Genomic DNA, 144,179 nt, shown 5'->3' on the forward strand with positions numbered 1-144,179 from the left:
CATCCATACATAGAGATGGGGAATACCACGGTCTGAATGATCCTGACTTTAGTGTGCAGTGATACATCTTTGCATTTGCGGACCTTTTCTAGTTCTCTCATAGCTGCCCTCCCCAGTCCTAGCCTTCTGATTTCTTGACTATTGTCTCCATTTTGGTTAATGACTGTGCCAACCTACTAATAATCCTTGACAAGTTCAATGTCTAGGAGACAGGAAATTAAAAAGGACAAGCAGAGTTGGAGTGGTTCTCATACGCAGCTGCAGCAGCCACCCCCTCCCAATTACACTGTCTCAGCCATGCTTTTATTTTGTGCATTTGATATTTGACTAATTTTTCTAAAACCTCTCAGAATTGCTGCTGCAACCCGACTGTTCCCTGAATTAAGATCTAAAGCTGGTTTATCACTATTTCCAGTTAAAAATACAGCTTGTGCATAGGCAAATGTTAGCTTCTCCAGTGATACATCCATAAACATACGGTGAAAACTCACCCATCCTTCCAACATGTTTTTCATCACTTCCCTGCCATCTCCAACATGGCTTAATGACACTATTATTAGTTCTGTAAATACAGTGTCTGCAGAAAGCGTATCTGCAGGGGTGCTGCAGGTGAAATAGAAATGGCAGCTTGTTCAGTTCAGCTCACTTAACACTTTCTAGTAAGGAAACCAAACTAATCCTAACCTTAAGTTCCTCCCAGTTGCTGGCTGTTTCCATACACAGCACCATGCAGAAGTCATAAAATGCACTTGTCAAGAAACTCTGTACTGAAGAGTCTAAAGAAAATGGAACACTGCATTACAGACTCTTTGGAGCTAATGAATAATTGTCCTATAGATCTCTTAAACCAAAAGAAATGGGAGCCATTCAAGGAGCTGAAATTATGTCCCACAAATTTATAAAAGCAACCACTTATCAGAAGAGTTGGATAAAATTATTTTAATAAAGGTAGCTTCAAGTGAAACATTTTGTTAAGAAATGTGTTAGAGAATTGTACTGATATGCTTATTGAAATATTTATTTTAAACAAATATCTACTAAGACAACATGTTCTAAGCCACACCTTGAAGAGAGTAGGAGGCAGGAACACAACCACAGCTCAGGAGTCTTTCCTTGACTGAGGCTATTATGAACACCTTTCCAGACCATTTATGCAGCTTGAATACATCCTGGATTTGAATCTCAGCTCAGCAATTAAGCTTTCTGACACAATCTCATGCCTATCATACAGGCAGGGTGAGTTGGCCTATAGTTCTTTAAGAAAGAGGTCATTTTCTCAACTGTTTACAGTAAAATAAAACTTGTGGGCCTACTTTTTCGTTGGTTGGTTGGTTAAGTGCCAACAGTGATCACTATTGCAAGGAAAACAGCAAACACTTTAAAATCATTCTATACACATTTCCACTGATTCACTGGCTCATGAAGCGAATTTTTAATTAATTTGTTGAAGTAGAAATAAAATAATTGATTTTACATTAGCAGTTGGCATTAAAGAAGTGCAGAACAACTCAATAAAAAGAGTGTAAGTCATAGTCCAGCAAGCTGGCTCAGGTCTTGACGGTTTATAGTATGATTCTGGTAGATTATGTAATTTTCTCAAATCCCTCCAAGCTATTCTACAGCACTGGAAGTATTAATTACTTGCAATAAGCAAAGGTCAGCACTCTAATAATCCTTCAGGGGATGACATGCCAAATTAATGACAAAGAGAAGCTAGGAAAAGGTAACAATTTTAAACAACAAATGACATGATTAGAAAGAGATGTTAAAGTAAATATATACATTTTACACAGACTGGCCAAGCTGTTTGAAATAGGAGGACTATGTTGCAGGAACATCTTAGAGATCTATCATTCTTCAGCTGATTTACAGAGTTACTTCAGGCCTCTACATGTGCATAGTTTGCTACAGTTTTCTTTGTTTTTACACAGCAACTATGTGTATCAGGGCGTTTGTGCAGTTATTAAAATGATACAATAAGGAATCTTGATTCCTTTCTGCCCTGTGATATATAATACACAGTCATGTACACATAGCAAAAGGATCCTGATGTGATCACACAATAAGGATATGATGTGATTGCATCAAGATTTGTGTTTACATGATGTTTTAATCAATGTGCATAAACTCAACTTGTACAAAAAGATAACAAGAAAAAATATATGAACTAAAAACTGCAGCAAATTGTGCATAAAGTAGGGCCCCGCTTACTGGCACTTCGCATGCCGGCATTCTGCTTATGCAGCGGAGGGAAATTCCCCCTTTTAAACCCGATTTTGCGGCGTTTTGACGTCATTTTCGCGCAACAGCCCCATTATAGTCTATGGGTTCCGCTTTACGGCAATTTCCGCTTTACAGCGGAGGCCTGGTCCCTAACCCGCTGTATAAGCAGGGCCCTACTGTACCTCACTTCCAAAATTATTTTTAGAGACTCCCAAGCTAAGCCAAAGTACAGGTACAGCACAACATGGGGTAGATTTAACTCATGGAACCATAACAAAATGGTTGCAGGAGTTAAATTTACTTATCCCTAGCATAAGGATTTTTACAGGTTGTTACTACAACTGAGCTGAAACAAGCTGTTTAATTTTGGTTTCACTTTCATTCTTGCAAATAAGTTCCTGTGGTTTTTTGCAGCGTTTTCAAGTTTTTGCTCAAAATTTCCTCTATATTTTATACACAAGAAGGAAATGTGTGAAAGCCCCCTAAGGCTCATTTTAAAGGCAAAGTGGGAGCAAGTGAGCTGTGCTACCCCTAAACTTGTCTGACTGTTCCAAGCTCAGGAAAGCTCTACAAGAACTGACCTAAAGCTTAGCTCAAGTTCCTTTACATAGTTCTCTGTAAACAGACTGCTCTTCCTTCCAAGCATTCAGAGTCCTGTGGACTAGCTCAGGGATGGCATCGATCATTAAAGATCAGTCTCTGGGAGCTTTCACAGAATTTGGATGAAAAACAGAGGAGCACTTTAAATTTCATGCAATTTGTTTAGCTGTTTTATGAAAGATCCCCTGCTCACCACAGAAAAAGCAAAAGCTCACAATCATTTGGCTCCGCTCTAGTTGTTACTTGTACCTTGTGGTCCACAAAGGAAGGAGAATTAGGAAGGCACTTGCTTCTTAAATTTTGCCTGTGCCTTTAGAAAGCAGTTGGCACCGACTTCCCAGGAGGATCCCTCCGCCTGTGCTGCCTCTGAGACGGGCTCCCGTCTTGGATGAAACTTATCCAGTTTTAAATTCAGTCAGAAGGGTTTTTTCTGACTGGGGATGATTTCTTCCGGATAAGGAAGAAGCGTGAGATCTGCCACATAGTTTTGTTTTGATTGTTGGAGCCTGGAATTCGTCAGAATTGTCTGTCTTCCAGCAGTTCAGACAGAGCGAGGATTTTATGCTAGCTCAGCTGGATAAGTGACCCGTTTTTTTTTAACGGACTAGCAGGCAAACCACCTGTCTACATTTATCATTTTCTTATCTATATAGCTAAAGAGATTTGTCAAAGTAACAGCAATTAAGATAACCTAGATGAGGTAAGACTTTCCTTCTTTATTTATGGAACTAACGGGGAAGAAAATAAAATAGCTTATTTTTTTTTTTTTATTGCAAAAAGCTGACATGGAAAATTGCGTTTTAAAGATTACAACGGATGAGAGCTTTCTGATTGGGAGAGATAAGAAATCTTTTTGATTTACAAGACTTTTGTGTAATATATATAAGGGACTATTTTTTCTGATCTACTTTTTTTGTTGTTGTTGTTGACGAATCTGCTCATTCTCTCTGCTACTAGTTATTTGAACGCTGTGAACTAAAAGCTGTTTTTGCACTTCTGGACATTTAAGAGATAAGGACTGTCTAGCGTGTGACGTTAATTGGTTGGAAAGATTAACTCCTTTGTAACTGGATAAAGAAATAAACTGCTCTTTGCTTGGGACATTGAAAATTGAAGGAGTTTTGTTCTTTTGGTTTTAAGAATGGCAATTAAGAAGATCATGGATGTACAAGAAGGGACTTTATTTCTAGACATGCTTCAGAAAATAATGGATGGAATTAACTCAATAAAACAAGAACTGAGAAATAATAGACAAGCGTGGAGAACTGAATTTCATGAAATGAGACAGGAGCTGAAAGAAACTCAGGATTCTATGAGAAAGGAGAATAAAGATAGATCTGGAAAACAAAAAAAGGATGAAAGAGAAATTAAAGGCAAGGTTCAATCTATGGAGATTGGCTTAAATATGGACATAAAAAAGATTTGGATTTCCTGGTTGTGACGGATCCTGGAGATAAATATTACAGTTTGGAATACAGCGCTGTCTCTGAAGGAATTGAAGAGATTGGAGATAAAGATATTATCGGTTCAAAAAAATTCCTGGACTGGAAGGATTTGATGGAACTTGAAATGGAGAAAGTTAATAGAATTAATCCCTGTTTTGTGTCAATGGAAAAACCTTCAAGAAATGTACTAGTGTATCATGTGGAAAAGAGGAACAGAGATGCGGCTTTGAAAAAATACTTCAGTGTTACGTTTGGATTTGATGGTAAGAAAATATCTGTGATGGAGGAAATTCCTATCAGACTTTTATTATATGACTATGACAGCAAGATTTTTGGGTGCGTAAAGATGGAAGATGGACCCAATATGGATAATGACAGAAGAGCGATTTGAAACTACTGGACCCAGTAGATTTGATGAGTTGGATTAATTGACATGTTTATTTAGAAAAAAAAATTGATTGACATATATCTCAAGGATTGGAAACTTCTCTTTGACTTTCTGTGGAAGATTAAAATGATATGATGTTAATGAGATTTGAAACCAACTAAGATAACCGCTGGAGGAAGGTGATTTTATAATCTATTAAGAGATAGGTTTGTTATATATTATAGATTTATAGCTGAACTATGACAAATCGGAAGTCAATATTTTTATATATATGTATTTTTTTTGTATTGTATTAGTTATTGATTTGTGTTGTTTTCTTTTTGTATTATTTTGGTTTTGAAAATTAGAATAAAAATTAATTGAGAAAAAAAAAAAGAAAGCAGTTGGCACCAATTCTACTCTGAATTCCAGATATAAGCCACTGTCTTGATGCCCTTACTAATCAATCTTCTTTCCAATTAGTCTTTGGTGAAACAATTTTCAAGGAGGCCACATCCAGAGACATAGGACACTAAGCCACAAAATTACATTACTGGAACTTCAACCGTTCTGATAGTAGGTTGAGTATTGCAGGTTGACATGAAGTACAGATTAGGTTGTCTTTTGTTGCTGTTTTGGCCTCCTGTTAAATGTTATGAAGCAACTTGAAATCTTCTTCTTGAGACAGATGAATTTCTCTGGAATGATTTGATATGGAATTGTGAACCTGCAAGCAAAAATATTGTCAGGTAATATTAAGGATCAAATGGATATTCTATGTGAAACAATATTCAAATTCTTTTGGTGGATGGCCTTTTCCAGCCTCATCTTCCCATCAGTAAAATGAGAATAATGTCCTGCATCATAGAAAATTAACAGAAAAATACACAAGTTGAAGCCAATAATGTGTTAAGTATGATGAGCAGTTTCAGATACAGCAGGGATTACTAACTTTTTTTTACCTGAGAGCACCCACCCCATGCAAATTAATGGCAAGAGCATGGTGGGGGCAGGGGGAGAGGCTGCAGCCTCAAATAAGGCTGGTGCGGGAGAAGCCACCACTTGGAGTAACAGAGTCCTTGTTTGAGGTGGAGTGTTTTCATCCCCACCAGCCATTTCTAGGAGAACATGGATCCTTTTCCTCACTGTCTGCAAGTTAATGGCAATCTCTCCATTAGCTTGTACTGGAGAAAAGCCCAATGTTGCAATGGGGATGAAGATGGGGATTGGCAGCCTCTTCAAATGATTTTGCAGGCCTGATCTAGGCCACAAGTTCATCATCCTTTAGCAGCCTTTCCCAACCACTGTGCCTCCAGATGTTGCTGGACCACAACTCCCATCTTGCCTGACCATTGGCAATGCCGGCTGAGGCTGATGGGAGTTGTAGTCCAACAACATCTGGAGGCACACTGGTTGGGAAAGGCTGAGCTAGACATTCAAATCAACATGTTAAAGTTAGCCCTCCACACCCACCCAAAGTGTGTGGTTTGATCTCAATCATACTGAAGAATTCCAGCCTCCCAAATCTCCCTGTTTCACTCCCTTCCTGATCCTTGCCTGAGGATTTTTCCAGTGCTACCACTGCCTTCTCCCAATCCTAAGACACTTGTTTTCCCAGCTCTTATGACTCCTGCAATCCCCATTCCTTCAAGAGTCTACCTTCTTCATGTCATTGCCATTTTAGCCCATTGCCCATGCTGTGCTGGACCCTTCAGTCACCCCAATTCTGCCCTCTTCTCAACCTTTAGCGTCAAACTACACCTGATATTAAAGGCACCATTAGAAAACACATCAGAATTCTTTTTTTTAATTAAATAATAGGCCTGGAAAGTCCTAGTTTTCATCAGGACCCCACACACACACACACACAGAGGGGAAGTTTCACTCTTCCATCCCCAACTCAGAAAATCCTGATGAAAATCCTCCACGTGTTGCTATTAGCCTTGGAGGAAAAGTCCCCACTAGCACCAATGGGGTATGTGTGTCATCAGGACTGCAGCTGGAAATAAAAGGATTAAACCTACCCGCCCTGAGTGCTGTGGTCCACATTAAAATCAGGGACCTCCTCATCTTTTATTTTTATTTTTAAAAAACCTAAACCCCCTTCCCAATTAGGTAATTAGGATCACATGTAGCTTGGCCCTCACTCTCCCTGCCTGTCCACTGCCTGCGTCCTGCTAACATATAGCTTCTTCTATACCCAACCTTCATCTGAAGCCCCTACCAAATACTACTTTCTTGCATGCTGGCCATCCCACCCACACCCCAAAAATTTCCTTCCTCTCAGTCTTTACCTCAGGTTCTAGAAAGCCTGCTGCCAATGTCTACATGTGTCCTTCAGAGCCATCCTCTGGACTTCCTGTCTCTTAACACCTTACCCCTTGGGTCCTTTTCCCACACAGCTTTCTAGCTGTCAGCATCTCTGCCTATGTCCAGCCACTTCTGTTTGTCCCTAGACCTTGTATGATAGGTTTTACCTGAACTCACTACCCCACAGTAATAATCAAGGGTAGCAGGAAGTAAAATACCACTGGTTGTATTTTGTTAATAAAAATAGTCTGTGGGACTGTATTCACACCCAGTGGCAGCTGGTAGCTCCATGTCCACTCCCCAACTGACATGAAGCTACCAGCCACCACTGCTCACACCCTTCACAGGATAGTTTATTTTTACTTTTCTAATGATTTTTGCCAGCTCATCCAAATACATTATTTCACGTTAGGTAGCTAGACAGCATGAACTGATGGTGGACTTCAATAATGCAAAAACGTGTTTGTTTGTTTTTGCAATGTATTGTTGCCTTTCAGTAAGTCACAAAATAAAGTTATAAAAGGAATTTTCCAGTTAATTTACTTTTTACACCGAAAAACACTTCATTTCATGTGCATTGCACAAATAGGAGAATGGTGGAGCATATGCCTAGACTAGGAGGTATTATAAGCTGATATGAACAGACATGCTACACAATGCATGACTTAAGTTTATGAGAACTTAAAATAGCAACAACCAATTTTTATGGAGAAATGAGAGGAGAAAGGTTACTAATTGGTGCTTTCCATTGGAAAGGCTGCCCTCTGTTGGTTCTTTGTTAATACTGCTGGAACATTTCTACACCTGCGCCAGAACCAACGATAATAGACTTGTACAAATTAAACACAGGTACAAAACTATAACAGAACAACCCTAAATGTCTTTACTTGGAGCTCCCACAGAGCAATGGGATTTACTCAATGAGCAGTGGGATTTACTCAGGCTGCAATTCCAAACATTTACTAAGTGGAACAGTCACGGTGCAGGAGTTTCTCCCGGCCTTACCTGGAGATGTCAGGGATTGAACCTGAGACCTTCTGCATGCAAAGCAGATGCTCTATCACTGAGCTACAACCCTTCTCCAACTCCCATCAGCCCCAGCCAGCATGGCCAATGAACAGGAATTATGGGAACTGTGGTCTAACAACAGCCACAAGTTGTCCATCCCTACAGCTCCATTAAATTTTGCCTGCTGCTCCACCTCTCATACAGAGGCAATTTAGTATTAAATCATTTATGGCACTTGTTTTTCAGCTCAGCTTAGATGTGGAATAAAAAGCTTATTACTCAATTTACCTCATCCTCCCACAAATGCCAGCATGTTGAACCAGATAGTTTCAATTCTGAGAGGATGAGCACCTTGTGCTTTACTCCTCTTGCTTTCTTTAATAAAACAGGTCTTACCTGTTAATACACCTTGACCTGTCCAGATATGATTAGCAAAATCCATAGGGGTCAATGATCTTTTGTGAGGTGTATCTGACTGAAAGAGATATATAGATATTTATCAATTACAGGATTCCCCCACTACCATAAGCCAAGGATAGACAGGGACTGAGACATGAAGAAGAGTTATGGAGATGTAAATATTCCAAAAGTAACATTGAAGAACATCCAAGACAACTACCAGTTCAGAGGGTGGCATAAGATTTTCCCAGAATATATAAAACAAGTCACAGGACTAGCAATCATATTTGTTGGCCTTTCCAGTGGTGGCTCCAAGTCTAAGGAACACTCTCCCCACTATGGTGCATGTAGCCAGACATGATTGCCTTCTTTTAGGTACGCTTTTGGATGAGAGAAACAGTGGATGATGTAATTCATTTTTTTATTTATTTAACAAAATTTATATGCTGCTTGATTATAACAAAACTTCTAAGGAGTTTACAAGAAATCTTAAAATAAAATCAATAAAAACAGTTAAATATGAGTAATTAAAAACATTAAAAAAACAATTAAAATCAGTGGTAAACCAAAAAGATATTACAACATATCAACATCTACATCTCTGTGTCTGGATAAGCTTGTCTAAACAAAAATGTTTTAAGCAGGCACTGAAAATACAGTGAAGGCATCTGCCTAATGTTAATAGGCAGGGAGTTCCAAAGTGTAGGTGCTGATATGCTAATTTAAGAACAGTTTCCTAGTACTGTTTTTTATTATATGGTATGGAAACACCTGGCTGATTTTTTTTTTTAACTTTTAAACTGCAGAAGATGAAGGTCAGAGTATGGGGCAGGTCAGTATTAGGATTACAGGTACTCTGTGAACATGGCTGATTTTTAATGAATTTCAACAGATTATGACAACTCTCAGAGAAAAAAGTCCAAAAGGGCTCTGGGGTTTTTTCCTCTCTTTTTAGACTTTGAACTCTCTATTCTCTCTGACTGTTTTGTGTATCACCATGAAAATTGAGAGGGTTGTTAAGCAAGCGTTTCTGAGTTCAGGACTATAAGTTTGGTAAGGTTTTAAATTGAAATGAGCTGATGGGAAGCATCAGAATGGCATGCGGGGGTATTTTCAATTTAACATTGCGGAATTCGAAAAATCCCCGCTGACTATAGTATACAGCCACTCTCGTGGCTGCATAATTAATGGAATGATATCTGGAAGGAGGAAAACAGTCCCTACGATCCCCAGAATTGCAAGATTGCATATATCTAATCACACAGGAATAATCTAAAACAGCCTCACAGTGAACAGAAGTGTTTTTCCATTCCCTCCTTCCAGTTTTTACTAGAGGCATAGAAGCTTGCAAATACCTACCCGGAATGTGTGAGTAGTATTAGGTCTTGAAAACTGGTCTATTATGACTGTTCGCTCTCTAAGTGGCCGCCGTTCTGTACCATCAGGTACTGCACTGGAAATTCTGCTATGAGGATACCTTCCTCTATGCTGGAAAAGATTGCATGGGGGGGGAGGAGAACAGAGAAAAAGAACCAAATTCATCACTGAAAAAAATGTAAATTATTATTAGCAGAAGTAAGAATTATTTTGCTTCATTTTTAAATTGTCCCCCCAAAAGCTAATTTTCCATTAGTCATTACGCACAGAGCTTCTAAAATTACTTACTTGGGCTTTTTCAACTTGGTTTCAAACTAATTAAAATAAAGGTATCATGCATTTCAGCACCAAAAAAGAAGTATAATTATAGGAGATCCTTTTCAAGACTAGAGATGATAATGTAGTTAAACAGTGTACAAGCACTCAAAAAGCTTTGCAACCAGGACATACTTGGCTTTGGACAAGGAAATAAGGCATTTAAATTGTTTTAAGTTACATTTTATCTATACAACCTTGCTTCACCTCAATTCCTATCTCTTTTGCTGTGTTGCAGCTATAAGGGGGAGGCTGAAGGAGACAATCTGAGGTGGAATAACGCATCCTATTCCAACGTCATTAGGTAAAGCAGGTCTTCAGTGGTATGGCACCGGACCTGCCTTTAAATGCAACATGCAACATGAAATACGCTGTCTTTTACTCCATATGTCCACCTTTCTTCTCTAGATGCAAAGGGAGATTCATTCCCTATAGAAGAAGGAGATGCGGCTTTTCTTGCTACTGCATAACATTTCTTAACTGTAAATGGAGTTATGTTCTCCTTTTCATTTGCTCTCACCATGACTTTATTCCCCTTTTTAAAAAAGGAACACTTGTACAGAAATCGTGATGTCACAGATGTGACCACAAGATTGCAACCAAGCTAAAGACTAATTATCTAGTATAAGCATATATAACACTTCTTAAGCATATGCTAACATCAAACAATTTCCTGTAAGAAGGGGAAGGGGAGGAAAGAGAGGAAAACATAACTAATCACTGGTCAATTGTAATACTAGTCTGGGATGGACAGGAGATAGATGATGGTCCACTGGTGCACTACTTGCCATTTTATACTGAACCACCTTGTGATAGCTAGTTGTTATGGTTCTCAATAGAATGCTGCATGAATGGAGCTTACTCTGATCCGGCAAGGGAATACCCAGGATCATTTAACCATTAAAAGATCAGATTATGAGTGCTTGCTTCTTAAATTTAACATGTATCAGAGTCTAATAAAAAATACAAAAGTGGATCACACAAGATGAAATCAATCCATCCCTCCACAAGACTATTCCTGGTGTTAACCATGAGTTCGGGGGAGAAGCCAACAGGGAACGTCTTTTCTCCACACAAGTTGTTTTTTTTATATTATGATTATGATTATCCCAGTGGCCTTAAAAGTTTACTGTAGGCATACGTAGCCTCTACCTTTCTGCAGCCTTTTTTTTTTCAAATCCATGATGAGGTTGAAAAGAGAGTGATTCCATCTTTTTTATCGTCTTAGTTAGTTTACCATTCATGAGGTTGGGAGAGTTGTTTACCTGACTTACACTGACATTTTCATATCTATAGCACTTAAAACATATTTGGCAATATGATTCCAATGTAACAGAATGACAGGAGCTAGATTTTTCCAGCAAGAAAATGAATTAGGAATGATGACGTAACAGGTTAAAGAACAATGTAATTAAGTTACTAAAAAAAAGCGCATGCATATGGTATAGAAGTAAAACTATTAAACACAAAACAGAAACTAAAGCAGTAACTATAAGGCATAATGGAAAAGTGTCAATAGAGCAATCCATTTATTAAAGATCCTTGAAAATTTCAGAAAAACACAGCATTTTGCTGAAGATTACTTAAAAGTTACCCTTTTATAAAAAAAAAGTTCATTTTTTTATAATTGCAGGTTAGGCTGAGAGATAATGACTTGGGCACAAGGCCACTCAGCAAGCTTCAGAGATAAAGGGGAACTGAGCCAACATGTTCCAAATCCAGTCCAGCAATCTAACCATTGTACTTTCCTCAGTTTCTCAGAGATATCTATGATTAAAAATGCTCCAATGACAACTCTTTTTAAATTTCAGCTAAAGTTGTAATGGTATACAATGAAGAGTGACACTCTCTCTTACAAAAACTAGCTGGGATCCAGGAACGGAAAGATATTGATCAACAGCATCCGAACTAATTGGTGGCAACTTGTTCCGGGTTGCAGGTGGAAGCGGAGAGGACAAGCGATCTAAGGCAGTGCATCTGTGGGACAGCAATGAGGATACATGAGATAATACGTATTTCAGTTTCTTCAGTCACTGCAGGAGCTATTCTTGTCAATATAGAGCAAACCATGTGCAATAGTAGAATTCCTGTTAGATATGGAGAAATACAATAACACGTTCCTTGTAAGTGACAAGACATTCTTTAAAATTTGACATTCTCAAAATAATGCAACACTATCCACTAAAAGGACCACATCCCATTGCTCAGGTTTCCTACTGGCTGTGTATGTTATTTTTTTCCTTGTTTGTCAAATGGAAAAATGTGACTATTAGTTCTTAATACATATACAACAGGGCACAAAATCTAGGGCTTCACACTCAAAAAACCGAACAAATTACAACACACACCAAGCCAAATTCAATGCCAAGAATGGCTGAATTCTGCAACCTGAGCTATGCTCCTGAGACCCTCTCCTGGTTTCTGACATTTCACCAGGTATTATTCATAGACTTTTAATGTTATCCTCATTAAATAAAAATAAAGTTTCAGAATGCAGAATTCTGTTCCCAGTGCCTAATTTGTGCTTGTGTGATGCAATCACAGAGTTGTGAAACAGTTCCTGACTTAACTCCATGTTTGCACTCAATAGTCTCTCTACCAAAAAATAGAAATAAAGCCTCACAGTTTTGTCCCCCTAAGGACTTCATCGCTATAAACATTAGGAGTCCTTGAGCGCAGTGGATCTGTAGCTATTGATGGTAGCCTACGATGACCTGCTGTTTTTCTAGAGGATCCATGGAACACTCGAGACAGTGAGAGAACGCTGCTGTCAGTAATTCGCCCCAGCCGATTTTGTGCTGAGTGAACACTGGAACCAACTCGTGGCTTGTCTTCCCGTTCATTCCTGAAAAAGAACAGCAATTTCAGCTGCTGCCACTTACATAAGATTCATGCTCCACAACCTATCCTATATTCAAATATTGCTTCCTTTCCCCCACAAAAGAGCATATATAGCTTCAATTATATTTTCAAAATAAAGTAATGAATTTCCCAAGGCCCAAAATTATAAAACGCGGCATGAAATTGAGTGTTGACATCAAACTCCACTGGGCCATGATGTTGGGGTACAAATTAAAAATAAACATAGCATGCACTGTGATAGTGAAATGTGATCTCATAAGTCTTTGCAACACATACTGTATCTTTTCTGCCAACCCAGAATGCCTCTGTTGCAGTGGTTTAGCTTGAATTGTCATGACACCATTTAAATCACTGTGGAAATTGCTGGAGAAACGGTGAATCTAAAGAAAGCAACAAAAGCAAATTAGTTAACTTTTTCAGGATCATTTATCAATATGTCTGAAGGCCTAAAATCTGTGCAAAGTTGTGGGGAGAGATGTGTGGCTAAAATGTGAAAATATGTACAAGGATACCCAATACAGATGAAAAAAATTATCATACACAAAAAGGATATGTGAAAACATGAAGTCACTTTTTTCCCACAATTAAAATCAAAGTAACATACAAACACTAAAAACAGATATAAAAGCAACAATAAAAACATCTTAAAATACTCAAAAAAATATAAACACAAGATCTAACTCATAGCCACCAGACTAAAAACAGAAAATTAAGCTCCAAGGGCCTGGGTGAATAAAAATGTTTTTACCTGGCACCTAAAAACAGACAGCAAGGGTGCCATGTGTGCCTTCCTGGGGACAACATTCCACAAATGGGGAGCCACCACTGAGAAGGCCCGTATTTATGTCGCCATCCTCTACACCTCCCTTGGAGGAGGCACACAGAGAGCCTCAGATGACAAATGCAGGGATTGGTTGGTTCATGTGAGGAGAGGCAGTCCTTGAAGTATTGGGGTCCTCAGCCATACAAGGTTTTAAAGGTCAAAACCAGGACTTTGAATTTGGCCTGGAAAGCCTGGTAGCCAACACAGCCATGGTATAATTGGTGTTGTGTGTTACAACAGTCTTGCCATGGCCAGCAATTTGGTTACTGAATTCTGCACCAACTGCAGTTTCTGAACTCTCTTCAAAGGCAGCCCCATGTATAATACATTGCAGTAATCTAACCTACAGGTTATCAGCGCATAGACAATAGACATTAGGGTAACCCTGTCCAGATAGGGATGTAGCTAAGCCACCAGATGACGCTGATGGAGGGTGTGATGTTCCTATATTAATGTATATATGGTAAGTGTTGTTGTTTTAGAAGATACATGGTAAGTGGAGTGAAAGAGGAGGGGGAGTGAATGGGCAGTAGAATGCGAGATGATTGGCTGAGTGTTTAAAATGGTTGAATGTATAAAAGGACGAGTGAGAGTGGAATCGGGGGGGAGAAGAGAACTGAGTGGGTTGTTTGGTGGGGTTTGAGAGAGTTGTTTGCCAGGAGAGAGTGGAGAAGGAGGGAGGTGGAGTTCGGATTAGTATTGAGTAAAACCATATGCTTATGTGCCTTAAGAAGAAATCTTGTTAATCTTGTTAGCTTTGTTATCTGTAATAAATACTTAATTTGGTTTACCAAAGGCCTGATCCTTGGCTGGGGTTTCACAGACCAGAAGGGAGGGTAAGGTAATGACCAAGGCTGAAGGGGAACTGTAACAAATGGTGGCAGCGGTGAAGAGAATAACAATACCAGTATTCAGAGTCTCTGGGAATACTAGTATTGGGACGTTACTGGTGGTTGCCTAGCAGGGGGATCTGTTGAGATCTGTGCTAGAGCGGGGAGAGAAACCATAAGAGAGAGCAGTCCGGACTGGTGGAGTCCCTGGTGGTGCCTAGAGACAGGCAGTAACCACGAGCAGGTAGGAACCTGACAGGGAGAGCCAGGGAAGGACGCCTCACAGAGGGCACTGAAGCACCTGGGTCTCAAGTCACAGAAGTGGATCTAGAAGTACCCCCAAACTATATATTTAGCAACTAATGTCCACTTCTATACCCATCTCTCTTTTTTACATGATAATAATATACTTAACTCCTCTACAGGATCCAGTCTTACTCTAAGTAATAAGGATAATAATTTTTACTGTGCTTTTGCTGGAACATATCTATGGATCACAAGCAATGCATAAATTGTCTTGGGACATGTTCCTTATCTAAAACTTATCTAATAATAATGATTAACATAATTACTATTAGCAGCAGTAGTAGTAAACACTCCAAACAGTAGGTGTTAAATATCAGCATATATAAACTGCTGCTGCAAGATTTCTTCCCTGTGAAAGATAACACATGAGTCACCTTGATTACATTAGTGCTTGCCATGCCAGCACTAATGGCCCTAATGGGGATATGGGAAGCAGCCATGGGCAACAGATATGATCAATGCTTTTTACAAATGATCATGGGAACTGGGTGCAAAAAGTGTGCCTGTGGTGGCCTACAGACTATGGAGGTAATGTGAAAATAGGGCCTTCAGCTTTATTAATTACATATTATATGAATTCACTTTGTTAGTGGTGTGGCTCAAGGACTGCATTGGAACATTAAGTCTGATGCTGTGTCAAGGAAGAGACCAAGCACAACCACACTTTTGTTTTTCTTATATGTGTTCATACATTCACAATGTGCACACATGTATGTACACATGTAAAAAGCAGTTGATGCTTGTCAGCAAGCCTGAAGACTGAAAACAGAAAGTCGTAGAATGCCGAAAATCAGCATACGTCATATAACGTCTAAGGACAGCAGAGGTGTGTGCTGAAGGATGGTTCACATGTTAAGAGACCTTGGATGTGCAGGGTCAGGAGCCACAAGAGATAGAGGGAATACAGGGAGAAACCTCACACAGGGCCTACGACAAGAAAGACTGTGTATTTCTGATAAGAAGATATAGATTTCATATGCTGACTAAGACAGCTAGTCAGAATTTATTTTACCTGTGATGAGACAAAATGCAAGCCAACAGATGTGCCTCGAGCCTCTGATCCTCTTGATGGAGGTACACTTGATGCATCCATTGCAACACGGGAACTGGGTAGGTGTGGTAACTTACTTCCAGTAGCTTTCAATTTCTCCATCTGCTTGTCATTCTCTAGATCATCATTTCAAAAACCCGTGAATGAAACATACATGAAAACATTTGCTTAAGTATAATAAGCTAGGAAGTATGTGAAAATAATATAATGCTGCCTCTCTCCAAACCACAGGTTGCAAATCAGAGCCAGCCTTGGGAACACATGTTCCTCTTCCATTTCATTCCCTTCTCTGGAGCATTTTCTCACTTCCTTCCTATCCTAGCACTAACCATGGTCTCACATTACATATGTCCCATGACATATTGATAAACCATAGTTAATGCACCTCATGGTCCCCACAATTGCATGTTCACTGGACCATAAAGATCAGTATAGAAATGATACCCTACATATGGACATATTAGCACAGGGTGTCTATACATTTCAAAAGCATGTTTAGAATGAGTCAAATTTCTGAATATGTACAGGTCATATAAAGAAACTATTTTATGAAAGTTTTTTTACAAATGGCCTTTCTATAAATATTCCAATTACCTGTAATAGAAGTTTCCCAGTATTTCCTTAATAATTCTTCCAGTACTTGAATTACATTCTTCCAAACATGATCAAACACTTCAGCAGCCACAGCGTCTTTGATACAGGCATTGGGGGAAATAGGAGGAATGCCATGTTTAATCCTCTTTTGGGCAAGCTGATGTATCTTTTGCTCCAAACATTCATCATCACTAATGATTGAAGCAAATTAAATTTTTATTACCAAGAAGTACTAGTTAGAAAAAAAAAGTCTACTTCTATTTACATAGAAAATGGAAATGGACTGCCTTCAAGTCGATTCCGACTTATGGCGACCCTATGAATACGGTTTTCATGGTAAGTGGTATTCAGAGGGAATTTACCATTGCCTTCCTCTGAGACTGAGAGGCAGTGACTTGCCCAAGGTCACCCAGTGAGCTTCATGGCTGTGTGGGGATTCGAACCCTGGTCTCCCAGGTCATAGTCCAACATCTTAACCACTACACCACACTCTTGTTGTTGTTATGTGCCTTCAAGACAATTATGACTTATGGCGACTGTATGTCAGTAATCCAAAAGCATCTGTCATGAACCACCCTGTTCAGATCTTAAGAGGGTGCACAGTTTTACTTCAATTCTGCCAAATGATGAGCGACCATTTCATAATATTTAAATTCTACAGAATTAGGGTCACTTCATCCATTACATACAAAATGTTACACGCACATATAAAAGATGTAATTTATGTACATAGCAAATGTGTTTCTAGCCACCCATGTCATACAAATAAGCCCCAACAACTTATCAGTTGATCAGAAATTACCCATGACATTAGGCACATGTGTGCTTAGCATGGCTAATTTTATTTGGAGAAGCAGCAGCTGTGCTGCTTCAATCTGAAATATGCCCCTGATCTAGATCAGGGCTCCACATTGGTTTTCTGCTAAAACTGTTCTCTCCTTTTGGCCTGAAAGTTCTGTTTACTGCAAGCACCACTGGTGGAACAAACAGCAATCTGGTAGGGATGATTTTCAGCAGCAAATTGGTGCAAGGCTACAAATCCAGGTTGGGAGTCCACACCAGATTGGAGCCCTAGAACTTTTTTTTTTTTAAACCAAAATAAAAGCAGCCAGGTTAAACACACACTATGTGTAATTTGCCCGATATCAAAGCATTTGCCATTGCACAATAAATGAAACAGCCCTATCAGATGAATCTGATTCTTATTAAGGCCATTATAATTACTTTTCAATACATCCATTAAAAAAAAATCAAACATTTACAGTTCCTTGTTGTCAAATGCAAGATACTCTTCAATTTTTCCTTCTGCATCGTAGATTTCTTCTTCCGAGAATGAATATAAAGGTGATTCAGCTAAAGAAATTCCTGGTAATTCAGTGGTGAAGGCCTTCTGCACTGGAAAAGCTGCAGGAATCAGTTTAGAGCCTGAGATGCATAACCTAGAGACAATCATTTTAACACACAAGAAAAAGGTGCAAAAATAAAATGTAAACTAATCATTTTATAGAGAAATAAAATTAAGCGATTAAAGCTTAATTTTTAAATTAAAAGTCACAAAGCAAAAAGGCAGGTCAGAAAGAAAGCAACTTAACTGATGTTTTATAAAAACAATGCATAATGAAATGACATTCTAATACGGGTTGCCCCTGTAGAGTCTATAATGTGCTCTGAAAGGCTTACAGTACTGGTCTTCCAGTGGCATTGCCCCAGCCAATAAAATCATATAGTTTTTCCAGACAGAAGAGAAAGAAGGGGGTGTTGTAACTGCAAGCAAAAGGATTATTTTGCTGATCACCTGCAACAGGCTCATGAGCATTGCTTTGAGGGCCAGTATTGAGGACAAATGTCCCACATTGCCAATAAATGTCCAACATATTATTTAGCCAAGGAAATTGTATAATATACAGTACATGCTTTGCATTTACAGATCAAAGGTTAAGAAAATAATGGCTATTCATTTTGCTAAGACATCTGCATAGCAATATTGAAGCCTAATTACTACACAGTTCAATTTAAAAATTATCTATGTTATTTGCTTATTAGAATTAATTCCTGTTGGGGGACATCTGTTACTGCTCATTTGGATAAATGAGGTTGTACTACATTTTGAAAATATATAAATAAGTACTGTATTTTTTTTAAAATGAGAATCATATGGAAATAAGGATAAATCTGCACTAAAATAAAAACATACTCTTTCACACTGCTGGTGATTTCTCTCAAGGTAGGCAAGGATCTGGAATAAACAGAGCTGGCATTTCTGCTCTGGTAATGCTGAAAACCTTCATCTTTGGGGAAAAGAAGCTGTTTTCCCAAGATCCTGCAAAAAATGAACAAACATAGGGTTGTTAATGAAGTAGAAAGAAAATGGAGATACATGCAAAACAGCTGAACCAAAGTTTATTAAAACAAAGAAACACTGCAGCATAGCAAGCCAGAACAGTAGATACTGGAGGTTAATGCTAATGCAATTCACAAGATACTCACTACTCAAGCCAATACACAAAAAGCCTAAAAAGCAAATTAAGCACATATTTTGAGTGGAAATGCTTCTAGAAAACAATGATCTAACTGACATGCACAGACTTGCCTTAAATGAAGTGATCTGTTGGTCCAGTCTTTGCATTCTGCCTTTAGACTCTCGGTTTGGGAACTCACTTTTCCTTCAAACAACATTTCATCCACATCCCAAAACAACTGATGGACTCTTTGTGTGTTAGCTTTATCAAATTCCTAAGGATTGTCAGATTAAGATTTTCAAATAATATTTCTATACATATCTGAAGCTGAATAAAATTGCCTATTAGCCACTGTAAGGTACTGAGTAAAAGTCACACAATTTTTAAATATTATTTTGTAGAAGGAATGGAATTTCACCCAAACAGGAAAGGATAACTTTTATTTGGTCCAAAGTTGCCCAACTTTCTGAGAGCTGCATGCCAGGAAATATGCATTTGCATGTATGCACTGCATTGGCACACACAAACCCACATACACCAACATTTGCCGCCCTGGGCTCCTGCCGGGAGGAAGGGTGGGATATAAATCAAATAATAAATAAATAAACATGCTGCACACAAACCTACATATACAGCACACCCACTCTCACACAGCACACACATATGTATGTGCAGGTGCACATCACACACTCATCTCAATTGCAGCGCTGGGCTGAGAGGAGAGGTTCAAATCTCTCCACCAAGCCCCACGAGGCAATGGGCTAATTTCCCTATTGTTGCAACAAGTTTGGTGGACAGGTTTAAACCTTTCTCCCCATCCCCGTGCTGTGATGGGCAGGAAGATGGGGGCTGACAAGAAAGTCTCAAAGTGAAATATAAAGGAAGTTATGACAAACATAACAGACTCATAGCGAAACGATAAATACCAGAAGAGTGAGAAGTTAAATATGTCATGAGGAAGACTACTAGAGTAAAAGATTTTAATTTATAGAAGAGGATTCAGCATAAAAATAGTTGGTTTAGCTCAGAGGTGGCTAGCACGTGGTCCTCCAGATGTTGTTGTACTATAACTCTCATTGTTTCTGACCATTCACCATTCTGGCTTGAGCTGCAGATGGAGTTAGCTACCTCTGATTTAAACCAACTATTTTTATGCTTACCCAGCCAAGAACACAGCACCAAATCCAGTATGTAAGGCAAAACCACAGTTTAGCAAGGTAGACTAACAGTTTAGCAAACTTGGATTATTCCAAGCAAGCCAGTATTAAGTCTCAGTGTACTACGGGAAATCACCAATTGGAAAACTGTGGCTTTTGATGTGCTTAAGTTCAAAACGTTGACCTCACTTTCCAGTAAGTGGTGGAGACCAGGATGTAAATGTAAGGTAGGCAACCAGAGATGCTTTAGATTTTTTCAAGACAGGATACAAAAACCTGTTAATAGACGGTGACATACGTCATCTCTCCAGGAATAAACAGAGCTTCTTTCAGTAGATGGGCCAGTGGTGCAACTCTGTATTCCTGACCAAGAGTTATTCAAGTCTGTTGGAGTTGTTTGTCTGCTAGATGAAAGTGATGAAACAGAAACACTGTGGACAAAAAGAAAATTCAGAAGTAATGCATCGCATTATGGCTCATTAGGAACAGCGCAACTGTGCTTCACCAATGTGCTCTGTAGTACCAAAACAACTAACATTCTTTTCCAGCATATGCCCCTATATAGCAGCAGCAGCCACTAGCAAATATAAAACCCCACTGATTGACACTAGCGGGGGGAAAGCAGATGTCTCATTGAAATATACTGGCAATATCTAAACATGCAATTCCCATACAAAGCCATAAAACATTAGGACAGAGATGGAAAACCTGTGTCCCTCCAGATGCTGTCAGACTCCAACGTCCACCAGCCCCAGCCAGAATGGCCAGAGGTTAAGGATGACAGATGTTTAACAAAGTCTGGAGGACCACAAATTCCTCATCTCTGCATTAAGGAAATGAACCTGCAAGAGCCTCAAGGTCACATGCATGCCCCTGCCTTCTCCTCCTTTTCCATGTGTCCAAGGAGATCAAAGGCTTCTGCTTTCACTTTAGACTACTCAGTGATGATGTCCCTGTGATTTCTGAACTCAGGTTAACAAATCAGGATAGTAAACTACAGCTGGATCCTTGTTTGTTTTGACTAACTGTAAGAACAAACCATAGTTCTCCAAGTTCGGACACCACAGGGACATCTATGTGGTTTGTTATAAAGTGAAAACGAAAGCTTTTCATCTCCTCGTCACATGAAAAAAGACCTGAGGAGTTTTCAAACAGAAGTGTGCAACAAGGCTAATGCAGATTCGTGGTTTAGTATTGCATCTGAACTGGACCTCTCAGCAACCTCCTTAATGATTTGTGTATTGCATATAAACCACATTCATATGTGCGCTTCCTTGGTCCCTTTACCTTGGACTAGCAGTAACCAATTTAGCAAATGTATGTTTGTTTTTGGTAGAATCTGCATTTCCTATCCACTGCAGGACAGCTTTATGTTGTTTAACTTAACAGCAATACAACACAACAACAACAACAACAACAACAACACAAATTCAACACAAAACAAACAGTGGAAAAGAAGACAGACACAGGTGTAGCAGATAAAAGCCAATCTGAAAACAATGGGGTCACCCACAAAAGAATCCTCAACCCAGTAAGTTGCTGGAAAGGTTTTGCCCAGGCAGCAAATAAGGCAGCCTTTCCCAACCAGTGTGCCTTCAGATGTTGTTGGACCACAACTCCCATCTTCCTGACCATTGGCAATGCTGGCTGAGGCTGATGGGAGTTGTGGTCTAACAACATCTGGAGGCACACTGGTTGGGAAAGGCTGAAATAAGGTCTAGTAGCAGTTTGTTCTACAAAACCAAATATTTTTATTCCTAGGTATATATACATTAAATATTGCAACTATTAATTTTTCAATTTTTAAAAAAAGTTATGCTAGAATACATCAAATAAAAAGCTGGATGATCAAGAAACTTGACTTGAATTTTGTGAGAACATTTGAGATACTTACAGCACAATCCAATACATGTTTACTCAGAAGTGATAATCTTGCTTCCACGTAAGTGGGTATAGGATTGCCATCTACCTCTGAGGAAGACTCAGTGAAATCTGAAATCAGCTGTATTTACTTTTAAGTGGACATATATAGGATTGCATTGTAAGAGACTTTCAAAATTGTCCTTTCCCGGGTAAACACTTCTACTTTTTAACAAATCCCAGTGTTTGGCAATATTCCCATGTTGCAGCAGTCACAAATGGGAGCCTTGTGGTACCTTGAAGACTAATATATTTATTGTTACTCTTTAAGGTTTGGTACCAACAAGGCTGTTTCAGCTTCTGTGGATGCATGAAGTGTTGTTAGTTGGCAGACAAGGTATTTGGGTACACATTGATATAAGTGAAAAAAATTAAGAGTGAAGTCAAAAGGCCAGCAATTTTTCACATACTCTGCTGTTGATATTAAGGCACAATGTATATTATATCCTGGAATATTTCAATTTGTACTTAGTTTCTTAGGTTTTTGGGGAGAGGGGTTGGTGCAAAATCTCTTTAACAATACAAACACTTTCATAAAATTGGTTTGGCTGGAAGACTTATATTACTCTCCTTTCTAATCATTGTTCTGCCCCATTCTTCTTCATTACATTACATAAAGTGATGACAAAACCACCACAAAATATTATAGAAGAATTAAAAATTGATTTCAACGGAAAAGATGAGCCTCAATATACAGTATACTAAAGCTAGCCAGGATCCAGATATGTTCTTGGACTCAAAGAAGGAAATAGCACTAACCCTGAAGAACTTACAACTTCTTTTCACTGAAAGCTGAATGCCACATTACAAAATACTTTTGAAATCCTACTCTGTTTAAAATTGCCATGCTATATGGTGGGAGTGGGGTGATGCTGCCACAGAAATGCTGCAATGCTGTGCTCCCCTTGGTCAACTTCTAGTTTTTAAAACATGAATTTACACTGTTCTATTTTACTCTTTTAACCTATACTAAAGGTTTGTTCAATAAATGTGATGTCCCACATTTAATGCATACAATGTATAGTTGTCAATTGCTTCTTGCACACTTTTGGTAAACGGTGCCGGAAGACCACTTTCATTCTTCCCTTGGAAACAGCGGTCCACAGCTCCATTAGACAGCCCTTTTCTGGAAGGAGGAGACAAGAGAGGTAGAATTAATTCCATGTTCTCATATTAAGATTTTGACTCTTATCCTCCTCTCCTACCTATAACCCGTATCTTTCTCAATGTCAACTTCACTATAGCCAGAGACGAAAATATATACAGATTTAAGGGAGGTATATACTCTGCAATTTCCACGTAAATCCACCCAAGCATGTGTCTCACTGAGTGTTTACTCATTACAATATCATTCAGGACACATTTAAATTGGGCCCTCCAATGTAGCATTAGCGTACCAGGTGTTCACGGCTCCAGAGGAGTTTGCCCTGCAGCATGCCAATGCTATGTGTGTGGAGACTGATGATCTGATTTAAACACAAAGCTGGCCATGTGGAAAGCCACAAAAGTAAGAAATTTTAGCCTGCCTGGCATCTAATGTATAATATACAATATTGTAACTCCTAATATGACAGTAATGTTCCTTGTCAGCAAAGAAGAAGTGAGCAAGAGGCTGAGAGCCAGCACAGTGACCCCCACCTCTGTACCCTCAACTGCAATGCCTGTATGAAAGTAAATTCACAGACTGCCTTAAACTCTGCCTTTACTGTAGATTATTACCTTACCGCCCTTTAAGTAAAATACAAATAGAACTCTGGGAAAAGAAAGAGGCAAACTTCAGGAAAGATGAGACAGATTCCTACACCTGCTGGATTCTGTTTAGGCCTCTGTTGAACTGTAAGAGTTGTTCTGTGTCAACAAAAGATCAATTTGTTCACATCTCCCTCAACTGGAGTTTAACATGTTGCTAGAAACACTTTTCTGCACACTCTTTAGATTGATTACTGGGGGCGAGATCTGACCTAGGAGTCTCCAGCTGCCAATCTGCTACTGTATATTAGCATCTACTTGCATTGGCAGGAAAATAAGGAGGTGAAATACAAATAAAGTGGGTGTAACTAGCACCACATTTATTGAATTTCTATAATCAGATCTACAGAGATAATACAACTAAGCAGGAAACTAACCAACAAATAAACTACTGTTTAATGGGAAAGTCTGCACCAACAAGAAGAGATGTAATACCTGCTCTACCTGTTACCTTAAACCCTATCCTTTCAGGTAAGTAGGGAGGCCTTCCTGATTCATCCCCTCTTGGGGCTTCACAACTTCAAGCAGGTAATACAGGTTAGCCTCAAAAGAGATCCTTATCCAGTCAGGGGTCCCACAGCCCTGAAGGCAAGTCTGAGGACTCCTCCTTCACCCTCAAAAAGGTGCACAAGTGTTCTCACCTAATTTTAGCGATACTTGTTGAATTCCCATACCTGCCACTGAAGATGAGCAAGTCTCTGCTTAGTCCAAGACTGGGAAACCTTTTTGGTCCATGGGGCAGATTTTTATCAGGACTGACCTTGTGGGCCAAATGTGACAGGTGGGCGAGGCATCTGTCAGTTACCTGACATCACAATGACATCAGGTGATTTGGTGCTCTGAAGTAGAGACTTCAAAGCATCTTGCAGGCAGCAAGGCATGCTTCCCCCTTCCCCATGAGAAAGCAGGTTTGGCTCTCCCACCTATCAGGTGATGGGCAGAAGAGCCAAAGCCTGCTTTCTGATAGGTGTGGAAGTCACCTTGCTCCAGAAGAGGAAAGCAGTTTCCGTTGAAACAGCTGCTAAAATGGAGGCATATCCCCACATTTTAAGAGCAGCTTCCCCCTTCCAAAGAAAGGCATGCCCTCACCGCCCATCAGCTGATGAGCAGTGATGGTACGCCTTGCTCAGAAAGGAGAGGGAATTGAAACCACTGCTAAAATGGAGAAAAAACCTTTGTTTTAGCAGAGGTTTCAATTTAAACGCCCACACAGCAGAAAGTATACATGTCCCATAGGGAAAATGAGAAGTCCAAGAGAACTAGTTTGCACAGGTACGCAACTCAGAACAGTGGTAATGGGAAAATCACATTAATTGTCCTGGATCCCACCCACAACACAACGGCAGGTGCACTTACTTATAAACAAGGAAGTGATACTTTATTAAAGCAGATTAATGGTACAGACTAAGTGGAATGGAGAGATGCAATCCAGGAGCTCTTACAAGGCAAAAAGTTAGCAAGAATAACTCCAGTCTAGGAGCAAGGGCCACAATTCATGAGTCCAACTTCAGCAACAAGACTTTCAAGGCTGCAAGGGAACTGCAAAGCTGTTCCAACAAGTTTCCCTATCTGGCCAAGCTTTTAAGCAGAGACAGAGAATGCCCAGCTACTCGCAAGAATCTTTACTCCTGCAGGAATTCCTGGGTCCTACATCTGGGGAGATGACATGTCTCCTCTTTTCTCTTAATGCATTGCCTCTTCCTGCGAGAGGATGCTGGAGACACCTCCACTTCTGGATCCTCCCACACTGTCACATCAGGCCATCCCTGGAGTGCCTTCTGCAGTCTCTGACAGCCTCCTCTCCATCACACCAGTGGAAGAGAGGAAGCCTCTGGGGCTCCTGCTTCAACAGTAGAGCCAGGCAGAGGCAAGGGAGGGGGCTCCATCTACCAGTCTGAATCAGAGTACTCAGAGGGAATCATGACAATATCCGATGTTAGTCGTACTGAGAGCAGACGCAACGAAATTAATGGACATTGCTAAATTAGGCCCGTTCATTTTAACAGGTTTATTCCAAGTAAAGCTTATAAGTAACATATCCAACTAAGACAAGAACATATGCATAGAGCAGGTCTACACAAATTATGACTCTGCAAGCCAAACACAGCCCACCCATCATGTACTGTGTCTAGGAGCTTCAAACACAAAAAAACCATCCCCAATTTACTGAAGTGGGTAGCAAAAATAAATAAAAAAGGAAGTTTATCAAGCTCATATTTGGCTACCACAAAATACTGCTGGGCTGCATCGATACTTGATTTATATTTACCAACGATATATTTCATTATATCAGAAGAAAAATGAAAACCATCCTTAGGATGAGTCTTTATTAATGCAACCATGTTGCCCCTTTGGAAGAATAGTGATCTGTTCACAAAAATGTCATACTTGTATTTTTTAATTTTATTTTTAGCGAGGAAACAGAACACAAATGTAAAATATTGTGCATCTCAAACACACTATATACCATCAGGAGGGATTAAAAGCTGTTGTAATGAACCAAAAAAATTCAGAGATGTCCCTTTGTAATCGTTCTTTGCTAATCATTTGCTCTATCCCTTACCAGAATTGAAGAGGATGCTTTAAAGCTCAATATTTTTGTTTGTACTACCTTCAAGTCGATCCCGACTTCTGACGACCCTATGAATAGGGTTTTTGTGGTAGGCGGTATTCAGAGCTTTACCATTGCCTCCCTCTGAGGCTGAGAGGCAGTGACTGGCCCAATGTCACCCAGTGAGGTTCATGGCTGTGCGGGGATTCGAACCCTGGTTTCCCAGGTCGTAGTCCAACACCTTAACCACTACACCAAGCCGGCTCTCCAAAGCTCAATATTAAACATATTCAAAATTAGATGCATACCCTTTCCTGTTTATTCCTTGGGAGGGGGTGTCCACTGGCTTTTGCAAATGGAAAAAAATGGCTTCATACTAAGAATCTTCCAAACACATAAACAACGGCCAGTATGAGATATAGCTGCTACTGATCCCAAGTTGAATCTCAGCTCTGCCATAGGTAACCTTAAGTAAGGCTGCTTTCAGACATGGGACTTATTGCATTCGTTTAATGGATTTATATGGTAGCACATCTGTCCTGATTTCTAAAATTCCTTTCACACTGCAGTACCTGTTGCATTAAGGAACAGTAGCTTTTTCAGCCGATATACTGGCATTTCGTGCTTTACATGACTACAATAAATGTCTTGTTTTCATCCCTCATCCATTATACACATGCACACTGTTCCCTGCTGTGTAGGTCTAAGATCTTGTCCGGTAGTTATGCAAGTCCTCTCCCTTTAGCATCTGACTTTTAAAATTATTTTAGTTGTAAATGCACAGGGGTATGTTTGGGAAATGCTGCTGCTATCTGCACCTGTGCCAGAATACTGGCACAATTTTTGTCAGGCAACAAAACCCCATGCACCTAAGGGTGAGAACGCATTGCATGCTGGGATGCCTGCCATGTCACCAGCTGCAGGTAGGGAAAAACTCTTTGAGATTTTCCGGGTTCCCAGGCTTGCAAATGGATTATTTCTGTTATTATTTATCCCCCAAAATAGTTCTACTCTTGCACTATATTCCACTAGAATTCCAGAACTAGCTTGTACGTCATATGAAAGATCAAATATCATACAAAATATGTAATTACAAGGTAAGAAAGCATTAGAATAATGGAATAAAATGTAGTGTGAAAGCAGCCTAAGACGCTCAGCTCATCTTCTCAACTGTGATCTGGAAATAATAATTTGATCTGTCTTCCAGGATTGTCGTTATCCTTAACATTTATGTTTTGAATACTCTGAAGTACTAGATACATGCTAATTATTTAGCTTTACTATTATTAAGTTCAGAGCAAGTAATTATGTTCTCTTCATTATATTATATCAACATGTTTAGCTTTCTTTGTACTGTTCACACCGTATATGATCAACTCTGAACCATTTCACAAAAAATCATGAAATGGACTTGGGAAAGGAAATACTATGAAAATTATAAAAGTTATCCCCCCCCCGTGCTAGGAAGCCACTTCACATATTATAGGAAACAAAGCCATGTGTGTTTTTTAAAGGGTCCATGCAATAGGGGGAACCATTCGCCAGATTCTTAAACCATGTAGATATGTATCCCTGGCATGTTACTGTTTTAGCATGTGCATCTCTGCAAAATAAAACCTTGTGTTTTAAAAGGAAGTCACTTTTCTTAAATACAATATTGTATGTACATACAGAATTCTTTTCACAAAATTGTACTTTTTACAATGTTACTGAAAAATGGAAATGGACTGCCTTCAAGTCGATCCCAACTTATGGCTACCTTATGAATAAGGTTTCATGGTAAGTGGTATTCAGAGGGGGTTTACCATTGCCTTCCTCTGAGGCTAGTCCTCCCCAGCTGGCTAGGGCCTGCTCAGCTTGCCACAGCTGCACAAGCCAGCCCCTTCCTTCTCCGCAACTGCCAGCTGGGGGGCAACTGGGCTCCTTGGGACTATGCAGCTTGCCCGCGGCTGCACACGGGGAAGGGCACGTAACCCCTGAGCCACTCACTGTGGGGGTGATCTTTAGCTGGCCCTTGACACCCAGGAGACACGAGCAGAGATTTGAACTCACAGACTCTGGACTCCCACCCAGGCTCTCCTCCTCACTGTGCTATACCAACTTTTAGATAAAAATCTAAGCTGTTTTCTTCAGTCAAGTACATGTTTGCTTATTCATTTACCCACAATGTCGTTACTGATTAAATAGGTTCCTCCAGTGGACATTTTTTTAATTAATCAGGAGCTGCCACTTCCTTATAAAATACACACACTGCTTGAAGGTGGTGAGATAATTAACCTGAAATCATAACCCGATAATAATAAACTTCGTGATAGTCCTGTATGAAGATTCTGACAGCTGTAAAGTACAGAAAAAGGTATAAAAATACAGCACTACTAAGAGTGTTCAAATTCTTCCAATCAAAATTTCTCCTATGGACAGGCAAGCACTTACATTACTTGCTTTTCTTATTTCATACGGTACTTGGGTGGGATGACTCACCCTATAAGAACGTTCCCAAATGTGGCATGGCTCCACCTTAGATTCAAAAGCCTTTACTACAATAAAAACAAACAAACCCCAGAACATTAAGAATACTGTACAAACGCAATGCAAAGCAAACTATTCTTGCCTTGCCCTATTAAAATCGAATTTACAATTTGACTATTTTCAGCATGTTCATTTTCACATTCTGCATTGTGTTATATTTACCTCCCTAATTGGTAAATGCAGCATTTGAAAGGCACTATATTTACATAGAACCACAATAGCAACATAGGAAGATGCCACACAATGCATGCAGAGCAGCTTTTTCCCACCCTCCACAAATTGCATAAAGCTGGTGCACATTAAGACTGAGTTCACTGCTCCTGAGTAGGCGGGCGAGTGAACGACCAGAGGCCTGAGAAAACACACACACATTCACGCCCATCTCAAGCCTCAAGCACTTCTGACTTACCCTATAATAACCAGCTCTGACTCCGGCTGTTGCTCAAGCTGCTGAGGGTTGGAAGCCACAGGCAGATGGCAGGGGCAATGTACAAAGCGCATGAAAAAGCACAGCCTGAGAAGGCTCTCTGTCCCTCCCTCCTCCGAAGCTCTGCTTGCTCCCTTTCACATACACACATGCACACAGTACCATTTCATTTCCGCACATTGTTCTCCATCTCCCTCCAGGAAAGAGAGGGGGCTGTGCGCGCGTGTGTGTATAAGAGGGGAGGAGAAGGAAGGGACGTCTGCAATACTAAGCTTTCCCCAGAGGCTGTTCCAGCTCTGCTTCTGCCTCATAATCTGTTCCTAGTGCTTGTCAAAGGGATCTTGCCAGATGTAAATACATCTTGTGGAGAGCAGAATTCCAAAACAGCCGCACTGAAGGGAAGGGAGAGTAGAATCTAAACATCACCAAAAACTACAAGTCACATTTTGCTACAGTGTTTGCAATTGTAAAACGTATATATGGAACTGCACAATATGGTTACAATGTTGATCAACAATGAGTTTGCCTGATGCTAAAAAGACATGAATATTATCTGCTGCCTAACTGCAATTACATCCTGAGCCAGTCAGCAAGCAGCTTGGTTACTCTGAGTAAAGCTGAATGTTTCTAGCTCCCATTTCTCTCTCTTGCCAAAGGCCTTCAATTCAAAATGTTACTTAGCATGATACAATTTCTCCTGATGTTCATTCTTTTCTGATCATACAAATATTATGACAACATCTGTACCATTACATGCATATATGAGAGAGAGATAAATGCCTTTGGGGCTATTCATGATGCATGTCTCTGCAAACCTTGTATTTGGAACCAAGGGAAAATGTTTATAACGTCCAGTGTCATATTTTGTCAGATTTCCTGGCAAGAAGTCATATGCAGCAGAAAATATGGGAATGGGAAGATTTGTTCCTCTCCAATATTGTCCAGTTCATATATTCATTTCCATATATTGCAGGTATGATACCAAGCAAATGTACGACAGAGATAAAGCAGATGGATGTTACAGTTTAGGCGTGGCAACTTGGATGCACGTGCAGGTGCCTGAAATGGGCACCTATGACCAAACATTTATATTTAGTGCATTTATGTATTTCCTAACTACATTCTAACCATGCCAATAACCTTTATATTTGCTCTAATTTCTAACTAATAGAATCTGCTGAATCCCCTTGCTTTTAAATTCCTTCCCCTTCTTAAAGGACTTCTCGCTCTTCGATTGTAAATCTGTTATTTTAAATTTAATTTTGGCACAGTCCCTTGTTTTTAAGGCACTTGATTAGTAGCGCTAGCAGCAGCAGCTTTAATACATCTGCTCATGCAGTTTTATAATGCACAACATTACTCTGGATATTTCTCTGTGCCCAAAAGATAATCTTCACTGATAACAATTCGGGTCCTCACATCGGGGAAAACTATTTGGTACATTGGCTTAGCCTAAAAGAGCAACATCCACGTAAGTCTCTTTTGCAGAATTGTTACTGAATATATGCACAACAGCCAGTGGGCTACACATACTATGGGCCCCTCGACACAAGCTATCCATTGAGCATTGATGTTGATTTGCTTGCATAAAGCTCATACAGAGGTTAGATTATCCAGTCTTTATTGAGCATTCATTCCAATCTGTTTGTGGGGCAGTTACATGACAATAAACATACATCCTGCATTCACCCTGATTTGCTTGCAGAGTATTCATACATCTTTCTGTTAGTGATTTGTTCATTCCACACTTTTCAAAGCATTTTCCCTTCATTATCCAAACTGCACAAAGTCTGCTTTAAAAAAAAAAAGTGGTTTTGTTGTGCTAGGGGAACAGACCCCTTTGTTTCACTTCAAATGTGCAATCCTAAAATTTTGGCATGCACTTGAATGTCTCCCACAAAATACCAACATTTATACATTTTGCTTGCAGCTAAACAAATTATATACAGTTTTGATAAATATGGGAAATCACAATGGACAATTGGGGGAACTTATTATCTGTTTCTCTCAGGATAAATGCATAATAGTTTTATCCAAAAGAGAAAGACAGCAAGCTAGTTTTCCCATGACAGCGTTTCTGTATTGCCTTTTTACTGCCTGATGTGGAGATTTTCCATGCCCTTGCAAGCAACCTTAGCAGGTGCTGGTATAGAAACTCTCCACTCCAGGAAGAACAGGAGCAGGCAGCCTACATAATATCTTAACAGTGTGAAAGGCTCTTCATACAGACACCACCATACAGAGTCCATTTCCATCGCCATCTTCCAAATGATGAAAATAATGGGTAGTCCATCCATCTCTTAGCATCACGCAAAATGTTCAGTCAGAGCCCAATTACTCTGGTGCAGCTGAGCAGGGATTCTAAATCAGTTACTGGCGGGGACACCAAGCTCTCTTCAACTTGTAATGTTTACACATTCAGCGGAATAAAAACAAGCTGAAAAGAAGTCAACAACGCATGGCAAATTCAAATGAAGCAAAGAATCATTAACCATTTTTAACTGGAATTCTTTTGTTTATGCAAATGGGGTTATTGTCTCGGGACAACAATCCTAAGACAGTACTTTCAAAACAATAGGCTCTGAATCATGACTGTGTAAATTAAGCACTTACAGCCATTACATTATAGGAGTTATAACCAGTAATGATGAGATTTGAAAGGGAAGACGTATCTTTCCCATTTTCATCTTCCCTTCTCAGCATATTGCATGCATTAAATTTGAAGAGGTTTTAGTGCAAGGGTGGCTAATCTATGGCCTTCCAGATATTATTGGACTATAATTCCCATCATCCCTTGCTGGCTGGAGTTCAGAGTCCAACAACACCTGGAGGGCCACAGACTAGCCACCCGATGTAGTGGGAGACTAGAGTTTTAGGGACAAAAAAATCCAAAAGTGTTGTCTTGCTGAAGACTGTAAGAAGTCTGTTCCTGCCCACAGCTCTCTTCAACAGACCTCACAGAACCACTGCCCACAGATAGGCCAACATTAACTACCATTTGTGACTACTATGAGTACTTGTGAACACTAAGTTTGTGAGCATTCATTTCAAAACTTGTAAATTCCCTGCATCTGCAAACACAAGTTCCAAGCAAATATACCATTTTAATAGTATTTGCTCCATTTTTGAGAGATGGTTTAAAATTCAATTTTAGATGTGTTATACCTCCACAGGGGTCTATGCAGCTGGTGTCACATCTAAATTGGATTGGAGCTGCCTATGCGTACCAGACTAGCACACCAGCACCGTTAATATCTGGACCACAGACCCTTGAGGTGCTACTGCTGCAAGAAGCACCAGCATTCTGATTTAAACATGATGCCAACCATATGGAAGTCCACATCCTAGTGCAAACAACTATTTGCCATATCAGGGAAAAATACATCTACTTCTATTTTGCCCCTGTGGGGAACACTGCAAGAAGAGGGCAATTTCTGATTGGTAAAATGGGACAGTGGGAAAAAGGTTAAACACTCCAGCCCCCTGCTGCTGCTCCAAAGAAACTGACAGTCCTATTCCCCATCATCCCTGCTGCTCTTAAATTTATTCATTTCAAAAGGAGATAAAATCAAAGCTCCCGTGCATCATATGTCCGTTGCCCCAAGTCCCATTTCATTGGTTCCATGACAGTAGCACTTGGGTGCTGTTAACATTAGTTGTATCGCCATTAAAGGGTTAGGTTCAATCCTAGCTCTTTTATTAGAATGAAATATACAAAGCTACTTGATGTGGAGAAACTAGAAATAATTAAAACATATATTTAAAGCTTTTATGTGGCTTACCTGGTGGTGCTTCTGTCCATTTCATGAGAAGCTGGGATTTTTTTCAATTTCTAACTGCATAGAATTTAGTCTATAGAAACACATTGGCCTGGTTTGAACATACATTTATCTACTTGATACGCTTTGCGCCCATGTGTTCCATCTTCATGCCATCTCTTTCCTCCTCTTGCAATAAGCCAGGAAATATTAAATTTACCATTGTTGCCAATTATATCTGAACCAAAAAATTATGGTGATCAGGCCTGGAACAAACCATGATCAAACTTCAGACTGTGTTTAAGATCTTGACTTGTCTCAAACAGTTTCCAGATTGAGAGAAAATGGAGAAACTGTAATTAAAATATACTTCTGGGATTTGGAAAAGAGGAAAGAAAGGTCACTGCACCCAGGCACAAGACTTTCCTATCTCAGCATACCTGACATGTACATCCAAACCGCCTAAGCTATCCTGCCTTGAAATTGTGTTTTCTTTTAGGAGTTACACAACTTCACCACTAGATGTCACCATTTATTACATAGTTATGTAAAGCGCAGAGTGGTAAAGCGGCTGTAACACAGCCGAAGCTCTTTTCACAGCCGGAGTTCAATTCCAACGGAAGGAGGAAGTCGAATCTCTGGTAAAAGGGGTCGAGGTCCACACAGCCTTCCATCCATCCGTGGTCGGTAAAATGAGTACCTGGCATATGCTGGGGAGTAAAGAAAGGCCGGGGAAGGAACTGGCAATCCCACCCCATATATACGGTCTACCTAGTAAATGTCACAAGACGTCACCCTAAGAGTCGGAAACGACTCGCACTACAAGTGCGGGGACACCTTTACCTTTACACAACCTCCATACACTAGTTATGACACTTTAAGAGTGGCTGTATACTATAGTCAGTATGGATATTTCGCATTCCGCAATTTTAAATTGAAAATACCCCCCATCCTCAAAGTGGCCACCTTGCTTCTTAAAAAATTCACATAAAATATCTCCCTTCTTCCAGCTTTGAACTGAGTTCAAAGTCCTATTTAAGAGCTACTTGAATATAGTACATTGTTCTCTTTAATTATAGACCCACAAGAGTGGCTGTATACTATAGTTAGCATGGATTTTTTGCATTCCGCAATGTTAAATTGAAAATACCCCCACATGCCATTCTGATCCTTCCCATAAGCTCATTTCAAAAGAAAACCTTACAAAACTTAACAGTCCTAAATTCAGAAACGCTTGCTTAACAACCCTCTCAATTTTCATGGCGATACACAAAACAGAGAGAATCAAGAGTTCAAAATGTAAAAAGAGGGGGGAAACAGACCCCTTTGGACTTTTTTCTGTCAGTCCTCATAATCTGTTGAAATTAATTAAAAATCAGCCATGTTCAGAGTACCTCTAATCCTGTTACTGTCCTTGCCCCATACTCTGACTTTCATCTTCTGCAGTTTAAAAGTTAAAAGAATGCCTACCTGATTTTTAATTAATTTAAGAATTTTTGCATTGAACTCAATGATAAGGCCAGGCATGCTCAGTAAGGACCAACTGTCAATGCTCTAAAAGTCAGACTCACAGATACTTGGCTAATCAGGGGGCCACACCCACACCAGACTTTGATTTCAAGTGAGACAGACATGGCTTCCCCCAAAGAATCCTGGGAAGTGTAGTTTGTGAAGGGTGCTCAGAGGAGACTCTTATTCCCCTGACAGAGCTCCAGTGGCCTGAGTGGTTTAACAGTCAGACACTCTGGTTGAAGTTCTGTGAGGAGAACAGGGCATCTCCTAGCAACTCTCAGCACTCTTCACTAACTACACTTCCCAGGATTTTTTGGGACAAGCCATCGCTGTCTAAAGTGAAATAAAGGTCTAGTGTGGATGTGGCCATGGACAGCTTTGGTTTAAATTTGGGTGGGAGGCTACATGTGCCTGCTGTAGAATAAAAAGGTGGGGCAATCCCTGAAAGATACTGTTCAATGTTTTACTATTGAAAAGGAAAGGGACTTCCCCTTGCCCAGTGTCTACCCATCCAGTCTCCTCCCCTTCCCCCTTGCCCCTCCCCAAGTCAGTTTTACCTATCCTAAGCATGATTGCACAGGAGTAAATCCCATTGAACTTAAAAAGCATGCAAATAATCAAAACTGTCCCCCTCCTCCCTTCTATCCCCTCCCTCCTGCCCCTGCCCTCCCCCTCCCTTTCCAATCCCTTCCCCCTCCACCTTCTTCCCTCTACTCTCCAATCCCGCTCCTCCTCCCCCATGGTCAGTTTCACCTATCATAGCCAAGAATGCACAGGAGTAAATGCCACTGAACTCATTAAGCATGCAAATGATCAAACCTGCCCTCCCCTGCTCCTCCCTCCCATCACTTCCCTTTTGCCTTCCCTCCCCCTTCCAATCCCCTCTTTCCCCTCCCCCTCCTTCTTCTCCTCTCTTCCCTCCTTCCCTCTACTCTCCCCTTCCCTTCCTCCCCCCGCATGGTCAGTTTTACCTATCCTAGCCATGATTGCACAGGAGTAAATCCCATTGAACTCATGCAAAAAATCAGACCTATCTTTCCCTTCCTCCTCCCTTTTTCCTCTTCTCCCGTTCCTTTTTCCTTCTCCCCTCCCCACCCCAGTTCTCCCTCCCTCCTCACCCCAGTCAATTTTACCTATACTAAGCATGACTGCAACTCAATAAGCATACAAATAATTAATCGATTTTCAGCAAACTTGCATACAATCAAATTTCTTACCTCCCAGATTAAAAAGCAGAAAAATATGCAAAAAAAACTGTGCTGTTTAAGAACATAACTATACCCAACAGACATTTATATCAACATTTAAAAAGCAGGGAAATTGGGCAGCTACAGTAAATACACCAGGGAACCAGGAGACCTGATCTCCTCTCTGAGATATTGGACTGCCTTACAAATTTGTAAAAATGCAAACACAATTTGGGTTGGTCTTTCACAGTCCAATCCACTTCCTGTGTAGCTTGGAAGAATTTGGTAACATGCGCCTCTGAGCATATGGTGAGTGGTGGCAACACCTGCAATCAGCCCAAATAATAGAAACAAGACATGTGCTCTGCTGATCTTGTTTTAGCGGGGGGGGGGGAGCAACAATATTAAAAGAGTTGATATAGTTCAGATAGTCACTTTAAATGTTTGATTTACTTTGCAATTTTAGTGAAGGTTCCTATAGAAAATCATTTTCTTTTGCTTCTGTTTCTGTGAATATGTGAAGTACAGCAACACTCTGCAACACTAAAAAAAAGCTCCAAAAACAATTGTGGAATAATGGCACTGTTTCCAATGGACATGAGGAGTGTCAGTTTGCACAAGAGAAAACAGTGGGAGGTGGAATATATTCTAACATAATTCTAGGTGTGCTCTGTTTTTAATTGACCATGCCCACCTTTCATTAAGTGAAGTAGTTTAAGCATAGCAGGCTGGAAATATGCATCTTGGGCAGGCGAAGTTTGTTTTTTCAACGGCTAGAGTCATTGTTTAAGTAGCAACATATTGATTTTACATCAAACCACAGTTTCAGTATCAACTGTTAATGCGGCCACAATAGAAAAAGAGCATAACCTCGAGTTTGAAACACCAAAAGCTGTCTTCACCATCATGACACTGACCAATAAAAATTAAGAAAAATAAATTTGACATAGATTTCTAGGATGAATACTGAGAGAAACTTACTTTTCTAGGTTAGAAGTAGTAACACAGAAAAGAAGCAAAGTAAGAACACCAACAAACATACAAAAATGTAACTCTCCATCTTTGTAGATGGCAGGTGTTGCTACAACTCACCCTGATTAGGCAAGCTCAGCAGCTGTGAGTCTGGCTTTTAGAACACTGACAGTTGGTTCTTACTGAGCATGCCCGACATCATTCAGTTCAATGCAAACTTTATTAAATTAATTAAAAATCAGCCAGGTTTTTTTTTTTAACTTTTAATTTGCAGAAGATGAAGGTCAGAATATGGGGCAAGGTCAGTAATAGGATTACAGGTACTCTGTGAACATGGCTGATTTTTAAAGAATTTCAACAGATGATGAGAACAGTGACAGAAAAAAGTCCAAAAGGGCTCTGGGTTTTTCTCTCTTTTTACACTTTGAACTCTCTATTCTCTCCGACTGTTTTGTGTATCACCATGAAAATTGAGAGGGTTGTTAAGCAAGTGTTTCTGAGTTCAGGACTGTAAGTTTGGTAACGTTTTATTTTGAAATGAGCTTATGGGAAGCATCAGAATGGCATGGGGGTATTTTCAATTTAACATTGTGGAATGTGAAAAATCCACTCTGGCTATAGTATACAGCCACTCTTGTGGCTGTATAATTTCTGTTTTTGCTAATTCCCAAATTGTATCACGTTTTGGTTGGAAAGAAATATTTATTCCTTTTACTGCAGAAATTGAAAGAGCGACAACTGCCCATTTCCTCCAATATTTTGGTAAGTCATCATACTGTTCACAACTGATCCAACTCACAAACTATTCACATAATATGTTTATTATTATCCACACCAGTGTTCATTGAAGAATTCTGATATTAACGGTGAAATACCTGGGCTAACAGAGCAATCCTAACTCTCTGCTGCCATCACCAAAGCTCTGCAAAGCAGGGACACCCCCACCACATCTGCAGCCCAGCCACAGCAAAAGGTGGGGCTGCAGGCAGATCAGGCCTGATCCCTGTGCCAGCTTTAGGCTAGTGCAGCAATCAGGCCCCGAACAGTTCAGTACCAGCTGGCACAAGCCACAAGAGCAGCTAATGCTCCAGAGGATCCCAGTCTGACTCAATCCTGCACCCCACACCCTGTTTTGGAACTTTCTGCTAGACTTCACTAGTGGGGATAAAGCCTGCAATTCTTCCGCCCACCTGGTAGGGAGAACAGGGAGGTGTGTGCCAATGAAGTGACACTTGCTATCACTCTGTTGGTTGTGGCCATAAGAGACTTGATAAGCTGACAGAAGCATGTAGAGGGATGCCTCTGTTCAACCCATATTCCTCACAGACTGTGTGTGTGTGTGTGGATGAAGACTGCACTCTAGGGGTTAATTCGAGCACATCCTTGCCTCTGCTGAAAGGCGACAGCTTATTCTAGGAGCAGAAAGAACACTGCCTAATTAACAGCTACCCTTTTCCAGCCAGCGGCCTTGGCCAAAGTGCTATCGCTTGCTCTGATAAACTTACTTTTGCTTTCAACTCTCAGAAAAAACTCCCTTGTCAGTTGTTGCTGAGGGGAGGAGTGTATGGGCTTTCCTTGAAAGAAACACCAACAGGCTTCCTGAGCACGAAATGGCATGAGGTTTTAGGAAGAATTTTCTCCAGTTACCCCAGCTCCTTTCCAAACATCTGTAACCCACTCATTTCCCAATCCTGCAAAGGGATCTCAACACGCATTTTGCCAATCCTGCAAAGGGAGAGACACACTCTCTCTTTTAGAAGTTGCTGCTACATAGACACTTTCCAGATCCAAAGATATCAAGGGTTGTTCCTAGGGATGGAAGGAGCCGTCAATTTCTGTTCTCTCAGTTTCTTAAGTTTAGTTCTCCACATTTCTATCCTCATGAAAATTCCTTTTTGTATATAGATTTTACAAATGTACACATTGCTGCCCTGGGCTCCTACTGGGAGGAAGGGCGGGATATAAATCTAATAATAAATAAATAAAATTTTTGCAAGCAATTTCTCCTAATATAATGCATTTTGTATGTTATTTTCACTTATTCATTTTATGCACATTTTCCCCTAATATATGCATTTTTAAAAACATTGTTTAGTTGGAAAACTGCATCACAAAATTCAAATGAGCTCTCATACTGTTTTGGAAAGTGCAAATTTGACAGATTCAGCTTAAATACAAATTTCTCCCCCATCCCTAACTGCTCATTCCCCATTTTTAGTGAATTTCCTGAAATAAATACTTTTTTAAAGCGCTTTTGCATGTTTTCTTCATTTTATTGCAGAATTTAACCCTTTTACATTTAATGTAAAAAAATCATTATCTCCTTTGCCCTATCCAGAAATTAATGTTTACATAAAGAAATGAATGTACGTGTGTGTATAAATCCATCTACGCTTTGTTCATATTTGTCTTGTTGAGCTGCTTCTTATATTACTTTAAATAGCTGTGTAACTTTCTGTAATGTTTGCAGGACGATCCATTCAGATCTGATGTTGTAAAGTACCATTAGAGACAAAATAGAGAGGCAAGCTCTGCTGCTGAGTAAAATTTATTGTAGTAAACAATAACAACACGACCCATGGTAGCATTTAAAAGAACAAGAAATCTGAAGGACTGATTGATCCATACAGAATATGTAAGGAGCGACAATAACAAGTGTCAATCAATGATCTTTCATACATCTAAGCCAACAGGACACCATCCATGTGGCCACTGCTCATACTACAAGGTTATTCAAAAGAATTTTTTTTTGGTCAATCCCAACACTGGAAAGCATATTCAAATCCAAGATTTTTTTACTTGTAATTCTGTAGAAGTCATTTATCTGATTTCTTGTCCCTGCTATTGGATTTATGTTGGGAAGACATCGAGACTATTAAAACTCAGAATTGGGGGACATCTTTGTAATTTAAGACACCAAAGAATGGGTGCTCCATCGGTCAGACACTTTGTTGAGAAACAACATAAGCCAAATGATATAACATTTTGGGCCATTGAAAGAATTGTGGGTAATGATAGATTACTCAGCAAGAGAGAGTTATTCTGGATCATTTCTCTGAAAAGTCTGGGACCTCTAGGGTTAAATGAGGATTTGGATTTTTCTGAGTGTACATAAAATAAGAAACAAGGGTTCTATATGAAACTTGGTTTACTGTCTGTAACAACTGTACATGCTAGTCAGTCACTGCAAGTACTAGCTGGATCAGTAAAATTCACAAATACAGTGATTGTGCAGCTCAGCTGATTCATACACTTAGTATGGACACCAGCAGCCTTTAAGTTTGGTTTGTATTCAGTGGGGGGCTTGGATAAAGAATTTGCATTGCTTTGACAGAGCCAAGGAAATATAGTTCCACAGGTCAGTACAGGGCAATGTCTTTGTGTTTTTCTGGGGGGATGAGAGTTTTATGTTTAAGCTGCTTTGTAATGGCCATTACAAGATTCTGTTTAATTTGAGCCATACAGTATGGTTTTATAAGATGCTAGTCTGATGTTAATGATCAGGGATATATGATAAGGGGGGGATTAAAAATTGTTTTTTAAGTGATTTATACAGAATGTGGTCTCTAAAAGTACTTCTCTGATGTTTAAGACCATGGTGTTGTCTCCACGACATTAATTTGAGTTTGTTTGAATGTTTTTAGCTCCTGAGGAAGGAAAGTATTTCCGAAACACGTAGAGCACTACAATAAATTTTACTCCGCACCAGAGCTTGTGTCTCTTTTTTGTCTCCAGTTTGGTGCTTTTTCCCTTTTGTTCCTGTAAAGTACCATTAAACAGTATATCGGTATATAACAGCATGTCAACAGTATATCTGGGTGCAAGTATTTCAATACCATAATCTCCAATTACGAAGTATTGCCTGAGGTATATGTAAACTAATAAAGAAGACTAAAGGATCTCTTGGTTTATTTAGGGTTTTTTTTAGCAGTCCTGGCTTCAGTTCTTATTGCTCCCTCCAATGCTACCTCTACTTTTACTAATAACTTCAACATTTTCATCAAAGCTTCTTCCAGATATGTCACTAGGCCTGATTACTATATGGGTTCAGGAAAATCTCTAAATTTAAGATTGTGCTTTTTTACCTCTAAATTAATCTCTTCCAAGATTTTTTATTTTTTCATAGTATTTCCTGTTATTGACTGTTAAACCCAATGTATTTAATATTTTGTGAATACTCTAAAGTTGCTTCTTCCAACTCTTTCTGCTTTTTTGTTGTTCTGATGTATCTTCACGTTTGAGTCCCTGCCCCCAGAAATACTGTGCATTTAAGATGATTTGTGCTCTTAATGGTTTCAGGGTGGTCACGTGCACTCCTGCATTCAAGCAGAATGCATTCAGCAACTCATGCTTAGTCTGTAGCTTCCAGATCTTCTCAGATCTTTCCCTACCAGAAATGCTCCAGGGCTGTTGTGTGGGTTTTTTACCTACTGCCTTTGATGCAGTATAGTACCCATGACACCCATGGCAACCTGCCAAGCTGAAGTCGCCTCTTTGTGACACAGTCATTCCCACATACTTCCTGTTCATGCCGTTGTTTGTGGACCCGAGCAAAGATTTAACACAGTAATCACAGCGTGAACATTCAACAGTGAACAGTGAAACAGTAAAAGCATGGTGCCGACGTTCATTTTTAGCTTTCTTATTGCCAACTGCTTTTTTTCTTTTTTTGTATTACATAATCTTTCTTAATCCTTTTGAAAGCAATCCTAATCCACCTACTGGCCAGCAGGGTTCAATGCAGCAGTGGAGCCACTATTGCATCAACAGCCCTACTTCTCATGTCGGCCACAGACAGCCAAAAAGCAAAAATCGCCAAAAAGCGGAACTCCATCAACAAAATGGTGCCTGACGCTCAGCTGCTGAGCGCATCATGCCAAAAATGCTGCAAAAGTGGAACAAGCGCCGTATGAGTGGGGCCTTACTCTAATTGAAAACAGCTGTATTAGTGAAACGCCAAAAAGCAGGGGCCTACTGTACCACACTGCACAATTCCTAAATCACTCCCCCTTCAGATTTTAATCCAGCTGTGTTACTACAATCAATTCAAAGTTCAGATAAATAGCATACAAATTCTTTTTAAATCAATAAAGTAACTAAATCAAATCCATAATTCATTAACCATGTAAATTATTCATGTATATATTTCTCTATTATTGAGTCCTTCAGATTGAAACTAGTCATTAAATCATTTATAATGCATTCATATTTTAGATTTCACATCCAATACATTGCTTCAATCAGTTCTACATTCATCAAACTCATTCATCATACAAATATATCAGTCATTAAAAGAGATCTTTAAGTTCATTACTCATACAGGCATTTCAACAATTAAATTCAAATCCATCAGCAGAATCAACTCCTCAAACATTCAGATTAATTTCTTTCATAAACTTTATTATCATAATCATCAGCACCAAAGAATACAATTCAATCTCTGGCTGTAGCTCAGTGGGGCTTAATGGAGTAGAATCAGCAACACATCTGCAGCTTTGCTGTGCACACTGACCATGGGAGTTGGTAAGGACAAGCAAATTCCTGTGGCTGGCACAGCTATCAGGCTTGGATCTGGATCAATGCCATCACGTGACAGCTTAGCCCCTCCCCAGAACAGTTTGTTTTGAGGCTTTCCACTGGTTACTGCTGGTGGGGAATTTGGTTGTGGCTTTTTCACCCATCTGCATAATTAGGTGGACAGAAAGGGGAGCTCTACACCAGTGGAGCGATGCCAGCATCACTTTGCAGGTGGAAGCAGAGCTGGGAAGGACACCGTGTCCCCAATCCAACTGCCCCCCCAGCCCAATGTAAAGGGCATTTGGACTTCACAATAAATCAGAATAATTCTTAAATCAGATTATTAAGATCTAGCTATATATCAGCCTTCAAGTCAGCCTTCAAATTAATCCATTAAGTTGATACACCTATGCGTTGTTCTTCTCTTCAGTAAATGCTTATTTTGTTATAATCAAACCATTAATAAGCAAAATGCTTTGGTGTAACTTTGCAAAGCATCAATAGCCCAAATATATTGACTAAACCAGCAAAATCTTTATTTCAACTCCTCATCTGACTCCAAGGATGACACTAAGGAGTCAATGATTTAGTCATCATATTTTACAGTTCATCAAAACTCCACCTCCACCATCTCCTTGTGAGTTACACCAGCAAAGTGTTGTCTGCACCTGGTCCCCATTTCCCCTCAGCGGAGAGGCTAGGTTCCACTGCTGCAGCTCGTGTTCAGGGTGTCAGGGAAAGCTCCAGGGGCTTACTGATCTGCCTCCACCCTGCTTGCCCCAGGTTCCCTTCTTGAACTTATTACTTTTAATTATGATTAGCTATATTTCACCTCTGACAGTGGCAAATGTATAGTGACAATGGGGAAAATGACTGCTATATATTTCGTACATAAATAATGGATAAGTCAAGAAAAATGCAATCAGCTTAATTAACTATCACAAAAAGGAGACTAATTAGTGTCTTGGTAGAGGTGTTTTATTTCTTTGGGATCAGATAGGAAGCATTTACTGTAACAAGATCAAGTATTCCTGAAACAGAAGGGATAAAAGGCTGAATAAAAATCTTGGAAATGGCCCATGTGCCTCTCAGAATGGGTAAGAATGCAATCTTATAACAAGGTGCAAGCTCCCGATATCATTAATCTCTTAATCATGTTCCTGGTTGTATTAGAAGACCTGGGGAACATCAGGGTCTTGCTCAGATGTGAAGCAAGACTGGATGGAACTAGCAGCACGGTCCTTTTACTATGGTGACAGTTGAATAAAATCTGTATTGATGAAAGTGATCAAAAATACACCACCTTCCTTATTTTAAAATATCACATGTGAGAGTTATATTTTCCTTGATGTGAAGTTGTCTTCTCTCCAAAAAGTATTTTTAGCTTCGTGATTCAAAACAATGCCTTCTTAAAGAGTGCTCGAGGCCTGATATTGTAAAGTCCAGCCAGAGAAACAGCTTTGTATACTTGGCTTGGCTATTGAAAATATTTATCACTGTCCTGTATTATGAAATATATGCTGTCTCTGGAAAGAAGTTCATTGAAAATGTGTTAGTAGGGATGTCATCTGCTATCAATCTTTCTAAAACAGTTTGTTTGTTATCCAATTGTGTGGAAGTGCATCTCCTGTACAGTGACAGCACCAAAACTCAGAACTGAATTTCTTGCAACATGGCCAATAAGATGTTATGGTATGTGCCCCCCCGGCTGATTTTAAAATTTACTTTTAGCCCCAAGTTTATATATACTCAACTAGATAGTAAATATTTAGTCGTGTGTGGATAGCCACCCCTACGGCTACTCCGACTTTTGCAAGACCATCCCTGCATTTGACCTCGACCTCGATTCTATCTGACTACGTCCGACCTCCGACTCCACTTCTGTCTCCTTCAAAATGGCAAATGTATCTTAACTAGTAATAACAAATTTACTGTAGTAAAATGGTAGCACAAGGCATTTCATCACCACCACGTGAATCCAGAGCTTGGAAATTTACTTTTTTAAACTATTGGGATTGGGCTCGTGGGAGTTGTAGTTCAAAAAAGTAACTTTTCCAAGCTCTGGATTCACGTGGTGGTGATGAAATACTTTGTGCTACCATTTTACTACAGTAAATTTGTTATTACTAGTTAAGATACATTTGCCATTTATGAAGGAGTTGGAGTCGGTAAATTTCTACCAACTCCGACTCCACCCAAAATTGCTCCCGACACCACAACTCCGACTCCACAGCCCTGTTTACAACTGTCTGAACCGCCTGAAAGTACAAACAAGAACTACTGGTGATCAACAGTCTACAATTTAAAGACTACTGTCACTGATCAGCAATACACAAATGTAGACGAATCATATCCTAGAGATAGAAAAACTATTTAGAATACGAGATGCCCAATAGCTCCCTATGACTTAGATACCTTTCCAAAGTTGAATAAATATAGCATAGGCAATTTCTGCTTAGGTAGGGTTAGTGCCACCATTCCCTGTTTTGCCACACCCTGGAAGCACCCTTCTGTCAACAACAGCCTGGATTGAGGGTACAGCATTGTTGGGGAGGACTGTAGGAAAAGGTTTCTTGAACATGAAGTATACCATAGTTTCACTAAATTCCCCAAATGGTGCTTAACTTATTGAGACTAAAAGGACAGGTTTGCAGTTGAAAAATAAGGGGTAAATAAGATGCTCAATAGAAACAAAACTTGTTACAATTTCTAGCCACCTATTCCTATCCATAGAGTAATTAAACGGTTAGGACAACTATAAGTGTTAAAGGTAGTCTTAGAAGAAATTACCCAACATCTCTCTCTCTCTCTCTCTCTCTCTCTCTCTGGTTAACTGCCTTCAATTCACAAATCCCAACTGTCAGTGTACTCTTTCCTCCTCCCCTCCTAGATTCTATGAAGGAGGAAGGGCTTCCCACTTGACTCTTCTCAGCTTCTGAGACCCAGCTGCCAAACCTGCAAGATGTTACGGCAGAAAAATCCCTTGCCATGATCCATAACACTTATGGATGCTTGGATTCGTGCTTTTTTAATATCTGCCTCATCCATGTGAAGCAGAACAATTTTGGAATAGTGTAGGAGTCTGCTGTTCAAAGGGAAAAATATAAGAACTTAACTGAGCATTGACAAGCCCCTGGTGCACCTGAAGTTAGTTATGAGGATCCCAGCCAAGGTACTGCATTCTAAGTAAAAATGCCCTAAAATATTAAAGGGGCATACTGATCTGAACAGTTGGCAAATCTTTTTTTTTTAAATCAACATCTTACTTAGCATTCAAATATTACAATTAACAATATGCTGCATTATTTGTAGGTGTTAATAGCTGCTTACACTCCAGGGCAGTTTAGTACTGTTGAGGGAAGTGTTTTTCCATAATCATCAGGTTGTGGAATTAAAACAGTGTTTCCATACCACAATTAGTAAAGTAAATCATTCCCATATTCTTTCTCTTTTTAAAATTTCAGGAATGTTGTGGCTGCAATTAAACAAAAAGAATTATGGGACTACTTTAAGGGAAAGGGCAAGGAGGAAGCTACTAAGAGCTGTGAAGTCTCAATGACACTGTGAAAACTCATAGAGGAAAGCAGACACTGTAACTATGTTTGTGACTTTTAAAAAAAATAGAAAATAGGTCTGAAAAAAGACATGAGGCCACCATGGAAAACACTGGGATCCAATGAGATGGCAACATCTCATCTGGATTCTCTGTAAAAACAGAATGAACAAATTACAGTATGTCCATTCCTGACTAAATGCCTAGGGTAGAAGCAACCAGTATTGCATCTATACTCATAACAGCCGTAACGTACAATTAAAGTAGTTGCTAGACATCAGACTTCAGCAGAGGAGTCTGATATATCTGTTACTCACTGTTGTACTAATGCAGATATAATGATAGGTCTTGCTGAGTTTTTGAAAGTTAATTTATTATTCAGCTTTCAATGAATTCCAAGCTGCCCTTGCAAAATAACACAAGTAGATCTCTCCACCACCTCCTCCTCTGCAAACATTAATAACAGAAGAACACAATTTAAATCTTGTTGCTACTTTCAAGAGAGAGGTGGTGTATATTTTTAAATTAATACTGACTCTCTGAGAAGACTATGAGGTCAAGTTCTAATCAGAGAGAAAATTTATTCACTCAGATGTACTCCCATGAATCTCTCCTTCCTAAATGGGAGGAAATACACTGTTCCACAACATGGAATGTCGCTGGGGACTGTAGATTCCATTCAGAGATGAATTCACAATGTCACTGAGTGATTAACCTGTATCCTCTATTTGAAGAGCTGTCCAGTCCATGTCTGATTTAAATAGAAAGAATAATAAGGAAGTGCTGGGGCCTTGAAGGTGCCCATCAACAGTTAGCACCTGGATAGTTTATTCATTATTTATTTATTACATTTATATACTGCCCTTCCTCCCAGAAAGAGCCCAGAGCAGATAGCAGACTAAACAGGCACGCAGGTAACCTGGTCAGTCTTCCCTGCTGTGATGAGATGTACTATATTTCTATTTAAATTTTAGTAATTATTTCTAAATTAGAACATGCATATAAATTAGTATATGTGTTTTTTATCTGCATCCTCTTTTGTTTTCTTTTTTGGAGGTGCCTAAGTGGCTACCCTAGTAAGACAAGACCTTCCCCTTTCCTCTGGTCCTGTTAAGCCTCTCTTGCCACGTCCTACTTTCACTAACACCTGGTACAAAGTGACTCTCCCTTTTTATTCAAGTAATACAGAAATTGGATTCAAAAAACATGTAACACTCACCAGTAGGTATTTCAAAACCTGAATGTTTGATTTGCAAAACTCTGTAATAAAATATTGAAATATTCCAGCATGAGCACTTGCTCCTAGCTTGCCATAGTGTATGAACCCAGGCTCATGGTTTGTTTCTCTCTCAAAAAACCCACAAGTTGAACCCAAGATTTGTTCTTGAGCTTTTATGGAGAGAAACAAACTACAAGTCTGAGTTCATACGTTACAATAAACCAGACTCTGATTTGTTTGGGGTATGTTTCCTCCCCCATGCAGCACTCAGGAGCTAATTTGGTGTTGTATGTGAAGTGGGCCGTTGTCTCACAGCTTGAACTTTATTATCTGTTAAATACATAAGTACAAAGCAAAAAGTAAGTTAAGCCTAGATTATTTATTTTGTAATATTGAATTTATTCTATATTTACTAAATTGGTGGTTTTTGTCCTATATGAATCTATTGGTAAGTTTTATAAACTGGTTTCTCCTACTACCACCACCACCCCAGCCAATGTTTAGTGCACTGATATTAAGAGGATTTTTGTTGTAAGTTGCAAGCTGTTTTAGGCACAACTCACTGTGGAAAGGCGGCATATAAATAAGCTAAATCCAATCACATTGCAACCTAATATTTTTGGACAAATATATATAGTTTGCGCTGTTTGCAACTGCGATAAATAACAAGCTTTTTTTAAAAAAGAGCTTAATGATTATCAGTATTTTGCAAGAGGGATTCAAAAGCACACCAGAACTTTAGGCTTGTGCAATTAAAGTGGATTAAAGTGCTCTGTCACCCAACAAATCTGCTTTAGAAAATAGACTTCTTGCATTTAGGAAAGTTACATGGAAATGCATTTACAAGTTTGGAGTGAACAAATGATTAATGAGAACACATATAAACAACCGACAAGTAAATCAGGATGGATGCTCATTGTAATATAACCTCAGAACGAATACTCAATAAAAGCCAGATATAATCTAACTTCTGCATAAACTTTGTGCAAGCAGATTATGCTCAATGAACAGTTAATCTGAAAGAATAGTTAAAGAAGAAACAATGCTACAAAGCCATCTCCTGAGCTACAATATCTGTTTCACTTTAAGACAGAATGACTTGCATCATTCAGAACAACCTAAAGAAGGAAAGATAGTCATGCATGAAATACAGATTAAATCCCTCCACAATTTATGAATTATAAATTTACTTAAGGTCATTCCTAAACGCAAATATTCAAAGCAGGCTTGCCATCACATGACACCAGATGTCTACTTGTATATGGACATAATGAAGGCCTAAGGGGGGGGGAGTAGGAAAGAATGAGTAGGGAACAGTGATTGTTGAATGTGCATTTAACATTGTGTGCATCCTCTTCCCTCAAAACCCCCAAAACTGCCCGGATGAGGATTTCACATGCCTACTTCCCTCATGCCTTTAGATAACATCCCTAGCAGCAGAAGGCACTATTCCCTGGGCCTAAGGCAAGGGGTGGAGTAATGGCTGACAGGAAACAAGTGCAACTGTCTTACAGTTCCCAGCAAAATAATCCTTTTGAAAGTAAAAAGAACTGACCTTTTCAATGGCAAAAGTATTGCAAGGGGAGAGGGAATTGAGGTCAGTCCTCTTCTTCCTCACTACTCCAGCTATGGATCTTCATGGCTATCCATTTCTCTCTCTTAATCATGAATAGACATAACTATGTTGCTTTGGTTTCTGAACAAAACTCAAGTCAATAATCCATGTCTTACTCTTAGCGACCAGACTTCCAGAAATTCATCAATGAGTTGCCCTCTCTCCCTCCCTCTCTGGCAAGTGCCCCTGGCCCTGGTCCGCATGCCCAGCACAAAGGAAGGAGAAGAGATGCTTTTAACAGGTCAGGGAGAATGGAGACACCTTTCTTCTCTCTTCTCAGTAATTCACAGGGAACTTGGGAAATGATGTTTTTCTTTTATCACTGGGCTTTAACAGAAGTCAGAATCTCACCTCTCCGACATCTACAGAAGTTCAGCATAAAGAGAGAAGACACACACCCTCCAAGAGGACTTGGACTACATCAACTACAAATGAGGGCTGGCAATTAAACCAAGGCAAAATTGGTGAATCCCTGTTAGCAACCAAATCAACAAGGCAGAGCTGTTTTGTTCATTACCAGGGAGTATTTACAATTGAAAACAGAAAAGCTGTACAAAATGTGTCTCTGTTGACTAGAGGAAAGGAACCTCAGGAGTAACATTACCGGAAAAAATACATGCACACAGAGCACACTGTAATCTCATCAGCTATTCCCTTGAGGCACGCCACTTCCTTGCAACTGACATTCACTTATAATATTGTGCTCATCAAAACCAAATTTGCTGGATGTCTAGTGGTCCTTGCTTTAAAATTTTATATCCCCCTTTCCTAAAAATACATACACTCAATACAGCACTTCAGAACTACTGCATAATAGCTTTTGTCTGCAGTGTTTTCACTGGTCTTGTACTAGGTCTTCTTTGCATATGGCATAACTGAATTTGTTCATCAATAAGATCATCCATACTGGAAACTTGGTGTATCAGATAACAATTAAAAAATTGTACATATTATGATCAGTCCTTTTCCCCCCTCTAGTCACTTCCATCTGATGGCCTGGTGCACAACTTGATGATGACTAAAACTTGGCTGGCTGATTTAGCTCCACTGCGCAACACTGCATTTGAGGTGATGCAAGAAGGAAATCCTACCTATGGCGCTTGACCTGTGTTGTGTTAGTTACACATACAAGCCATCACTTAATGTTTTGTGAGTTCAAATGATGAATGCACAAGTGTGAACTGGCCCAGTGCCTCCAATAGACGTTTAGGGTAGATCCACATTATGTCCACACATATTTTCAAACTAGATAAACTACTTCTGTGTCAAAACTTACCCACAGTGACTGGGCAAGGAAATGGGCTCATAAGCCCAGATCACCTGTTATGTATTACCATTAGCAATCAAATTTTGCATTTGGCCAATGACAGACCAGGCAACAATCTGGACATATGGCAACCTATTTCAACAAGGAATCACTGGAAAATTAAAATGAAACTGACTAATAATATACTGTACTTTCAAGACAAGACTCAAAACTATCATGTAGATTTACAGTTAATTATTATGGAAACTGCTATGAAACTTAATGTACTTTGTTAACCGATTATAGTGATAGAATTTGCAATGGAAACACAGCAGCTGCCTATTGGGGGGAAAGGAACCTCAGGAGACAGATGCGGCAGAAAAGTAGTGCAGGAATAAAGCATTCAAACAGCCCACCTCTTAATCCTTCACTTACCCCTTGGCAAATAACCTTTTCCACAAATGCTGCTTTGCAAGGAAGAAACAGCAGCCAAAGAAGTTTCAAGGTACAAGGTGGAATGTGCAGTTCCTCCTCAAGAGAACAAGTTCAGACTGGGAAGAAAAGATTTTGGTGGCGATTCCATTGTGCAAACAAACTCACTGTGTTTTCGGCTGACACACAAACTTTCTCCCCCAAAACAAACTCATGGGAAACCTCTTTTGGTTTGCAGCTGAAGGTTGCTGAAGGTTGATGCTCAGCATATGTGAATCAAGCAATCACCTCCACCTTTCTCAGAACAGTAAAAAAAATGGCTTAGGTTGAAAAATGTATTTTTATATTAAAGCAGTGAATAAATGTTTGAACAGAAAAACATGCAAGGTACTTGGAGTGGGGAGAAACAGAATTTGGATTGTAAAGAAAAAGGCAATCAGCATTTAACTGTAATTTGAGGACAGGCAGGGGGAAAGCAAAACACACTCTGCAGTAGAAACCTGCACCAGTCCTGTGTACAGGTACACTTAAATACAGCCGGAAAATCCTCTGCATTATTTTTTAAAAGATGTCTCTTGATCTTCCAGGTAGTATATCTATGCTACATCAAGAAAAGTCTCCGATGGCATATCATGAATTTATGTTCCTATTACCAAGCTAACATTTTTATAGCTTTAATAATTTGGAAGAAGTTTCAAAATGTTTTCTTAACCAGAAAACTCAAACTCTGCTTGTAGGTTTCTCATAGGCTACTTGGCCACTGTGAGAACAGAATGGTGAACTAGATGAGAATATAAAAAGACCTATGCACATGAGCCTATGCATTCCACACATGACGGAATAACAATTGAAATAAATAGCATAATCTGGAGTCTAGGTAAACTTGAATTGGAACTCAGGGTAAGGAGGGCTGTGATGATCAATATTTTATTAGGGTATTTCTTCTAAAAGCTTAAGTGGAATTATCTAATTAAAAATGCTAATGTGAAGGTATAGCCTTTCCTCTTCTATGAGGCGTATCTGATTCCCTCTTATGTATCTTTTTCTTTTCTAAAAGGCAGACAATATTTGTTTACTACATACCTTTCTAGTATGAATAAAATATTTGGTTTGCTATTAAACATATGCGAAGACAATTAACAATTATATATATAACAAGAGTAATGTATTAAGAAGAGGGTTTCTGAATAGCAGTTCAATATACCTTGGTAAACATCTGGTAAAACATGTATATTTGACAAAGGAAGACTCAAATTTTAAAATCTAAAATGCTTTTTAATGGTCTTGCTGAAAATGCTTGCAAATTAAATGCCACAATTGGTTTTAAAACTATCTAGTTATACTCAGGACAAAAAAAAATCCAAAATGAATTGAAAACCCAAAATGTGATAGTGTGGCTGATATTTATAAAATGAGAACATTTATAAAATGAGCCAAAAAGGTTCCCCACCCCTGAGATAAAGCTTTCTGAAACATGATAGCTTCAGGACTTAGGCTATGTACATGACATACATTTAAAGCACATGATTTTACCCCAAAGAATCCTGGGAACTGCAGTTTGTTAAGGGTGCTGGGAATTGTAGTTCTGTGAAGTGTATCAATTTCAGTTTCCTGACATTTCTCATTTTTCTACTCTTAAATTCAGTTCTCAATATTTCCGTATCAGTGCAATTTTTTTAAAGTGCTCATAAAAAGTTATCACCATTTTACTGCAAATTTCCCTATATATAAATTTTTGCATGTATTTTTGCCTAATATACAAATTTTTGCAAAGCAATTTTCCCTAGAACAATGTATTTTTGCATACTATTTTCATCGACAAATGCATTTTTATGCATGCTTTACTCTAGTACAGCCTTTCCCAACCAGTGTGCCTCCAGATGTTGTTGGACCACAATTCCCATCTTCCCTGACCATTGGCAATGCTGGCTGAGGCTGATGGGAGTTGTGGTCCAACAACATCTGGAGGCACACTGGTTGGGAAAGGCTGCTCTAGTATATGCATTTTCATATGCATTATTTGGCTAGAGAACTGCATTAGAAAACTCAGAACTTTCTAATGATGGCTATTTTGCTTTGCATATTGCTTTGGAAATTGTGAATTAAGTAGGTTTGCCTTTAAATATGACTAAATTAAATTTCTTCCCTATTCCTACTCTCCAGGTATACCTAAAACAATACCTTTTATCTGTTTTACACAAATTGAACCATGACAGCATTCACACTATGGTGTTAATGCACACATGGGCTGATTTTCCCCACATATGAGCGCTTTGGATTTTGTGCCTGTGAAATCTTTGTTGTTTCCCATCCACCCTAGCAGATGATGCTTGATGGGATGTATTCACACTGCGTGTTGTGATCCCCTCCCTTTGATTACCACTTCCCTGCACCCTCCAGAGGTTCCAAATCCTGAGGTCCTTTGTGGTCATGAATGCAGATATTTGCTTACCTGTGCATATATAACTTTGTAAAAAAAATGTTTTGTCTGTGGAATTCCAACACAATGGATTTCCACCAAAGCAAATATTTCAAGCATGTCTCACAGGGGGCAAAATGGCCAATTTTTATTTTATTTTTTTGAAATACATGTTTGTCAATTGACTGGTTTTGCACAAAAGAACAGTTTCAAAAATAAAAATAAATCTGTGTCCATCCAGCTAAGCAGCAACAGAGATGCAAACAACAGCCAGACAGGAGAAAGAATGGTCGTCTCCGATTTCCAGACTGTCCCCCTCAATGCAGAAACATGTAGTCTGGCTTGGAGAAGAAAATTAACAGTACATTCTACACACAAGCACATTTGGCCAAGGCAGGATGGGAAAGGTGACTGGGGGAGAGGAAGGGATCTGCAGAGTGAACAAGTACAGATAGTATAATATTCAACATTCAAAGCTATTTTTCCAGGACTGGTTGCCTAACAAATTCATACAAAGAACATAATGCCGCAAGAATTGTCTTGTTGGACAACATCAAAAGCCCCATCTAAATCAGCTTTCTGTTTCCAACAGTGACTGGCATATGAAGGTAAGCAACAGGGCATCATGGCAGCAGCTTTCTGCCATGTATCCCGTCACATGCCAATCTGTAGCACTGCTGAGGGCACAATCATGAGTCACAGTGCCCCTGGAAGAATGATGTCAGTACAGAGCTTGGCACTGAAACACAAAAGTGAGGGTTTGCAGAGGAGGTTCATCCTCCAGAACAATTTTACAAATGATGCTTTAAAGTCTCTAGTGATTTATAAAGGGGGGGGTGGAGTTTGGACGCCAAGAAGTTGGCGTTGTAGTTTGGGAGCTCGGTAACCTCTCCTCTTATATTTGCTGAAGCCTGAGAGATACAGTGCCTTGCAAAAGTAATCTGAACCCTGACCAATGCTGTCATATTACTGAATTACAAATGATACATTGTAATTTTGTTCTGTATATTTTATTTTGAAACACAAACTCAAAATCAGTTATTGTAAGGTGACTTTGGTTTTATGCTGGGAAATGTTTGTAAGAGTTTGAGCCTAGAGCAGTTGGGAGAGAAGAAAGGGGGGAGGGTAATACACTGGTATGCTCCAAACATAAGATTGAAAGGTGGAATGCACTCATTGATAGAGAAGAGAGTACATGATTATGGAAAGTAAAATTAAATTGGTAACGTGGAATATAAAGGGGTTAGTTTATATAAAGGGACCGGCTACATAGGATAATTCAGGGATTGCAACCTAATGTACAGATGGTTCAAGAGACTCACAAAGCAAAGGTAACAGGAGCATTTTTAAACAGTAAATGGTGGAAACATAAATATGTGGCACAGGACACTAGTAAGGCTAGGGGGTAGCTTTACTAACGAGAGAAGATTTCGTATTTGAACCCCCACCCCCGGAGTTTGATAGATAAAGGGGAAAGGTGTGGAAGGTAAGTTAGGTGGCAGTAAAAATTGTGACTTTTGTTAATTTTCATCAGGTCATCAGGAGTTTTGGAGTGCGTTGTCATCAGTATGCTGATGACACGCAGCTCTACTTCTCCTTTTCATCTTCTTCAGGTGAGGCTCGATTTGCTGAACCGTTGCCTGGCCTCGACAATGGACTGGATGAGAGTTAACAAACTGAAGCTCAATCCAGACAAGACTGAGATGCTGTTGGTGGACGGGTTCTCTGATCGGATGGTGGATATATACCCTGTCCTGGACGGGGTTACACTCCCCCTAAAGGACCGGGTTCGTAGTCTGGGAGTCTTTTTAGACTCTTCCCTCTCACTTGAGGCTCAAGTAGCCTCGGTGGTTAAGAATGCGTTTTACCAACTTCGGTTGGTAGCCCAGCTACGTCCCTATTTGAGTAAAGAGGACCTTACATCAGTGGTACATGCTCTGGTAACCTCACGTTTGGATTACTGTAATGCGCTTTACGTAGGGCTACCTTTGAAGACAGTTCGGAAGCTACAACTAGTGCAAAATGCGGCGGCCAGATTGCTGACAAGGACCAAGCGGTCCGAGCATATAACACCTGTTCTGGCCAGCTTGCACTGGTTGCCAATATGTTTCCGGGCTAGATTCAAAGTGTTGGTATTAACCTATAAAGCCTTATACGGTGCGGGACCACGATACCTTGCGGAACGCCTCTTCCGATATGAACCGGCCCGTGCACTACGTTCTGCTACGAAGGCCCTCCTCCGGGTTCCAACTCACAGGGAGGCCCGGAGGGTGATGACAAGATCTAGGGCCTTCTCAGTGGTGGCCCCCGAACTATGGAACAGTCTCCCTGAGGAAGTACGCCTGGCGCCGACTCTGCTCTCCTTCCGGCGCCAGGTCAAAACCTTCCTATTCTCTGAAGCATTTTAAGTTACACTGGTTTAATTTTAAAAATGTTTATTGTGTTGGATTGTTGCTTGTATTTTAGTATTGTTTTGTTATTTATTGTATTTTTATGCTGTTTTATGTTCACCGCCCAGAGAGCTATTGCTAGTCGGGCGGTATATAAATTTAATAAATAAATAAATAAATAAATTTTTATGCTCCTAATGTAGGACAAGTAATTTTTTTCCATAAGTTAATGAATAAGTTAAAGAAATTTACTAAGGCCCCATTCATTATGGGAGGGGATACAAATATAAATCTTCAAAGCTTAATGGGAGTATGTTGTTGTTGTTGTTGTTGTTATGTGCCTTCAAGTCGATTACGACTTATGGTGACCCTAAGAATCAGTGACCTCCAAGAGCATCTGTCATGAACCACCCTGTTCAGGGAGTATGACAAAGTAGTAATTATGACAGGAGAAATAAGGAGGCAAGGAAATGGTTGGAACTGATGAACAAAAAGGGGTTGAGGGAAGTTTGGTTAAGAATTAAATCCAGAAGATGCTGCCCATACATTCTATTCTAGGGCCCACTAAACTTTCTCAAGACTAGACATGGTACTTATCGCAGAAGAAATGTTAACTGAAGTGCATAAGATACAGATTGGAGAAATAAAGGTTAGCAATCATGCCCCAGTAAGTGTGTGCATGGGACAAGGGAAACCAGAGGACAGAATATTTAAATGGAGAATGAACCCAGGGTTATTAACGTCAGAGAAGAGCATGGAGAAAATACTGGGTTGGAGGAGTATTTTAGGGATAACAGTGTGGAAGAAATAAGTGAAGAGTTGCAGTGGGAGGCAAAGAAACCAGGGGCATTTGTGTAAGTGAGTGGACATATAAAGAAAAGGAAGAACAAAACAAGGAACAGTTGGCACGGGAATCGGAGATACTGGTGGATTAGTATAAAAAACAGGGGCAGTTAAAGTAAGGAAGGAAATGGAACAGAAGAGAACAATTAAACCTAGCAGATATGGATGAGAACACGATAAATTTGTTATATACTGTATGAAAGAAAGGACCCATGAACTTGATGGAAAGGGCTCAAAAATGTTAGCTAATAAAGTTAGAAGGAAAAGACAGAGAAATTCAGTTAGAATAGTGAGAACACCAGGAGGGAAGATTGTGAGTCAAAATGAAGAAATAGGGGACATATTAACTTTTATGAGCATTTATATAAAAGCAGGGATAAGGATAGGCAGAATATCAGTCATTACCAGTGAGGGATGAATATACCGACTTTATCAGAGGAAGATAGACAGGGCCTGGATAACCAAGTGATAACGGAGAAGATTGAGAAAGTTATAAAAGATATGAAACCTAATAAGGCACCAGGGCCAGATGGATTAACTGCTAATTTTGATGTACTGTCTCCTCATTTGGCAATATTAATCAACAAAATTTTGGCGAGAAATAGGTTGCCACCTACCTGAATAGAATCACACATAGCTCTTCTGCCAAAGGCTGGGAGGGACCATTGGAACTGGATTCATACCAACCAATTTCATTATTGAATACGGATTATAAGATATTTACATCAATATTAGCAAACAGACTGAAGTTACTAATATCTAAATTGATCCACTCAGATCAATATGGTTTCATTCCAGGGAGATTCATAGCTGACCCAGTTTGCAAACTATTTAGGATCATTAAGTTCTGCAAAGTTAAACAGGTCCTATTAGCAGAAATAGTGTTAGATAGATACAAGGTCTTTGTCACAGTTAATTGGCAATTCCTTTTAAATTTGTTGGAAGTGTATCAATTTGGCCCTAAATTTACTGTGGCATTGAAAACAATATATTCACAATCTAAGGCAAACATTTTTTTAATTGATTAGAATTTTATTTAAATGCAGGTACTAAATAGGGATGCCCACTCTCATCTTTATTGTTCATAACAGTAATGGAGTTTCTGGCATGTAGGCTGAGGCAGAATAAGAGTATTTGTGGGATAACCCATTTTAGCCTATATATTGATGAATTATTACTGACAATGTCTGATGTGGAAGAAGCATGTGTACATCTCATAGATGAACTTCGTCAATTTGAGGAGGCTGCAGATTTAAAGTTAATTATAAAAATCAGATTTGTTTTGTATTAATATAAAGCATCAGATTGAACTGAGGTTCCAATGGGCTGAGTGTACTACTTGTATGTTCCAACTTTAGATATTTAGGAGTTCAAGTACCAAGGAATCTTAAGAAATCCTTCCAATTAAACTATCTCCCTTTATGGAAAAAAGTGAGGATAAATTTGAGGAAATGGAAGAAGATGAGACTATCTATGTCAAGTAGAATTGTGATGACAAAAATCATGATAGTGCCCAGATTCACATATTTATTTTATGTGTTGCCAAACCCTATACCTAATAGGAGTTTAAAGCAATGGCAGGCTAAGATAGAAAAATGTATCTTTAATTCAAAGTGGCCTAGAGTTACTAAGAGCTATAGGTATAGGACAAGGACAGAGTGAGGTTGGGGGTGCCAAACTTACAACGGTATTTTGAGGCTTTTCACATAAGGCATACATGGATATTAAAAACATAAGGAAATGAGTGCAGATAGAGAAGGCATTATTACCAAATGAAAATTGGAAGGGAATCCCATATATTAGGAGACAAGAAAGTGTAGTAAATGGGACAATATTACGATGACTCAAATTTCTGAGGTCTGGAATAGGTAAAAAGAGCTGTTTATACCCAGGATATCCCTACTGTTCCCATTTTGTAGCCGTTCAGGATTTTATAATCTGGATCGGCTGTGGATGACTCAATTCTGGTGGAAGTGGATTTGTATATGGTACAGGATTATTACATAGGGGATCAATCATTATCAAGAAATTTATGGAGGGAAAGGTTAGAGGAGGAGGTACCCTGGATGACTTAGTTTCAGTTGAGTGCATTTATCCGCAAGCCTGCAATTATGGAAATAGATACCAGGCCCCTGACACCATGAGAAAGATGGATATCTAGTCTGGATAGCGGTGACAGAGGCCTGGTATCTAGGATATATAAACATTTATTAAGTGCCGAAGACATATTGGGAAGGAGAACTAGGAATAGTAACAGATGAGGATAAGTGGGTTAAGTTCCTTTATACTTTAATTGCCAACTCACATAGAGAGAGAGCATTAGAAATAATACAGAGATGCTACTGGACCCTCCTCAGGATGTGGCATACAACTAAAACTGAATCTCCAGAGTGTTGGCAGAAATGTGGGGAGCCAGGATGCTATAAACCCATGTGGTAGGAGTGCGATAAATTAAAAAAATTCTGGCTTAAGTACAAAATGAAAACGGTAGGATCACTGAAGAGACAGTGCTGCTAACGCCAGAATTAGTACTGTTAAATTTAATCATAAATGAAAACGCTAGGTTGCAAAGTAAAAAAATTAATCGGTTTTATGTTAGTAGGTGCCCATCAAGTTATAGCCAGATGCTGGAAAGGTTTGGTGGGGGCATCGATAGATGGTATGAAAAAATATGGGAGATAACACTGCTAAAAAAAATTAACACAGAAACTGAAGATGAGTAAATTATTAAAAAAAGGACATATTCACAAAATGTTGACAACCATTTATTCTGTTCGCATCAACAGATGATAGTCGGAGAATAGTACCTACCCCTTTTATGAGACCATCGGTTACTTTCTATATGTATTATGACATGAGTGAGCATAGTAATGAATCATGGAGTGCAAAATATAAAATTATGGATAGGCATTTGGAGCAATGTATGGTGGCTGGGGTGGGGACCGATGTTATGTATAAGATGTATAAAAATCAATAAAAATTATTTGAAAAAAGTCTCGTGTATCATTTTTTAATTTATTCATGCAACAATACAAAGCGGAAGCAAGCCATTTTAAAAATAAAAATGAAAAACTTATTTGATGGTTTCCTAATACGGGGAAATGCAAGCCCTGCATTTATTATCTCTTGAAATACATCCTTAGTGTTTGCGGGTATTTTTGAGCCTCACTAGCTTTATCTGTGTGCATGTATGAATGCTGAACACAGGATAGAAATCAGATGATAGCGATTTTTATTCTGAAATTACATTCTAGCCAATAAATTTGGAATGTTTTCATATGCACAGTTGGCTCCCATACAAATGTAATAGTTTGATCACAGGATAAATAATTTCTCTTCCATATTAACAGCTTTCATACAGATGCAAGTGACTCAGGACAGACTGAACGTTGTTTTATATTATTTTGTTTTAAAATATGTTGTAAGGCACCTTTAGAACTATGACTGGTAAGTGGGGTCTATTTTTATGTATGAAAATAGAGGCTTAATGTACTTACACTTGTTTACTTGGAAGTAAGCCCCACTGAGTTCAATGGGGCTTAATCAGAAGTAACTATACATAAAGTAAGGCATACTCGCCTACTTGGAAGTAAACCCCTTTCAATGTGGTTTACTCCCAAGTGAATGAGTTTAAGATGGCATCCATAGCAGTTGTAATGGAAAATACCCTACAAGTTGGGAAGAAGGGTATGGAAAATATTCTAGATGAACTGAACCCAGAAAGAACTGAACCGTTTTGCGTTTGCGATCTTGAATCCTACCCCACCGCAAAAACACAAAGCTGGGCAGTCTCTTTCCAAATTCAGAATTCTGCACGGAGGCGGTTAAAGACCAATGTTCAAAAAATAGTTTGCAAAATGGACCCGCCCTCTTATAATCTGTGGAGCGTCATGGCACTAGATGATGATGATTCCCTAGTGAGAGATACCGTGTTCACTTCCCAAACTGTAAGTTAGGACTTACCACCTTCTGTGCCCGATCAGAAACCCAGGGAAGCGGAGTCCTTACCCCCTTGATAAGCCAGTACCAGCCAGCACTTTACCAAGTGACTACATCCACGTGGCGATTAAGTTACCGCGCGATAGATGGTCCTCATCTCCCACCAAGGAAGAGCCCGAGGCCAAGGCGCCTCACGCAGTAGGTCCCCCACGATTCCCCACTTGCCTGGGCTCAAAGGCTTCTTCCTGATGGTCAGCGTCTGGTGCACCCTCCTCGCCGATGTCGGGTAGGGTGACGAAGAGCAGCTGTTTGCTCACAGGCGCTGCCCAAGTCCCGGGCTCCCTTGCCAAGGAAGGAGCGGCCGAGCGCGGATAACTGTTGCCGTTGGCGCCACTGCAGACGCCGCCGCAAGACTTCGCAGCCGACCCAGCTCCGACGCCGCCGTGAGCCCCTCGACTTGCTGCTGCTATGGCAGACGAACCCGCTGCCGGTATCAAGGCAGCGGAGCGGGCGGGGAAAGACCCCAGCGGTGATGGTGAGGGAGGCAGGAGCAGCAGGGATTTAGGCGGAGGGGCGTTGGTGGCGGCGGCAGCAGCAACGGCTGGCGAGTAAGGTGGGGACGAGGAGGAAGAGGCGGCTGGCTTGAAGAGTTTGGCAAAAACGGTGCCCAAGTCGAGTACAGCCACCTTCATTGTGCCGCTGTCGCCCGGCCCGAGAAGGGTCCAGCGTCTTCTTTAGGCACAGAGGAGAGAGCGGCCGCTTTTCTCAGGGACCCGCGGAGTTAAGGAGGATCTCAGGGCTTTTCTCCTGCGCTCTCGAGAGAAGTGCGATGCGCCGCCGCTCTTAAGTTCGGCGAGCAAACCCAAAAGACATCCTGTTGATTTGCGGTTGCCTGGGCCTGCTTTTCTGCCAACCCCAGGTGCCCGCCGAGGGACGGAGGGAGGGAGCGTCGGTTGCTAAGCTAAACAAAAACGGAGCAAGCCGCAGGCAATTGGGCGCTCAGCAGCCGCTGCAGCTGCTTACTCTCTCTTGGCGTTGGGAATGAGGCGAAAGTGGAAGGAACGCGCGCAACAGTTCTAACAAAACAAAACCTTCCAGGCTTGGGTGGGCAGCCCTATGGCGGGAGTCTTCTAACTCTTGTCATGGCAAACTCGGGGGAGGGCGGAAGAGTATTTTCCACGTTACTTGTTATATATACGTCTACTTGCAGCTCCGTTCTGTGTAGACAATTACTTGGAAGTGGCCCAGTTCTCACAAAAAGACAAGAGGGGTAATTGTTTTTCCACTAGAAATAGCACTTAGCGCTGCAGCCTAGGTTTTTATATGTTCCTTCTCAAAAATAATTCCTTGCTTCTAGAAAAACGATAGGCTCCTGGGAAGAATTTTAGCCAAGCCTTCTCCCTGATATGCTTGTTTCCTACATGCAAGGAATGGGTTTGGACGGAGAATCATTTTAAGCATGCGAGGACTCAGCCTGAAGTGGTGCAGTGCAGTCTATAAACTGGTTTACCACCTAATTTGTGAGTTATTCCCATTCCAAGTGTGCACAAGCTTGCAGCCATTAAAATGTAACATTTTAAAGGATGGCAAAAATATGTTTGGAAATACAGCTGATCATGATCGGCTGCATTTGCCAGGGAGCTGTTTATCAGCTTCAGCTTTCCCCTGTTGGAAACATATATCAGTGATTTTTTTAAAAAAAACACCTTTATCCTGTAATGTATGAAGCTCTGTTTCACATATTAAAAGATAGTGTTCACACCCAGCATCTATGAAGAAAACAAAAACAAAACTCTTGTGTGCAGTAACAGGGTAACCTAGTAGCAGGTTGCATAATATTTAGTATTAAGAAGGTATTGAGTACCATGTGAAACAGCCGAAATTAAAACACATCCAGCTGTACAATGTTCCATTGAAGCACCATAAAAAGAGAAAAAAAGTTCTAAGCATTTTACTCAGAAGTAAATCCGAGTTCAGTGGGATTTGGTCCCTAGGAAGTGTGTGCCTATTCACTCATAAGCAAGGTACAGTATTCAAAAGTAAACAGTGGAATAAGAGTTGACCAATGGTCAATCTCTGGTAGGCCACAATATCCACCGGTTGCTGGTATTCTTGGGGGGGAAAACCTGCTGAACTAATTAGGCCTTGATCTGATCCAGGAGATACATCCTATATTCTTGAGAAAGAATTCACATAATTATTCAACAGACTAGTTATACCTTAATTCTTAAGAAATCCTGAATAAGTACTCTTATAAACTTAAAACACATAATTGGATTTTTAGAAAGACTAAAATATGCAAGACAGCACAGTCCTTAAGAGCTGCATAGTGCATTTACAGCACAACTGGCAACTAAACTGCAGAAAATGTTAAAATTTGATTCCCATTATCTAATGAGTTTTATTTTTCAGGAAGCCTATTTATACTGCTGTGAAGAAAGCAAAACAAAATCAAGCTCCTTTTCAGTTTTTTATAGCAGGAAACTGGTTGGTAAAAAAAAGTGGTTTTGAGAAGCATATTGGGGAAACAAAGTTTATTAATCGATCTGTGCATACGCCCAGTGTTGCGCTGTGTGTAGTTGTGTTGCTTAATTTCGTTTAAAAGCAGCACCACAGCAGCAGAGAGTAACAGCAGATGTTGAAATGCGAGTGTGCCAGCGTGTGCGTGCGTTTGCCTAAGAAAGCAGGCTTTTACCCTGCATCAGCATCACTGAGACTGGAGACTGAGTAAAATAAGAAAAGCTACTTTATTTATAGAAATACATAGTAGATAGAAAAGGCATACCTAGTTCTAACTAACTAGCTAAGTTGGAGGCATAACGCCCAGGTGTAGGAGTTAGCCCCATGCTTGGAGAGAGACCAGAGACAAAGGAATGTCTCCTCTCTCCTGGACAGCCAGAGAACAAAGGAATGGAAAGGGCAGGAGGGGCAGGTAAGCTTCCCTAAAGGCGTCACAGTCTAGCGACAGAAGGAAGTCAGTCAGAGCATCACAGGTAAAAGGTAAACAAAGCCTATCCATCTGGAGGACCCTAGCCCTATCTTCCCTCTGGAGCTTAAACAAAAGAACAAAACAGGAGTTGCTCTTGCCCCACTTCCAACACCCAGGACTGCAGCCCTAGTTATCATACATCCATATGGTATGTGCACAATGGGGCATGTGAAAAAATCCACAGAGCAAATACCCTGGGAATTTGTGCTCAATGTAGAACCACAATTTCTAACTTGTAGCCCTCCAGATTATTGTATTCCCATCATTTCCATCCAGGAATGATGAGAGTTGAAGTTTAAAACATCTGGAGGGCCACAGGTTAGCTTCCCTAGTTCTAGGACACACAACACTAGGGATGTCTTTATTTCTGTGCAGATTTCATACTTTTGCATCCCATAGTATCAGGTATCACATAAACTCTGGTCTCATATATCCTTGCTTTTAGTAGCCAGGGTCATAAATCAGTTGTGCAACCAAATGCAGATATTATTTGTGCTACAATGGGCTGCACATTCAGATGGCATCTTTCTCTGCACCATTAATTTAGATGGAAGGTATATTTTAGTATGCATTCTTAAACTTGTGCATTTATTTTTACTATCCAAGCAGTTTGCACAAGAATTCGCACTACTATAAAATCAGACATAGATAGAATCAGACATAAGGAGTGCTCGGGATTGCAGTTGTAAGAAATTTATTTACTATAGTATCCATAAAAAACCAACTGCCCAGAACAAAATAAGCCGAATTTTCAATTATGCCAGTTGACTCTTCCACATGTCTGCACCCAGGGTTTTCACACATACTTTTAAAGTTCATAAAATAATGATTAAAACACCAATTATGTGTTTATTTATTTGGCTAAACTAGCCAAATTAAACTATTCTGAACCCCCCTTTTCATTGCATCAGTTCAGTGTGTTCAGAATTCATTGATACATTCTACATGTTTTCTAATCAATACAAATATTTTATTGCATTTTATACTTGATGTGCAGTCAACATTTATGATCAGTTGGAGTAAAAAAAAATATTTCCTGTGTTTGGTATGCAAAAAGCTACCTTAGGTATGTCAAGGCCTTGGGGATGATCAGTAGCATTTTCTTGACCAGCAGATCTCCATGCTTTATCACAAATTGCTCATGAAATTTCCTTAAGTTTCAAAACAGAGATTTGTTAGGTGGCATTGGAGGAGCTGCTTTTCAAGTACTGCCCTTAGACACCTGACACTAGTGACATGGTTCTCTCAGTACATGCGGTTTGTTTACTCAACTACAGGGACTTAGAGAATGATCCATGTGCTTCTCTTTATGTAGGTGAAAGTATAATTTACCTGGAGAGAAACCTGGCATTACCACCTCGAAGCCTCCTCAGCTTTCATGGCACAAGCTAGAAAAGAGAATTTGTCACTTTGAGTGAAAAGAAGATCAGAAAGATGATATTGGAGCGTCACAATGAAGATAATCCAATTACTGTAATTAAGGAATCATCACATATCAGTTCATCTGTAAACAAGATCCTTTATTTTCACTTTAGATCTTTTGAAAGCTTCCCTCCAGGCTATAATTCCACATATAGACACCATTATTTCTTTATATTTTGTTCTTTTCCCTAAATTTTTTAAATATCTTATTACCAAAAATACATATTTTAAAAAATCAAGCTTATTCAAATAGAGATATTTACAATGAGTTACTATACATATCCCAAAGTGGAGGATGCACTGTAAATACAGGCATGGAGGTGTTAAGATTATTTGAAATCTGTATTTTTCTTAATCGGATCATAAACATTTATCTTCTTGTTTAAAATATATTCAACAATGAATCTGAATAGAAAGGACAAAAAAAGTACTGAAAATATATAGACTTGATACTGTCCTAATGATAATCAACAGACTCTACTAAAATTGTGGCTCCTAAAACTGAAACAAATATACAAAATAAATTGAAATGAATATACAGCAAGTTGTTATTATTATTATTATTTCAATTTATATACCGCCCTTAGCAGAATAGCTCTCAGGGCGGTGAACAAACAAGATAAAATACAATATATCATAGTAAAAAATCACAAAAACATGTACAAACAAACAACAGAAAGCACCATCAACATAAATTTATTGTACTAGGGTGGCTAATAAATTAGTAATTATATAGAAAGTAATAAAATAAGACATACAAATTAATATAAACTAACACTGCAAATGTCCATTCAAATAGGAAGCAAAAAAGTCAAAGTTGCTCAAAGTTAAAAATTCTGCCTGGCCTAGGTAACAGAGGGAGTTAACCCACTCTTGTCTGGCTCACTCGAGGGAAACATCTGGAGTTTTTTATTTTTTTTTCTCATAAACATTATTCTTTCCACAAAAAGTCAAAGAGAGGTTTCAATTCTTTAAGAAATATATCTATCAATTTTTCTCCAAATAAACATGTCGATTAATCCATCTCGTTAATAATAATAATCTTATTGTCATAACCATAGTCCAAATAAGTTATGAGCTGAACATTTTCATATTTTTATTTTAACAACAAAATAAGAGACTGTTTGGAAATGGGTGTTTTTCCCAAATCTGTTTACACTGTCTTTACTAAGGGGCTATCGTGATAAAGCAATTGAACATATCTCTTTTCTTCTGATTTCAGTATTTTGTATGTCCCAAAGCCAAAAGGATTCAAAAGGAATCCCTTTTGTCCTTCACCCACACACATTTTGGTAACTTGTATAGTCATAAATCTCCATGACATAAATCTCTCCTCCCTTCAGTAAGCACACACAACTTATGTCTCTTCCAGATGATCCGCAAGAGAAAACATGAATCAAAATGTAGAGCAGGAAGAGGCATGCATGTCTGTTTTCCGGAGAAGAAAACCAGTAAACAAAACTCCACAAACTAGTGTTTCCCTGAAGTCAGACACGTTATCCTTCCTAAATATGGGCACATTTTAAGAAAAGGAACTATATATTTAGGTAGACATGTTTGGATTTTTGGAGGCATACTATACAAAGCTTTTCTGAAAACTGCCTACACTGATTTGACGCCTGTTTCCACAACCTGAAGTCTATTTCCCATAGATCGTGCATCAAATACAGGCATACCCCGCTTTAACATACGCAATGGGACCGGAGCGTGTATGTAAAGTGAAAATGTACTTAAAGTGAAGCAATTATCTATGCATGTACTGCACTGCAATCGCCGCTAGATGGCAGCGGCGTCATGCCATTAAGTGTCCGTAATTGCGAAACACACGTACGTTAAGTGGGGTATGGTGGCGTATGGAGCATGTACATTATAGGAAGGCAACGTTAAGTGAAGCGACATTAAGCCGGGTATGCCTGTACATTGCTAACATTTCCTTTATTATACGAAGGCAGGTTTTTTTCCCTAACTAGTATTTAGTGGCACAGCTACTGGTTCTTCCACAAAGTAATAAGAAAAACAGTTGATTTCTACAGTAGCACCTGTACCCGCCTGAATGATATTGTATGAATCAGCATCCATTCAAACTTGAGCCACTATCTTAATGGTGTCACTGTTCCTAGTGCTTAATGTTACATGTAACATTTGATGCGCAACACATTAATGTACCTTCCCATGGTCGTCTTTATCTTCTTTAATATATACAAGGCTTAATTAACCAAATGTGTTATGTTTAAACATATACAGTATTTTAAATTAATATTTTTATTCAGCTTTGTTTTTCTGTCAATACAATAAAGCACACATAACAAAACAAACTAAAGTAGAGCAAATGTTGGAAGAGGAAGAGATAGGGAGAGGAAATGGGTCAAGTCAGCAATGAAAACTCAGGGAATGAAAAAGTAACAATTTTAGCAATACAGATATATTATAAACCTATAAACCTTATATACCTATTAACTAAAATAAAGCACACAAACTATTCATCATGTATTATTTAACTACCATACCACTATCCACCCTCGGTATCATTTGCCACCTCCAGGCCCTGTTTTTAGGAAGAGGTGTCAAGAAAAAGTCAGCAGACTGTGCCTGCTCTAGCACTTATTTTCTTGTAGGGAGTAGGGAGACAGAAAAGAAAGCTGAACTGAACTGAGCTTCATTCTGTTCGGGACATGATTTTCCTCTTTGAGATCGTCTTCACACATGGGGTGGAGAGAAGGGATATTGAGGTTACTAGCCATGTCCTCTTGTATGCTTTAGAACATTCTGCATTTAGTGGTTACCTGAACTTACTCTCTGTGATTCCGGTCTACACAGTTGATGTTTTCCCCCTTTTCATATCGTATATTATGGATAGAATTTTGGCTGTTAATTCAAACATCCAAAATAGTTTACTATAATCCTTTTAAAATGTCATAGTATCCTGCTACTAGTTTTAAGTGCTGATTTTAACTGCTGGTAAAATGCATTGATCTGATCATTCTGTACCGGCCATTCCAAGATACAGCGAGATTTGAACATTGCTCTTCGTAAACAAAGTGCATTTTTCAATTTATAATCAGGAATGTCATGTCGAAAAACTAGTATGATGGAATCCCGACTTTGTTCAATGGCTTGCTGTATAGCATGGTACACTTTGAACCTGAACAGAAGACAAAGAGAATAAAACTATTTTGGTACAAAACATGCATACATATTCAAAAACATATGTTTTTATGGTTCATTGACTTGTGATTCAATAACCCTGTCAATGGTAGAATACCAACAAAACCAGATATTTTGCAGAATAGGGCGTTCAGATTGTCTTATTTTAAGTTGACCATGTCATTAGAATTGCACTTTATGAATGTTTGGCATGAAAACAGTGCTTCCAGAGGTGCTGAAATGGCTCCTAACTTATCCCTGGCTCCCCTTTCATAATTGTTTATATGGTTTTCACTGTGCAATCTGCAGCTGCTTTGAACCCATTTTTGTTTTATGTTATGGCTTCTTCACGCGACAGCCAATTTAACAACCATGCTAATGTTATGTTTCCATGTAGCCAATAATATATGGCTATGTGACAAGAACACAAAGTCACTTCAGACTGAATGCCAGAAGCGTTGTCCTCACTTGGAATCGGTGAACACTCTCACCTCTGTCTGCAACCCTCCCTAAATATCCAAGAAAGATTTTTTGACGCTTGTGAGCTTTCCAACCCTAGCTGCAACAGAAAATAGTCATTAAGCATGGTCCAAGATCCCCGAGTCCTGATAATGTGAATTACATGCAGTACATGGATTGCCTACAAACAGATGGTGCAGTACCATTCTATTCCTGCACACAACTGGTTCGATTGATTTAAGGCCATTTGAATCACTAAAAAAGACAAATTCAAATCATTTTAATCATTGGGTTTCCATACAATAATTTAATCATTTATTTCCAATTATTTCCATTATTTTACTATTCATTTTACCTGTACAAATGTTCAATCCAACAGAGGTCAAGCTTTTGTGAGTGTCCCAATCAAATACTCACAAAAGCTTAAATGTTCATAAAAGCTTGTAAAAGGATTAGTTGGAACACTCACAAAACACCATTGTCTCCTCCTTTCCCAGCCCGAGAGACTTACCTTTCTGGAGAAGGCAGAGCTGGCACTCCTAGGGCCATAGCAGAGCATCTTTTCCAGCCAGGAACTGGGACAGAGGCCAAAAGTCCCAGAACTCTGGCAGGAAACTGGCACTACATTTATCATTCCCTCCAAAGAAAAGGCCCTAGAGCAGGTATGGGGGATCTTTGGCCCTCCAGATGTTATTGAATTCCCAGCAGCCCCATCCAACATAGCCAATGGCTAGGGATTATGAGAGTTGTAGTTCATCACCAAGGGCCAAAGGTTCTCTGGCCCTGGAAAGTATTTTCCTTAGTGGAAATGATGCATATAGCTGGGTATTTTGAGACTTATAGTCCCAGTCCTTTATCAGAAAAGGCAATCCACCAGGGCCCTGGAAATGCTATCACATTTTCCTGTCCCCAAGATACGTTTGTGGGCCTGAAACCACTGGAGGAGGCAGCTTGTAGAACTGAGGCGAGCATTCAATGACAATTACAAGTGCTAGCACCCCTGCTCGAAATCAATACATTTCTATTACTTACTTTGTGTTGTAACTATCAAAACATATTGGTTTATAACTAACGAAACCCTTTACTACCTTGGAGCATAATCCAAAACCATAAATTCTACATTGTACGATTTATGTCTGCTTAGACACAAGGATACAAGATTACGTACTTGAAGACTAAGCGTCCAGAATTTTCCAGAAACAAGGGATAATGCTTACTTGGCATTAACCACCACATGAGAAGTGAAATGCTATGCTATTTGGTTAACAGAATCTAAAGAGTCATAATTTGAACAGTACATTCAGTGCAAGGCTACTGTGAAGAATTTGTAATGCTTGACCTCAGCTGGCAGATATTTCTGCTTTGAGTTCATTCTTTTACACATAATACTGCAATACCCAGGATTTCTTGGCTGGGAATCACACCATTTTACAGGTTTGAAGCTAGTTTAAAATTGTAGTGAAGGCATGCTGTAAAAACATAAATGGAAAGCTAGTTGTTACAAGTATTTTTAACTTACCTTTTGCACCAAGGATCTTTTAAGAGATGTTCAGTTACAACAAATATAATCTTCCTGCTCCTCTTTATACTATCGACAATGGCTTCAAATTCAGATATTCCAGCTTCAAAATCTCGTTCTTCTAAGCAAAACCTAATTTCTGGTTGACTGTTTTCTTCAAGAGGAATAAAGTTCTTGGACACCCAATTCTTGTCCTTTTTGGCATGAATGATATAGGCATCATAATCAAACTGTTGCTGTGGTCTGTCTAATTCCCTGTGGCCAAGGACTCTGTTTACAGTCACATTCCAGAGAAATTTTATTCTCCACCCTTCAAAGTGGATGAGTAGGACTACAAAGATGAGGAGCCATACCAAAGTAGTGCTCACAATGCAGACCAATTTAAAGGGTGCACTATCACATGGTGAGGTATCAAACTGTACTACCCTGTTACTATGATATTTAGAGGGGGTGTTACAGAGATAATTATTCAATCCTTGGATATACGTTCTACTTCCATTAAGCCAATTAACAAACCAAGCTATGCTTTCACAAGTGCAGTCAAAAGGGTTGTTTCCCATATTTAGTTCTTTCAGATTTGTGAAAATAGTTCCAAACACTTTTTCATCAACAGCTGTCATAAGGTTCTTCTCTAGGAAGAGCGAATTCAGAGTTACCAGTTCATCAAAGATAAATTCTGGAAGCAAATTCAAATTATTGCTTTCCAAATTCAAGCTCCTTAATTTAGATAAGCCATGGAAAGCCTTTCCTGGAATCTCATCAAAGCCATTGGATTCTAAATCAAGCAGATGCAGCTTCTGAAGACCTTTTAAGAAGAGAACAGGGCCATTTGGGTTGGCCTGCTTCCATAGTCGAGCCAGATTATTATGTTGCATATCCAGAATTTCAAGCTGGTGGAGTCCATCAAACAGGTCATCTCTCATGTTAGCAATATTGTTGTTACCTATATCTAGGATTGTCAAATTGTTCAATTTACGGAATGGTGAGGGAGAGATTTCAAGGTTACTACAACCTACCCTTCTCAGCCTCAGCTTTCTAAGATTTGGAATGGAAGTGAAGGATTCACTTGTCAAGTTCACCTGACTGTTGTAAGAAAGATAGAGAGTCTCAATATTACTAAGACCTTGAAATTCCTGGCCAGTGAGGTTTTGCTTAATATTATTTAAACCTAAATCCAGAGATTTTAGTTGTCCCAGCCAAGAAAAGGCCTTAGCCTTGATAGAAGTGATTCCACATTTTGTTAGGTTGAGAAACTGCAGTGATGAATTAGCAAGTGATGAAAATGTTTTCTCTGTTATTGTGGTCATATTACACTGGCTTAAACTCAATTTTTTCAAACTATCTAAACCTTTAAATGTATTAGGAGTAATTTCCATAAGTTTATTACCATCCAGAATAAGATACTCTAAATGTTTTAGCCACAGGAAAGCAAAATCATCAATTTTTTTGATATATGAATTTCCCAAATTCAGATAATTTACGTTGTACAATCCATAGAGGGAATGAGAAAAGAGATGTCTAATATTATTATTCATTAGATTTAAAATTTCTAAATCCTCAAAATATACAAGAGACCCATTTTCAATCCCAGCCAAAGCATTGTTAGATAGGTCTAAAATGGTGAGGTTCGTTTTTTTCATTCCACTGAAGGTTGAGTTGGAAATCCATGAAAGTTGCACCTGGGTCATTGAAAGATTCTGAATTCTTGTTCCAGATAATTCTGAACTAAGTTTCTCTGTGTTATTAGGTCCCAATGGAACATTGTTCAAGAGAAGGCCATACAGATTTCCAATAGCACGGAAACAGCCGGGGTGAAACTAGAAAGATACAGAAAAAGGGAGGGGGTTACGAAAGGAATGCTACATGAAACTAGCACTGGGGTGAAATATTCAGCTATTCTCTTTCAGCACTTTCAGGATGTGTGTGAAAATGGCCAATTAACAGTACAATTTCATTGTGAGAACTGGACCATTCTCTAAGTTAGAGTGGACAATGTATGGCAGGGGTCACCAACCCATCGCCCATGAGCACTACGGCACCTGCTAAGACCTTCAGCAGCGTGCCCAACAGGCAGACCAGAATCCGAGCTTTCATTTTTTAAAAAAGCACATCTCTAGCCCTCTAGGAAGAAGGTTATGGAGCAAAATGTGCAACTATCTTTCTAAAGCAATTTATGTGAAATGAGCCAGCCTGGCTGCTCCTGCCTGTCAGGTTTAATTAGCCAATGAATGAAGTCAGAGCTGTGATTAATAAATTAGTTGTTTGGATACCAGGCAATAGGAATCCCTAGGGTCCTAAAGAGCTGCTGTTTTGCCCTCCCTTTAAAGCACTTTTTCTGCTTCTGTCTTTTTTTCCTAGTCCTTGGAATCTCATAGTTTGCCCTTCCTTTCCCCCTAACAACCAGGATGCATCTATCCTGTACTGGGCTTGCCTGAGATTATGTAGTGCCCAGAAATTATTTTCTGCAAATACTACTACACAATAAACGTGAGTGAATGTTAAAGAATTCCCCTCCCTATAAAAAGCAAATGTCAAAACTTTGCAAAGAGGCTTAGGAGCTAAAGACCAGGCACTCATTAAAAATTCACTGTATAATTAACTTATGATGGACTGCCTTCAAGCCGACTCCGACTTATAGCGACCCTACAAATAGGGTTTTCATGGTAAGCGGTATTCAGAGGGGGTTTACCATCGCCTTCCTCTGAGGGTGAGAGGCAGTGACTGGCCCAAGGTCACCCAGTGAGCTTCATGGCTGTGTGGGGATTCGAACCCTGGTCTCCCAGGTTGTAGTTCAACACCTTAACCACTACACCACACAGGCTCTCTAATTAACTTCTAGTACAATAGTATGCATGTCTACTCAGAAGTAAGTCTCTTTGTGTTTAATGGGGCTTACTTCCAGATAAGTGGGTACAGGATGGCAGCCTAGGCTTTGGTTTAGGGTTGGCATTGGGGAAAAAACAAGTTCTTGTGCCTTTAACAATTGTGCAGGCAGAATTGAACAGGTCAAGCCTTGTCTAGTATGGAAAAACAATTATGGGGAAAGCTTCACCATGCCTACTTTCTAATTTTCTGTTATGCGACACCTCCCATTGCAGCATTTTGTGATTGGTGCCCCCAGCACTCCCTCAACATTTGAAATGTGTCACAAAAAGGTTGGCTACACTGATCTATGGACACCATGTTGCCTAGGCACCCTTCCTTCCTTTATCTCATCCAGCCTGCAGGGATCTAGCCATGCCTGCAACAAGGAGAGAAACCAGCAGGTAGGCAGGCACATGCACAACGCCAAGCCATAGATTTTCTTTTGGAAAAACGCTCTAGCTACTGTGGTCTGTGGTTGGGCCTCTGAGCTCCCTGCCTCCTGGTCTTCTTTCTTTTGTTCTTGTGGTAGTGCAGCTGAGTCTCTGGAGGCTGGATGAGGAGCACAATCCACCTGCCATTGCCACAAGAAAAATGAGAGAGAAAACTGGGAAGCACTGATCTATCCAAACACTGTTCTGAAACTCCTAGTAATTCACATTTGTTGTGCATCTCCCACATATCCCTATTCAATTGCAACTCTACATAAGCTGTGTTCCTTTTATGCAAAATGGCCCATTAACCAAAATATTTTAAGCCCACAATCTTACAAAGAGGACCGTGCCTATATTAATATTTTTACCTACAAGATACTACTCATTTATCAGATTAATTTAAAAATAACACAAGCCCATATTATGGCTTGAGATGGTTATCCAGTCTCAATACAACTACACCTGTTTATCAAGACTATAAGCCCAGCCATATAATGTTTACCTCCTTTAGAGGGTTTGATGACAAGTCCAGTTTATTTAATGATGAGTTACTAAGGAAGTCTAGGTCTTTTTCCTTCAATTCAGTAATTTTATTCTGAGACATCACAAGCTCCTGAAGACTCTCCAACTGTTGCTGGAATCCTAGTTTTGAAGTGCTTAGATGATTTTGAGAGACATCGAGCAAGCTCAAATTCTGAGGAAGATAAAGTGGGGGAAAGTTATACTTCTTTTCCTCTTTTATAACAAATCCGAAACCTTTTAAACTCATTTTTACACTGTCTGGTTAGAACATGTCAAACAATAACCAGAACGTATTTAAAAGGTTGTCTCAGATTGTATTAAGTTTTTTTTACATCAGAGGCATCAGTCACTTAAGCTTCTAACCCTTGCTGCTGCTGTACTGCCTTCAAGTTGATTCCAACTTAGGGCAATCCTATGAATAGGGTTTTCATGGTAAACGGTATTCAGAGGTGGTTTTACCATTGCCTTCCTCTGAGGCTGAGAGGCAGTGACTGGCCCAAGGTCACCCAGTGAGCTTCATGGCTGTGTAGGGATTTGAACCCTGGTCTCCCAGGTCGTAGCCCAACACCTTAACCACTACACCGCACTGGCTCTCTAACCCTTAGGTATTCTGAAATAAAAGATAATCATTCTGTCAAGGGAAAGGATGGACCACTGCTCTAGAGCTGTATCTACTACAGACATATCAGACTACAGTTTTAGATTGGTTTTATGGTCCCTCTCACTCTCACTCTCTCACTCTCTCACTCACTCACTCTCTCCACAGTAAACATCAGAATTGTAGTTAATTGTTTTCACCCTATGTGAAGAAATCTCTAACAGAGACTTCTCAGAGCCTTCACAAATGACAATCCCAGAATTCATAAGAAGTAATGAAAGGTGAGTTGGTGCAAAACTAATTCAAATGTGTTATGTAGACAGGTCCTAAATGTCTGCATACAAAGCAAGTGAATTCAATTCTAGGAGTTAATTTAAAGTATGGCTCAATTAACTTTTCAATCTGGGCATTTTAAGGCCAGCGGCCAGTCCTTGAATTTGGGCAGTTAACAAATGAAAGTTATATAACCATGGGGAGAATGCTTTCCCCATGCTACTGATCAGCCACAACCCACTCCTGTACATCTGTAAGTAGAGGAAATGACTGGGGCCATGGAGGAGCACCATAGCTGCGCTCTCTTTCAGGATCTGATCCTGTCTTATTATCCTAGTTTGTTAACTGAAGTTATAACTGAGTTACCCAATATGGATGTAATGGGGAACTCTTGACTTAATGCAAGCTAGGATCTTTGTGCCAAAGCCAGTGTGCAACAGGAAGGGGAGGGGTACAAAACCACAACACTCATTCATGGCTTCAAAGATTCCCCTTTTCAGTCTGGCATCAGTTTGTCAAGATACAGAACTACAAGGGTGCCATCTGTAGAAATTAATGTGCAATCAAAGTATATCAGAATTTGTAATAGCTGACATGCCTGCAGTCTGCAGTAGACACCCATGCCAGGAAACCATAGCCAATCACAGTTTCCCAGAAAACATACATGTACAATCACTGCACACGATCATATACATTCAGGCTTCTTGCTAACTCCCACACAGCATAGAGCCTATATATAGACTGTCCTCTCATAGATCACAGGACTGAATAAAAAAATAAGAAGTAGGGGAAAATGTACAATCAGCCAAACTTGACAGCAGTGTATATACACTCTCATGTTAGGGAGAGGAGCAATGGATCAGAGCATTTATTTTGTTATGTACCAGGCTTTAGGTCCAGTCCTGGCATCTCAAAGTAAAGGATCTCAAGCCCATTTGAAAAACACTTCTACCTGAGAACTTGGCAAGCTGTTGCTAATCAAAATAACCATTAGACAAACCACTGGTCTGACTTACTTTAAGACAACTCCTTATATTTAACCATGTCCTGCCCATCCCCTTCCCTGCTGATTTGAGTTTGACTATGCCATCATCCAAATTTATGCAAAAAAATACAGTTGAAAGTTAGATCTTACCTTCAGATTTTTGAAAGGCTCATTTTTTACTTCCAGTATATTGAATCCCAAATTAAGCTCCTTCAGATTGGTACAGTAAATAAAAACATCATCAGGAAATGCATGCAACTGATTATGTCCCAGCTTCAAAACTTTTAACAGAGGCAAATTCATACACAGTTCTGCATGCAGTTTAGAGATTGAGTTGAATCCTGCATCCAAGTAAACAAGCTGACTGTACTTCGTAAAGTTTGTAGGTGGAAGCGTTTTTAGCTGGTTATGAGAAACATCCAAAGCTGTTATATTGGTCGGGAGATCAGAGGGAATCCGAGTCAGCTTTAAATGACTACAATCTGCCATCTTATGCATAATTTTACAAACATTCCCAGCTGATCCACAATGAACATAGATGCTCAAAAGGATGAAAGGGAGCCATGTCCAGCAAATAAAAAGCTTCCTCATTTTCCTGAAAAAGAAGGTGCAAATTTAATATTAATGTCTGCTTTTCAAGAATATATCCTGAAGAAATCCAGGTAGGGCTCAATAACTGCATCCATGGGCTTAATCCATACTTTTGAGGGGTACCATCTAGCTTTCAGCTGATAACTCTGTGCCCTCCTATCCTTTTGAAAGATCACAAATAGAGAAAAAGAAGACTGGGCATATGAATGAGAGAGAAGGACATCCTCATTCTTCCAGGTGAGAAGACAGGTAGGAAAGCTGAGTGAGGTAGGGCATGCCATGGAGATGAGTTCCCTCCTCTCCCTTGAGAAGTTTGTCCTCTCCCTCCTTTCCCAGCTTGCTTCTAGAGTAGGACAGTAGGGAAGAGCCTGATGTGCAGAGAAGAGCAGGAAACCTCTTTAGTTACTTCAGTTTGGCCCATCTCTCTAGGAACACTTACATGGAAAACATATCAAAACTCTGACGAACCAAACGAAGGATCTTCTCCCCTTACCTCTTTGGTATCTCCTCTCACCCTTAATGTAACACAAATTAAAGAGGAAAATTGCCCTGGTAGGTGATTGAGCTTTCTGGCAGACCCCTTTAGTGAGGGCATGGTCACCAGCTTTCTCTCATCTTCCTTTCCCAGCTATTCCCCTCACAGAGCTACGATTCCTAGAGTAGTTTAACAATCAAGCCCTCTTCCCAGGGAACTTTGGGAATTTCAGCTGTTTGGGGACCAGGGGTCTCCTAACAACTTTCAGCACCTTTCACAAAGTACATTTCCCAGGATTCTTTAGGGGAAGTCATCACTGTTTAAAGTGGTATCATGCTGCTTTAAATGTATAGTGCTAATAGGACCTCAGACTCGTCAGAGGGCCTTTTCAGCACTAGTACTCCAGCAGGAATACTCCACCCCCTGAACATTCAGTACTCCCTCCCCAATGTTCACCTGCTACTAGTATCCATCTTTTGGCATTAGCTGAAAACCTTCGTCTTCCTCCAGGCATTCTGAATATTCTAGGGAACTGGCCAATGCAGTAATATGGGGACAGATGGATTGGAGATTTATTGACTGTGTATTCCGTTTTGTGCATCTTCAGGTTTAAGTATTCTTTTAAATGCTGCAACTCAACCTGGCTTCATTGATGATGATGAAGCATGGGATACTGTACAGCAGGGCCCCACTTTACGGCACTTCGCTTTATGGCGCTTCGCTAATGCGGCGGTCTCAATAAGACGCAATTAGACTAAAGTCACTCATACAGCGCTTGTTCTGCTTTTACAGCGGTTTTCGGGCACTGCACGCCATTCCATTCAATGAGTTCCATTTTTGGGCAGTTTTTGCTTTTCGGTGGGGGTCTGCAACATAACCCACCGTATAAGTGGGGCCCTACTGTATTTTTATAAGATACGTTAACTGTACACCGCAATGTATACTGAAGTATAAGCCTAATATAAAATCCTGAGGTAGAATATATATGAGACCTACTGGCTAAGGCCACTTTAAGCCTTATGGATGCTATTATGAGCTACAACCACCACTCAGGACTTGAACCCTGACCTATTTGATTCTGATTTACTGGCTGAATCCAGATACACATGTACTTGTATGTATGTAATGAATATATAAAGAACAAATAAATATGATATGATTGATAAATATGTTCTGCTGTTGAATTCCCTAAACCTTAGTATGGTCTTTAGTGGGACTTTGACCACAGTTTGCCTAGACAGACCTAACTGCTGGCAAAAACCACGGCAGTTCAGGTGACCACAAAGTTTGTCTTATTTATTTATTTCATTCCCATCCTTCCTCTCAGTAGGAGCCCATATAAGTTGTCTATGTAAATACAGTCTAGGGGAGTATGCAAGAACCTTCAGTCCTGTGTTTGTACCAGAAAGAGATGGTCCAAGGCCATTTCAGTGTCCACAGTTTGATGCTTACACTTTGTAACAACAACTGTTTATTGAGAAACAATTTCATGTTTATTTCACCCAATACCTAAAAAAAACTTTTCAAAATTGTTTTCAAATAGAAGCCTTCCACTCAGTAGGCTCCAGCAGTCAAATATTGCTGTCGCTGGAAAAAAAACTCTTAACTTTTATTTCTATCTCTGAAGTCAAGAATTCCACCCTTTTCTTTTGTGCTTCTCTTACTGAATTGTACAATGATGATTTATTCCATTGATGAGTTGCTTGACAAATAAGGAGCCTCCAAGCAACTTACAAAATTTTAAAAGCATAAATTGTGACTTAAATCAGACAAAAGAACAATGCATTCCAATGAATGCCATACAATCATCTATAAAAAAACTCAGTAAAACAGCAGCAAAAAGATACTATCAGCAGACAGCAAAATCATTATAAGCCATCATACCTGGGAGAAGAGGCACGTTTTCACCTGGCACGAGAAGGATGTTAAAGACGGAGCCAGTTGGACCTTGCTGGGAAGAGCATTCCACAAGCAGGAAGCCACAACTGAGAAACTGAATGTCAAATCACCTGGTCCCAATCACATTTTGAAGTCTTCAGAGCAAGCACAAATAAAAAGTTGTTTACAGCCATGTGAAGCTTTCTCCCTGTTGGTGCTTGTCTCCCTGCTACACGTGGTTTAGCAGTAGTGCTGAACCTGACGTGGGACAAAAGGAATGGAAACTTGGGACTTGTGGCAAAACAGTTGCTTATTTGGATGCTGCCCCTCAGATTTGATCCTGCTGGTGCCTAGCTGGTTATTTAGAGTAGCAGGGATCAGCACTAGGACTGATATATTCAGGGTGGCTTACAGGTAGTGAGTGCACAGAATAAACAAGTGTGCCTAATACTGAAAGAAGAAGAAACTTTATATTAAAAAGTGCCTTTCACACAGTTGGGCATCTGTTCCTCTGTTTTATCACCACAAGCTCCACAGTTCTGCTTTTTTAAAGAAATCCTGTTAACCTACATGGATAAGCACACCAATATTCTTATACCTCAAATACTTAAAAAAAATTATCAACCTTGCTGTGCTCTGCTTGAATATTTCTGCATAAAAGGCCTGTAGCTTAAATGGCTTCTCTGACGTTAGGTATAGTGAAGGAGTTCTGCTCATCTGAATCAATATTTGTGTCATTTCGAAATACCATTTGCCCCATGCTGGCAAATAGGCTTGCCAGCCACCAAGCATGTCCACAATCATGGCACCTTCCTGAGCTCATCAGTTAGCGTTGTTTACTATGTGAAGAACTTGGATTAAAGGCAATACCATTTCCCCAGGGCCACTTCTGTACACAAAGTAGGAAGCAGCAGCTCCTGGTTCCGCAGTGGTCTTTGTCATTCTCATGGATGAGTTTTGGGGAGAGGGTTTGGAAACTGCAGAATATGGCACCCCAAAAGTAGCAGTCATGGATTCACTAAGATGCAGAAAGCTAGTCAGTGAAATGAGATCTATTTTAGGAGTTTATGCTAAGAGGCAGCTGAGTACAGTTTAGAAATCTAAGAAATAAAGTATGGGTTAATCAAAACAAGTCCAATATAAACTGGAAGGGTAGATGGGGCCTACCATCATCTTTCACTGATAACTGGCCAGGGCCAACATATTGTTATGGGATGTGATAGATGATTTCTTTGTGTTCCCTTCAAGCTTGTAATCTTGTATCTGAAGCTGGGATATGCAAGCAAGAAACCAGCTCTACTGGTCAGGCTAGTTTCCTTTGTTAAGCTAACCTGTGAGTTAACGGACTTAATGAATGGTCAATCTACATATCCAAAGGGAGCTATTGGAATTCTTTCAGGTGAGGGACCTTTTCCCCCATCCTGTGGCCAAGGAGAGGCTTGTGTTTTTAGTATAGTCTGGAGAAGCTGGGAACTAGGGAGACAGAGAGGCTTGCTTGCTTTCTGGACCCCCAAAGCTATGAGTAATGAGGTGTAAGATCTAATGGACTGTGTGATAATGCTGTGAACTCCTCCATCTTAAGGGTTTGAATTCCCACACAGCCATGGCACACTGGGAACCTTGGGCCAATCACTGCCTCTCAGCCTCAGAGGAAGGCAATGGTAAAACTACCTCTGAATACCGTTTACCATGAAAACCCTATTCATAGGGTCAACGTAAGTCGGGATTGACTTGAAGGCAGTCCATTTCCATTTTCAAACATGATTGCAGAAATAAATCCCATTGAACTCAAAAAGTATGCAAATTATCAAACCCACCCTCCCTTCTCCTTCCTCCTAACCCCCCCTTGCCCCTTCCCTCCCCCTTCCTTTGCCCCTCCCTCCCCATCCTGCTCCCCTTCCTCATCCCCATGGTCAGTTTTACCTATCTTAAGCATGATTGCAGGGAGGTAAATGCCACTGAACTCTATAAGCATGCAAATGATCAAACCTCCCCTCCCCTCCCCCTTCCTTTGTCCCCCTCCAATATGCCCCTTCCTCCTCCCCCATGGTCAGTTTTTCCTATCCTAATGATCATTGCATAGTAGTAAATCCCATTGAACTCAATAAGCATGCAAATGATCAGACCTGCTTTCCCCCTCCTTCCCCTCTCCTCTGCCTTCTTTCTCCTCCCCTGCCCACTCCAGCCCTCCCTGCCTCCCCCCTGGTCACTTTTACCTATCCTAACCATGATTGCACGGGAGTAAATCGCACTGAATTCAATAAACATGCAAATGATCAAACCTGTCCTCCTTCTCCCCTCCCCCTCCTGCCTGCTCCCATCCCAGTCCTCCCCTCTGCCTTTCCTCCCCTCCCTCCTCCTCCTCCTCTTCTCCCCATCCTCTGTGGTCAGTTTCACCTATCCTAAGCATGATTGCAGGGGAGTAAATCCCACTGAACTCAATAAGCATGCAAACTATCGATCCATTCTCAGCAAACTTGCACAGGATCCCATTTCTTACCTCCCGGATTTAAAAGCTGGGAAATTCACTAATACGCAAAAAACCTTGTGGTTTAAGAATGTACCTATAGCCCACAGATATTTCTATCAAACTTTTAAAAGCAAGGAAATTGCACGGCTATAGTGAATGCACCAGGGAAGCAGGAGACCTGACCTCCTCTCTGAGATATTGGACTGCCCTACAAATTGGTCAAAATGCAAACACCATTTGGGTTGGTCTTTCACAGTCCAATCCACTTCCTGGGTAGCTTGGAAGAATTTGGTAACATGTGCCTCTGAGCATATGGTGAGTGGTGGCAACACCTGCAACCAGCCCAAATAATAGAAAAAAGATGTGCTGTGCTGATCTTGTTTTAGCAGGGAGGAAGCAACATTATTAAGACAGTTGATATAGTTCAGATGGTCCCTTTAAATATGTCTGATTTACTTTGCAATTTTAGTGATGTTTCCTATAGGAAATCATTTTCTTTTGTTTCTGTTTCTGTGAAGATGTGAAGTACAGCAACACTTTGCAAAATTTATACTAAAAAAACTCCAAACATAATTGTGGAATTATTTATTTATTTATTACATTTGTATACCGCCCCATAGCCGAAGCTCTCTGGGCAATTTACAACAAATAATGGAACTGACTTCTGCAGAATAGTCTCCAGTGGACCTCAGGAGTGTCTCAATTTGAACAAGATAAAACAGTGGGAGGTGAAATATATTTTAGCAAAATTCTAGGTATGCTCTATGTTTTTAATTGACCATGCCCACCTTGCCTTAAATAAAGTGGTTTATACATAGCAGGCTGAAAACATGCATCCTCTCTTTTCCAACAGCTAGAGTCATTGCTGAAATAGCAACATATTGTAATCAGTCTGATTTTACATCAAACTGCAGTTTCAGATTCAACTGTTAATGCACCCAAAATAGAAATAGAACATAACCTCCAATTTGAAACACAAAAGGCTGTCTTCACCAGCATATGACATTAATAAAATGGTTTTGAAAATAATAAAAATAAATTTGACACAGATTTCTAGGATGAATAATGAGGGAAATAAAATTTTCTAGTTTAGATTCTCTGTAGAAACATTAGTAACACAGGAAAGAAGCAAAGTAAGAAGAACACCAACAAACATACAAAAATATAATTATCTCTGGACATGGCAAGTGTTGCCACCACTCACCATATGCTCAGAGGCACATGTTACCAAATTCTTCCAAGCTACACAGCAAGTGGATTGGACTGTGAAAGACCAACCCAAATTGTGTTTGCATTTTGACAAATTTGTAGGGCAGTCCAATATCTCAGAGATGAGGTCAGGTCTCCTGCTACCCTGGTGCATTCACTATAGCTGCGCAATTTCCCTGCTTTTTAAAGTTTGATAAAAATATCTGTTGCCTGTAGGTATGTTCTTAAACCGCAAGGTTTTTTGCCTATTAGTGAATAAGACCTTGTTCATAACAGATACTATTGGAGGTCACTGATTCATAGGGTCGCCATAAGTCATAACTGACTTGAAGGCACATAACAACAACAACAACAAACATCTGTAGTATAATAGCAAATTCAGAAGTGCAGGGTCCCTTCATGTTAGTCACAACCACACACACCCCTTTTTTGCTGCTGGGTTGAGAATGAGATATTTGTTAATGCCTTCTTCCGCAACAACAGATATCCCTAGGAGCCAATAAGCAAGAAAGGGGAGGTTGTTAACTGCTGAGAAGAGTCTTCTCAATAGCTGACTCACCTCCTTTCACTCTGATTGGCTCCTATCAGCACGAAAGGACAAGGAAGCATGTTAGAAGCCGCTTCTCAGCAGCTAACACACTCACTCCCCTTTAATGCTGATTGTCTCATAGGATGCTGAAGACATAGGGACCCTGCTGGAAACCTGGTCCCCAAAAAGTAAAGGGTCTAAGACCCCCAGACCCTGGACAACTATACCATGCTCTACATACAGCAGACAGAAACGTGCTAGAAGGGAGGATGGCCACGTGGTCTTCAATGGCCCTTGGAAGGGTGTGTTAAAAACTACAAAAAACTGTATCAAATGTCACCTGCAAAATGTGGAAGGATACAGCATGTGGAGAGAACCCAAACAACTCCTTAAATCTGGGCTGGACGGCTCTAGATTCTAGCAGATATGTAGCTGAAGCCTGTGCATGTTTTTACTCAGAGATAAACATTCCAGAAGCAAACAATGATTTTAATGGGACTTATCGAAAAGTATTTTAGTTTAAAGCAACCACAAAGCAGGCAGGGAACAAAACCCTTGGAGCAAATTAATATCCATATTGCAAGTTCGGCTGTGGCTGAAATTTTCATTTTTGCCTTTGGCTGAACTCTTTTTTTTCTATCTACTTCTTGGATTTCGTTTGGGGAAAGGGGGGGTGCCTGTGATTTTTGTTCATAATCAAAAGACCCTGGGATACTGCAATAATATGCTAAAATTCATATAGCCACACAGTTCTCTAAACTGAAGAAAGAAGTCGAAGCAACCTCAGACTATATACTAAATTATATACTATATACATTCTAATTTCACAAAACAACTAAGGGAAACAATTTGTTTTAATCCAGCTCAATTTGCTTTAACCTCATCCGGAATGCTACACATTTCTAAGCATGCACCTCAGATAGGAATGCAAATCCTTTTTAAAAATAAAGAAATAATGCAAGACTGAAACTGAGTTCAGGCACATATTAAGGGCCTGCAGGAAGCTATAAGGAAAGCATAAGGAAAGCATTCCGTTCGGAAAGCTGGCCCTCCCCCACGCCCGCCCGAATAAAATAAAATCATGGTACACTTACATTAAATTTCTTTCCAAACGGCTCGTCCTCCTCTCTGTTCAAGCAACTACAGAGGCTGGTCGCCACATTTCCGGCACTGTGGCTCTTTGCAAACTTTCTGCTGGATTAACGACGAGCTAAAAGGGGCCTGCACAATCTGGTTTCTCTGGAAGAAAGGAGGGTTGGGCACTGCCCCAGCAAAGAAAGCGAAAAGGAACAAGCATCCTGCTCTAGTTTTTCCTCCCTGTCTTCAAATTTCAAACACAATTCAGCCGTCAGGATCACTTCCTTGTTCTCCTCCACACTGATTTCTTTCAAATATCACACGGTCAGTAAACAAAAGTTTACCCTTGGAAGATTTCCTTTTTCCTACTAAACACACACACACAAATGCTGCACATTTTTAAAAGTCTGCAAAGGATTATTTATTAGGAAGGGCAAAATACTCCTACTTCAGTGTTTAGGCAGTTTGAGAAGGATTAACTTTATATTGTGAGCCAGTTTAGTTTAACCTAGGCAGGACTCAGTGTAGCGAGACAATTTTCATTGGGCGAGCAGAGAAAAATGCAGTTCCCCACACATACACTGCACTATACAGAGAAAGCAGAAACAGCACACACATGGGGAAAGTGGAAGAGCAAGGTTTTCCCTTCCCCCCCTTTCTTCTCCATATGCCTTACAGCGTATTATGGCACAAGGCCCAATACATGTTGCGAGGGAAGGGGGAGTGTGTTTGGGAGAGGGCAGGAGGGTTTTTGGATACAGTGAAGGCTAGTAGTGATGGGCAAGGGCATTTTTTCCAAGCTCTCAGATTGTCTCAGAAAAATTATCTATGTTTTTCTGATTCCCAAACCCCCAGAACATCTTGGATAATTTCAGAGCTAATCTGAGATGAGTTTGGAAGAACTCATCCATTTGACAGAGGACTTTCCAATTATATATACCTTGAGGTGGTAATTTCATTTTGTCTTGGGAAGTTGTCTATGATATTCTTCAACCTGGAGAGGGTCCTCCATAGTCATGTTGCTTGGGGTTGCATTTGTATAATTGAAAGAGGTGTGGTTCCATCCTTGGTTGTAAAAAATCTGCCTAAAGAAGCTAGTGTTTGCTACTCCAAATTATCTCTACAAACATGATATCCCATTAATAATGACAATGATGATTGCCTTATGAGTTTCAGCACCAGGTGAAACTACTTATATTCCTTATAATGACAGTAGATTATGCTGCTTTTATCTCTTCTGGCAATTCTTAGTAGTTTTTATCTTATTGCTCCTTACTGTACTATTAAAGAATTTTATTGTTTTGTTTTATATATGTGTGCGTGTGTTGCAAACGTTTTGCTTAATGTTATTATTGGGTTGTATTTAACTCAGTCCTACTCAGAGTACACGCACTGAAATTAATGAACCTAAGTTAGTTATGTCTATTAGCATGAACAGATCTACTCTGAGTAGAACTAGCTTTGACTACCAACCGTTGTTTTTAATATGGGGGAAGCCTCCTGGAAAATATTTTTCATGACACAGTAGGTTAATACTATTCTGAGTACATGCAAATAAAATACTTTAAAATTAGTTTTTGTTGGCCATACTTCTGTTTGTATTGCATTTATAAGTGCATTTCTAAACCACCAACTCATTTTTTAAAAAATATCATGGTGATGTACAATAAAATCATTAAAACATCATGAAAATGGAAATGGACTGCCTTCAAGTCGATTCTGACTTATGGCGACCCTATGAATAGGGTTTTCATGGTAAGTGGTATTCAGAGGTGGTTTACCATTACCTTCCTTTGAGGCTGAGAGGCAGTGACTGGCCCAAGGTGAGCTTCATGGCTATGTGGGATTCAAACCCTGGTCTCGCAGGTTGTAGTCCAACACCTTAACCACTACACCACACTGGCTCTCCAAAACATCATACAATTATAAAATACAGAACAAATGACCAACATCAAATCAAATTAATGATAAAAAAACAATTGGGAAAACAACTGTTTTCAGCAGGTGACAAAAGGGAACAGTGTGCAACCTTGCATCGGTAGCAATCTCAGGAAGGGGTCGGGATTGCAGTTCGAGATTGATAAGGAGATAGTCAGGAAATACTTAGTTAACCTAAATGAGTTCAAATCTCCAGGGCCTGATGAACTGCATCCCAGAATATTGAAGGAACTTGCGGATGTACTCTCGGAACCTCTTGCCATCATCTTTGAGAAGTCCTGGAGAACGGGAGAGGTGCCGGATGATTGGAGACGGGCAAACGTCGTCCTGCTCTTTAAAAAGGGTAAAAAAGAAGATCTGGGGAATTACAGGCCAGTCAGTCTGACTTCAATACTGGGAAAGATATTAGAACGGATAATGAAAGAGTCCATTGGCAACTATCTAGATGACAATGCTGTGATTAGTAGGAGCCAGCATGGGTTTGTCAAGAAAAAATCCTGTCAAACTAATCTCATCTCTTTTTTTGATCGGGTCATTAGCTTAGAAGATGGTGGAAATGCTGTAGATGTCATCTATCTAGATTTATTTATTTATTTATATTTATTATTTCAATTTATATACCGCCCTTAGCGAAACAGCTCTCAGGGCGGTGAACAAACAAAATAAAATACAATATATCATAATAAAAATACAAAACATATACAAACAAACAACGAAAAGCACAGCAAAAACAAAATAAATACTACAAAAATTAAAATACAGATTAAAAGATTAAAAAAGTTAAGAAGATTAAAATGCCTGGGAGCATAAAAAGGTCTTTACCTGGCGCCGAAAAGATGGAAGTGTAGGCGCCAGGCGTACCTCTTCGGGGAGGCTGTTCCACAACTCAGGGGCCACCACAGAAAAGGCCCTAGATCTCGTAACCACCCTCCGGGCTTCCCGATGGGTTGGTACCCGGAGGAGGGCCTTAGATACTGAACGAAGTGAACGGGTAGGTTCATAGTGGGAGAGGCGTTCCACAAGGTATTGAGGTCCCACGCCGTGTAAGGCTTTATAGGTCAAAACCAGCACCTTGAATCTCGCCCGGAAGCAAATAGGAAGCCAGTGCAGACGCACCAGGACAGGTGTTATATGCGAAGACCGACTGGTTCTCGTCACTAATCTGGCAGCTGCGTTCTGCACCAGCTGAAGCTTCCGAACTGTCTTCAAGGGCAGCCCTACGTAGAGCGCATTACAGTAATCCAATCTTGAAGTTACCAGAGCGTGGACAACGGAGGCGAGGTCGTCCCTGTCCAGATAGGGGCGTAGTTGGGCTACCAGACGAAGATGGTAAAACGCATTCCGTGCCACCGAGGCCACTTGGGCCTCGAGAGACAAGGAAGAGTCGAGAAGAACCCCCAAACTACGTACCTGTTCTTTCAGGGGGAGTGTAACCCCATCCAGAACAGGGTAAGCATCCACCATCTGAGCAGGGAAGGCGTTCACCAACAATGTCTCGGTCTTGTCTGGATTGAGTCTCAGTTTATTAGCTCTCATCCAGTCCATTATCGCGGTCAGGCAACAGTTCAGCACATCAACAGACTCACCTGAGGAAGATGAAAAGGAGAAATAGAGCTGCGTGTCATCAGCGTACTGATGGCAACGCACTCCAAAACTCCTGATGACCGCACCCAGCGGCTGCATGTAGATGTTGAAAAGCATGGGGGACAAGACCGATCCCTGGGGGACTCCACAATGGAGAGTCCATGGTGTCGAGTGATGTTCCCCAAGCACTACCTTCTGGTGACGATCCGTGAAGTAGGAGCGGAACCACTGCCAAGCAGTGCCCCCGACACCCAACTCCGCGAGTCTCCCCAGAAGGATACCATGGTCGATGGTATCAAATGCCGCTGAGAGATCAAGGAGAATCAACAGAGTCACACTCCCCCTGTCCCTCTCCCGACAAAGGTCATCATACAGGGCGACCAAGACTGTTTCGGTGCCAAAACCGGGCCTGAAACCGGATTGAAATGGATCTAGATAATCGGTTTCATCCAAGAGCGCCTGGAGTTGGCTGGCAACCACCCGCTCCAAAACGTTGCCCAAAAAAGGGACATTTGCCACCAGTCTATAGTTATTCAGATTATCTGGGTCCAAGGAGGGTTTCTTTAAAAGAGGTCTCACTACTGCCTCCTTGAGGCTACCAGGGACTACTCCCTCCCTCAAGGAGGCGTTAACCACTTCCTTGGCCCAACCAGTGGTCCCAGCCCTGCTAGCTTTCACTAGCCAAGATTTCAGCAAAGCGTTTGACAAAGTCCCCACGACCTTTTGATTAGCAAACTGGTCAAATGCGGACTACATGGAAATACTGTCAGGTGGGTTCACAACTGGTTGGAAAACCGTACTCAAAGGGTGGTCGTTGGTGGCTCTGCTTCGGACTGGAAGGAAGTTTCGAGTGGAGTGCCACAGGGTTCTGTCCTGGGGCCGATACTCTTCAACATTTTTATCAATGACTTAGATGATGGGGTGCAGGGAAACCTTATGAAGTTTGCGGATGATACGAAACTGGGAGGGATAGCTAACACAATGGAAGACAGGAATAAAATCCAAAGGGACCTGGATAGACTAGAAAATTGGGCTGAAATTAATAAAATGACATTCAATAAAGACAAATGCAGGATTCTGCATTTAGGCCACAAAAACAAAATGCATGGGTACAGGATGGGAAATACCCGGCTTAGCAGTAGTGCGTGTGAGGACCTTGGAATTGTAGTGGATCGCAAGTTGAACATGACCCAGCAGTGTGATGCTGCAGCAAAAAAGGCAAACGCAGAGCTATAGTTTCCAGGTCAAGAGAAGTAATAGTCCCACTATATTCTGCATTAGTCAGGCCTCATCTGGAATACTGCGTTCAGTTCTGGGCGCCTCATTTTAAGAAAGATATAGACAAGTTAGAGCGAGTCCAGAAGAGGGCGATGAGGATGATAGCCGGTATGGAGAACAAGTCTTATGAGGAAAGGTTGAAGGAACTTGGCATGTTCAGTCTGGTGAAGAGAAGGCTGAGGGGTGACATGATTGCACTCTTTAAGTACCTGAAGGGCTGTCACATAGAGGAGGGTACAGATTTGTTCACTGCTGCCCCAGAGGGTAGGACTAGGTCTAATGGTTTTAAGTTGCAGGAGCGTAGATTCAGATTGGACATTAGAAGGAACTTCTTGACAGTAAGGGCAGTTCGGCAATGAAACCGACTGCCTAGGGAGGTGGTGGGATCCCCTTTGCTGGATGTCTTCAAGCAGAGGCTGGACAGTTATCTGCGGGAGATGCTCTAGCTGTGGATTTCCTGCTGTGAGCAGGGGGTTGGACTCGATGGCCTACAAGGCCTCTTCCAACTCTATGATTCTATGATTCTCTATGAAAATATCAAAATTGTATTGGCTTTCTACAACTTGTTTTAATAAATCAGTTATGAAACACCAAGGAATAAAATGACAGAAAATTATTGTCAAACTCCATTCTAGATTCTCATCTAAACAGAGGAGCAAAGGCAGTTCAAGTTTCACACAGTGAATGCTACTTTCAAGAAGTTTCCTGTAAACAGCCTACAGAAGGAGAATTATTCAACAAAATTATTCATAGAGCCACTTAAAATATAAATAATATGCAATTATTGCAATTGGGCATTCATCTGTCTAATAAAAAAGGGGCTAAGTATGTCACAAAAATTATATGATCTTCCAGTTGTCCAAAAGACAGTGAACGTGTTGAGAACAATGAACAACTGAAATTCAAATGGCTGTAATTCATTTTAGTAGGAGGTCAGGACATACAAAAGCTTATTGAAAAGAGCACTGAGAATTATTTATGACATTGTGACCATGAATGCATATCCTCCAACAATTCACAAATAAAAACAGAGACACTTGTGTAGTTTAGAAACCCTGCTTTTCTTTCCTTTTTTGCACCAAGCCTCCTCTTCCTCCATCCCAGCAGCAGACTGAGTTGTGGGGCTCCACTGTTCACCTGACCTCTGACCGGCTGAGTTGCTGCAGCATACCTGGACAAGGAAGGGGAGGGGCGTGCCAGTCGCAAGATGCAAATATGTGAACAGGAGCACCACATTGGCTCCAGTGGCAGGTTAGCACTGCGCTGACCTCACCAGACAAAGTTTAGATGAGTGGTGCAGTCCCACCACACAGTTTAATGTGTTGTGTTAAAGAGTTTCCATGTTCACTCAAGCTTGAAAATGTTGGGAAATTATAGCTGTTAAAGACCACACCGTGATACGATACGGTATCCTATCCAGCAATTAGTTCCAGTTTCATTACCTTTTTAGAGCTGAATAGCTTTCAGTAACAACAACAACAACGACTTTACTTTTTTAAACATTACTAATTTTAATCTCATTATGGATCTAGGTATAATTGCTACAGGAGAGTTACAAAAGGTTCATACATTGTGTCAGACTGTTCATGTAGCTGACTGGCTGCAGGTTTCCAGGATTTCAGAAAGGAGTCTTTCCCAGTCCTACCTGAGCATGCCAGGAATTGAACCTGGGACCTTGTGCATGCAAAGCTAATGCTCTACCACTAAACTACATTCCTTCCCTAAAATTCCTTTCCTAAAGTAAATTTATTATCTGGGAAAAAGCCATACTGAATTTCAGAGCTTGGCAAAGTTACTTTTTTTGAACTACAACTCCCATCAACCCCAGCCAGCATGGCCACTGGATTGGGCTGATGGGAGTTGTAGTTCAAAAAAGTAACTTTGCCAAGCTCAGCTGAATTTAAGAGGATTTGTTTCCCATACATCATTAGAATTGGGCTGTTATCCACTTAGTAAAGAGCAAGTTCCATTTAATTTAGTGGTTGTTTCTTCTGGGTATACATGTATAGGATTACATTGTTAGTCTCTTGAGAGACAAAGCATGGAGGAGAAGCAGTATGCAACAACTGTTGAAATATAGTAACAGGATCTTATAATCTGCAATATTAGACAATTTACATAGAAGCAAAAAATTGATGGTTCCTGCCTCTAAGCGCTAAAGACATAGACAATCCTCTGGGTACCTTTAGACAGCTTTTAGATCCTTCTATGCCTTACTATAGGTTGTTTTCCAGGAGTCCTGTTTACTGAGCATTCATCTCTGTTTGCACAAGGTTTGCAGAAAGGTTAGACAAACTTGCCTATATGTATTGAACATTTGTTTGGATATGGGAGGTTATACGAAGTTGTATCAAGCGTTGTCACACACTTCCCAGTACATTTTCCCATCACCTTCCTTTTTACAAAAAGCCTAATTTGGAGGAAAGGGAACAGGGTTGTTGTGCTCGAGTGCCAAATCCACTTTAACTGCACAGCCTGTATTTGCCAGTATGTGACTGCAAAATGGCAACAGTCTGGAAGCGCCCACAGTCTCACCAAGAGCTCTGATTCTAATGTGGCAACCCAAATATTAAAAGTAACTCCCAAATCTATCCAAAAGGCAAAAATCAGGACAGAGGTTTGTAGGGAGGACTACCAGAAAACGGGGCAGATAGGGTATAGGGAAATACAGTGGCTTGTGAAAGAATATCTGTTCTGCTCGATACCTCCATCTAGTGATTTGCAAACAGTGCTATGAGTTTCCATAATATTTACATGGGTGGATAATGAATGCCAAGCAATTACAGTGCAAGTACAAACTTGTTTCCTTCTTTATGTCTGTTTGAGAGCTTACCTGAATGTTTGCAGAAGATATTTTTCAAAGTTTTGTTTTGGTCCTCTTCCCTCAAAAGAGGCCACTTTGCAAAATATTCTCTGAATATCCACCACCCTTTGTGTGGAGGGCACCATTTCCTCCCTGTCCCCACACCCACAATATCCTGAAATGATACTAGGTCAGGGGCATTAAGGGAGATGCAAAATGGTGGCCAGGTTACCAATACAGTTTCTATGGCAATAGCAAAATAAAAATTAGAAAATCCTTATGAAAAAACAAAGAGCGCCTGCTAGACAAGAATTGCATAGAATCAAACTGAGGTGATAAGCTTCTGGGCAGTCAGTGAGAAAACATAAAACAAACAGAAATCCTGGAATCCAGTATAAGCACAAGGCCTTCAAATTTGCGCCTTATTACTTATTAACCATAGAACCAAGTCTTCGTCTCACAGAGATATATAAGTTATATATAAGATATATAAGTTTGTTTCACCTCATTTCCGCATCATTTTGAATTTGTTAAAAAACACAGAGAAATTCACATTTTTGTGCACATTCCAGGCTAAAATAAACATTTTTGTATGCAATATATGAAAACCCTATGAGCAAAGTATCCAAAATGCAACACGAGATATTGCTGGAAGATGAGACCCTCAGGTCAGATGGCACTCAGCGAGCTACTGGGGAAGAACAAAAGACAAGTACGAGTAGCTCTGTGACTAATGATGCAGCTGGGTCAAAGCTGAAAGGAAGCCCAGAGGCTGATGCACACAGATGTGAAAGGAGAGTCTGGAATTGTATGACGTACACAATAGGAAAATGGAATGTGAGAAGCATGAACCAGGGAAAGTTGGAAATTGTAATAGTTCTCTTTGTCGCTATATACTAGTCGCTGTATTATTGCATTTAGGGTTCTGACCATGTTTTTATCTCCTTTTGCTTTTGCTTTCCTTCGTTCTTTAACCATTTTAAGAGTTTTGTCAGTCATCTATTGACGTCTTTCTCTCTTTTTAACTAGAGGTATTGTCTTTTTGCATTCTTCCCTGATCATGTCTCTGACTTCAATCCATACTTCTTCCAGTTCTCTATCAACTAAGTTTAAAGCCTCCAATCTGTTCCTTAATTGATCTTTATATTCTTCTGGGATGTTATTTAAATTATATTTTGGCATTATGATTGCTTTGTTCTTCTTCTTTAGATTTACTCTGATTTTCGATATTACCAGTTCTGTGCCACAGTGTGCTCCTGGTCTTGTTTTTGCAGAAAGTATGGAATTTCTCCATCTTCTGCTACCAATTATATAATCAATTTGATACCTATATTGACCATTTGGTGATGTCTACATGTACAGTCATCTTTTCGGTTGCTCAAAAAATATGTTCGCAAGAAACAAAATATTGGCTTCACAGAATTCGATAAGTTCTTCTTCCTGCTTCATTTCTATCTCCTAAGCCCCATTTCCCCACCATTTCTAGTTCTTCTCTGTTCCCTACTTTTGCATTCCAGCCCCCCATGATTATCACAACATCTTGTTTTGTACTTCTGCGTAAAATCTCTCCAATTCCTCTTTTGTGTTTGTCATTGGAGCATAGACTTGGATGATGGTTATGTTAATAGGTTTCCCGTTTAATCTCATTGATATCACTCGCTCAGACCTTGCATTTTAGCTCCTAATTGCTTTTGCTATATCACTTCTCACTATTAAAGCAACTCTCTCTCTCTCTCTCTGGTGTTGTCCCAACCTCCTCCTTTCCGTTGCCCACCATTCCTTAATTTCTCATTTCCTGCATAAAATATTTTGTAGTTGCCTGTAGTTGCCATTCCCGTCCATTTGAATTCACTCATGCCAAGTATTGTAATGTTGATGCGTTCCATTTCTTGCTTGACAATTTCCAACTTTCCCTGGTTCATGCTTCTCACATTCCACGTTCCTATTGTGTGTGTCGTACAACTCCAGACTCCCCTTTCACATCTGTGCGCATCAGCCTCTGGGCTTCCTTTCAGCTTTGACCCAGCTGCATCATTAGTCACAGAGCTACTCGTACTTGTCTTTTGTTCTTCCCCAGTAGCTCGCTGAGTGCCATCTGACCTGAGGGTCTCATCTTCCAGCAATATCTCGTGTTGCATTTTGGATACTTTGGTCATAGGGTTTTCATATATTGCATACAAAAATGTTTATTTTAGCCTGGAATGTGCACAAAAATGTGAATTTCTCTGTGTTTTTTAACGAATTCAAAATGATGCAGAAATGAGGTGAAACAAACTTATGAATGAATATATGCAACACTGACATGGACCAAAACAGACTGGTCCATCTCTATTATACATTAGTAACAATCACATGTTAACATAGAGTAGAAGTAGCCAATGAAGTTTCTTTCAGGTGTTGCTGGACTTCAACTCCCATCATCTTTGACTACTGGCCACTTTTGGTCAATTAGTCCAACAACATATGGAGGGCACCATGTGGGCCACTTGTGACATACAGACAAGGGATCAAGTCCACAACTGTATCTTCGCTGCCTACAAACCAGGAATGATGCAAAGTAAAGAGAGTGTGTGACGTTGCAAGAAAATCCAGCACTACTCCATGTTGGAAGTGGGGCAAGAGCAACTCCTGTTTTGTTCTTTTGTTTAAGCTCCAGAGGAAAGATAGGGCTAGGGTCCTCCAGATGGATGGGCTTTGTTTACCTTTTACCTGTGATGCTCTGACTGACTTCCTTCTGTCGCTAGACTGTGACGCGTTTAGGGAAGCTTACCTGCCTCTCCTCCTTCCGCCCTTTCCACTCCTTTCTTCTCCGGCTGTCCAGGAGAGAGGAGACATCTCTTTGTCTCTGCTCTCTCTCCAAGCATGGGGCTAACTTCTACACCTGGGCGTTATGCCTCCAACTTAGCTAGTTAGTTAGAACTAGGTATGCCTTTTCTATCTACTATGTATTTCTATAAATAAAGTAGCTTTTCTTATTTTACTCAGTCTCCAGTCTCAGTGATGCTGATGCAGGGTAAAAGCCTGCTTTCTTAGGCAAACGCACGCACACGCTGGCACACTAGCATTTCAACATCTGCTGTTACTCTCTGCTGCTGTGGTGCTGCTTTTAAACGAAATTAAGCAACACAACTACACACAGCGCAACACTCCAGCTGTTCCAGACATGCAGATCTTTAAAGCAGGGTCACTCAAGCAACTGACCCGCTGCCTTGCTCTGATTCTGGGTCGTTGTTGTGGCACTATGCAGATCCTTTGGAATACAAACAAAACCAGCATGCACAAAAGCAGCCATGTGAACATGACATCAACAAATTTTCAAGCACAGGAAACCAAAACACAATCTTTGTGCAATCTGGAACCAACTAACTCTGGTACTAGGCAAACACTTCTGTTATATTTCACTTTGTTTCATCTCATTTTTGTGTTTCAGTGTCTTAGTACTTTGGTACAAAGGGGTTTTACAGTCTACTGTTCTAATTCAGAACCAATAGATGGCAATCTTGCACAGAATTTAAGCATGTTAGAACAAACAAACAAAATTGAACAAACCTAAGGTTTTTCTGAATATAAGCAGTAAATTCTTCAGGTCAAATAAATTTAATGTTCAAAGTCATACCAAGTGAAGGTTTAAACTTACAAATAGGCTTGACATAAATCTATTCCATTTATGAAATGTGTTGAGAAGGATTTATTTGCATCAGCCTTCCCCACCTTGGTGTCATCCTTTCCTTTTTTTAACTACATCAGCCCGAGCAAGCATGGCCAATAGCCAGAGATTATGGGAGTTGTCCAAAAGATGCAAATCTTACAAGGTTGGGAGAAACTGATTAAAAAAAACCCCTTTGGGGAGTCTACAGTGATCAGTGTGCCTATGTCTCGTTCCCTTGCATGGTGCCTTTTTCAGAAACAGGATAGGGTAGTGCAGGTAGGCAGACAGGCATTTAAGAACAGTAGTCTCAACAAAGGACAAAATGTTTAATCTCTCACTCACTCACTCACTCACTCACTCACTCACACACACACACACATTTCCAGTAGCAGGGAGTCAAGTGGCAATCCAAACGGTTTCAATAAAGTCATACAAACATTTTCCAAGACCAACGCACTTTATGCATGTAATCAAGAGCTGTCAGAATGCAACCCCAAACCCAACACTATAGCCTAATGTGCCAGAGAAGTTCATGTGTACTTAACAATGATGCAGCACTTCCACTCTAAAAAGCAGAGCTTGGAAAATTTACATTTTTAAAACTACAACTCCCATCAGCCCCAGGCAGCATGGCCACTGGATTGGGCTGATGGGAGTTGCAGTTCAAAAAAGTAACTGTTCCAAGCTCTGCTAAAAAGACTACAGCATCTTTTATTGTTGTTTTAAAGAACAAAATGCTGGCTCAGCAAAGGGACTGGGAGGCAAAGGCAGCCAGGCACAAAAGCTAAGGGATGCCAGGGTATCAATGAGATGGCAACTTTAGAAGAGAACTGCAACTCCTTTAATTTGATCCTACCCAAGGAACCCTAGAAATGTTTACACTGTAGAATATACAGCATGAACTTCTATATTAGAAATGGCATGAAGAGCATCACAGAAGCAGCAAATGCTATGCAAACCACTAAATTCTATAAGTGCAATATAAAAAATTAGTGGCAGCTTTCTAAGCACATAAAATGTTTCCAACAGGAGCATAGATGGGGAGCATGTTGCCTAACTCCGACAAAGTAGCAATGCTTTACATTATTTTATTTTATTTTATTTAGCAGTAAAATCTTTCCAAAGAGTGGTTTACCAAAAATACATACAAAATATATTAAAACCAGCTAAAACAACATTATTGTTATTAATTTCAACACTTCTAAAAATAGCACAAAGCCCACAATAGCCCAGCATCAACTGGCCGTACAAAAACCAGAAAGCAATACAATTTCTAATGGTGAATCATTTTGTGTATTATTATTAACAACTGAAAGAACCACAAGCTTTCTGAAGACATTTGATGTCAGTCTTGGCACTTATGGGACCCAATCCTTGTCTAAACATTGTTCATTGAAAACACTAGACTGTATTTCATCCATGTTCCCATCAGGACTGCATAAGTAGATAATTCTTATTCATGAATATAGCAGCAAGATGAAGTGTGTGTGTGTGTGTGTGTGTGTGTGTGTGCCTTGTCAAATGGAATAGCTGCCAGAGCAAATTCATTTGAGAGCTTCAAGCTGTGAAAGCCTCCATTTATAGGAAAATGCACACCACTTTTGCAGACACTGTGATGATTTTCTTTCTCCTCTACTCTTCTCCACAACTGCTTTTACAGCCTTGTTTTCCCATGTCTAAATTAGGCTATAATGAACTGATTGCCAAGAGAACAGGACAAACATTGTAATTAACGTAGCAGAGAACTAATCTGAGCCCTTCCTCTAAAAGGAAATGTTATAAGAAGCTTATGGGGTTTCCTCTAAGTCCACTATGTGGAACTTCTCCCAAGAAAGTCTGCATAGGACTGCAGTCTTAGTGAAATCCTGCACACAGCCACTCAGAGGTAAGCCCCAATGTGGATTACTTTCCCAGTAAGTGTGTAAAGTAGCCTTTCCAATCTTTGGGTCCCCAGATGTTGAATTACAACTCACATCAGTCCCAGTCAGCATGGACAATGGTCAGGAATGATGGGAATGATGTCCAGCAACATCTGCGACCCAAAGGTTGGGAAAGGTTGGTGTAAAGAATTGCAGCGTTTGTCATATTAGCATTAGAAACACCCTTTCTATCTATACTTGCCAAGCTCCTATTCCACAAAAAACTTTGATTTAATGCAAAAACAGAATGAATGTGTTTTTGTAAATGTGCACAACATCATGCACATACAAGCGTAGCCTTTGACTTGCTATGGGTATGTGTTGATCCATCCCAGCATTGATATACACTGAACACTGGATATCTTTCTACACGTAGTGTTTGTAGGTTACTCATGGGTTAGGCTATTCTATCTCCCAACATATGAGCAAACCCAAAGACTAAGGCCAGAAAGTAGAGGACAGGGTGCTTCCTCTTCATGCCATGTTTCACTGTTGTTATTTTTTTTCCCCAGATCTAGAGTTATTAGGAAGTATAAAAAGTATAAAAAGGAAGTATACATGCTTATAAAATACACTGCATAATTATTATTTTGCAACCTGTAGTCCAATCCTACTCTGAAGGAAGTATCACTAAAAAGTTGGTCGGGCTAATTCCCAAATGAGTGCATTATTATGGGCCAAGCCATAACTCAGAAGAAAAAACAATTAAATTCAATTGGGATTACTATCATAGGCACATAGGCTCACAGCCTTAATCTCGGAGAATATATACGAATGGGCCTCCACACCCCTTAGTGAAATTAGAAATGTGCCTCCAACAGAAAGGGAATATTCCTGTTGCATATTAGCCTAGTCATCTCTTGCCAGCCAGAGAAAATATTGAAGTAAAAATTTTCTCTTTGAATTAATAACCCCCCATGGTATGTCCAAGGTCAGCAAGACCAACACTAGAGTGGATTTGCTGAGCTCGTGCTGGTTGTGCAGTTTTCAGTTACATGGATGGACAGTTTTCCTGACATCCCCACTTTTCCTCTTCCCAGTAGTCAACACTTGTGCGGGGGGGTATGTGAAAAAATGCATGAAAGATGCTGATTTGAACCAGCCCTGCTTCTCCACTTTGTTTTTTTCCCATACCCATATGTATATGCATGCACCTCAACAGCTTCACATAATGAAAGATGTGCTAGAAAATGAATGAAGGTGACTTGAAGGCTGCTTCTTTTGCATAGTTCGAGTAAGACATACACAGAGCTCTACTTTATCATTCAGATCACAAAAAAATGAGAAATTCAGGGTCACAAATAAAGACACATTAAGACTATTCTCAGCCACCCAGTACAGTAACTGATGAGGCATTGAAGAATACCTGTTCATAAAGATTTTCTGAACTGACTGAGAATGACAGGATTGTGACCTTTTCAAAATACTTTTTCATGATAATTCCATATAGGATCAGGAACAGATTCCACTCCCCCCTCCAATCAGATTGGCCAGAAACATTGAGTTGTATGGCTGTTGATGATTATTTGTTGCCTTTCCCCAAAGTATGTGGCTTGGATCTCCTGACTGAATCACATTAAGCCATTTGGTGGCTTTTCAGTTCCTGTATTGTGACAGTCTTGATCTGAATTGCAATTGCATAGGTTGATCTGCTGAGGAGCTATTGCATTGGGTCAGCCTGCCTTTGGACAAAGGTTGGACTAGATGTCCCCCATAACCTTTCTACTTTTAGGATTGGGGTAGATTCTAAAACGCTGGGTTATGCCAACAGTGTGTCACCATGTCCCAGCTGGAGATCCGATATTTTTAAGACTATTCTGGAATACTTCCAGGGAAAAAAAATATCCATGGCATCTCAAGTCATACTGACCCAGCCTACAGATCAACACCAGATACTGCAAGAACTGTCTGTAAATTTGAAAACACTGAAAGTTCTCTTCAGAACATGTTCAGCCTAGATGAGATTGTTTTGAAAAATACCACTTTTAACAATTCTAAACCACAATGTTAAGCTGTTGAAATGCTGGTATGATAGTATGTTTTGTGATGCCATAATGATGTAGCTACTGGTGAGCAAATCTCTATGTGCTGGTCCAAACCTTGTGGGTTAAATCTGATACCAATGCATGATAACCATGATGATGACAAAAAAAAGATCAAATACTTTAGATCAGGGGTATGGAAGCTTTTTCAGCACAAGGGCTGCATTCCCTTCTGAGCAACCTTACAAGAGCCACATGTCAGTGATGGGCAGGGCCAGAGGCAAAAATGGACAGAGTAACACATGTAAATTTTAAGCTAGTTTCTACTCATACTCACACAACATTTCCTAGCCTCCATCCAGATGAGCAACAGGTGTTATTAGAGTTCAAGGACACTTTCCATCCAGGCAAAAGTATTTGGGCAGCAATGGCTGTAGCTTGTGGACAGGACTGTGGCTTGGGAGCAGTTCCAAGAGCCAGATAGGGCCAAATTTGGTCCCCTGGCTTGGGGTTCCCCACTCCTGTTTTAGGTGGTATATAAATAGTATTGGATAAATATAAATATGATTTAGGGAAAGTACAGATTGGATAGGGTTAAATTTGGGGGAAAAGAAGAGATTTAAAAGATTGCTGTTGGCTGGAGAATTGATAGAACTATATGATTGGTGATTTTTGTTCTGGTATGGGATTTGTTCATTTTATAGGTGAGATATCTTATTGGATGGTGAAGAGGCTGAATTGGCAATTACTACTAGGCTCTGGAGACAGAGAAAAACCTATGAAAAGGTGGTATCTAAATAAATGTCTATGGGGATGTAAGATCTGCAGGTCTCAGAGTTGTAGCTAACTAAGTCCAACTCAAGAATATTCATTGAAAATTAATGGACCCAATTTAATATTGTCTATTAATTTCAATGGGTCTGCTCTGAGTAGGATGAGAATCCTACTCAGGATGGGCTCCTGCTGGGAGGAAGGGTGGGATATAAATTAAATAATAAATAAAATAAAAATAAATAAATAAAATTAAATATAAACCTGGGAGGGAGGACCAAAGTGAAATAACTTACAATAGGATAAAGCAACGGTTCCCAAACTGAGGTCCATGGACCACTAGTGGTCCCTGAGCTTTATTTAGGTGGTCTGCAGCACATCTGTATTAAATATTCATATTGATCTTTAACTGCATTTTTATTGTTCGTTTTATTTCTTGTATTGCATTTTAGTTTCAATTCTATGGGATTCAGGCAGAAAAATCATGAAGTGGTCCACCAAGACTCTCAGCAAATTTGAAGTGGTCCTTGGGGGAAAAAGTTTGGAAACCACTGGGACAGAGGATAGCATTTTATCTACAATAGGTGGAATCCAACACAGCACTAAGTCCCCTGTTTCATCAGGGTTTCTCTTTGTGCAGTGGAATGTTCTCCCCCTCTCCTTCCACTGTGCACCCCCTAAATCTATTCTAGAGGTTCCCCCAACCCTCCGGAGCACATCTGGGGAAGATGCAGGGTGTGCACAAGGTGAGAGTCCTGCTATGCAAGGTGAAATCCTTGCACTGTCAGGACAAGGTAGTTGAACACTGTGATGTTCCACACTTTTAGGTTGAAATGTTATATGTGCTTGCATTATGTTATTTATGGTAAGTGAGTTTTAATAGGTTAGTATAGTAAGTGGTGAGTGCTGGGAGGGGGGAATGAATGAGATAGAATGTTGGTGCAGCCTGGTTTGTGATTGGGTGAGTGAATGGGAGTCAAGAGTTTTGTATGTGAGTGTAAAGAGATAGGCCCTGTTCACGTTACATTCAATGAGTGTACAATCTGTGTACCCAGGTACACAAGTAGCTGAGCTGTACACTCATCCTGTTTTTCACATGTATTGTTCAATGAGTGTGCTATTTATTTATTTATTTATATCCCGCTCTTCCTCCCAGCAGGAGAAAATGGCTTCCATGGAACTTATTAAATGCACCATTAAAGCAGTTCACTTTTACCGGCAACAAGAAAAGGTGTGCTGGGTCTGTTATACTTCCAGAAACTGACTGTAAACCTGGATGTTTATAACAAGGGCTGAGGGATTAAGGCAGAGTCCCTAACAGAAGTTATAAAGAGTGGTGAAAGAAAGGGAAAATGTGTCTCCCTCTGCTAAAGGCAGAGTGTTGGCAAGCGGTGCTGTGACAAATACCATCCTCTATTTTGTTAACCCACTTGGCTTAGTTGACTTCATGTAAGAGTCTTACAAATTTGTGTTCTTGCCTTTGCAGTACAGCTTGGAAGTAGTCAATCCTCAAGCAGCTGTTCTCAAAGCTGAACAGATTTTATATGCTGGTCTAATTGTATTCCTGGAAGACACAGCAGCAACCAAATTATCCCAGTATAGCTAGAGGGTATTTGGTAACAAAGGGAAATATCTCAGATGCAGCAGCAGGGTAATAAACAAAAAATAAAGCTTTTCTTTTTCTTTCTTTTTTTCTTTCAGTGGAGGTGTCACAGTAAATCAAGTCAAATTCAACAAAACTTGCAAATAAATGCACTTAGAATCACTGAGCTGGTATTAGACCTGAAACACGGCAGGTAAAAACATAAAGGTCAGTCGTACCCATCCATGTATAGGAGAAGATTAAGAATAAAATATTCAATCTATGTGGCATGACACCTGAATCCAGAAGCAATCTAGACATAGAGTCAGATGCTGCAGAGGCACAAGCTAAGGAGCTGGACCAAGTTGAGGGTTCTGAGTCAGCTGCTGGGGCTTAAGAGACCTCTGAGCCTGAGACTGTCAGACAGGAGATACCATGAAAACTCCCTGTACCACCAGGACCTGTAGGGCCAGAGCGAGGACCCTCACAGATGCCTTCTTCTAAGCCAGAGGAACCAAATGCCTCCTACAGTACCTCAGTGATTCATCAGCGCAGAGCATACACCAGGTAGGAGAGGCTGCTGTCCTGCCCAGAGTCTGAGACGGAGGCGAGGCTTGGTTTAATTCTCGTTTTATTAGGATGATGGTTACATCCAAAGCAGTGCACTTCATAAACCTGTCTACTCTGACTCACTACTTTCCCTAGCTAAGCTACCTAAACAGCCTCTGCAGCATGTGGTGAGAGTTGATTCAGCACTAGAGTCTGGGTGGGCACCTGCTTAAGTAGGGAAGGTCTTCGCCTGTAAACGCTGGCTCCTCCAAACTCTCACCCTCTGAAAGTCCCTCTTCTCACACCATCTCACACGGGGTGAGGGGGACAAGCCTCCAAAGGCCCATCCGACAGTGGGGCTTCGCTAGGTGACAGCTTGGCTTCAGGGAGCAGCAAACTGGTTGGCAGCAAAGCGTTTGAAGTGCCAGGCGGGGATTCCTGTGGGGGTGGGGTGGCGCACACAAGGGGTCGCTTCCCAATGGCTCAGGCGGGGAGCTCACAGGTGGAGTGGAATCTGCCTTGATGGGAGGGCTGGTCAAAGAAGTCTGCGGGCTGGCAGTGCTCCCCCTTCCTTCAACGTCCTCAGGGACCTCATCCTCATCTGACTCCTCTCCCTGATCTAACTCCCCTTGCTCCCGGGGCGCAACAGCTATGGATTGGAGGGGTGCCCGTCTTCAGGCCAGAGGGTTGGCTCTTTAAGTCTCTGAAGTTCTGCACAAAGGGGTGGTGCCTGGAACAGAAAGCCTGGAGGCAGAGGCTTAAAAGGCCAGCTCTCAATCTCCATTGGAGCCTATTCTGTCCTCCTGACCTGCCTGGCTGGCATCTAGCCAGAAGACAAAACTGTGCCATTGATGTTTGACAAGCAACAGGACGTCAAACAAATAAATAACAGAACAACAAGATAAAGCTTGTTTGTATTTTGAAATACCATCTTGAGCTTCCTAAAGAAAGGCAGTTCGGATTTTGTGTGTGTACATGCACACACACACACACAAATCATAAACAAACAAAATGAGGCACTAAGCAGTACTTTTTTCCAATAGCAGAGCTATAACATAGGACTGTCTACCTTAGGACTATATTCTTCAGCGGAGGCTAGTCACCAATTCAGTTCTGAGTCATCAAATGTTGAACAATCAGGTGAAGACATTTTTTTTTTATGGAGATGCATATGTGAAGCTGCCTTTCCACTTTGCTCTGGTAAATTAATTGCAAAGTCCATGGATGCAAAAGTTGTGGCCCTCTAGATATTGTTGGACTCCAACTCCTATCAAGCCCAGCTAGCCTGACCAATGATCAAGGATGATGGGAGCTGGAGCCCAATTACATATGGAGGGCCGCGGTTCACCATCCTTGGGATAGTAGAGCAGTACAAGCAAGAAGACTGCAATTCACTTTGTATATCAATGGACACAGTGTTCCCATGGGAATTGATGGCTCCAGGTCAGCGAGGCAGTAAAATCCACTCTATGTTAAAGTCCAAACTTTCAAGCACCTTGGACAGCTCCTTGAAATTTCAAACCAACACCTGGCATGGATCCCACTGCCCCACTGACAAAGAGCCATAGGGTGCTAGGTGAAGGCCAACACACTTATGTTGTGCTCCTAGCACAAAAACGTGCATCATGTGCAGCAATATTTCATTATTAGCAACTATCACACATGCATCTGTATGAGAAACAGCATGAGAGAAGAGAGTCAGTACAAATAAGGTTTGGAAAGAGGCAACAGGCAAAGAAAAGCATGCCAAGACTTAAGACTGCAAATGGAAATGTACACTAACATTCTGACAGGCAGTTAAATGAAAGGAAAATGAAACAAAAAACCCACCAGCACGTTCAAGAGAGTTCCCAGGAAAAGAGATTAATTTTGGAATAGCAAAATGTCACTTCCTGATCTTCTGAAGCAATTACTTATATTATTATTTATATTGTGATGGCATATGTGTATGAAACACAGGGCAGGGAAGAGAAAGATTTTTTAAGTGAGGAAAGTGTATCTTAAGAAATTCCTGAGTAATGCAGTACTACTTGGTAAAGGCTTTTTATTTGTAATAAATAAATATTGATTTAGTATTATGTACAAATATTCTGTTTAGCTAACCTCAGCGGCCTTAAAAACTAGTGCCACAGACATATATAGAAGAGCCAACATATCCACATTCAAGAAGCCCATGAAATTGCAGATAGCCATTTAGCCTGCCAAAATAACTGCAGGCTGACCCATTAAAAAAGAAACTGAAAAGTAATAGAAAACTAATAATGGTATTACAGGTTACTTTTTTGATAAACAAAATGACATTGTCAAATACCATCAGGTAACAAACAAGGATGCCAGATATTCTGAATTATCCTGATGCCCTGAGATCTCCTCTCATATTTATCAAAAGAGAAGTAAAGAATATCCAGTACTATCCACAAAGGAAGAGACTAAGTGTCAGTCATACTCAGAATAGACTCATTGAAACTCTGAGGATGACTTCCATTTAGATATCACTGATAGCTCTCTAAATTAATCATCTACTAAATGTTGTCTTCACACTACACATAATTAATTCACTAATAGGCAAAAAACCATGCAGTTTAAGAACGTACCTTTTAGATCGCCTGGAGAGTTTGGGATTGGGAGGCACGGTTTTACGGTGGTTCCATTCCTTTCTCTCCGATAGGCGTCAACAGGTAGCATTGGGTGATGAGGTTTCAGACCCTTGGCCTCTCAATTGTGGTGTGCCACAGGGTTCTATCCTCTCTCCCATGCTATTTAACATCTATGTAAAGCTGCTGGGGGCCATCATCAGGAGATTTGGGCTGCAGTGCCACCAATATGCGGATGACACTCAGCTCTATCTCTCATTTAAATCTTCACCGGAGACGGCTGTGGAGACCGTATCCAAGTGCCTGGAATCCGTGAGTGGATGGATGGGTAGGAACAGGCTGAAACTGAACCCTGATAAGACCGAGGTACTACTTGTGGGAGGGTTGGGAGATGTTGACCTGGTGTTTGGCGGGGTGAGGTTGCCACTACAGGACCAGGTCCGCAGCCTCGGGGTCATTCTTGATTCCAAGCTGTCCATGGAGGCTCAGATTTCGGCTGTGAGCCGGGCAGCTTGGTATCAATTACATCTTATACGTAGGCTGCAACCCTACCTCCCTGTTCAACAGCTCCCACTCGTGGTACATGCCCTGGTCACCTCTCGATTGGACTACTGTAATGCGCTCTACGTGGGGTTACCCTTGAAAACGACCCGGAAATTGCAACTTATACAGAATGCAGCGGCACGCTTACTTACCAACAGCCGCCGCCGTGATCACATTACGCTGGTGTTATTTGATCTGCACTGGCTGCCGGTTGTTTTCCGGGCCCGATTCAAGGTGTTGGTATTAACCTTTAAAACCCTGTACGGTTTCGGCCCAGTTTACCTGAAAGAGCGCCTCCACCGCCACCAATTATGCCGCCCGACCAGATCAGCCACGCAAGACCTTCTCTCAATCCCACCAACCAAAACAGCTAGGTTGGTGGGTACTAGGGAGAGGGCTTTTTCTGTGGTGGCCCCCACTTTCTGGAACTCCCTCCCGTTTGATCTTCAACACGCCCCTTCCCTGGATGTATTCTGCAAGGCCCTGAAGACGTGGCTATTTCAACAGGCCTTTGAGATCCTTGGGATGGGTTAATCTCCATGATTTTGTCATCTATTATATGCTGCAAATGTAAATATTTTATAAATGTATTGATGACTGTCCAGTATTTTATTTATTGAGACTAATGTGACTGCATTTGATATTATTGTATTTTATCTCATTTTAATGTACGTCGCCTAGAGTGGCTATCTGCCAGATAGGCGACACACAAATTTATTATTATTATTATTATTATTATTATTATTTCTATCAACTTTTAAAAAGCAAGGAGACTGGGCAGCTATACTGAATGCACCAGGGGAGCAGGAGACCTGACTTCCTCTCTGAGATGTTGTACTGCCCTACAAATTAATCAAAAGGCAAACACAATTTGGGTTGATCTTTCACAGTCCAATCCACTTCCTGTTGGGAGAAGGAAAACATGAGCTTCAGACTCCGCAGCTGTCAGGAGGTGCAGAAGACGCAGGAGTGGTGGAGTCTCAACAAGACCTTGGGAGCGAGTGTGAGGTTGAATTCGGGCCAATTCCTACAGATGGCGCGATATCCAAAGAAGAGTGCACGCCACCCCCAGTCAGATCAGAAGAGCCGTCAGATGTTGCCTCTGAGCTTGCGTTAACTCCTCCTTCACCGAGCAGCTCGAGGGAGCCTCCAAGTGCATCTCCATCCCCTGACCTAGAGCCTGTTGCTAAGGAGCCGGTTCTTTCGGATGAGCCGCTGGAGGCACGCCCCCCGTCACCCCGCTCGTGCCGCCGCGAGAAACAGACAGGACAGAGGTCGGACTTGCGCAGGAGTCAGAGATTACGATCAAAGACTTTCCCTACTTAAGACTGCCGCTTTCCGGTTTAAGCTGCTGAGTCAACTTTCTTCACACGTTGCAGAGCATGTCTAGAGTGTAGTTAGGGAATTCTAGTGATCTAGTGTAGAGATTCTTATTTTTTTTTAATATAAATTTTTATTCAGATTTCTAAAAACAAAACAAAAGAAAAAGAACAAATTAATAACTAATACAATAAAAATATTGACTTCCGATTTGTCTTAAATCAGCTATAGGTCTATAGTATATAACAAACCTGTCCCTTAATATATTACAAAATCACTTTCCTCCAGTGGTTATCTTGGTTAATCATTAAATCTCATTAACATCATATCATTTTATTCTTTCCACAAAAAGTCAAAGAGAGGTTTCCAGTTCTTGAGAAATATTTCTATCGATTTTTCTCCAAATAGACATGTCAATTAATCCATCTATTCAAGTCTAATAAATCCAGTAGTTTCAACAGCTATTCTTCCATTATCAGTGTTAGTTCCATCTTCCATCGTCCATCCTTGCACACATAATTCTGCTGTCATAGTCATATAGTAAGTCTAATAGGAATTTCCTTCATCACAAATATTTTCTTGCCATCAATTCTGACTGTGTTACTGAAATATTGTTGTAAAGTCATATCTCTGTTCTTCTTTTTTACAGGGTGCACTAGCACATCTCTTGAGAGTTTTTCCATTGTCACATATCTGGAATTAATTCTATAAACTTTCTCTATCTCAGGTTCCATCAGATCATTCCAGTCCAGAAATTTTTTTGAAACATTGATAAATTTATCTTTGATATCTTCACCAATTCTTTCAGAGACAGCGCTGAATTCCAAGCAATAATCTTTGTCACTAGGATCCATCACAGCTATAAAGTCCAAATCTTTTTCAAATTCCACATTTGATATATCTATTCCAATCTCCAGGACTTGCACCTTCCCTTTAATTTTTCTTTCATTTCCTGTTGCTTGTCCAGTTATATCTTCTTTTCTCATAGAATCCTTTATTTCTTTCAGCTCCTGTTTCATTTTGCCAAATTCAATTTTCATCTCTTGTCTGCTCTGTCTCAATTCTTGTTTCGTTATCTTAATCTCATCCATTATTTTCTGAAACATGTTTAAAGAGAGAACCCCTTCCTGTACATCCAGGGTCTCGGCCGCTTTCTTGATTGTCATTCTTAAGACCAAAAAAAAAAAAACCCCTTCAATTTCCAATATAGCCACTATTCTCAAGCAAAGAGCAATTTATTTCTTTTTCCAGCAACAAAGGAGTTAATATTCCAAGCATAGAGATCCTTATGAAGTGCACTGCTTTTGATGTATCCATTACTTTAATAAAACAAGATTTAATTGCAGCTATGTCTCAGCCTCGTGGAACCCGCTCTGAACAGGACAGTAGCTTGGAAGAATTTGGTAACAGGAGGAGGAAGAAGGAAGGGAGGAGAGGAGGAAGGGGGAGGAGAGGGGAAGGAGGGGAAAGGCAGGTCTGATCATTTGCATGCTTATTGAGTTCAATGGGGTTTACTCCCATGCAATCATGGTTTGTTGCTGTTATGTGCCTTCAGGTCAATATACGACTTATGGCAACCCTAGGAACCAGTGACCTCCAATAGCATCTGTCATGAACCACTCTGTTCAGATCTTGTAAGTTCAGGTGTGTGGCTTCCTTTATAGAATCAATCCATCTCTTGTTTGGCCTTCCTCTTTTTCTACTCCCTTCTGTTTTCCCAGCATTATTGTCTTTTCTAGTGAATCATGTCTTCTCATTATGTCTCCAAAGCATGATAACCTCAGTTTCATCAGTTTAGCTTCTAGTCATAAAATGTAAATGTACTGCCTTCAAGTCAATTCCGACTTATGGTGATCCTATGAATAGGGTTTTCATGATAAGCGGTATTCAGAACGGGTTTACCACTGCCTTCCTTTGAGGCTGAGAGGCAGTGACTGGCCCAAGGTCACCCAGTGAGCTTCATGCCTATGTGGGGATTTGAATCCTGGTCTCCCAGGTCATAGTCCAACACTTTAACCACTACACCACACTGGCTCTCGTTTAATTTGTTCTAACACCCACATATTTGTCTTTTTCACGGTCCATGTTGTGTGCAAAGCTCTCCTCCAACACCACATTTCAAATGAGTTGACTTTTCTCATCTGCTTTTTTCACTGTCCAACTATCACATCCTTATGGGGGAGGAGGGGGGAGGGGAGAGGTAAGGAGAAAGGCAGGGGAGAGGGGAGCAGAAGGAGGGGAAAAGGGAAGGAGGGGATGGGGATGGGAAGGGGAGGGGAGGGCCAAAAGAAGGAGGAGGGCAGGGGCAAAAGGGAGGTGATGGGAAGAAGGAGGAGGGCAGGGCAGGTTTGATAATTTGCATGCTTATTGAGTTCAATAGGATTTACTCCTGTGCAATCATGCTTAAGATAGGTAAAACTGACCATGGGGGGGAGGGGCAAGAGGGAGGGGATAGGAGGGAGGAGGGAGGGGATAGGAGGGAGGAGGGAGGGGATAGGAGGGAGGAGGGAGGGGATAGGAGGGAGGAGGGAGGGAGGATGGGTTTGATCATTTGCATACTTTTTGAATTCAATGCAATTTATTTTTGTGCACTTAGAATAGTTTAGGATAGGTGAAACTGACCTGGGGGTGGGGCAGAGAAGGGAGGAGGAGGGGAAGGGTAAGAGATTGGGTGGGTGAGCACTGGGCAGAGGGGAAGCCCCTTTCCTTTCCAAAAGGAAAACATTGCAAACAGTATTCTTTTCAGGGTTTCCCCACCTTTTTGTTCTACAGCACGCACATGTAGTCTCCCATCCAAATTTAAACCAAAGCTGTCCCTGGCCACATCCACACCAGACCTTTATTTTACTTTAGACCGTCAGAGCTTCCCCCCAAAAATCCTGAGAAGTGTAGTTAGTGAAGGGTGCTGAGAGTTGCTAGGAGATGGCCTGTTCCCCTCACAGATCTTTAATCAGAGCAGCTGACTGGTAAACCACTCTGGCTGCTGGAGCTCTCTCAGGAATAGGAGTCTCCTCTCAGCACCTTCACAAACTACACGTTCCAGGATTCTTTGGGGGAAGCCATGACTGTCTAAAGTGAAATAAAGGTCTGGTGAGGGTATGGCCCCCTGATTAGGCAAGCCCAGCAGCTGTGAGTCTGGCTTTTAGAACACTGACAGTTGGTTCTCACTGAGCATGCCTGACATTATCATTCAGTTCCATGTAAAATTTCTTAAATTAATTAAAACTCAGCCAGGCATTTTTTTTTAACTTTTAAACTGCAGAGGTTGACGGTCAGAGTATGGGACAAGGTCGGTGATGGGATTACAGGCACTCAGTGAACATGGCTTTTAATTAATTTCAACAAATTGTGAGAACTCTGACAGAAAAAAGTCTGAAAGGGGTCTGGGTTTTTTCCCTCTCTTTTTACACTTTGAACTCTTGATTCTCTCTGACTGTTTTGTGTATTGCCATGAAGATTTAGAGGGTTGTTAAGCAAGCGTTTCTGAATTCAGGATTATAAATTTTGTAAGGTTTTGTTTTGAAATGAGCTTATGGGAAGCAGCAGAATGGCATGGGGGGCTATTTTCAATTTAACAGTACAGAATGCGAAAAATCCACGCTGGCTATAGTATACAGCCACTCTTGTGGCTGCATAATTTATAGAATTTTCTGCCACAATATGTGGAGATGGTCACTAGCTCAGAAGCAAATGCCTTTAAAAGAGGACAAATTCACAAAAGAATGGATCTACCAGTGGCTATTAATCATGATGGCTATATGGAATCTCCAGATTCATAGCAACATAAGAAGTTGTTTTCTACCAAATCAAACCATTGATCCGTCTAGTTCAGTATTGTCTATGCTGACTGGCAGTAGCTCTGCAGGGTTTCAGGCAGGGGTCTTTCCCAGCCCAATCTGGAGATGCTGTGGATTGAACCTGGGACTTTCTGCATGCAAAGCAAATGCTCTGCCATGAGCCACTTCCCTTTGCTATGTTACAACAGCAGCAGAGGGCTGTCACCTTCATGTCCCTGGTTGTGGGCTTTCCAAAAATATCTGGTTAGGTACCAGGAGAAACAAGATGCTGGACTAGAGTGATCTTTGGTTTGATCCAACTGGAGTCTTTTAAAGTCCTTCATTAATTATCTTAACAGTTTTTAATACCAGAAGTTTGTGACAGCTTTCCTCAACCTGGTGTCATCCAGATGTTTTCTACTTCTTCTCCCAAGCTGATGTAATCCAAAACATCTGTAAGGCACCAGGTTAGGAAAGCTGGTCTCCAAGATGCCGTAGTAGAACACATAGTGATACAAGTCTGTTCCATATGTTATCCATATAATTTCTGTATGTCACTGTCATACAGTATATTTTCTATTTGTACCACATGGAGGATGGATTGATTCCATAAAGGAAGCCACAGACCTGAACTTATAAGATCTGAACGGGGTGGTTCATGACAGATGCTCTTGGAGGTCACTGATTCATAGGGTCGCCATAAGTCATAATCGACTTGGAGGCACATAACAACAAACCACATGGAGGGTGGATGGCAGTGTCCATCCCTGATTCATGCATATTGATTGGTTGAGACGATCTCTTCATGTACAACTGTACACATGGAGAGCTCTCCTCTGTGCTCTCAGGAACTCTGGAAAAGCAGGATTTTCAAACACACAAACAGCTCTCCACACGTATAGCTGTACATAGTGGTGGTGGAGGTCTTTATAGACAGTATGTCGTGTCCGGGACTGGACTCAGAAACCAGACCAGGTTGTGAAAGCAGTTCAGTTTTTATTAGAGTAATATCCAAACAGAGGCTGCGCCTTCTCATGAAGGAACAAAATACACGTGTCCAGCGACATGCAAGAGAGTTGACAGAACAAGGAATCCCAGCCCCCCCCTTTCCTTATAAAGGGGGCTTTCTGGCGTGAATTCTCTCACTCCGCCTCAGGGTGCTCTCTTCCCCACCCCACCTCTCTCCCCCCTTTGCTCATTTTTGTTTTCTCCAGGTTCGCAGTGAAGGGGGAAGTTCTGCCCCCTCCCCTTCTGAAGATTCTACCTCTGGTATTGGAGAAAGAGGGGGGTGAACGTCATGCCCATCAGGCGGGCTTTTCTCTGGCTGATGAGGGAGTTGAAGTCCCCCTCCTTCTTGTTCTAACAGCTCTGGCTTGGGAAGGGGGGTGATCGTGGGAAATTCCTGAGCAGAGTCTGTATCTGTGTCTGCTGGAGTTTCAAAGCCTCCCTCCCCCTCTTCACACAACTCTGGGAAAATGAACTCCTCCTCCTCGTCTGAAGTACCAGGGTCCCAATCCTGCATCCTGACACAGTACAATGCACATGTGTAAATTGAGGGGGCAGAGCCCAAGTGGGCTTATCATCAAAACAGTTGCCAGTACATTATCAGGTCATAAATAACTTGAAAGGATTGTTGTTGATCAACTACTGGGCCATAGCAATTCTCACAGAAATATCTGCTATGCCCCAATAGCAGATTTTAGAACTTTTTTGATTTAAAAGGATGTGCTAATCATGGCTACAATTCTAAACAGCCTCAGTAAACACAAGAGAACTTAGTCCCAAGTCAGGATATTCAAGATTGCCAGTATGTATGTATGTGTGTGTAACACACTGTATGTTAAACAACCAAGGAAAGATTAGACCAGCAAAACTGTTGCCCAGTGAGATTTGACCAGAGTGGTAGCTTAATAAGAGAGCTCTCAACTGTGGTATGAAAAGGTCAGTCTGAAAGTGATACAGGTCTATTTCAGGACACTCTTTCTTTTTAGCCAGGGTCACTACAGCATTTGTATTATGTAACACATGCTAAACCCTTAAAAACACAAAGAGCAGAATCCAACTATGCAAGCTTCACCGTGCATGATCTCTGCAATGAACTACAGACCATATGCTCTTCCTGTAGATTGTTGGCAGAAATTACCATATACAGAATGATATACACAGGCTACAAGAAATAGAGAAATCCCCACCCTCCCCACTTCCTGGTATCTACTTTCTTACCTTTGCCAAGGCAAATGAAAGTACTGGAAGAAAACTGGCTCAGATTGATTTGGGTGATTAGAATATGTACATTTGCCAGTATTCCAGAAGGGTAGCCATGCTAATCTATTGCAGCTAAACAGCAAAGAGTGCTTTAGCAGTGAAAGACAAAGGGTGGTATTCAAAGTAGACCCACTGAAGTTAATGGCCGTGACTAACTTAGGTTAATTGATGTCAATGGGTCTACTCTGGGAAAGATTTAGCTGAATATAATCCACTCCTAATATATCCAGAAATTCAATGAGATTTACTCTCACGGAAGTTGGCACAGGATTCCAGTCTAAAGAAATATATTGTGGCATAAGCTTTCATGGGCTGGAGGCAAAAGTGGTCTCTGACCCACAAAGGCTTATTCCACAATTCATTTGTTAATCTTTAAGATGCCTCAAGGCACTTTTAGGCAGTACAGACACGGCATTTTGGCTTACCCTCCCACCCACACTTTCTCACCACTTCCCTTGTCTTACCCCATTCCCAGGCCTGCCACATTTAAGTATCTACAGTAAGTGCACTAAAATGGCAAAAATAGAACTGCCAGAATTCATTGCAAGGAATGGTCAGAAAGTGGCTACATGTTAATATCCTCAGTTTAAGAGATGAGCAGATTCATTTTTGAATCTGTACTACTGAAGGGTGATTAACATTTCATTAATGAGCTACAGGCTCTGACAGAGACAGCTCTCTAATGATGAAGCTGCAGTCTCTCCTTTCAATCAGCTGTATGCTTTGCTCTGGTTACATGCAGTCTTTTCCTTCAAGTCCCATCCTCATGCCAGTGACAGGCTCTCTCTGTGCAGTTGGCCATATAAGGTCCACATTCTCTGCACCTGTCTCACTTAAGCCCTTGTGGTTTGGAACATAAAGGAGACCGACTGCCTTGGGCTTTTCGCCTGTGGACTTGTGAGGTAGGCTGGGAGCTGGGGAGAAGCAGTTCATCTCACCAAGGAGATTCAGTCATATTTGCACGATCCCAGCATAGCCCTGTCGAACCAGCATCTCTGCATTCGAACATTACTGATGGAGGACTGTATGAAAGAGCAGAGCATCTATTATTAGGTAACATGCTTTAGTAAAAACATTCCAGAAATTAGCTGAAATAACGAAGACATCTAGTCAAATTCTGGAACAAGCTCTAAGAACAGCATATATGAGAAATAGAATAAAATAAACACATCCATCCCGTCTCTGCATACACAGCCAAGTAAAAATACCTTGTATAATTTCTGGGGTAAGCAGCCACCAAGAATGCTTTTTGAGTGCCCAATCTATGTATCTGGCACGCAAATGACAATCTGCAGAAGCTGCTCTTGGCTAACCGCCGAGATTGCAGTGGAGCATGGGGGGAGATAGAGTCACTAAGGTACATTGGGGGCCTAGCCCACCTCTTCCCCAAGAAAATGTATTTGTCTTAATGTAAAGCTCCTCTCATTCTACCCTAAGGTCCTAGTTTACAGTCTAGTGAAAATAATATAACAAAACCCATAACAATCCAAATGCTAGCTATTAACATACATGATCCTAAAAAATGAACAGCTATGCAGCAAGCAACATCATTCTGGGCTCCTGCTGGGAAGAAGGGCAAGATATAAATCAAATAATAAATAAATAAAATAACAAAATTCACCAAGAGCAAGTTAGAATGTAAAAAGCCTTGATTTGTTTTTGGCACAATCTCCTGGTTCCAATCCCCTACAAAACTAGAGTACATTTATCTGAAATGATCATATATTCTTCCCCTTCATTTTCCTCCCCTTACTTTGTTGTATCCCTTTGGCTATGTCCAATGGTGTCACTCAGCTGAAGGTAAGGTTCCTGTCAGAGGGAAGGGGACCCATTTTCAGTTATTCCCACTCCCTGCTGTAGCTATACACACTCCCCTTAAATATGCACCAGAGGGTTGGGCAACCCTCCCTGCAGAATACATACATAATTTGTCACTTAAAGTATAGGTGCTACCTCACTGTGAAAGAATATAATTGTTCCGCCTTTTTATTATTATTATTGTTTTGTTTTCAAGGATGTCCTGACCACCACATTCAAAAGGACACAGGAGGATCAAAAGTTCAGCCCAGGAATTTAAGAGGAAAAGGAAAATTAGATGTAAGACGTAAGAAGGGGATGGGTGGAGAAAAAAAAGGGAGAGAGAAAAAAGAAACTCATACAGAACTCTACTGCCCTTCTGATTGGTCAAGATGTTACGAGGGAAAGCAGAATAATGGATATAAGTAAGGATGGCAAGTAGAGTTTCGTTAGAATGAGAGCTGTTGGAGAAAGAAGAGCGAGCTGCCAATTGGGAGCAGGAGGACAGAGGGCTGCAGTAGAACCAGATTCCAGGAACAAGAGAATTTGGACAATGAAAGGACTGGAAACTTTATTGACTTGCATAAGAAATGAAACTAGAGTGATGTTCAGGAATTTGCCTGAACACACAAACACTGTATAGGGGTACACATGCAAGCCTTGCCCCCAACTGCACTGTGAGCTATGTCTTCAGCCTTAAGTGGGAAAAGTATGCAGGGGGCTTTTAAGGCTTGTCTACATGGGACCCAAGATCCACATTAAACATGCTGCTTTTCCCATCGCAATTGATTTTGACAGTTCACATACTTCCGCCCTTGCTACGAATAAATTGGCTGTTTTTCTTTGTAGCATTCACATGCGGGTGCGTTTATTGCTATCAGCGTTTCTTTGTTGCCATGCCCACACATTAGCATGTTAACTGCGGAGGCAGGGAAGGGGTGGTGTTTCCCTAAATGAAGGAATAGGCACTTGAAAGAAAGGGAATCGCTCCCACCCGTGGCTGTTAGGCTGTCCCTGCATGAGATTGGTGTGCCTTTGGCACCCCGGGACAAGCCTTAGCGTGCGTTCTTGGAAACATAAAAAAACCCCAAACAATTATCTTTAGAGAGACCTTAAAAGCAGCTAGTAAAGGAAGCATTGACCGTTTAATATTATCGCTCTCTGTGAGTGGAGCAGATGCTGGGATGAGACGCCAAGGCAGCTCCCCTTTCCCCTGCACTTTTGGGCACTTATAAATTACCCCAGCGGCCCTTTGCCAGCCTCCTCTCACCGTGGCTGCGAAAAGGGCGCATGCATCAGCCCGAGGGGGGGAGAGATCCAGCTTTGGGGGGAGCGGAGGGATGCTACGAGGCAGAAGAGGTCCTCCACACATACACTTTCTCACACTCTCGCACACACACACACAGCTCCAAGGAAGGAATTTTATGAGCTCCAGCCCTGCTACCCTCGGGGAGTTGTTGGTGTCGCTGCAGAAAAGAGAGAATGAAGGGGTGGGGAATGTGATTTTGTTTAAAGGCGCGAGGGGGGAAATGTATTAGTGAGAAAGCAGGAGAAAGGAAGGCCCCAGTCAGCGTAGTGATGGGTAATGGGAGGCATGGCGTTGTGAGGAGGACATGCCAGCCTAGGGGAACTCGGCCTAGACAATTGGTGGCTGTGCCGTGTTCCGGTCCTCCCCACATCCATAGGATTGCTGGTAGTTCTATCAGCCAACTCTCGGATCTCCAGTTGCTGCTTTTTAATGCCAGATCGGTAAATAATAAAACCTCCCTCATCCATGATTTAATTGTGGATGAGGTGGCCGATCTGGCATTTATTACCGAGACCTGGGTGGGGGATCTGGGAGGTATTAATCTCACCCAGTTGTGCCCACCTGGGTACTCGGTTCAGCATCTGGGTAGATCCGAGGGGAGGGGAGGGGGAATCACTGTGGTCTATAGAAGTTCCATCCCTCTTGTTAGGCACCCTATCCATGTGGCTAATGGTCTGGAGTGTCTTCATATTGTGTTGGGTCAGCGAGACAGACTGGGAGTACTGTTGGTGTACCGTCCACCCTGCTGCCCAACAGCTTCCCTAACTGAGCTGACAGAGGTGGTCTCGGATTTACTGTTGCGATCCCCCATACCCTTGGTATTGGGGGATCTCAACATTCATGCCGAGACCGCTTTGTCTGGAGCGGCTCAGGACTTCATGACCGCCATGACAGCCATGGGGCTGTCTCAATTTGTTACTGGCCCTACACATATATCAGGGCACACTCTAGACTTGATTTTTGCCACTGGATTAGGGGATGGTGATCTGGGAGTGAGGAATTTTACATCTATTCCTTTGTCATGGACAGATCACCGCCTATTGAGGTTTAGACTCACAATGTGTTCTCCCCTCTGCAAGGGTGGAGGACCAATTAAGATGGTCCGTCCCCAGAGACTGATGGATCCTGAGGGTTTTCAAAAGGCTCTAGGGAGTTTTCCGGCTGATAAAACTGACGTTCCTGTCGTAACCCTGGTCACTCTGTGGAATACGGAAATGACCCGGGCAGCTGACGCAATCGCCGCGGTGCGCCCTCTCCGCTGCAGAGCTCAATTGGCTCCTTGGTATACCTCGGAACTAAGAGTGATGAAGCAAGATAGGAGACAGCTTGAGTGCAAATGGAGACGAACTCCCGACGCCTGTAATCATGCACTTGTGAAGGCCTCTACCAAACTCTATGTGAAGGCGGTGAGAGCAGCAAAGAAGCAGTACTTTGCTGCCTCTATTCAGTCATCTTCTAACCGCCCAGCGGAACTTTATAAAATTGTCCGGGGACTTTTACATCCTGGTCCTCAGGACGCAATGATACCATCAATAGTCCGCTGTAATGAGTTTGCGAGACACTTCCAAGACAAGATCATGAACATCCGCCGGGACCTTGACTCCAATATTGTTGCAGTTGAACCCAATGAGGTGTCCGGAGCACAGTCCTGTCCTGTTTTATTGGATGAATTTCAGTTGGTACAGCTCGAGGATGTGGACAAGGTGCTTGGACAGGTGCGGGTGACCACTTCTGCTCTGGATCCTTGCCCCTCGTGGCTAATAAAAGCTAGCAGAAATGGAACAGCCAGCTGGGCCAAGGAGGTGATTAATGCCTCTTTATGAGAGGGAGTGGTCCCATTCTGCCTAAAGCAGGCGGTGGTGAGACCGCTCCTAAAAAAACCCTCCTTGGACCCCGACAATCTTGACAACTATAGACCGGTAGCAAATGTTCCTTTTCTGGGCAAGGTTCTAGAGCGCATGGTCGCTCGCCAGCTCCAGGCTCTCTTGGATGAAACTGATTATCTGGATCCATTTCAATCGGGCTTTTGGCCGGGGTTTGGTACAGAAACGGCCTTGGTCGCCCTGTATGATGACCTCTGTCGGGAGAAGGACAGAGGGAGTGTAACTCTGTTGGTTCTCCTTGATCTCTCAGCGGCTTTTGATACCATCGACCATGGTATCCTTCTGAGGCGACTTGCGGATTTAGGAGTTGGAGGCACTGCTTGGCAGTGGCTGTGCTCCTACCTCAAGAACCGTCTCCAGAAGGTGGTGCTTGGGGAGCATTACTCGAGGCCCTGGATACTCCAATATGGGGTCCCGCAGGGCTCAGTTCTGTCCCCCATGCTCTTTAATATCTATATGAAGCCACTGGGTGAGGTCATTAGGAGTTTTGGAGTGAGTTTTCAGCAATATGCTGATGATACGCAGCTCTATTTCTCCTTTTCATCTTCTTCAGGTGAGGCTGTTAATGGACTAAACCGCTGCCTGGTCGCGATAATGGACTGGATGAGAGCTAATAAACTGAGACTCAATCCTGACAAGACTGAGATGCTGCTGGTAGGGGGGCCCTCTGCCCAGATGGTTGATGTCCGACCTACCCTAGATGGGGTTACACTCCCCCTAAAGGAGCAGGTCCGTAGTTTGGGGGTCTTATTAGATCCGCTCCTGTCTCTGGAGGCTCAGGTAGCCTCGGTGGCACGGAATGCGTTCTACCAGGTTCGGCTGGTAGCCCAACTACCTATCTGGACAGGAAGAACCTTGCCTCAGTTATCCATGCTCTGGTAACCTCTAGATTGGACTACTGTAATGCACTCTACGTAGGGTTACCTTTGAAGACGGTTCGGAAACTTCAGCTGGTGCAGAATGCTGCGGCCAGAGTTCTTACTCGGACTAAAAGATCTGCTCATATAACACCTGTCCTGGCCCAACTGCACTGGCTACTAATACGTTTCCAGGCCAGATTCAAAGTGTTGGTTCTTACCTATAAAGCCCTTAACGGCACTGGACCGCAATATCTGGTGGAACGCCTCTCCCACTATGAACCTACCCGTTCGCTGCGCTCGACATCGAAGGCCCTTCTCCGGGTCCCAACTCACAAGGAGGCCCGGAGAGCAATAACGAGATCTAGGGCCTTCTCAGTGGTTGCCCCCGAATTATGGAATGCCCTCCCTGATGAGATACGCCTGGCGCCTTCTTTGATATCTTTTCGGCGCCAGGTAAAGACCTACCTCTTTGCCCAGGCATTTTAATTTTAGTTTTAATTCTAATTCTATAGTTAATTAATTGTAATCTCTATTAATTTTGTATTAATCTGTTTTTAATGTGTTTTTATACCTAGATGTTGTAATCCACATTCACTGGTTTTTAAATGTGGTTTTATTCTGTTGTACACCGCCCTGAGAGCCTGTTGCTAAAGGGCGGTTTAAAAGTGCAATAAATAAATAAAAATAAATAAAAATAAGGCGAGAGCAACCAGAAGATGCTTTGTCAAGGGCAGGAAACGAAATGACACCCAGAGACACTTAAAGGGGCGGAGAAAAGGAAGGATCTAATGGCGAAGAAACTGCACAGCCAAAAAAGGCGCTTAAAAGGTAATACACGGTAGAAGCAGGTACAGATTTTAAAAGCAAATTTGGGTTTTTATCGTATCCATTTAATCTGGAGTTAAAGGCAAAAGCAGTAGAATGCACGTGCATTGGCTAAAACGTCAAGTATATGGTCCAAATTAAAAGGATCTGCAAAAAGCACCAGATGCAGAGTTTTTGGGCATGTAAACAGGCCCTTAGTTGCACTCACTTGAATCCAAGTAGAATGCTCTATATGATAAGGTATATGATAAAGAAAGGTCCTCAATCATACAGGGAAAACAAGTAGAAGCCTCCTACAGATCTTCGTGTGCAGCATATGGACTGTCAGGGATTGAAAGAAGGTGTGATATATGCAATGATGCTAATGCCTGAACATGCCTTAGGTTTAACTAATGCATTTTCCTATGTTGTTTTGATGTGGTCTTATGAGTCAGCGTTCACATTATTTTAAACATTTCTAACTTCAAAATAACTGTTTAAACTGCTGTCTTAAAACACCTTTAGTAAAAGCTCAATTTGTTTTGGTTTACTTTTGTCTGAGGCCTTGTTATCCACCCAGTGCTTACCATACAATCCAGCACAGATGGTTGGCTCAGCCAAAGGTTTAAGGGCTGGAGGCAGTGAGGAAATACAGATATCCCCATGGTGGCAGGAGTGAGGACCAAACAAAGAGGGGCTGGATTAGCTGGTTTGTATGCCTCCCCTCTCTTTCATGTTGCAGGCTACAGCCTGTGCCATCACACTCACAAATGCTTCCTGGGATGTTATTTCACAGTTGCAGATGTCACCACAGAAAAGGCTCTATGCCCTGGCAACCACCCTCCTAATCTTGGAAAACAAGGCTTCTGATTAAGATCTCTGTAATCAGGCAGATTCATGTTGGTGGTGCTCTGTGGCTTAGATGCACAGCTTGTAATGACTAGAAGCGGTGCATTCAGTGTAGTGGGCCCAAATCGTTGGAACTCCCTGCCAACTGAGATTAGACAGACAGCTTCCTTATTGAACTTCAGGTGTCTGACTACTGGTTCCAGCAAGCACATTAAGGTAGTGTTTGGTTTTATGACTTAATTGTTTAATATTTTCATTTTATGTACACCTGTTAGAAATGTGAATGATTAAGCAGTGTATAAATGGCTTAAATAAATTAACAAGTAAGAGGTAGTCCTTCAGACATCTTTGTCCTCAAGCCAGTTAGGGTTCTTGATAGGTCAAATTGTTAGGAGTAGCTCTAATATTATTGTACTGAACACCTATTTATCCAAAGAGCATGTGCTGGAAGAATGAATTCTGAAATAAGAATTAAGCTAGCTATATAACTACTTTCTGGCAAGGACATCTTAAAGGAGAGTGACCTACACTCTCCTGGCCTTTATACTGAAAAAGGTTCCATAAAGATTGTCAGGATTATTGTAATGAAAGTCACAGCATATTTATATGGTATAGCTCAGTGTTTTTCAAACTTTCTATCTTCAGGAAGCCATTTTCGTATCAACTTTTTTTTACTGAAGAAGGCCCAAACATGTTCCATAGGACCCCTACACATAGAGAATTCTGAAGTGCTTCAGGAACAAACCCTGTCCCTTTCACATGGTGGAAGATCAGCAGTGATTGGGCAACCTATTTTTCAGGGAAGGTTGTCTGCAACTACTGAAACTGAAATGTTCATTGAGGAACTTGTACAAGCTGCTGAGAAATTTTCCGGTTCTTCCGATACTGAAAACAAATTCCTAAACTCAGAATGTGCTCTACTTCTAACTGTGTTTCTTTTGCCTCGGACTCTGGTTGGAGAGCTTGGGAGTTCTAGTGAGAAAAAACCCAGTAGATCTGATAAGCCTGACGTCTGCCTACCCAAAACTAGAGCCAAGCCAAAGCAGCCCTCTTGATTTCATTATTGCCGAATGTAGCAAAGGCAGCATAGGAAGAGAAAGGCCCACCTTGTACAACTCATTCACAGCAAACAGTATACAATATGCACTACTTCAAGTTTGGAAATATAATTTATATCAATCCTTAATTAAACTGTAGGTCAAACTAGCCCCACCTATAGACCAAGTTCTCGGTTACCTACAGGAGCACTGGGTAGCATCTGATGCCTCATTCTGACCACCAGGTTATTGTACATGTGCTAAGGCGAGGAATGAGGCTACAAAGATCTCTGGGATAAACAGAACAGGTGTGTGATGATGGGAGAACAGAAGAAGAGATAAAGATTAAATGAATCTAATCTAAATAGCTAAATAGCTGCTCCACGAGCTAGAGGGAGCCCCAGCTGACAAAGCGTCAAGGCGAGTTAAGCAGCAGAGCGAGTTCGGCAGCAGGGCGAGGAGGTCAGGGCCCCCCACTCTGCCCGTCTGTTCCCTGACCTCAACTAAACCGCAGTCTCCAACCCATTGACGTAATAAACCTTAAACAAAACTATGCAGGTAAGAAGCCAGCAGGGGTGTGGGGGCTTTCCAGTGTTTTGCACCGCCTGCAGCATGTATGACTATCTGCCTGTTGAACAGAAGTCGTGGGTGTGCTCTCGGTGCAATGAGCTCCTGGCTCTCCGGGAACGACTTCATTTCCTTGAGGCCAAGGTGGCGGACCTGGAAAAGCTGAGAGAGGCAGAGAGGTGTGTGGAGGAGGCCTTCAGGGACGTTATAGCTGTGTCCCACTCCAACGATGATAGCTCTCCTGCTATCATGGACAACGATGGTCTCGGGGAAGGAGAGCATCCAGCTGAGGAAGAGGGAAACGATCCCTTAGAAGGGACCCATTCCTTGGGGGATGAGCAGCTATCCTCTCGTGCCGAGGATATATCTCCAGGGGGTGGAGGGATCCTTGTAGTGGGTGATTCGATCATTAGGAACATAGACAGTGGGGTGTATGATGGGCGTGTAGACCTCAAGGTGTTTTGCCTGCCTGGTGCGAAGGTTGCGGATATCGCCCGTCCTTTAGATAGTTTGGTAGACAGTGCTGGGAAGGAGTCAGTGGTCGTGGTGCACGTTGGCACCAACGACATGGGGAAATGCAGCCGTGAGGTCCTGGAAGCAAAATTTAGGTTGCTAGGTAGGATGCTGAAAGCCAGGACCTCCAAGGTGGCTTTCTCTGAAATGCTACCGGTTCCACGCGCAGGACCAGCCAGACAGGCCCAGCTTCGCAGTCTCAATGCGTGGATGAGACGATGGTGTCGGGTGGAAGGGTTTGGATTTGTTAGGCACTGGGGAACATTTTGGGACAAGCCGGGCCTGTACAAAAGGGACGGGCTCCACTTGAACCAGAATGGAACCAGACTGCTGGCACTTAAAATTAAAAAGGTGGCAGAGCAGCTTTTAAACTGACTGAGGGGGGAAACCCAACAGGAGCTGAGAAAGGTCCGGTTCGGAATAAACCTCCCCCTTGGGATAAAAACCAAAGAAATGATGAAATTTTAAAAGGGGTAGGCCTAGAAGTAGGCATTGTGAGAGCAGGGGCACAGGATATAAATTCAGAAGAGCAAAATTACCACAGGCCTAACCACAAGTGCCAAACACACTTGAAGAGAGACACTGCTTACAAGTGCCTGTACGCTAATGCTAGGAGCCTGCGAACCAAGATGGGAGAACTGGAGTGCTTGGTCTTAGAGGAGAGCATTGATATAGTGAGCATAACGGAGACCTGGTGGAATGGAGAAAACCAGTGGGATACGGTTATCCCTGGATATAAACTATATCGGAAGGACAGGGAAGGACGTATTGGTGGCGGAGTCGCTCTATACGTGAAAGAAGGCATTGAATCCAGCAAGCTCGAAACCCCAAAAGAGGCAGACTCCTCCACAGAATCGTTGTGGGTGGTGATACCATGCCCCAGGAGGGACTTAATACTGGGAACGATCTATCGTCCCCCTGATCAAAATGCTCAGGGAGACCTTGAGATGAGATATGAAATTGAGGAAGCATCCAAACTAGGAAATGTGGTAGTAATGGGTGACTTCAACTACCCGGACATAGACTGGCTGCATATGTGTTCCAGTCATGACAAAGAAGCAAGGTTTCTAGATATTCTAAATGGCTATTCCCTAGACCAGTTGGTCATGGAACCGACCAGAGGGACGGCAACCCTGGACTTAATCCTCAGTGGGGACCGGGACCTGGTGCAAGATGTAAGTGTTGTTGAACCGATTGGGAGCAGTGACCACAGTGCTATTAAATTAAACATACATGTAACTGGCCAATTGCCAAGAAAATCCAACACGGTCACATTTGACTTCAAAAGAGGAAACTTCACAAAAATGAGGGGATTGGTAAAAAGAAAGCTGAAAAACAAAGTCCAGAGGGTCACATCACTCAAAAATGCTTGGAAGTTGTTTAAAAACACTATATTAGAAGCTCAACTGGAGTGCATACCACAGATCAGAAAAGGTACCGCCAGGGCCAAGAAGATGCCAGCATGGTTAACGAGCAAAGTCAAGGAAGCTCTTAGAGGCAAAAAGTCTTCCTTCAAAAAATGGAAGTCTTGTCCAAATGAAGAAAATAAAAAAGAACACAAACTCTGGCAAAAGAAACGCAAGAAGACAATAAGGGATGCTAAAAAAGAATTTGAGGAGCACATTGCTAAGAACATAAAAACCAACAACAAAAAATTCTATAAATACATTCAAAGCAGGAGACCATCTAGGGAGACGATTGGACCCTTGGATGATAAGGGAGTCAAAGGTGTACTAAAGAACGATAAGGAGATTGCAGAGAAGCTAAATGAATTCTTTGCATCTGTCTTCACAGTGGAAGATATAGGGCAGATCCCTGAACCTGAACTAACATTTGCAGGAAGGGATTCTGAGGAACTGAGACAAATAGTGGTAACGAGAGAGGAAGTTCTAAGCTTAATGGACAATATAAAAACTGACAAATCACCGGGCCCGGATGGCATCCACCCGAGAGTTCTCAAAGAACTCAAAGGTGAAATTGCTGATCTGCTAACTAAAATATGTAACTTGTCCTTTGGGTCCTCCTCCGTGCCTGAGGACTGGAAAGTGGCAAATGTAACGCCAATCTTCAAAAAGGGATCCAGAGGGGATCCCAGAAATTACAGGCCAGTTAGCTTAACTTCTGTCCCTGGAAAACTGGTAGAAAGTATTATTAAAGCTAGATTAACTAAGCACATAGAAGAACAAGCCTTGCTGAAGCAGAGCCAGCATGGCTTCTGCAAGGGAAAGTCCTGTCTCAGTAACCTATTAGAATTCTTTGAGAGTGTCAACAAGCATATAGATAGAGGTGATCCAGTGGACATAGTGTACTTAGACTTTCAAAAAGCATTTGACAAGGTACCTCACCAAAGGCTTCTGAGGAAGGTTAGCAGTCATAGAATAAGAGGAGAGGTCCTCTTGTGGATAAGAAATTGGTTAAGAAGCAGAAAGCAGAGAGTAGGAATCAACGGACAGTTCTCCCAATGGAGGGCTGTAGAAAGTGGAGTCCCTCAAGGATCGGTATTGGGACCTGTACTTTTCAACTTGTTCATTAATGACCTAGAATTAGGAGTGAGCAGTGAAGTGGCCAAGTTTGCTGACGACACTAAATTGTTCAGGGTTGTTAAAACAAAAAGGGATTGCAAAGAGCTCCAAAAAGACCTCTCCAAACTGAGTAAATGGGCAGAAAAATGGCAAATGCAATTCAATATAAACAAGTGTAAAATTATGCATATTGGAGCAAAAAATCTTAATTTCACATATACGCTCATGGGGTCTGAACTGGCAGTGACCGACCAGGAGAGAGACCTCGGGGTTGTAGTGGACAGCACAATGAAAATGTCGACCCAGTGTGCGGCAGCTGTGAAAAAGGCAAATTCCATGCTAGCGATAATTAGGAAAGGTATTGAAAATAAAACAGCCGATATCATAATGCCATTGTATAAATCTATGGTGCGGCCGCATTTGGAATACTGTGTACAGTTCTGGTTGCCTCATCTCAAAAAGGATATTATAGAGTTGGAAAAGGTTCAGAAGAGGGCAACCAGAATGATCAAGGGGATGGAGCGACTCCCTTACGAGGAAAGGTTGCAGCATTTGGGGCTTTTTAGTTTAGAGAAAAGGCGGGTCAGAGGAGACATGATAGAAGCGTATAAAATTATGCACGGCATTGAGAAAGTGGATAGAGAAAAGTTCTTCTCCCTCTCTCATAATACTAGAACTCGTGGACATTCAAAGAAGCTGAATGTTGGAAGATTCAGGACAGACAAAAGGAAGTACTTCTTTACTCAGCGCATAGTTAAACTATGGAATTTGCTCCCACAAGATGCAGTAATGGCCACCAGCTTGGATGGCTTTAAAAGAAGATTAGACAAATTCATGGAGGACAGGGCTATCAATGGCTACTAGCCATGATGGCTGTGCTCTGCCACCCTAGTCAGAGGCAGCATGCTTCTGAAAACCAGTTGCCGGAAGCACCAGGAGGGGAGAGTGTTCTTGCACTCGGGTCCTGCTTGCGGGCTTCCCCCAGGCACCTGGTAGGCCACTGTGAGAACAGGATGCTGGACTAGATGGGCCACTGGCCTGATCCAGCAGGCTCTTCTTATGTTCTTATGTTCTTAACTATACATTCACATTTGTTTTCTCTGCCAAAATGTATGGTAGCATCCCTCAAAAATTTGTGACAATATTTATATGCACATGCACATGAAACACATGCAAGGTTTTATAGACATGTTTTTTAAAAAAGCATCTTTGTGGTTTTCTTTTGAATGTTTTGGTTTACAGTTATCAAAATGGCTATCAAATGATAAACACAAGAGTTGGTTTCTTTTCAAGCTTATGAAATGCAAATAAGATTCAGTGAGGAACAGCTTCATGTCTCATTGCCCAAGTAGGCAAAGAGAACATGGAAAGAATACATGATTCACTTGTTTAATACTGAGGACCAGTTACTACATGGATGCAAAAGACAATAACATCCATTGCTGGCTTATAATCAGTCAAGGATAGTTGCTCAGAAGTGGGTAAATTACTGGAGAGATGGACATACACGATTACTGGGTAACATGACACATTAGTTTTAATATGTATGCATCCCCAAAATGTATAGCAGCAATACTTAATTTTTAGAATTATTTCTGCTAAGGTTCCTTCATTTGAAAGCTCTTCCTCCAGTCCCAGATGCATGGAGGCAGGTTACTCAGCAATGAGGAAATGCAGTATTCTAATATAAATATCAAAGGTGCCCTTTCATTACTCTTCAACCTGTTCCAGAACTGAGCACTGGCATTAAAATTAGGTTGTGGATCTGGTGAGACAGGACACATCACTCCTTGCATTAGTAAAGGGGGTATGCTGGGTGCAAACATGCTGGATGCAAGAACAGGCAAAGAGAACGACAGAGCAGTGGGTCCTCACAAACCTGAAAGATTTGCAGGACAATATTAGATTTTGAAAACAAGGACCAAACTCTTGTCAAGATTAATTATACAGCCACAAGAGTGGCTGTATACTACAGCCAGCATAGATTTTTCACATTCCACTGTGTTAAATTGAAAATATGCCCCATGCCATTCTGATGCTTCCTATAAGCTCATTTAGAAACAAAACCTTACAAACCTTATAGTCCTGAACTCAGAAATGCTTAACAACCCTCTAAATTTTCATGGTGATACACAAAACAGTCAGAGAGAATCAAGAGTTCAAAGTGAAAAAAGAGAGAGAAAACAGACCCCTGTTGGACTTTTTTTCTGTCAGAGTTCTCATAATTTGTTGAAATTAATTTAAAATCAGCCATGTTCACAGAGTACCTGTAATCCTATTACTGACCTTGCCCCATACTCTGAACTTCATCTTCTGCAGTGTAAAAGTTAAAAAAAATGCCTGGCTGATTTTTAATTCATTTGAGAAATATAGCTTTAGAGTCAATGATGGGCATGCTCAGTAAGAACCAACCGCCAGTGTTCTAAAAGCCAGACTCACAGCTGTTGGCTAATCAGGGGGCCACATCCACACCAGACCTTTATTTCACTTTAGACAGTCATGGTTTCCCCGGAAGAATCTTGGGAAGAGTAGTTTGTGAAGGGTGCTGAGAGGAGACTCCTATTCTCCTGACAGAACCCCAGTGGCCAGAGTAGTTTAACAGACAGCCACACTGATTGAAGCTCTGTGAGGGGAACAGGGTGTCTCCTAGCAACTCTCAGCACCTTTCACTAACTACACTTCCCAGGATTCTTTGGGAGAAGCCATGACTATCTAAAAGTGGAATAAAGGTCTGGTGTGGATGTGACCAGGGCCAGCTTTGGTTTAAATTTGGGTGGGAGGCTACATGTGCCTGCTGTAGAATAAAAAGGTGGGGAAACCCTGAAAAACAATTACACTGTTCACAATAGTTTCATTTTGGAAGGGAAAGGGGCTTCCCCTCTGCCCAGTGCCCATCCATCCAATCTCCTCCCCTCCCCTTTCCTCCGTCCTCCTCCCCTTCTCCTCCCCCTCCCTCGGTCAGTTTCACCTATCCTAAGCATGATTGCACAGGAGTAAATCCCACTGAACTCAAAAAGCATGCAAATGATCAAACCTGCCCTCCCTTCCTCCTCCCTCTTGCCCCTTCCCTTCCCATCCCTCCTTCCCTTCCAATCCGTCCTTCCCTCTCCTTCCCTTCCCAAAGTAGGAAACCAACCCAAATTATGTTTGCATTTTGACCGATTTGTAGGGCAGTACAATCAGAGAGGAGGTCAGGTCTCCTGCTCCCCTGGTGCATTCACTATAGCTGCCCAATTTCCCTGCTTTTTGAAGATTGATAGAAGTATCTGTTGGCCATCGTTACATTCTTAAACCGCAAGGGTTTTTGCGTATTAGTGAATAAAGCTGTGCTTCTCCTGCAGAGCTCATGAGTACTAAAAGACAAGGAATGTACAGGTAGATATAGAAGGAGGCAAAGGAGCTAGCTCAACAGAAAGTTCAGTGCTTGTGTTTTGCTCAGCCAGATCACACAAGGCTCATCCATACTTCCATTTAATCTGCACGGTAAACCCGTTCTGTCTCCATTAATTCTCCCTCTTCCATATGATGTAGTCCTCCAATCACTGCCTTCCCACACTTTCCCCTCTCTTTTTCCACAGTTTCTCATGCTGGCTATACTGTGAAAAGGAGAGAAAAAGCAATCTAAGGAGGGAGTCGCAGTTCCTTTACCTCCAACTATCCACCTCCTTCCATGCCTCCTGCTTCTGCTGGTTTCCGTTGTCTCTCTCACCCCTCTCCCTTCTGATCTGAGCCAATCAGCAACACACCCTGTGTTAGGAGGGGCAGGAGGAGGGAGGAGTTTGTAAACAAAAAGGACACACCTACAAGTATGGATGAAGTTTGATTGGAGTACAAAGAAAGTGCAAAGCAATCTGGTTTGGGCTACCAGCAGACAATACCAATAAGGAAAATGTGGGTTTTAGTACTATCTGGTTGAGCCCACAGATAGCGGAAGAAAGATGTATGGGGAGCAGAAAGTGAGCACAGCTGGGACCCGCAGCCTGCATGTGTCAGGGCCAAAATACAACACAGAGTTAATGGTGCACAAAGCCCACTGAAATGAATGCCTTAGGTGCAGATATTTCTGAACTGTATCTACACAAACACGCACACTAAGAAAAATGAGGAAATTAGACCTTTGGAACAACGACAACTGAAATTGAAAAACCGCAGCTAATAATTCACAACTACTGTGGACTTTGTGACAGAAAAGACAGAAAGTGAATGAAGGAGCAGCTTCGGATACTGAGAAGGAGAAAGCATGAATGTATATCACAGTGATATGAAGAAGAGAAAAATCAATAGGGAAGAGGGAGGAAAAAGTACAAGAAAAGAGAAAGAGAAAAACAAAACAGAAATGCAGATAGAAAAAATGAACACACAATGTTTAAGAAGCAGAGAAAGTAATGCAGACACAACTACGAAACTGTGAATAAAGTATCCAAGTCAGGATGCATAATAGTAGTAGTAGTAGTAATAGCTGTAGTAGTAAGGGTAATGATGACTACCAATTTGAATGAGTTTAAAAGAGGAATAGATAAATTCACTGAGGATAAAGCTATCAGTGGCTACTAGCCACAATGGCAATATTCTACCTCCACTGTTGGGGGCAGTATCCCTTTGAATATCAGTTGCTGAGAATTGCAGGTGGAGGCACTGCTATTGCACTGATGTTCTGCTTAGGGGCTTCCCATGGGCATCTGCTTGGCCACTGTGAGAACAGAGTGCTGGACTAGATAGGCCCTTGGCCTGATCCAGCAGGGTTCTTCTTATGTTAATAACCATAATGACGACAATGGTCATGATGTAGAAATCTACAAAAGGAGAAAATAATGACATAAATGTGATTGTAGGATAAAAAAAAGTTGCTAAAAGAATTCTTGACAGCAATTCTTACATTTAACACAAGGAGAGGTAACAATATATTCAATACAATAATCTCAAAGAAAGCAGAATGGGGAAAACTGTATAAATAATATAAAAATGGGAGAAATCTACAGTCACTTCTGTATGAATATTGTGTTCATAGAAGGGGGGGGAGGAAACAGAAACCAAAGTTGATAATCACAAGAAAGCAAGAAATGGGGTTCAATTCAGATTAAGTCACTTATTAATAAAAGTGACATAAAGATGTGTGGAGAAAAGATTTGGGGAAGGGGAGATCAAGGCATTTTATAAAACAAGCCAGATTGTTTGACAGATACAATAAACAGGAGTGTGTGAGAAGGCTTCACTGTGGTGGCCTCTGGTTGAGGAATGGCTTCCCCTCTGCAGTGCATCTTGCACCATTACTGTATGCTTTTTTATAGGCCTTTAGTTGAGTGGATAGTTCTCCTCTGAACTACATTGCTGTGCACTGCAGTTCTGTGCCAATGTCCTGTTATTCCGATATAGGTTGTTTGTTTCTGTGGTCTTTAGTTTATGATTTTAAGTGTACACTGTACTTATTTAAACGGTTAAATTTTTATAACCTGCCCTGAGACCATTTGGTAAAGAGAGGGCTATAAATACAAAAAACAAACACATAAAAAAATTGGGGTGAGGTGGAAGAACTTTTGGTATACTGCATTTTGTAGGCTGAATTGAGAACAGTGGATGGAGGGAGCCTATCTGGTGTACAACTTTTAATAATCATAAACAAACAAAAAGAAGTAGAGCTGGGAGGGGAAGTGTGGAATTGTAGAAGGGTAGCATACATACAAAACAAAAGTTATGGGTAACAATAGTCACAATTTTCCACAGGTTTTTTAATATGCCCCCAGTTGAATAGATTTATGTGAGGCTATATCTGTGTATATCTCTATATGTGTGGGCATATATATGTATATTATAGACACATACTTGTGTGTAGGCACATGCTCATGCATGCATATGCACATACCAATTCTCCCATAACACTCCAGCAGTTTTGTTGTAGGTGAGTTGGACTATGACAGAACTGAAAAATTAGCTGGAAAAGAGGAATGCAGCTCACTTTTTCCACCAGCTTTCTCTCCTTGATTTCCATGTTCCATGCCCTCCGTGGCGCAGAGTGGTAAGCGGCGGTAACGCAGCCGAAGCTCTGCTCACGGCCGGAGTCCAATTCCAATGGAAGGAGAAAGTCGAATCTCCAGTAAAAGGGGTCGAGGTCTACTCAGCCTTCCATCCATTTGTGGTCGGTAAAATGAGTACCGGGCATATGCTGGGGGGTAAAGAAAGGCCGGGGAAGGAACTGGCAATCCCACCCCTAATATATGGTCTGCCTAGTAAACGTCGCAAGACGTCACCCTAAGAGTCGGAAACGACTCGCACTACAAGTGCGGGGACACCTTTACCTTTTTCTCTCCTTGGTTTCCATGTTGGTTTAGCTAACCTTCACCTAAGACAGGCGCAGGGGAACATTTGGCCCTCCAGATGTTGCCAAACTACAATTCCCATCATCCCTGGCCATTGGACATGCTTGCCAGAGCTGCTAGGAATTGCAGTTCAGCATCATCTGGAAGGCCAAAGCTTCCCACTCCTGATCAAAGAGGAGAGTAAGAATAAAGAAAATAAGTGCATGCACCCATTAACAGAGCAATTGAACTCAGGGGAAGCCGGCGTAAGTGGTGCCAGCGCAACAGAAGCCGGTGTAAAGTTCTGCCGCATCCAGTTGCTGTTCAGGAGCCTCTGGGTTGGCCGAACATCACAGCCAGCGAGCTGCACACAGGGTCCAGAAAGCAAAAGCCGGCTCTTCCAGATACCCCTACTGGGGAGTAAGCCCCAGAAAATGCAAGTGCACTCATCCTTGGGGGAGCATAGGGGAGAGTTCCCCAGAAGTGCTGGATACAAACAATGAGAATCCCCATCCACAGTCTGTGGGAAGTGGCCTGGGATCACCAGCAATGGAATATACACACACCACCATGCCTATGTGGCGTCCATAGCAGCCACTGCCACCATGCTAGCCAATCAGAACGCCACACCCGACATATACACCATGCATGCCCACCAGCCACCTTGCCAATCGCATGCACAGGCAGCACAAAATAGTGCAACTGGGTAAACAAGCACTTGTGGATACTACCAGCACGCACATCCCCATTGCACCCACCACACACACACAGGCATCCGCAATCACAAAGATCAGGCACCACACACAGGCAAATGCAGAAAGACAGTTTATAGCAAGACACCAAACATATACACACAGCCACAGCAGAGGCAGGAGGATTGGGCTCTCTCCATTGACTTCTATTGTATTTATTTTCTGAGACCACCTTTTTCCCAGCAAAACTTTTGCCTGAATTGGGACCTGCAGGAGCGATCCAAACAATAGTTGGATGAGGCCAAAATCCCCTCACCTCAACTTCTCCCCTGACACACACACACACCCGGAACACTCCTTTTTCAGGACACACCAGCATAGCCTGGCTGAACCAAGACTCAGCCAGCTCAGTCAGAGATCTGCCACATCTAACTCCCCTCAGCCTGGCATAAATGCAAGTTGGATTGCGCCCTAACACAGGACTATTTATCAAATTATTTTTAAGTTGTGGAGGTTTCCCATAAGGCCCAGATCTTGAGTTACCACAATAACACTGCTCCTTTTTAATGTGAAAGAAATATGAAAGAGAAAGAGAACCAAACCCTAAATTGATGGGATTGTTTATTTTTAAAAAAATTCTGACAAGTTGTCTAGATGCTTTTTCAGCAATTGATCTTCTCCAGTGGCAATTACAAAAAGTTAAATACAGTTTAACCATTATAAAAATTAAGATTTATTCATTATTAGAATGATCAAAAGATAATTTAAAAATATTAGGGAGTATTTAAAAATATTCCATATATATATATATATATTTATCTTCAACCTTCCAAACAAAATTTTAGTGTTTTTTTGAATGACTATTAGCCTAAATCCCCACTATACTTTGGGGGGTATTGAGAAAATGTTTTAAAAATTTATGAAACACAAAAAGTAAGTGTACCACTTTACCTAACCCCTTGGGATTTTGTGTGTTTGATTAAATTCAATCTCTTTAATTACATTTTTTCCTTTGTCAAGCTAGGCACAGCCCCATAGCAAATGAAGGAGCCTCCCCTGATCAAATTTACCACACAGATGTTGCACAAGCACAGATGATGCTGTTGCACTCAGATCCTACTTGGCCATTTTGAGAACAGGATGCTGGACTAGAAAGGTCACTGGTCTGCTCCAGAAGGGCTCTTAGGATCAGGTAAGAACTTGCATCTTCTGCTCCAATATAACTTTTAACTCCAGTACTAGTGTCTAAGCAGATGGATTTGGGAGATAATAAAAGGTCAAGCAGAAAAGAAGCCAATTCTGTGCAAGATACAGCCATTTCCTGTTCATGTCTCCTGTCACACAAACCTTTTACTCATCTCTGACTAAGAGATGAAAGGAAGGCCTGCTGTATCTGCCCAGTGAATAGCCTAAAAGGAGACCTATATCAGCCAATCCAGGGAGGACTGTCAATAATAAGGGAAAAGTTTTACCTTATGCTTATTTTCTTCTGAGTAAAACAAGACTCCACAGAGTTTGCCACACAAGAAAGCAGATCAGGTTGTTATGCCCTCCCCCAAAAGATCCCAGTTGGCGCAAGGGGAGTACGTGCCTGAGGAAAGTGGGAGTGTGACATCTTCAAGACACTTAGAATATTCTAGGATTCTAGGATCTTGCAGCCCTCGAAGCAGACACGTATTATCCAACACAGGGCCATCATCATTATGTTCTAGGCCTGCTCCTTAAATTTTCAGGTTTTGTTTAAACAGGAGGTCTGTAGGCCTTGTCCTTATGGAGATATAAGTTAATACGTGCAGGCAGAAGTCTGCCCCATTGTTCAGTAACCCAATTCCAGCTTCAAGTGAGCACAAACACATTGGATAAATGATAAAAACTTGGTAACTTTTTTTTACTAAAATTATTGAATATATTAAATATGTGTTAAATGGCTTGAAACAGGTTAGATTATTTCTATGTAGATTTTTGGTGTTTTGTAGCAACCTATCTCACCTGCCCCATATTATGTCTATATTTCTGTATGATGTTGCATCGTTTATCTACTTTTTAGGCACTGAAATCATGGAGCTCTGCATTACATTCAAAGGTAATGCAGAAAGTCATGGTCAATCATCCTGACAACAAAAGATTTCAACATGTGACTAGGTGGCAGCACACCTGTGGAATAGGACAGTGGTTCCCAACCTTTATGAGTACGGGACTCCCTTACGAGGAAAGGTTGCAGCATTTGGGGCTTTTTAGTTTAGAGAAAAGGCAGGTCAGAGGAGACATGATAGAAGTGTATAAAATTATGCATGGCATTGAGAAAGTGGATAGAGAAAAGTTCTTCTCCCTCTCTCATAATACTAGAACTCGTGGACATTCAAAGAAGCTGAATGTTGGAAGATTCAGGACAGACAAAAGGAAGTACTTCTTTACTCAGCGCATAGTTAAACTATGGAATTTGCTCCCACAAGATGCAGTAATGGCCACCAGCTTGGATGGCTTTAAAAGAAGATTAGACAAATTCATGGAGGACAGGGCTATCAATGGCTACTAGCCATGATGGCTGTGCTCTGCCACCCTAGTCAGAGGCAGCATGCTTCTGAAAACCAGTTGCCGGAAGCCTCAGGAGGGGAGAGTGTTCTTGCACTCGGGTCCTGCTTGCGGGCTTCCCCCAGGCACCTGGTAGGCCACTGTGAGAACAGGATGCTGGACTAGATGGGCCACTGGCCTGATCCAGCAGGCTCTTCTTATGTTCTTATGTTAATGGCTCAGAGTTTTTTAAAAAAATCATTCAGGCTGCAATCCAGTACTCACTTCCCTGTAAGCTTGAATCTACCTGATTGTTGCTAGGTGGCAGCACACCTGTGGAATAGGACAGTGGTTCCCAACCTTTATGAGTACGGGACCCCCTTTATAAGCACAAAAAAATGCATGACCCACCCCCACGCTAATTGTAATTTTAGCCTCTGGTAATTGAAAAAATGGTGTGTGGCAAAATCACATCTCCAAATATCCCTTCCGTAAAAAGCTCCCTGCAGACAGGGAGGTGTTGCTTTCTTTTCATAATGCAAAGGTTCATCAAACTGGTATGCCCCCCCACATACATAATCTGAAGATATACAGTCCTGTCTCTCAACACTAGTGGGTTACAGTGTTGGACTAGGATCCAGGTTCAAATCCCCACCCAGCCATTAAGCCCACTGGGTGACCTTGGGCTAGACACAGTCTCTCAGCCTGACCTATCTCACAGAGTTGGTGTAAGGATAAAATGGAAAGTTGGGGGGGACCACCTTGAGCAACTTGGAGGAAAGGTGGGATATAAATATAGTAATAATTACTTAAATAAATACATTTCAGCTTCAATATGTGCACTCCAGCCTATAATAATAATAATAATAAAGGTGCAGCAATATAGTAGTGGTGGGGATGATAGATTGTGAAGACAAAAAGGGCAGATAGTTTGAGGAGGGGGGTTAGTGCTTTTAGGTCTTGGGATGATAATTAGAACTGATAACTTGGTTAGCATGCACTTGGGGAATGAGTGTGGAGCAGATCAGCACACGCACACGCACACACACAAACACACCTTCCCCTCCTGGAAGCATCTGCAGGTGTGCATGCGCTTGGGCATGTGAGAGGGGGGAAGCCCTCAACTGCTGCAGCATCTTTGAGAGGGGGGGCAGAGTGCAGGTGGAAGAGAGGGGGAGATGCTGGCACACATACTTAGCCTCAGAGATGGGGGGCAAGGAAGTCCTGAGCTTCCTCACTGCTACTTGGGTCCATCTGGGTGAGATATGGGAGGCCTCGCAAATAATAATTTTTAAAAAGAGATGACAGTGAATCAGGAGCCAAGAAAGGCAGGTAGGCTGGCACGTAGGAAGGGGAAAAGTAGCCTTTCCTTGCAGCCTTGCATCTTTTTGCTTCATGAAAAGCCCTCTCCCCTCGTTCTAAGTAAGGGTGTCAATCAGTGGCAGTGTGAGGAGATGGGAGTTGATGATAGTAATCCTCTCTTCTTCCTCATATCTCCGCCCTCAGCCTCCTTTTGCATCTGCCATGTGTTTTATAAGCAGATGCCTGCCTTTGGTGCGCCTGAAAGATGCTCTGGCGCATCATCAAAAGTCCTCTCCTCTCATTTGGAGCAAGGGGGAGGTGTCATCTGCAGCAACAGTGGGGAGCAGACAGTGTCCAGGGAATTATTTTTTTAAAAATAATAATAAATAACTCATTTCTTTACTGTTTACAGCCCCTCTGGATTACTTCACGGCCCCCAGGTTGGGAACCACTGGAATAGGATATAAGCCAAAGTTATTTTTTGCTCTTGGGAAGACCTATGCCCTTGTGCACCTCTGCTTTTTTTGTGGAAACTGCAACTCATTTAACTTTGGCAGAGATCAATTGGACTATTCTGGAAGCCTTTAAAATAATCACCCCACAGATTATTGAGCCATATTGAAGCTATATTAAAATGATTTCAGTTTAAATTGACTGTATGTAAACACAAAAGTATAGGGAAAACATATTGAGGCAGACAAATACCAACCAGATGCCAGCTTAAACCAGGGCTGCACAACTATATGCAAAAAATGGCTTTTCAGTCACCAGGTGATTAGCAAAGAGAAGCTCTTAGATTAAGACAGGTGTGTGTGAGAATTGTTTTCCCTCCAGCACTGCTAAAGGGTCTGGAGCCAATGTAATTCCAGTCCGGCTTTTTAAGTGCAAGACAGCTCAGATTCTATGCATGAGGAAGAGTAAAATCACCATCTGCTGCTCATTTACACATGCCCTTGTCTAAATGTATCTGCCCATGGCTAAGGCTGTCAGGTCATAACCCAGAAATTCTGCCTGTCTCATTATCAGCTCAGCACCTGCAGAGGAAGATGTAGCCACAGCTTTTCCTGTCGTGCTCCTCCATTGCTCACCCTGTCTATCTGCTGTGTGTTCAAGAGATAGTGGGAGGGAATATGCAGGTGACATCTTATTTATTATTGTATATTTACACCGTCCTTCACCCTGATCCCATCTTATTCATAGCGCCATCATGTTATAACACCAGGGCCAGCTATACACATTCAATTGAATGTAGCTTCTTCAAGCCTATGTCTTTCTCTATAAAAAAGCAGCTGCAGAATATTGGTGTGGGGAAGGAATTTCTGAATCCTTTCGCATCCAGCACCTTTACCTGCTGGAAATTCCTCGTCTCCTCACCCCATCTGCTTCCTCCTCCCCCATGGTGGAAATATTTGGATATCCTGTATCTTTGACATCCAAATAACTGCTGAATTGATGTTTCCAAAGGGAGAGTGGTCATTGCTCCTTTTATCTCAATATGCTTTGATGCAACCTGAGATCTTTACCACTTAGCACAAACAAAAGACATTAGCCTGCAAAGAGCCCCCACATCAGGTGTGGGAAACCTTTGGGGGGCCCCAGAAGTTGCTGAACTGCAAGACCCATTATCCCTGGCCAAAGATTCCCCACATCTGCCCTACATGATGGGCCTCCACCATGCCTTTTACTGCAATATATTTTCCCTCTTCTCTACCACCTTGTTTTGTTTAACATCCAGCCAAAGGAAGAATTCTGTAGCTCCCTTTTTTATGACTTTCAGTTTATCCAAAATCTTTTTTGCTACTGCTGCTGTTGGATCAAAGAGAGATGTGACCAGATCAGTCTTTCCCTCCCCCACAATACCTTGCTCAGTCATTGCTTGCAATTTGCAATATTCATGCACTGAAGTTATTTAAATCAGGAATATCACTTGTGCAGCAGAAGAGCTACACCTCTGAATGCCAGGAGCTAGGGATGAACAGTGGGAGAGGGCTATTGCCCAGCAGCACCTCTTTGGTCATTGTGGGAAACAAGGTGCTGGACTACAAGCTTCCAACTTCCTATTCCTCCTTTACCTTCTCCCCCGTCCTTCTCTGCATTCTGGCCCTCTACTCTTCCTTGGACATAATGCAATCCAATTATTCTTCGGCTACAGCATCTGCCTCATTTATCCCTTTTCCCCTGTAGTGTTATGCCACATCCCTATCCATGTTATAATATATATCTATACTGATGTCAGTAATAACTTATTTTGATGCAACACTACAAAACATGACCTTGTGTGATATCGCATCAGATACCTTGGTAAAATCCAAATCAGGCATGTGTAAATTGTGATCCATCAAGGCAAAAATAGCCATATATGGTGGCCCACTAGGTGTTCAATAAACCTCTACTTTTTGCAGCCTGCCAAGTGCTGCAGAAATGGGCACTGTCAGCCACCAGGGAGATGGCCTGTGTTTCTCTGGATGAGTATGAAGTTGCACAGACCTGGTCCAAATAGATCAGATCATCTGCACTTCCCTTATCCAGAAAAGAACTTATTTGTCCCAAAAGATGACATCAGAAATGGGTATCAGATTAGTCTGGTGTCATCTATCTTAGCAGATCACAAATTGTGTAAGTCTACCTAATCAATTACAGCCTAACACTGTGGTGTGCTAAGTTCATGGTTCCAAACCGATGATAAAACCAGGAAGTTTATTCAGGCTTTGGTGTGCTTATGACATTCTTTACTGTCTGTTATTTCATCAAATTCGGAGGGTCTTCAAAAAGCTGAGCGTAGACTACAGTGGTCCCCATCTCTAAATATTTCTATTACACAATTCTTTAATAGTGACACCTTGCTCCCTCTCAGGTAAGAAATCATGAACCCTGAGACTGATATATTTGCCTCTTACCAATCTATTATCTCTTTCCTCAAACCTTTGCTGACAACGAAAGGTCCCCTTAAGGCAGTGCGACCATCGAGTAAGAGGTGGTTTGATCATGAATGTAAAATGGCCAAACGTCATCTAGTGTATTATGCACGTAGATTTATAAGGGATCCATCTTCTTTCAGCCGTGAACATCTTGTCTATTTATGCTCCTCTTACAAGACAATGTTAAGACAAACAAAGGCCCTATTCGCGAGTACACAATGGCAACAACTCATCCAAGCCCAGTTGGAGGGTAATGAGCGCTTGTTTTGGGACATGGTTGTAGGCGGGTTTGGAGCTAGCAGTCATTTTACAACTGACCAAATCTCTGCCCAAGGGTGGCAAGAACATTTTACTAATCTTTATTACTCCCCAATTGTTAGCACCGTCCCTTCTCTGACGTATAATGAGGCGAATTCTTCCAATTGGCCTCCGGTTACAGTAACACAAATCCAAGCGCTTATTTCCTCATTGAGAAAGGGCAAGGCTCCAGGGGAAGATATGATTCCCCCTGAACTCTTTACCAATTTCCCTGAATGGTGGGCTCCAATTCTAGCCAAATTGTTCACCCGGATAAATAATACAGGTATTATACCGGAGGGCTGGAAGCAGAGCATTGTTATCCCCATTTTTAAGAAGGGGCAGAGACAAGACCCAAGTAACTATCGCCCCATCAGGCTTTTGGATGTGGGAGCGAAGTTATACAGTAAATTTATCCTGCTCAAACTAGAGGAATGGGAAGCAGATAATAGGGTAATTCACCCAGAACAAGCAGGGTTCCGGAAAGGCCAGAGTACTATTGATAATTGCTTCACCCTCTACTTTTTAGCTAGGCAATCGATACATGGACCCACAAAACATCTTTATGCCGCCTTTGTTGATTTGGCAGCTGCTTTCGATTCAATAGATAGAGAGCGATTATGGGCCAAGTTGGCGAGCACTAATATCGATAAACGCCTTTTATATCTAATCAGGGAACTACACTCGAACAACAGCATGAGAATAAGAGTGGGAAATAATTTAACTGAATCAATATCAGTGAACAAAGGTGTAAAGCAGGGCTGCCTTTTAGCTCCATCTTTGTTTGATTTTTGTTTAAACGACATCGTATCCGAGCTGGAGGACCCATCTTTTTTCTCTCCTTTTGTGGGAAGTAGAAAGGTTACAATGCTATTATACGCAGATGATATGATACTGTTATCTCTTACCCCAATAGGCTTAAGGAGATTAATGGCGAATTTGGATATTTACTGCAAAAAGGAACATCTCCAAATTAATTATCAGAAAACCAAAATTATGGTCTTTGGAAACAGATGTATTAACCATAAATGGTCTATGGGAAACCATTCTATAGAACAATGTCGTTCTTTTAAATATCTAGGGATCCAGTTCTAAGATAACCTCTCCTGGAAAAAACAACTTGCTGCTATTAAACTCTCAGCATCTAGGGCCGCTGGAGCAATACTTAGATTCTGTAGGACTGTGGGGGGGTTATCAGGTGGCTCCTGCACTGAAAATCTTTCAATACAAGGTTTTATCTCAGATCCTCTATGGGGCGGCTATATGGGGATGGGATGCTCTTTCCTTCCCCTCACTTGAAACCATCCAAAATAACTTTCTTAAACAGCTTTTGCGCCTACCCCCCGGCTCTCCTACTGCCCTTCTACGAACTGAATGTGGCCTGTTACCAATCAGTGCCCACATACATAAGACCCTGTTAACATTCTGGTCCTCACTAACTAATGCACCAACTAAGATTCTGGTGAAGGCCTGTTTTGATCAGGCCATGATGGACAGATTCTGGAACTTGAGATCCCTGAATATTTACCATCAATATCATATTACACCACAGTCTCCCTCTCAATTGAACAAATTTAAAATCCGAGTACAGATAGCACTAGTATATGGATGGATAGGCTAGCCATTCTTAACTCCAAGTTTTCGAAGTGGTATGGCACATATAAATATGATCACTCAAGGGCTGAATATTTGTCGAATCTTCAATCTGTGCACTTAAGACATGCTTTTACAGCCCTCAGATTTCAGACAATGCCCAGTGCCATTACTACTGGCCGTTATCTCCAATCCCCGTGGGATCAGCGATGGTGCATCTGCCAATCAGGAAAGGTGGAAGATTTGCCCCACTACTTACTTGATTGTCCACTTTACATCCACCCAAGATCCAAATATCTCGAACCCTTGATCAACTGTCTAGGAACTCGTGACATTGCCCAAACTGTTTCCTTTCTTCTTGCCAACAATGACTTCCGAGTCACCTACAAGGTGGCCCATTTTGCCTTTGCTGCCCAAAAGCTAAGGGCCAAACATTTAAATGATCTTAGACTCTAGAGATTTTACTGTTTTACAGTTTTATTGTAATACCCTGTGAGTTTTAATATTTTTTTTACTAATGATAGAGGTTTTGTTTAAATACTTGCTTAAATGGAGAATTTTAAAAATGTTTTTAATGTTGTGTTGGCCTATGGTCTGGCAATAAATTTGATTGATTGACTATTGAAGATGGAGTGTAGTGGTTAAGGTGCTGGACTACGACCTGGGAGACCAGGGTTTGAATCCCCACACAGCCATCTCAATGGGTGACCTTAGGCCAGTCACTGCCTCTCAGCCTCAGAGGAAGGCAATGGTAAACCCCCTCTGAATAATGCTTACCATGAAAACTCTATTCATAGGGTCGCCATAAGTCGGAATCGACTTGAAGGCAGTCCATATCCATTTTGGTAAGTCATTATGCATGGTGATCTATATTTAGCTTGGGAGGAACCACAGTGCAGGCTTGTTCTAGATAGTTTCTTCAACTGGTATTTGCAAGCTTTTCCCACCATTAAATCCAACCCACACATTCAGGGTGACTACATTTATTTCAATGTAATTATTGTTATGTATAACATCAGCTATTTTCTATTAATATCCAAGGTTTCCATATGAAAACCAAAACACGCAACACCGCAAAGACATACCAGCAATCAATGAGAAGGGTTTATAGTACCAGACATTGGCATGGCAAGAAACAGTTAATAGAAAATCTTGCCCCTGACCACCAACCAGATGATAACAATCTGAATCAAAATGAAAGTAGGGCATAATCATTGTATTTCTCTCTCTCTACCTCAAAAGCATTTGAGATTTAGTAATCTTATCAATTCTATGTATGTTAACTTAAATCTTTAGTGGGACTTACTCCCAAGTAGCTGTGCACAGACTTGTACCCTTAGCAAAATATTTGAAATTTATATCAGGAACTCTTGCATGTTCACATTCACTAGCATGCAGTAACATTTTAGAAAGCTAGTGACCAAATAAAATGCTTACATTTGTTGCAAATTCTAAAGTTAACTAATGCCTTTGCTTTGCCTAATCTAATGGCTAGTTTTCCTCATCATTTATAACATTTACATATCCCATAGCAAGCTGGTAAATAATATATTCCACTCAAGCCTTGTGATGTAAATTTATGACATTTACCAGCAAATCTCAAGGCCCACCAGATACGTTTTCCTTTAGCCAATACCTGAATTTGCTTACCAGTAAATGTGCCTTCGTACCCTGACTGTTCTAAAGGCTTCTTAGTAAAGGAACAGACAAGTACTTGCATAATGCTTTAACAGAAACACTTCAGTTAGGAATTAAGAAACAGATGTTTAATAATTAAAACCCATAGGCAGCTAAGATAATTTGGAAGTAAACACATCTTAGGTTGATAAAGTCAGCCAGGAAGACAGAACACCTGTTTGCTAACATATGTTGAAAGCTTTCCTCTTTGTTGAGGCTCCTCTAGTATGAAGAGCAAAGGAGAAATTAAAGAGACATACATTTGCCAGTATTATCTTCCTCTCAGTTTTCAAATACTCATTTACATGTTTGAAAAGTAAGCCATTGCCTTACCTCTTAGATTACCTTTGTTTGTAAAATGCAACATCCAAGATGACACGGTTTTATTTGTTCTACTCAGAGTAAACCTATTGAAATTAATGAACCTAAGTTAGTTATGTCTGTTAGAGTAGAACTGGCATTGAATACCACCCACAGTGTTTCTAGAAAGGAAAACAATGAAAATACACATGAAATATGTTTACAGCAGGGAGAGGTCAGGGCTAGTCCAAGCGGTTTTGCTACCTGAGGCAAAGGACACTATAGTGCCCCTTGTCAGTTCATATACAGAAGCAGATTGCCTGGTGACTGGATCTTTTTTTCACACTGGCGATTAGACAGCATCTTCTACCTTTCCTAAGAGCTGCATGCAAGTTCAGGGGGCACAGAGCAGACTGCACAGAACATTCTGTCCTCCAGAGAGGAGCAGCTAGAGGGGTGCTCACAAACAGGCTGCCATTGCTGCCTCCCAGCACTTGCTACCTGAGGTGGCTATCTCACTCTGTGTAATGGTAGCATTGGCCCTGGGAGTAGGGTTTCCAGGCTCAGGGCCTGAGACTGATCCTGTGTCTTTAGGAGAAGAGAAAGTCAGCCAAGTGCAGGAGTTCTTGCAACTCTGCAATGGGAAAAACCACAAGGTGGAATTCTCCCTCCCCCCTCCACGACTTTTAAAGATACAGGAGACCTCTTGGAGGCCAGGCCTGGCAACCAAGAGGTCTTCTGTATCTTGAAAAGTTGTGGAGGGGGGAGGGAGAATTCCACCTTGTGGTTTTTCCCATTACAGGGGTTTTTTTCCATTACAGTTGCAAGAACACCTGCACTTGGCTGACTTTCTCTTCTAAAGATACAGGATCAGTTTCAGGCCAAGAACCTGGCAACCCTAATTAGCAGAGCCACCTCTTTTCAGCCACATCAGATGATTGCACATACAGAATAGGTTGAATATGTCAGCTTGGTTTATTGTTCCTGTTTCTTCTGTTATAACTTGGTTTTATTTGCTGCTCTGTCTAAAGAAATTGATTTTTGTTAATTAGATGAGCAACAAACATGAGAGAATATAAAGCTTATTTTCTAACCGTGTGTCTCAAATTCTTTGAGAAGATGATGTTGGAAAGCAAAGAATGTAAGTTAGAGACTCTCTCCCACAATGGACTTTAAAGTTGTGGCAAGAAGGTACTAACCTAGTCTTCCCTTAACCTGGTACCCTCCCAATGTTTTGAACTATAACTCCAATCAGTCCCAGCCAGCACAGCCATATTGGGGAACGCTGTACTAAATAGTTCTGTTTATCAGTACATCTGCATTCCTCAGGACATAAATATTTTATCCACTCATGTGACCAACTTGTGTAGCACATGAAACAATGTTCTTCAACTTTCCTGAGCAATAGTAAAAAGATGGCAGGGTGATTAAGTTCAGGAAATCATAAAATAACTCCTCTTTTCCCACTAACCAAGTCTCTGTGAATGTAAATTGTAGAAAGTGCTTGTTTTTTTTGCTCACTGTCTTCTTTCTATTGTCAATCAAGAACAATTAAAGTTAGAATTTTGTGCAGTACCCTTATGGGCTATAGTTAAGTTACTCTAGAGTTTTGAGCCTAATTAATCCACATGCAAACTGACTATTAACATAATGAGTTCTCAATAGTATGTGGTCTCCTACATTAAAATGGCATCAGGTTCTCAATAAATAATTGCATCCACTAAGGTGAAGGGCATATTTGCATGACAGCAATCTGCACTCCTGGTTCAGGGCCTTGTAACACACAGTCTGAAACGAGGACATGCACCTGGAAAAAGCAGGTCGCTTCTCCATTCCAGGCACCTTTCTTCAGTACCACCCTTGCATACTGCACAGCCAGTGTTTTATTCTTGTCATCAGCTATGGATGGTGGGTTAAGCTCTAGCATGTACAGTAGGGCCCCGCTCATACAGCAGGTTACGTTCCGGACGCCCGCTATAAAGCAAAAACCGCTGTAAAGTGGATCCCATTGACTTACATTGACCAAAATGACGCCCGGCGGCAAAAAATAAGCACTGTAAAGCGGGGCTTTTCTACAATTCACAACCACTGTATTAGCAGAACGCTGTATAACGAAGCACTGTAAAGCAGGGCCCTACTGTATCAAAAGAACAGAGTGCAACAGGCCCTAAAATAGGCTCTGCTGGGGGTGGCTTATGTTAGTCCAGCTGAAGTCAGCTATCAATACTGTTTAGTATTACAAAAATACACACAGAAATAGAAACTAATTTGGTTGGTCCTATTTCTTAGCAGAGTTGTAAAAATACAAGCAGCAGAAAGAGAATATAAACCAGCCCCACCTTTCTCTATATAAATAACAACAGACACAATTCTTTAGGTAAAAGAAAAAGAATGTTTACTTACGACCTTTCATATGCTAGGAACATAGGCTCTACAGCTTAGATGAAAGAAAAATAGTAATCTCAGTCCATCTTAGTATTTGCATCGGATGCACTCAGCAGAGAGCATCTTGCCATGCAGCCTCTCTCAAAAGTAGGAAGATCAGCAATGGAGGATATTCAA

At 41.1% G+C, this 144,179-nt stretch overlaps 2 protein-coding genes across 6 annotated transcripts; both read right to left on the reverse strand.

The window, feature by feature from the left end:
• Positions 1-953: 953 nt before the first annotated feature.
• FAM149A (family with sequence similarity 149 member A) lies at positions 954-61,054 on the reverse strand. 4 transcript variants are annotated; one of them, XM_061583014.1, is made up of 14 exons: positions 60,130-61,054; positions 23,062-23,172; positions 20,425-20,557; positions 19,101-19,243; positions 18,705-18,830; positions 17,773-17,949; positions 16,511-16,701; positions 15,878-16,032; positions 13,183-13,286; positions 12,668-12,889; positions 11,901-12,021; positions 9,712-9,840; positions 8,350-8,428; positions 954-5,362 (listed from the first exon to the last, which is right to left on the reverse strand). In XM_061583014.1, the coding sequence occupies exons 1-14, from the start codon at positions 60,594-60,596 to the stop codon at positions 5,289-5,291; spliced, it is 2,232 nt and encodes a 743-aa protein (XP_061438998.1). In that variant the 5' UTR covers positions 60,597-61,054; the 3' UTR covers positions 954-5,288. The 4 variants fall into 4 exon arrangements, with proteins under 4 accessions (XP_061438998.1, XP_061439000.1, XP_061439001.1 ...); XM_061583016.1 differs by lacking the exon at positions 60,130-61,054 and adding an exon at positions 29,285-29,494; XM_061583017.1 differs by lacking the exon at positions 60,130-61,054 and adding an exon at positions 28,828-28,878.
• A 5,502-nt stretch (positions 61,055-66,556) lies between these two features.
• Positions 66,557-83,997, reverse strand: TLR3 (toll like receptor 3). 2 transcript variants are annotated; one of them, XM_061583013.1, is made up of 6 exons: positions 83,358-83,997; positions 78,062-78,313; positions 75,262-75,706; positions 73,236-73,427; positions 69,438-71,254; positions 66,557-67,457 (listed from the first exon to the last, which is right to left on the reverse strand). In XM_061583013.1, exons 3-6 carry the CDS (start codon positions 75,700-75,702, stop codon positions 67,229-67,231), a joined length of 2,679 nt encoding a protein of 892 aa, XP_061438997.1. In that variant the 5' UTR covers positions 75,703-75,706; positions 78,062-78,313; positions 83,358-83,997; the 3' UTR covers positions 66,557-67,228. The 2 variants fall into 2 exon arrangements, with proteins under 2 accessions (XP_061438997.1, XP_061438996.1); XM_061583012.1 differs by lacking the exon at positions 78,062-78,313.
• Positions 83,998-144,179: the final 60,182 nt, after the last annotated feature.

Source organism: Rhineura floridana, chromosome 9 (assembly GCF_030035675.1).
Source record: "Rhineura floridana isolate rRhiFlo1 chromosome 9, rRhiFlo1.hap2, whole genome shotgun sequence".
In the NCBI taxonomy this organism is placed as follows: domain Eukaryota; kingdom Metazoa; phylum Chordata; class Lepidosauria; order Squamata; family Rhineuridae; genus Rhineura; species Rhineura floridana.

Coding starts and splice junctions, on each gene's coding strand:
- FAM149A (XM_061583014.1), bottom strand. CDS start 60,596: ATGAAGGTGGCTGTACTCGACTTGGGCACCGTTTTTGCCAAACTCTTC. Junction 17,950..18,704: donor ATCACCAGCAGTGTGAAAGA/GTATGTTTTTAT, acceptor GATTGTCTCTAG/GTTATGCATCTCAGGCTCTA. Junction 12,022..12,667: donor GTCCTTAGGGGGACAAAACT/GTGAGGCTTTAT, acceptor GCTGTCCCACAG/ATGCACTGCCTTAGATCGCT.
- TLR3 (XM_061583012.1), bottom strand. Junction 73,428..75,261: donor AGCCTTTCAAAAATCTGAAG/GTAAGATCTAAC, acceptor TATCTTCCTCAG/AATTTGAGCTTGCTCGATGT. Junction 71,255..73,235: donor CATCAAACCCTCTAAAGGAG/GTAAACATTATA, acceptor GTATCTTTCTAG/TTTCACCCCGGCTGTTTCCG.